Source organism: Oncorhynchus masou, chromosome 6 (genome assembly GCF_036934945.1).
Source record: "Oncorhynchus masou masou isolate Uvic2021 chromosome 6, UVic_Omas_1.1, whole genome shotgun sequence".
Lineage (NCBI taxonomy): Eukaryota > Metazoa > Chordata > Actinopteri > Salmoniformes > Salmonidae > Oncorhynchus > Oncorhynchus masou.
Window position 1 is genome coordinate 55,205,564 of NC_088217.1, and position 127,157 is coordinate 55,332,720.

Below are 127,157 nucleotides of genomic sequence, written 5' to 3' on the forward strand. Positions count from 1 at the left end.
GGCTTCTTCACATCCGGTTCCTTCACATCCAACTTCTTCACCTGTGAGAGGGTTTGATACCAGCCACCTGGACAGCTGATGAAACGGTGGGTTTGCACAACCGAAGAATTTCTGCACAAACTTGTCAGAAACCATTTCAGGGAAGCTCATCTGCATGCTTGTCGTCAGGGTCTTGATCGGACTGCAGTTCAGCGTCGTAACTGACTTCAGTTGGCAAATTATCACCTTCGATGGCCTCTGGAATGCTGGAGAAGTGTGCTCTTCACAGATGAATCCCAGTTTCAACTGTACCGGGCAGATGGCAGAGATGTGCGTGTATGGCGTTGTGTAGGCGAGCGGTTTGATGATGTCAGCGTTGTTAACAATGTGCCCCATGGTGGCGGTGGGGGGGATGGTATGGGTATAAGCTACGGACAGCGAACACAATTGCATTTTATCGATGGCAATTTAAATGCATAGAGATACTGTGACAAGATCATGATGCTCATTGTCCTGTCATTCATCCGCCACCATCACATCATGTTTCAGCACGATAATGCACCGCCCAATATCGTAAGGATTTGTACACAATTCCTGGAAGCTGAAAATGTCCAGCACACTCACCAGACATGTCACCCATTAAGCACGTTTGGGATGCTCTGGATCAATGTGAAGGACAGCATGTTCCAGTTCCCGCCAATATCCAGCAACTTTGCACAGCCATTGAAGATGAGTGGGACACCATTACACAGGCCACAATCAACAGCATGATCAACTCTATGTGAAGGAGATGTGTCGTGGCAAATGGTGGTTGTACCAGATACTGACGGGTTTTCTGATCCAAGCCCCTACCTTTTTTAAGGAATCTGTGACCAATAGATGCGTATCTGTATTCCCAGTCATTTGAAATCCATAGATTAGGGCATAATTAATTTATTTCAATTGACTGATTTCCTTATATGAACTGTAACTCAGTAAAATCTTTGAAATTGTTGCACGTTGCGTTTATATTTTTGTTCAGTATATTTTACAGAACAAGGGAAGGGTCATGTGAAAATGTTTAAAATGTTAGTGAGGGGGGTAAAAAACAATTATGACACCTTGAGTTGGACTTTGTCGCGTATACTCCCTCTCCGGCCTCTAGGTCATCAGGCTGCTGATTATCCCGCACCCCTGTCACCATCGTCTCGCACACCTGCGCCTCATTACACTCACCTGGACTCCATCCCCTCCTTGATTATCTTCCCTACATCTGTCACTCCCCTTTTGTTCTTTCCTCAGGTGTTATTGACTCTGTTTTCATGTCGATACGTTGTTTGTGTTTCGTGTTCGTTGTTTATTTTATTTATTAAAACACTCACTCCCTGAACTTGCTTCCTGACTCTCAGCGCACTCGTTACAGATTTGGAATAACACTGTGAAAATGATGATTATACCCCTTTAGTGTAAGAGCTGTTTGAAAATACCACCTGAAATGTCTGCCTGTTTGATGGGATGGCGTTTTGGCCTGCCTGGTGACATAACCAGACAGTAAATGAGTTAAGAGAGTTCCAAACCTCTCTGCAAATAACAGCTAGTTTTCAGTAACCCCCTCCCCTCCCCACTCAGACCAGTTCCAGACACTCCCAGCAAAAGTCTTGCTTTAGAAATTGCTATTTGCTAAGCAGCAAATTTTTTCCTCTTTCTTTTTGACCATTTTAATTGAAAACAATCACAGTAAGGTACTTAATTACTACACAGAAATGATTTAATATTGAGATAAAACGGCTGCATTGGACCTTTAACCATGGGGCGTTCCTCTGCCCAATGCATTGGACCTTTAACCATGGGGCGTTCCTCTGCCCAATGCATTGGACCTTTAACCATGGGGCGTTCCTCTGCCCAATGCATTGGACCTTTAACCATGGGGCGTTCCTCTGCCCAATGCATTGGACCTTTAACCATGGGGCGTTCCTCTGCCCATGCATTGGACCTTTAACCATGGGGCGTTCCTCTGCCCAATGCATTGAACCTTTAACCATGAGGTGTTCCTCTGCCCAATGCATTGGACCTTTAACCATGGGGCGTTCCTCTGCCCAATGCATTGGACCTTTAACCATGGGGCGTTCCTCTGCCCAATGCATTGGACCTTTAACCATGGGGTGTTCCTCTGCCCATGCATTGGACCTTTAACCATGGGGCGTTCCTCTGCCCATGCATTGGACCTTTAACCATGGGGCGTTCCTCTGCCTATGCATTGCTGACACATGCCAGCTCTTACAACGCCTAGATATCAGCAAACCAACCAACATAAGCTCCTCATAAGAATGAGGATCCTTCTCCTTGTTTTGTTTTTACATTTTAAAAGGGGAATTTCAGCATCTTACAAAGTGCTGTTATATAGCCCCGGATATCATACATTCTCTTCAATTATGTTCTATAATGACTCAAAAGTGTGGACACTAATTTGTCTTCTTGTGTGTTTTGGAAAAACCAATGGGGAATAAATGTGTAAAAAAAACAAAAAAGTTCAGCTCTCATAACATGTTGGATTGGAAATCTGCCCTGTTTCTGTGACATGCATCTAATTAATCTCAGACAATGGTGTCAGAACAAAATTATAATTTGTCAGATGGGATTTGATCCCTTCAACATGAGCCATGGAGGGTGAGGAAAGGATTTAGGACATGTTCGGTTTTTCTACAAAGATTAACCATAAATAGGTAGGAATCAAGACGTTTGTCGAAGCCAAAGTCAGAGAGAGGAAATCATACTTTTGAAACACATCCTCATTGAGAAAATCAACAGTACAAAAGATCAGAGATGGTCCTTGATTCTGACATTCCTTCCAAACATTCACTACAGCTACAATAGCCTGGAGGTGATCGGTAGAAGAGAACAGAGAGGGGTGAAAAAACGGAAGAGAGAACTTACATTTCCTCTTTTGAAGATTGTGACTGAAAGCAGGAAAGAAACACGGCACTGAGCCACTTCCTTCGCAGGTTGCTCCTCCCCACCAGAAACACATTCTACCATAACACCATTGAAATACCAGTTGATAAAACCTTACTCTCTTTTAACATCAAATCCATAGGTCTAATATAACTTGTTACATGCTTGTAATGAGTTATGTTGCTTCTGCTATTTTACTAGTAGTGGATAGACTCTTTTTACTCACAACCATGATCTATTTGCCATTAGTCACTATAGGACTCATCCCGCAAGGAGCCATTGTTTACAGATGGCTTGATAGTGGAAGCTTCCGTAGCCTGGCATCCTTGATCAACCAAACCTAAACTATGCTGTTTCACCAAAATAACTTTTCCCAACAACATCCAATGTCTCTAGGAACACTGTCCTTCGCTGTCAATAAATATGTCCTTCGCGGTCAAATAGCGTTTAAAAGAAGTTTTTACCCAGGGTCTCCCATTTTCTGCACGGGGGCTGCCATTGTAGTCCATTCTAGACCACGCAGATACGCGAGCGTAAACTAACACGTGATTTCCCACTTATACGGGCGAAAAATGGTAGACCCTGAGATAAAAACGTGTTTTAAATGCTTATTTTATAGCGAAGGACACATTCAACGTGAAGAATCACAAGTATTGTTAATAGAGATATTGGATATGCCTCTGTTGACGGGAAATGTTGGCTCGTTGCTGGATGAAGGCCTATCAGTGGTGGATCGACTCACTCTTCTTGAAAACCCTTACCTATCTGCCGCTAGTCACGACCGGCCTATCCCAGCTTGTTCTGCGCTTGTTATATGTTATCTGTAGTGGATAGACTCACTCACTCTTTTTTTACCTTACTATGCACTAGTCGTCATACAACCACAGCCCTAACTGATATGTTACCTTTGACCCCCATGATGTTAAATCTGGGACCCTTGAACCTCCCTCTCAAACATGGGAACATTGACTCTTTTTATGACTGGTTAACGGGCCTCAGATGTTCCCTGTGCTTCTGCCCACAACCTAACACACGCATACGCACGCACACGCACGCGCGCACACCATTGGGCGCCTCTGAGACTTTGAGGCTCTGAGCTCCCTAATTGGCCTATTAGGTAGGACGGGGGCGGGAGCATTTGATATGTGTGGCTAAGAGCTTGTCAATCAAATGCGATTCACACCCGCCCCCTATGGTTTTCTCTCTCTGCCTCCGCTGTGCACATTCAATGTGAGACAGACAATAAATAGGCAGAGAAGGCTGTTACTGTGTGGTTTTGGATGAGCGCCGAAACGGTTTGTAGACTTCGCACATACACAACAGGATGTAGCAGCGGCGAAATAAATAAGAAAGGAGAAGAAAAGCGCGTGCGAAGAACGGAGGTGTAGATTGTGAGCGTGGACAGAAGCAGAAGCCGACGGTAGCAGGATTACCCACGGCAGGTTATGATGACAGCACCGCGGCCCGAGCTTCTAACCTGAAGTACCGCTCCATGCGCTTTTGTTTGACGCAACACTGGATTTTTACGCACTAAACGGACTCTGACTGGCACAGTTCAGATACTTTTGTAAAAGAGGGGAGCACTGAAAGAAAGAGGACAGGATGGCGAGCCAGAACGACTGCTGTGTGAAGGTCTCTTTGAGGTATGCCCCTCCGCGGTCCCTGAAAGCCCACTGAAAGATTTCTGCCGACCTTTGCAGAGCGCATTGTGTGTCTGTCAGTCACTGTGTGTCTCTGTTACCGGGCAATTAATTAATTGATACGCTCACATGTGAGTCCTAGAAGCATTCTCTGGTTATGTTATTTAGCTGTCCATATGTAGAGCAATAATTACATTGGTACAGTTAGAATTTGGCTTGCTGTTGCAACATATGGGTGGTGTTCTTCTAGCTACTGTACACAGAGCAGATAAGGCAAAGCATGTGCGAGCATGCCTTCATATAGGTGCAGAAGATTAAGGAGATCAGTGCTATTATGCTGATAGGCTGAATGATCTGTTGGTTGAAATCATGAGTGTTGTGTGATTCTGAAAGTCCTCAGCCCAGGTGCTGGCGGGGTAGCATATCCATGGGGCGTTGCAGCCTGGTCTCATAGACTAGATGTAGCATTGTAAATGTAAAGCTGGACTGCAAGTAAGTATGATATGTTACGTTTGGTATGGTTACATAAGACAGACGGTTACTTAATGCAAAAACGAAAGTAGTTTGGTTGGACAGGTGGGTGTATAATGCAAATGAAGGTTGCAAATTTGAATATCATCAGTGACAGCATTTTAGCTAAATAGCAACTTTTCAACTACATACTACTTTTTTTCTACATTGCAACTACTTGGCGTGTTAACTAACCCTTCCCCTAACCTTAACCCTTTTAGCTCACCCTGCCCTTAACCCTTTAACCTAACTCCTAAACTTTACCCTGGCCTTAACCTCTAGCCTAACTAACGGTAGCCAGCGAGCTAATGTTAGATACCTAGCTAGAATTCATAACATATCATACGTTTTCAAAATTCATAACATTGCACATTTAGAAAATTCCTAAAACAATTTGAATTGTATCTCGTAACATATCATATGAGATCGGTGATGGACATTGAAAATGTAATTACATACCATACGAAACGTAACATATACTAAATGGAGTGCCTCAGATTTACGTCGATAATAATACGAAATGCTCTGAGATCAGGTTGGGCATTTCTGCCAGTCACAATAATATCAAATTCTCTTCATGTGAGCTCTCCATGCCATGTGTTGTTGCTGTTGCAATAGGGTGTCTTTTCATCGTTACAACATAATTGCTTTCCCTCAATGACTCAGTGTTAGAAATGTTTTGCTTTGGACCTTGCTGAAATGTGTTTTTACCTTTTGAGTCGAGCATCACAACGAGATGAAGATACTGTTCCCCAAAGCGATGACATGTCCATCACATTTATTCACTGCCTTTGTTGAGAACAAACCCTGAATGCATGGGACTGGGTTGTGAGGTTATCGATGAATATTGGACATCATCGCTGTTTAATTTGCGTGCCATAAGGGGATATTATATATCAGAGTAGGCTATCACCGCTAGGGCTGTGGCGGTCGTGAAATTTTGTCAGCCGGCGATTGTCAAACAAATAACTGTCGGTCTCACGGTAATTGACCGTTAATTAACATAAACCCATTTAGCATCTCCTGGCTTCCACACATAACAAAAAGTCTAACAAATCCATGTAATATCCCCTACACCTTCACAAAAAATCCATTATTTATTTTAGACAGGTCTAAAGAAGCATGATATGAAGAAAATGTAGTCTATTTCAGAAGAACAGAATAGCATACTCTGAGTTCTCCTTATGCTCGGTCCTGATGTGGTTATGCCAAATGGCTGTGGGCTAAACTAGTTCATTTAGCAGACAAGATTAGCTTATGATTCCATGGCATTATTTTATATTATTCCATAGTATGAAGAATACAGGTGAAAAAATATATAAATATTTTCTCCAAACGATTTGGCTCTCCTTCACGTGATCAGGTCTTTCTCACAGACTACATACAAGTGAAGACCGGCTCATCCGGGATGCAACTGCGCTCATCCTTATCCAATTCCAATGTGTACAGTACTAGTCAAACGTTTGGGCACACCTACTTATTCCAGAGTTTTTCTTTATTTGTACTATTTTCTACAGTGTAGAATAATAGTGAAGACAACAAAACTGTGAAATAACACATGGAGTCATGTAGTAATCAAAAAAGTGTTGTTGAAATCTAAATATATTTTATATTTGAGATTCTTCAAAGTAGCCACCCTGTGCCTTGATTACGTCTTTGCACACTCTTGACATTCTCTCAACCAGCTTCACCTGGAATGCTTTTCCAACAGTATTGAAGAAATTCCCACATATGCTGAGCACTTGTTGGCTCCTTTTCCTTCACTCAGTGGTCCAATTCATCCAAAACCATCTCAATTGGGTTGAGGTCGGGTGATTGTGGTGGCCAGGTCATCTGGTGCAGCACTCCATCACTCTCCTTATTGGTCAAATAGCCCTTACACAGCCTGGAGGTGTGTTGGGTCATTGTCCTGTTGAAAAACCCATGAAAGTCCCACTAAGCGTAATGCTGTGGGAGCCATGCCGACTGACTAATATATAATTGATAGGCAAATATTGTCACCCATCAGACTTCTTGATTTAATCTTCTCTTTACTTATACAAAATAAAATGTGTAACATTTGTTTCGATTTAGAATGGACCATTCTCATGCACCTGTATCGAAACAGGGGCAGCGGGAAAAAATATGTCATCTATGCACTTAAATAGCGAATGGAGGACGCTTTTCCCCGTGGTTTATTTTCATGCCAGCCAGGTAGACTATACTCCTTTTGTAAATTATATGCAATGTGCATAATATTAGGAAAGTTGAGAAATGAATATAGTAGACCTAGCCTATAGAAAACTCATGAGATCCTCCTCTTTTTATTAGCGGCCATCACTCTGTTTTCTCCCGCGATCACATAGCTTATAGAAATGCTGTGCCACATGAAGTGAAGCGTTAGATTTAATTTTTTTACATTTACATTGTCAGAGTGATTAGGGGGACAGTAGAGTGCCGAGTACCAGTTGGTAGCTAGTTTGGTAGGCTACTAATGATAATCGGCAGCATCAAAGCTTCGAGAAGCATAATTACCGTGACTAAACGGTCACGTGGAATTTGACTGCCTTCATGACTCCGGTCACCGCCACAGCCCTAATCACCACCCAGCTTGATTAGAACTCCGTAATGTTCTACATAGACGAGTAATGTGAGAAGGCATGACTTAATTGGGCTAGTATATCGGATAGTATATCTGCAGTCATGTGCGCGCGTGTTTCTCTTTCTCTGTGTGTGCGTGCGCGAGTGGTAACCTTGTCGCAGCCAGACAGTTTTGCCCCGTGGCAAGGTGGTCGGAATTAGGGCCTTTTTGAAGTCAACCGTAATATTGATGGCCCCATTTTCCCGTGCAGTTGCCCATGTGTGGTTGGGAGACTAAATGGTTATAAGGCTCGTAGCCTATAGTCTGTCCGCTGGATGCATCCAAAATGGTACCCTATTCCCTATATAGTGCACTTCTTTTGACTAGGGTCCATAAGTAAAGAATACGGTGCACATGGGCCACTGCACGTGAAAATTGGAAAATGGGGCCATCAATATTATTACGGTTGGCTTCTAGAGGTCCTGATTCCCCCCCATCCCCCCGGTGAGGCACGAGACCGTGAGACAATGGGCCGAAACCACGGGGCAGAACCTGGCATTAGAGTCAGCCTGTCAGTTAGTTCCTTTGCGCTTTGTCACAATGTCAAAAAGAGGAAGTGGTTTAGCCAATATTTTGCTGAGGCTTTTCAAAAAGAGTGAAAAGCAGCGATGCTGCTTGTTCATTGTTATTCATCTGTTGATTGTATTAGGGCGACAGGTAGCCTTAGTAGATCGAATCCCCGAGCCGACAAGGTAAAAATCTGTCGTTCTACCCCTGAACAAGGCAGTTAACCCACTGTTCCTATGCCATCATTTTAAATAAGAATTTGTTCTGAACTGACTTGCCTAGTTATATCAATAAAATAAAATAAAAATGAGGAAGTTGGATGTGCTTTAAGGTGGGGTTAAAGGCCTAGGCCTTACTATTGATTTATTTAACTGGCCGGGGATGGGATATACAGTTCAGACAGACAGACAGACAGACAGACAGACAGACAGACAGGAAGGAGCCTGACATGACCTGTGACATGACCTGTCAACACAGCAGCAGGAGACAAGGCCTACTGTCCATATATGGTTAGCTGTCTCTCTATTCAAATCTGTATTTTTCAAACAGATTATTTTGTAACTATGGAAGTACAACTTACGTAATTAGTATTAGTTACCCTGCGCTAGGTATAGGCCTACTGTAAGCACACAAAGTTGAAAAATACTAACCAATGTTAATTCAGTAACAAACAAGAAATAAGCACACAGAGGTATGTAATAACCATAGTGCCACTGTTGTAATAGGAATCTTAAAAGCATGCTCTGTTCTCTTCTTCGTGTGTGATCTAAAATGTGTGTGTGTGTGTGTGTGTGTGTATTTGCTCTGTTCCTAATGGGTGGCACCTAAAGCAGCGTTAGTAGTGACAGGAAGTAGGGACGCATATAAACAAACACACGGATCTTGAGGACTTCCCGTGGATCTAGGGATGCTTCCCAAATAGCACACCCAATACACTACTTTTGACCTGATCTCAATGGGCCCTGGTAAAAAATAGTGCACTATATTGGGGAATAGGGAGCCATTTGGGATGCACCTTGAGATGGACTGTCTTCGTAACGACAGGGAAGACTATTCCAGGGAACACCAGGCCACTGATAACAGACACTAGATGGATGGCTGTGTAATTGCTCCCTCATTTATAATCAGAATTCTGTTCTGCAGCAGAGGAACCTCAGTTCAAGGACTGCGACAGGGACTGCGTTTAGAGAAGTCTGGGTTTGACTAGTGCGTGTGCACGCTCGTGCGTGTGTGAGATCCGGCGAAGGGAGGTGTTGATGGCCAAACAAAGTCAGGTCATTCACCACCCTGACCTAGAGGCTGGACCCCATACCCCCGCCCCTCCACAGTCTGTGTCACGACAGAGAAGCCGTTCATTTCCTGTCTGTCTGGGAAGCCTTCACTAAACAACATTCAGAGAACATACAGCCAACATACAGATAGCCTGTTACACAATGACCCAGAATCCTGCATCCAAACAGTAGATCACACACTTCCAGTGCTGTCGATGCCATCTTGAGGGCTGGTGTTGGCTTGAGGTTGACAGATTTATGTTGCTGATGGCTTCGTCTAAGCCATGTGTGTGTGTGTGTGTGTGTGTGTGTGTGTGTGCTTATTTTTGTTTAATCTGTGTGTGTGGGAAAGCATACGTGCTTTTCATGTATTTCTCTGTGTGTGCAAGCTCATTTGTGAACATGTGCTTTTGGGTGTGTGGGCAGGTTTGTTGTAGAGTATTTCATCTGCAGGCCATGTTTGCCCCTCTCTCCGTCCCCCTCCATGCTCCATCCTCCTCTCCCTCCTCTTTTCACCCCCCCCCCCCATTGCAGTCCAGAGAGAGGTCTTACGTGAAGGTGTTGAGTCAACAGCCAATCTTGTTATAAATAGACACAAAGAAGACAGAGAGAGGCTGTTGACTGCATGTCTCCTGCGACGACTGGGCGAAACTGGAGGAGATGACACAGGGCCGGCATCCCGAATGGCACCCTATTCCCTATGCAGTGCACTACTTTTAAATCAGAGCACTGGTCAACAGATGTGCTCTAAATAGAGTTGATCAGACAAGCAGCCAGCCGCCTCCTCAGGGTGCTCCTCAGGAGTGGGGGGGCTGAGATTGTCTGATGTTCTGTTCTGCTCCTCTTGTGATGATGAGGCTGGAAATAGATGATTATGAATACTTTATTGTGATGAATAGGTTATTATTGAACAGGGAAGGAGATACAAGGATGTACTTTGTTCACTGTTCCCATGCAGGAGAGAACTTTGTCTTTTGTGATGATCGCAGATGCATTTTACCACACTGGTTGCCACCCTTGGCTTACAATTTTGACTTCAGTCCGTGTGACGCAACGTGCGTTGTGTGAAATGATTTTCTGCTACCAACTTTTCGTTGCTGCTTTGGTCTGCATTCAGACTGTTACAGGCCACGATATTGACAGTCTGCCCTTGACACAACATGGAGTAGCCTAGAATACAATGACAGAAGCCAGGGGGTGTAGAATAAATATACATTTTTAAAAAGGGTTTGTTTTGGTTGTTGAACTTATGTCCTGTGTAGGATGTGTGTGTGTTGCGTCTGTTTCCTGTTGACACTGTGACCTGTTCACTGGGTCGACAGCCTCCCTAGGGGGGCTGCATTACAGGCCTGGCTCTGGTGGGAACTAGCCTTTGGTCAGAACGTCTCTGTCTGTGTCTGTGTGTGTGTGTGTGTTATGCTGAGAGATTTAACCAAAATCATTGGTTCAATTATTTTGAATTCCATTTCCTTCTGTTTTTTTTCTCTGCTGTGAGCTCAATGAGCACACATTGCATAGTTTCTCTAGAGATGAATCAGATCAAGGCCAAACTGTAGTAGGGAGACATTCGACATAGTTTAGCGCAGAAAACTTGTAATTAACAACAACGACCGTAATCCATTGCATGCCGGTGTGTTTTACACCTGCTACGTTAGGTTAATTTTGGGAGAGTAGAGAGAGAGAGGAATGCGTGACAGAAGTATGCGTGACAGAATAATGCGTGACAAAAGAATGTGTGACAGAAGAATGTGCAATTGAAAGGGATAGAAAGCAGTTTCTTTGCGAGGTATCCAGTGCTTCATTTGTAAATCGGGAATTGCCGGAACAAGCAGTGAGCACAAGAGAAGAAAAAAAATAATTTTATTATAAAGCATTGCATTCATTTCATCGCATTTGTGTAGTGGCGTAGAGGCACGTGTAACAGTATAACTTTAGACCGTCCCCTCGCCCATACCCGGGTGCGAACTCTGCACACATCAACAACAGTCACCCACGAAGCATTGTTACCCATCGCTCCACAAAAGCCGCGGCCCTTGCAGAGCAAGGGGAACTACTACTTCAAGGTCTCAGAGCAAGTGACGTCACCGAATGAAACGCTATTTAGCGCACACCACCGCGAACTAAGCTCGCCGTTTCACATCCGTTACACACGTACAGAAGTTTTATACATGGGGTACATTTTTTGTGGGTAAATTTTTTTTTTGAAAATGTTGGCCTTTTAATAAAAGCATTTCTTGCAATTCTATGTACGTCATTTTACGTGACTGGAGACATTGGCTGAATCTTTGTTAATACCACACAAAAAATCGGAATGGCAGGCTACTTTGACACTTACACAACTGAGAATCTGATATCAATACAAAACCACCTGGTCTTGAATCCATCAATAGCCTAGGCCTAGGTGTGAGGAGACATGTTGTAGGCTACAATGTGAGGAGGAAATTGTCGTCATAAAAAATGCTTTCCAGTTTCACTGACCCACACACTGGTGATGGGCGGTGCACTCGTGCCAAAAGTCAGTCTCTCTCTCAAAACAATATTTGGAAATTGATCAAATATTTTGGTGGCCTACCGCACAGAGTCTAAATTAAATGATTCAGTGCAACGCTTGAGAGATGCTTGTGTCTTTCGGAGCAGAGCGGGAGAGAGATCATAGACAGTGAATGTCATGCTAGTTACGTGAGAGATACTGGCGCGTTTCTCTCAAAGCCACCGTCCCAAACATGTATAATATACCCACCCACATGCTCTGATATAGCTGTGGCGCTTACAAGTCTGACTTTCTTGTAGCCTAATTTTCTAGACATCAATGTACAGCAATATTTTTAGGCGTCACGGCAGAACACCTGTCATATGCACATGCACACATAGCTGTGGGGCTTTACAAGACGTGCATTTCGTATGCTTTTCAGGGCGTCAATGTAGCAGTCGAACAAACCTATCAAGTCAAATGATTGTGATATCAGAATGTACTTCCAATAAAATACATCGATGTAGGCTACAGCAGAACACCTATTATAATTTACAGGCCTCGTGCCTATGCGATGAGATGAAGCGCTTATTCCGATTTAAACTTCACGGTGCCCCTTAGATTTCCAAAACCTCCCATAACACAGCCCTTTTCTTATGCGTCTCCTCCCTATTTCTTGTCTTGCTACTGGTGTCTGTGACCACATCTGTGTCCTTTAGCAATCCCATGACCTCCCACAGGGGGACTGGGTTGAATTTGGTCATGGGGGTGGGCCAACAAGGTTCAGAAAGAGGTACCTTGATAATGGTGAAGGTATGCGGAGAGGCGCGGGTCGAGGTGCAAATCAGATTTGTTCCAGAGATTGGGACGGTGCTGACCGCCGATCACCAGCACTTTATGTCCAACTGGAATGTGTCCTTTAGCATTACAATTCGTGTCCTTGTACCGCCTGTAGGTCCGTATGACCGTACATGGACTGTCGATGCCGAACCGCGGGTCGAGAGATTCTACCTCTGTTTCTCCATACATTGCTCCTACGTCCTCCGGCCAGTATTGCGCGTAAAGCACCTTCAGCTCCTCTGTGTCCTGTATTGTCCACCGCCTGTCCTCCTTAAGAGATCATTCTGGCCTCCATGGTTCCTCGCCGAGCTCGAGAAAAACTCCCTCTGATTAAGGACTCTGCCGCTGGGTCTTCAACCATTCAGTTTGACGCCTTAGAAAGAGTTCTCCTGAATCCATGTGTGGCTGAGTTGTGTGTGTCAGCCTGGCTGCTCTGCCATTTGCACTGAACACCCTCGCTTCCCCGGTGACTGCCCCGCGTGCAGTAATAATTGTGCAGTCTCTCTTTCGGAGCTCGAGTGACAATTCGGATAGTTCCTGATGTGCGTCACACAAGGCCTAGATCTTTGACAAACGCATGCGAGGATATGCTCGTGGTAAGGCCACAAGCGCTGACGGGTCGTAGGAGGCCTCCTCAGCTGCTGTGGTGAAATGCTTGTGACGAGCCGGGTCATTTTTCCACACGGACTCGACAGTTCTAAAACTGGATGCCACCCATCTTAGTGTCCAAGATCCTGTTGATTGTAGCACAGCTAAATGTCTAAACTCTCTATGCACTCCCTCAGCTCCATTCATTTTTTTTGATTGGATACGGTATAAAGCACATATAGCTTGTCCGTAAGTATTTTCAAAGGATTGATGGCTCCCATCTCTTTTACCACATCGCCGAATGTGAGCTCAAGCCTGTGTGCCGAGCAGTTATATTAGAGAAGAGGGCCTGGAGCCTTGTTGCTACTCCGCTCTTGCGTCCCAGCATGACAGACGCACCACCACACGTAATGAGGGTTTTGGAGAGAAAGTCCTCAGTAAACTTTACACCCTCTAATGCAGATTGCGGACAATTCCCCCAGCTGACAAGTCCTCCAGTTCCACAAGATCAACAAAAATGTTTGCCGGTATGTCCATATCTGCCAGCCGAAGTCTGATGTTAACAATCAAGGCAATGTTTTTATTCACACTAGTAGCCTCATCGAGCACGAGGCTGATTTTTGGGAGAGCACTGTGCTGTTCTTTCAAATAGTTTTCACTTCATTTCGGATGAAATATGTTGCTGTATGTTGTACGCAAGCAACATTTGAGTGGAGAATTCTCCCCGAAATAATCTAACCCAACCGACCTCAAATGGGTGACTGGCCCCCTGCCCTTATTGTCCCCTCATAAGGCTTCATGACCTAATGGTTATCTCCTGTTAAGAGCTGTTCAAGGCCAGATACTGTAGCCTCTAAAATGCATCCCTCTCTCCACCCTCCCTTGAAGTAAAGCTGGATTGCATGAGCAATCGAACATAATAGGATAAGTGAAAGCAAGTGTTCAACTATATTGCTTTCTGGGATTGGATGCAGGGGAGGAAGCAATACAATGTCGTTACTAATTACAATGTTACAACACCGGTATAACAGCAACTGAAAGTGTTTACCAGGGCATTCAAACAGGACACCGGATCTGCCAACAACACCTTCATAGAGGTCCCTCTCCAGACACACACACACACACACACACACACACACACACACACACACACACACACACACACACACACACACACACACACACACACACACACACACACACACACACACACACACACACACACACTCCAGCCTCTTCACCTTGGTCACATGGTCTCTGACCTCTAGCCATTAGAGAAAGTAATTTGTCAGGGAGTGCTGAACAAAAGACTTTCCTGATTGGAACTGGGACAGTTGCAGAGACCGAAGCATGGAAGAGTCAACAAAACACGGTGCCGTTAAGATCAGTAATGTACAGAAAAGCCTTAGCTCAACGCAGACTTACTTAATACTGTATACTACTGGCCCAATTGGCACATTTATATTGGCTGATATGAATACAGGGTTTATTACCCATTAACCCTCCATTACTAGAAGTAACCACTGATCACTAAACACTTATCTGTCTCGATAGTGAAAGCTTTATTGTGGAATCCTTATTTTGATCTATCATGGCTCTATTGGATATAGTATGGATCCCTACTGTGTTAGATCAGTGATTAGGATGAGGGAAAAATGAAATGCCACGGTATACAGTCGAATCGATAAGTGCAAACTCATGGCAGTAGAGAAGCTGTAGCATTTATCAGGAATCAACAGTATTATTTTGTTATTATAAATCCTGGGGGATTACAGTAGGACTGTAGGGGCCCTGTTCACTGCCTGGCTGATTTATAAGAAGGTCGTTCCATTTGATTTCAATCACTTTTTGACCGCACCCCTTTTTTGTTTGAACGAAACCTTCCATACATATTTGCCCACGGTAGAAATGGTCAGAAGTGACATTTCTGGTATCAGAATGCCAAAACATTCAGGAAATAGAGGTGCTCAAAATTGAACCATTATGCATACTAGGGTTGGGCGGCATCCAGATTTTCATACCTTCATACCGTTTCTGTACCTTACCGGGGTATACGGTATTAGCGGCAGTGCACACAAGGGGGTGCTACACTACATGACCAAAAGTATGTGGACATCTCATTCCAAAATCACGGGCATTAATATAGAGTTGGTCCCCCCCTTGCTGCTGTAACAGCCTCCACTCTTCTGGGAAGGCTTTCCACTAGGTGTTGGAGCATTGTTGCGGGTACTTGCTTCCATTCAAGCCACAAGAGCATTAGGGAAGTTGGGCAATGATGTTGGGTGATTTGGCCTGGCTCGAGGTCGGTGTTCCAATTCATCCCAAAGGTGTTTCGATGGGGTTGAGGTTAGGGCTCTGTGCAGGCCAGTAAAGTTCTTCCACACCTATCTCGACAAACCATTTCTGTATGGACCTCGCTTTGTGCACAGGGGCATTGTCATGCTGAAACAGGAATGGGCCTTCCCCAAACTGTTGCCGCAAAGTTGGAAGCACAGAATCGTCTAGAACATCATTGTATGCTGTAGCATTAAGATATCCCAAACCATGAAAAACAGCCCCAGACCATTATTCCCCCTCCACCAAACTTTACAGTTGGCACTATGCATCGGGGCAGGCATTCTCCTGGCATCCGCCAAACCCAGATTTGTACGTCAGACTGCCAGATGGTAAAGTGTGATTCTTCATTCCAGACAATGCGTTTCCACTGCTCCAGAGTCCAATTGCGGCAAGCTTTACTCCACTCCAGCCGACGCTTGGCATTGCGCATGGCGATCTTAGGCTTGTGTGTGCGGCTGCTCGGCCAAGGAAGCCCATTTTATGACGCTACCGTCCAACAGTTCTTGTGCTTCCAGAGGAAGTTTGGAATTCGGTGGTGTTGCAACTTCAGATCTCGGCGGCCCCGTTCTGTGAGCTTGTGTGGCCTACCACTTCGTGGTTGAGCCGTTGTTGCTCCTAGATGTTTCCACCTCCACAATAATAGCACTTCCAGTTGACCAGGGCAGCTCTAGCAGAGCAGACATTTGGCGACCTGAGTTGTTGGAAAGGCAGCATCCTATGACGGTGCCACATTGAAAGTCACTGAGCTAGCTCTTCAGTAAGGCAATTTTACTGCCAATGTTTGTCTATGGAGATTGCATGGCAGTGTGCTTGATTTTGTACACCTGTCAGCAATGGGTGTGGCTGAAATAGCTGAATCCACTCATTTGAAGGGGTGTCCACATACTTCTGTATAAATAGTGTATTTCTTTTCAAATATATTATTATTATTATTAAATATGCATGCTAACAAAGTACTACTGAATTCCCATAGCAGACGCTAGCTAAATGGTAGCAAGTGCAAGCGAACATTAAACAAATTGCAACGACTAAAGACACCCCAGCTCAGGAAGTTGTATAACTATCTCAAAAGGTTTGCTGCACTCACAAAACAAATATCAGACAGCAGGGAACTTGATCCAGGAGTGGATTGGCTGTCTTTTGCTGTAACCAAGAAGCTTTATCTTTTAAGCTTGTGACTAGCTAGCAAGTTAGCAAACCAAATGCATTGCTGGAGACCTTTTTTGTTTGTTGGCACATCTTAGATAGTGAAACTTATATATTGAACAAAAATATAAACAGAAGATGCAGCATTTTCACATATTTTTGCATTTTCAACGATTAAACAAAATGACTGGGCAGGGGCGCCGCCTTGGGTGGGCCTGGGAGGGCCATGAGCCCCCCCCCCCCCAAAATCAATTCTGGGAGGGCTTTTTTTACAGACAGAAATACTCCTCAGTTTCATCAGCTGTCCTGGTGGCTTGTCTCAGACGATCCCGCAGGTGACGAAGCCGGATGTGGAGGTCCTGGGCTGGTGTGGTTACACATGGTCTGCGGGTGTGAGGCCGGATGGACAACCTACCAAATTCTCTAAAACAACGTTGGAGAAGGCTTATGGTAGAGAACTGAACATTACACTCTCTGGAAACAGCTCTGGTAGACATTCCTGCAGTCAGCATGCCAATTGCATGCATTCTCAAAACTTGAGACATTTTACTGGCCTTTTATTGTCCCCAGCATAAGGTGCGCCTGTGTAATGATCATGCTGTTTAATCAGCTTCTTGATATACCACACCTGTCAGGATGTATTGTCTTGTCAAAGGAGAAGTGCTCACTAACAGTGATGTATACAAATTTGTGCACAGAATTTGTGAGAAATTGGCTTTTTGTGCATTTGGAACGTTTCTGGGATCTTTTATTTCAGCTCATGAAACATGGGACCAACACTTTACATGTTGCAATTATGTTTTTGTTCAGTATAGTCATAAGATATTTAGCTGGCGAACGTTAGTAGTGAATTTCAAGTGTAACTTGATCCGCTCTATTGTGCTGCGCAACAGTGGGTCGTCGCGTCAGGAAAGCTTCCGTTTGCACCGTGTCCTCTTTGTAAACAAACCTACTATGTGACTGGCTCAATCAGCTGCTTTGGGGAACAGTTTAAAAAAATGACGCAACAGCTGAAATGAGGAACATGATCTGCTTTGTCTTTTCACCTCGGGCGCAAGTTGACTGCAGGTATTCATTTGAAAATATTCAATATATTCACATTCATGAAAAAATAAGCTAAACGTTGTTTGAGCTATTGAAAATCCTACTGTGGGTATTTAAAAATACCCTGGTATACGGTATATACATTATACCGCCAAAGTCTAATGCATACCCTACTATACCATGAGACTCCTGTCTTCATCACGGGAAAAGATTAACGGTTGCATTTGGTAGTTAAAAAACCTTTTAACCTTAACATCTATTATCAAAAAAAACGTGTAAACCACATAAAACATTTTTTTTTGCATTTGTTGTAGTTTTAAACGCTAATTTACATAATTTGAGGTGCGTGTGTTGTGCCCGCCAACGGTTGAGACACAGCATACTCTTGAATACAGGGTGGGTGTAATTTCAATATAGTTCATAGAATGGACCTATCCGCTCAGAGCACTGCAATTTCGCTGGTACGCTATTGACATGTTAAATTGAATTGACATTTTTACTTCCAACTACTACCACAATGATGGCCGCAGGTCCACCCACTGTCAAAGGTCAATGGGAATGTATATTCTATTATCTATATTTCTATGATTTCAAATCAGATGAAAATGGAGATTATGAATATGGAGATGTGTCAATGTTTGATTTAGATTGATTTTATGCTGTATGTTTTGATCTATGTATAGCCTGCCCAAGGACTGTGGACGACAGCTTACTAGCTAATTCCGAAACTATACTGTGTGAGATGTTGATTATCGTGCTTCTGTGGTAATGTGTCTAATTTTAATATCCTCCGTGAGCAGTTTGGATAACAAATTCCCCCTCCCTGTAGATTCCACATGACCCGTGTGTAGTGGAGGTGTTGTGTGTTTGTGTCTGTGAGTTTATTTTTCTGCGTTTGGTTCTCTGCGTGTGTGTTTCTTTGTCTGTGTGTGTGTGTGTGTGTGTGTGTGTTTATTTCTCTGTTAGTGTGTGTCCCTCAAGGTGTTCTGTTAGTGTAGTTGTTAATGAACTCCTCTGGGTTCATCAGACAATGTTTCTGTTGCAGAATAACTTCCTGTCAGGCCGCGTGGGCCTCCCTCACACTTCCTGTTCTCTTCCTGTTTCTGAAGCTGCTGAGCAACTCTCTCTCTCTCTGTTGTCATTACATGCAACAGTGCGCACACAGTCAGAGCATTATTTGAATGTTCACAGGTTTTGAAAGACCGTCTGTTGAGAGTCAGTTGGATAATTTGCATCTTATTGATATCAGATGTCATCCCAGTCAATCAGGTTACCTAAAAAGAGAGGACTTTTTCAAAGCCATTTAATTTCTTAAAAGATACAGCTTACAGACCATTTCACATTCAGATCTGACTTTTACATTGATTTACACAGACTCAGTTGTCAGTAGGTTATGTGGAATGTAGCCTTTCAGATCACGATATATGTAGCCCAGGCCTAGATATTTGAGCAATAAGGTCTGAGCTGGTGTGGTATATTTAAGCAATAAGGCCTGAGGGGGTGTGGAATATGGCCAATATATCACGCCTAAGGGCTGTTCTTACACACAACGCATCTGGAAGTGTCTGGATACAGGCCTTAGCCGTGGTATATTGGCCATATGCCACAAAACCCACAGGTGCCTTATTTCTATTATAAACTGGTTACCAACTTAATTGGAGCAGTAAAAATAGATGTTTTGTCATACCCGTGGTATACGTTCTGATATACCAATGTTGTCAGCCAGTCAGCATTCAGTGCTCAAACCACCCAGTTTATAATGGCCAATATACCACGCCTAACGGCTGTTCTTATGCATGACGCGAAGCAGACTCCCTGGATACAGCCTTCAGCAGTGGTATATTGGCCATTTAGCACAAACCCCTGAGGTGTCTTGCCTTATTGCAATTATAAACTGGTTACCAACATACAGTAGTATATCACAAAAGTGAGTACACCCCACACATTTTTATAAATATTTGAGTATATCTTTTCATGTGACAACGCTGAAGAAATGACACTTTGCTATAATGTAAAGTAGTGAGTGTACAGCTTGTATAACAGTGTAAATTTGCTGTCCCCTCAAAATAACTCAACACACAGCCATTAATGTCTAAACCGCTGGCAACAAAAGTGAGTACACCCCTAAGTGAAAATGTCCAAATTGGGCCCAAGGTCTCAGGTGTGACTGGGGAGCAGGTGTGTTAAATTTAGTGTCATCGCTCTCACGCTCCCTCATACTGACTGGTCACTGGAAGTTCGACATGGCACCTCATGGCAAAGAACTCTCTGAGGATCTGAAAAAAAAATTGTTGCTCTACATAAAGATGGCCTGGGCTATAAGAAGATTGCCAAGACCCTGAAACCTAGCTGCAGCATGGTGGCTAAGACCACACAGCGGTTTAACTGGACAGGTTCCACTCAGAACAGGGCTCGCCATGGTCGACCAAAGAAGTTGAGTGCACGTGCTCAGCGTCATATCCAGAGGTTGTCTTTGGGAAATAGACGTATGAGTGCTGCCAGCATTGCTGCAGAGGTTGAAGGGGTGGGGGGTCAGCCTGTCAGTGCTCAGACCATACGATGTACACTGCATCAAATTGGTCTGCATGGCTGTCGTCCCAGAAGGAAGCCTCTTCTAAAGATGATGCACAAGAAAGCCCGCAAACAGTTTGCTGAAGACAAGCAGACTAAGGACATTGATTACTGGAACCATATCCTGTGGTCTGATGAGACCAAGATAAACTTATTTGGTTCAGATGGTGTCAAGCGTGTGTGGCGGCAACCAGGTGAGGAGTACAAAGACAAGTGTGTCTTGCCTACAGTCAAGCATGGTGGTGGGAATGTCATGGTCTGGGGCTGCATGAGTGCTGCCGGCACTGGGGAGCCTACAGTTCATTGAGGGAACCATGAATGCCAACATGTACTGTGACATACTGAAGCAGAGCTTGATCCCCTCCGTTCGGAGACTCAGCCGCAGGGCAGTATTCCAACATGATAACAACCCCAAACACACCTCCAAGACGACCACTGCCTTGCTAAAGAAGCTGAGGGTAAAGGTTATGGACTGACCAAGCATGTCTCCAGACCTGAATCCTATTGAGCATCTGTGGGGCATCCTCAAACGGAAGGTGGAGGAGTGCAAGGTCTCTAACATCCACCAGCTCCGTGATGTCGTCATGGAGTGAAAGAGGACTCCAGTGGCAACCTGTGAAGCTCTGATGAACTCCATGCCCAAGAGGGATAAGGCAGGGCTGGAAAATGATGGTGGCCACACAAAATATTGACACTTTGGGCCAAATTTGGACATTTTCACTTAGGGGTGTACTCACTTTTGTATCCAGCAGTTTAGACATTAATGGCTGTGTGTTGAGTTATTTTGAGGGGACAGCAAATTTACACTGTTATACAAGCTCACTACTTTACATTGTAGCAAAGTGTCATTTCTTCAGTGTTGTCACATGAAAAGATATACTCAAATATTTACAAAAATGTGAGGGGTGTACTCACTTTTGTGATATACTGTACATATAACAGTAAACAAGTAGTTTGCGTCACACCCATGGTAAATTGTCTGAAACATTTGTGTTTTGTTTTCACCTTTCATTTATGCACTTTCTTGCACTATGCATTTTGGGGCACCATGATGTTTTAATAAATATCTTTATTTTGTATTCAAGCCTCATTTTTGGACAGCGTGCGGGTCTCCATCTCTTCATATATTGTCTAATATACTCACGACTGAAATGCTGTTTCAGCCAATCAGCATCGAAGACCCAAACTACCTAGTTTATATACAGCGCATTCAGAAAGTATTCAGACCCCTTGACTTTTTCCAGAGTTTATGTTACAGCCTTTTTGATGACAAAAACATGTGTTTAACATGTTTTAAAAAAAATAACATGTATTTAATCTACACACAATACACCATAATGACAAAGTGACAACAGGTTTTTTGAAATGTTTGTAAATGTATTATAAATAAAAAACATATTTACATAATTATTCAGAAACTTTGCTATGAGACTCAAAATTGAACTCAGGCGCATCCTGTTTACATTGATGATCCTTAACATGTTTCTACAACTTGATTGGAGTCCACCTGTAGTAAATTCAATTGATTGGACATGATTTGGAAAGGGAAACACCTGTTTATATAAGGTCCCACCGTTGACAGTGCATGTCAGAGCAAAAACCAAGCCATGAGGTTGGAGGAATTGTCCATAGAGCTCCCAGACACAATTGTGTCTAGGCACCAATCTGAGGAAGATTACCAAGAAATGTCTGCAGCATGGAAGGTCCCCAAGAACACAGTGGCCTCCATCTTTCTTAAATAGAAGAAGTTTGGAACCACCAAGACTCTTCCTAGAGCTGGCCGTATGGCCAAACTGAGCAATCGGGGGAGAAGGGCCTTGGTCAGGGAGGTGATCAAGAACCTGATGGTCACTGACAGAGCTCCAGAGTTCCTCTGTGGAGATGGGAGAACCTTCCAGAAGGACAACCATCTATGCAGTACTCCACCAATCAGGCCTTTATGGTAGTGTGGCCAGACGGAATCCACTCCTCAGTAAAAGGCACATGACAGCCCACTTGGAGTTTGCCAAAATGCACCTAAGGACTCAGAACACGAGAAACAAGATTCTTTGGTTTATTGAAACCAAGAGTGAACTGCTGAATGCCAAGCGTCATGTCTGGAGGAAAACTGGCACCATCCCTACGGTAAAGCATGGTGGTGGCAGCATCATGCTGTGGGGATGTTTTTCAGTGGCAGGGACTGGGAGACTAGTCAGGATCGAGGGGAAAGGTAAACGGAGCAAAGTACAGCGAGATCCTTGATGACAATCTGCTCCAGAGCGAGGGTTCACCTTCCAACAGGACAATGACCCTAAGCACACAGCCAAGACAATGCAGGAGTGGCTTCGAGACAAGTCTCTGAATGTCCTTGAGTGGCCCAGCCAGAGCCCGGACTTGAACCCGATCGAACATCTATGGAGAGACCTGAAACTAGCTGTTCGGCACTCCCCATTGAACCTGACAGAGCTTGAGAGGATATGCAGAGAATAATGGGAGAAACCCCCCAAATACAGGTGTGCCAAGCTTGAAGCGCCATTCCCAAGAAGACTTGAGGCTGTAATCGCTGCCAAAAGTGCTTCAACAAAATACTGAGTAAAGTGTCCGAATAGTTGTTTAATTTTTTGTGTGTCAAATTGAGAAAAAAAAAACTGTTTTTGCTTTGTCATTACGGGGTATTGTGTGTAGATGAGAGATAAACTATTCAATCCATTTTTAGAACAAGGCAGTAACGTAACTAAATGTTGAGAAAGTCAACGGGTCTGAATAGTTTCCAAATGCCCTGTAGACTCACTTATCAGAATGTAAGAGAATCACTTATATTGTAGAGAGGATGTATGCATTTGAATGACCTGTTGATGAGTGTGAGGTTACACCCAGCTGTGTAGCATGGGGTGGTGGTGGTGGAGGTGGGGCTTTAGTTCTTTAGGACAGAAGACCGTTATCTGTGGATTGGCTAGCTCAACACAAAGAACTGCAGCTAGTTAATGACATCAGGGCCATTCACTGTCTGCTGTGGTCCCTCTGGCCTTAAAGGAAGGGGAGAGGGGGTGATAAAGGGAAGGAAATAAAATAGGTGAGCGGGGGGAGTGAAAATGTGAGGAGGTGCTCTGTTCAACTCTCTCAAAGGGTGCAGTGTATAAAGTCAAAACATCTGCTGTCTCAGCCACTGCCTGTCACCATGGGAGTACCCCAAGGCTTGATCCTGACCCCACACTCTTCTCAATTTACATCAACAACATAGCTCAGGCAGTAGGAAGCTCTCTCATCCATTTATATGGAGATGATAGTCTTATACTCAGCTGGCCCCTCCCTGGATTTTGTGTTAAACGCTCTACAACAAAGCTTTCTTAGTTTCCAAAAAGCTTTCTCTGCCCTTAACCTTGTTCTGAACACCTCCAAAATAAAGGTAATGTGGTTTGGTAAGAAGAATGCCCCTCTTCCCACCAGTGTGATTACTACCTCTGCGGGTTTGGAGCTTAAGATAGTCACCTCATACATGTACTTGGGAGTATGGCTAGATGGTGCACTGTCCTTCTCTCAGCACATATCAAAGCTGCAGGCAAAGGTTAAATCTAGACATCGTTTCCTCTATCGTAATTGCTTCTCTTTCACCCCAGCTGCCAAACTAACCCTGATTCAGATGACCATCCAACCCATGCTAAATTACGGAGATGTAATTTATAGATCGGTAGGTAAGGTTGCTCTCGAGCGGCGAGATGTTCTTTATCAATCGGCCATCAGATGTGCCACCAATACTCCTTATCGGACACATCACCGCACTCTATGCTCCTCTGTAAACTGGTCATCTCAGTATACACGCTGCAAGTTGATGCTTATTTATAAAACCCTCTCAGGCCTCACTCCCCCCTATCTGAGATACCAACTGCAGCCCTCATCCTCCACATACAACACCCGTTCTGCCTGTCACATTCTGTTAAGGACCCCAAAGCACACACGTCCCTGGGTCGCTCCTCTTTTCAGTTTGCTGCAGCTAGCGACTGGAACGTGCTGTAAAAAACACTCACACTGGACAGTTTTTTACCTCCATCTCTTCATTCAAATACTCAATCATGGACACTCTTACTGACAGTTGTGGCTGCTTCATGTGATGAATTGTTGTCTTTACCTTCTTGCCCTTTGTGCTGTTGTCTGTGCCCAATAATGTTTGTACCATGCTTTGTGCTGCTGCCATGTTGTTTTGCTACTATGCTGTGTTGTCATGTGTTGCTGCCATGCTATGTTGTCTCTCTTTATGTAGTGTTGTGGTGTCTCTCTTGTCGTGATATGTGTTTTGTCCTATATTTTCTTTTAAATATATTTTTAATTTTCAATCCCAGCCCCCATTCTCGCTGGAGCCTTTTTGCCTTTCGGTAGGCCGTCATTGTAAATAAGCATTTGTTCTTAACTGACTTGCCTAGTTAAATTGAAGAGGAATTAAAAATAAAGAGGAGAGTAAGCACTGTGTGTTTAAAGAATAGACAGAGCGGGGCAGGGAGGTTAGAGGGAGAGAGAGTCAATTGTGGATGTCCTCTTTTGTGTAACTGTTGCTGCTCTCTTGGTTGCGAGTCCCTGTTAGGAAGAAAGGATTGGTTGTCACAGATTTTTTTTTTGAAATGGGAAAAATAGAAGAGTGCTAGAAAGAAGGAAGTGTCCTCCACAAAGGGGACAGTGTAGAAAGTAAACATCAGTCCTCAGTTTTCTTTTTTTTTGGTGTGTTTTGCGTGTCGCATTCTGTATCCAACGTGTGCTAACGTTGTGCGTGTGTCGGTCAATTGAATGAGCGTCAATGTGTTGCGTGTATAATTTTGAGGCTCGCAGCTGCACCCAATCGCTGGTTCTTCCAAACAGAGAACCTACTTAGAGAAAGATTAAAGACAGTTGCCTCTCTCGCCTCTAGGCCTCAGGTGTAGAGTCTAATCTAGAACCACAGAAGTGTCAGGAGACTTAAATGGGTTCATGATTTTCCAGAGAACTCTCCTCTGTTCTATTTTACTGTGTCTGACTGTCACTCTGTTATATGCTATAAAAGTGACAAAGCCATTTACCAAGAAGAAGCCTTGTAGTTTTTGAACTCTGTAGGCTTTTTGAATGTTTTTCAATGGACAAAAACGTTAATGGTTTTCAAGCCAAATACTTCAGGTTGGGCACTTGCAGAAGTAAATTAATCCACAAACGCAAATATATTTTTTTATACAACAAAAATTCCAGTGTGTCAGAAGTTTACATACACTACGTTGACTGTGCCTTTAAATGGCTTGGAAAATTCCAGAAAATTATGTCATGGCGTTAGAAGCTTCTGTTAGGCTAATTGACATAATTTGAGTCAATTGGAGGTGTACCTGTGGATGTATTTCAAGGCCTGCCTTCAAACTTAGTGCCTCTTGGCTTGACATCATGGGAAAATCAAAAGAAATCAGCCAAGACCTCAGAAAAATAATTGTAGACCTCCACAAGTCTGGTTCACCCTTGGCAGCAATTTCCGAACGCCTGAAGGCACCACGTTCATCTGTACAAACAATAGTACGCTAGTATAATAAACACCATGGGACCATGCTGCCGCCATACCGCTCAGGAAGGAGACGCTTTCTGTCTCCTAGAGATGAACGTACTTTGGTGCGAAAAGTGCAAATCCCAGAACAACAGCAAAGGACCTTGTGAAGATGCTGGAGGAAACGGGTACAAAAGTATCTATAGCCACAGTAATAGGAGTCATATATAGACACAACCTGAAAGGCCACTAAAGCAAGGAAGAAGCCACTGCTCCAAAACCGCCATAAAATAGCCAGACTACGGTTTGCAACTGCACGTGGGGACAAAGGTCATACTTTTTGGAGAAATTTACTCTGATTTGATGAAACAAAAATGGAACTGTTTGGCCACAATGACCTTCGTTATATTTGGAGGAGAAAGAGGGAAGCTTGCAAGCCGAAGAACACCACCCCAACCGTGAAGCACAGGTGTGGCAGCATCATGTTGTGGGGGTGCTTTGTTGCAGGAGGGACTGGTGCACTTAAAAAATAGATGGCATCATGAGGTAGGAAAATTATGTGGATTTATTGAAGCAATCTCAAGACATCAGTTAAAGCTTGGTCACAAATGGGTCTTCCAAATGGACAATCACCCAAAGCATACTTCCAAAGTTTTGTCAAAATGACAACAAAGTCAAGGTATTGGAGGGGCCATCACAAAGCCCTGACCTCAATCCTATAGCAAATGTGTGGGCAAAACTGAAAAAAGCGTGAGTGAGCAAGGAGGCCTACAAACCTGACTCAATTTCACCAGCTCTGTTAGGAGGAATGGGCCAAAATTCACCCAACTAATTGTGGGAAGCTTGTGGAAGGCTACCCAAAATGTTTGACCCAAGTTAAACAATTTAAAGGCAATGCTACCATATACTAATTGAGTGTATGTAAACTTCTGACCCACTGGGAATGTGATGAAAGAAATTAAACTGAAATAAATCATTCTCTCTACTATTTTTCGGACATTTCACATTCTTAAAATAAAGTGGTGATCCTAACTGACCTAAGACAGGGAATTTTTACACTTCAACTGTGTGTGTATGTGTGTGTGTATATATATATATATATATATATATATATATACTGTGTGTGTGTATATGTGTATATATATATATATATATATATATATATATATATATATATATATACACACACACAGTTGAAGTGTAAAAAAGTGTAAAAATATACACACACAGTTGAGGTGTATATATAAAACTGTGTGTGTATATATATATACACACACAGTTGAAGTCGGAAGTTTATCGTGTATATATACACTGAAGTTTATCAGTGCATATATATATATATATATATATATATATATATATACACACTGCTCAAAAAAGTTAAGGGAACACTGAAACAACACAATGTAACTCCAAGTCAATCACACTTCTGTGAAATCAAACTGTCCACTTCTGAAGCAACACTGATTGACAATAAATTTCACATGCTGTTGTGCAAATGGAATAGACAACAGGTGGAAATTATAGGCAATTAGCACACCCCAATAAAGGAGTGGTTCTGCAGGTGGTGACCACAGACCACTTCTCAGTTCCTATGCTTCCTGGCTGATGTTTTGGTCACTTTTGAATGCTGGCGGTGCTTTCACTCTAGTGGTAGCATGAGACGGAGTCTACAACCCACACAAGTGGCTCAGGTACATTTAGCTCATCCAGGATGGAACATCAGAGCGAGCTGTGGCAAATTTGCTGTGTCTGTCAGCGTAGTGTCCAGAGCATGGAACGCTACCAGGAGACAGGTCATCTAAATCAGGAGACATGGAGGAGGCCGTGAGAGGGATTACAATCCTATCCTAGGACTGCTTAAAGAGGTCCGGTTTCAGGTGTCAAGGAGGAGCAGGAGGAGCACTGCCTGAGCCCTGCAAAATGACCTCCAGCAGGCCACAAAGTTTTGTCTGGGCTCAAACGGTCAGAAACAGACTCCATGAGCATGGTATGTGGGCCCGAGCGTCCACAGGTGGGGGTTGTGCTTACAGCCCAACACCGTGCAGGATGTTTGGCATTTGCAGAGCCTGGATTGGTAAATTGGGCCACTGGCGCCCTGTGCTCTTCCAGGATGGAACATTCACACTGAGCACATGTGACAGAAGGTGACAGAGTCTGTCAGCGCCGTGTCCAGAATGGAGGCTGCTGCCTGGAACATCCTCCAGGATGACATGGAGGAGGCCGTGGGTCAGTCATGCTGTGGGACTGCATTTCTTTGTGCAAGGAGGAGCAGGAGGAGCCCTCCAGAGCCCTGCAAAATGACCTGACTGCCATTAGGTAATGTGATGAGATCTGCTCAGACCCCTTGAAAGACCATATGCTGGTGCGGGTCCCGGGTTCCTCCTACAGGTGGGGGACAATGCTAGACCTCATGTGGCTGGATGTGTCAGCAGTTTGCAAGAGAACACCAAGATTGATACTGGCCACTGACGCCTGCCCTTCCCAGACCTGAATCCACACTGAGCACATCTGACAGACATCATGTCTCGCTCCATCCACCAACGCCACGTTGCACCACATCCTGTCCAGGAGTTGGCGGATGCTTTAGTCCAGGTCTGGGAGGAGATCCCCCAGGAGACCATCCAGCCACCTCATCATGTAGCATGCCCAGGCGTGTAGCCTGACTGTCATTAGGTACGTGAGATCCTCAGACCCCTTGTGAGCCTCATTTTGACTTGTTTTAAGGACATTACATCAAATTGGATCAGCCTGTAGTGTGGTTTTCCACTATAATTTTGAGTGTGACCCCAAATCCAGACCTCCATGGGTTGATAAATTTGATTTCCATTGATAATTTTTGTGTGATTTTGTTGTCAGCACATTCAACTATGTAAAGAAAAAAGCATTTAATAAGAATATTTCATTCATTCAGATCTAGGATGTGTTATTTTAGTGTTCCCTTTATTTTTTGGAGCAGTGTATAAGGTGGTGATATAATCGTCAAGCCCATTCAAAAGATTAAGGGACATGACCCGGAAGTAAACATAAGGGGAGGTTACTTTCACAGGGTATAGGGCTGCTAGGACAGGACAGGATTGAATGGCCTACCCTCCTTAAATTAATTCTCTCTCTTTCTCCTATCTCCCCCTCTCACTTTGTATGTATATATATACATAGAAATGTAACTTGTAAACAAGTCAAACGAAACAAACTGCAGCTAGTTTGCTGTCTTTCCAGCTTCAGTTTGAAGTGATTGTGTTAGCTATGTTGTTGACTTGCTACTCTGAACAACAGTGCCCTTACAAGAGAGCACATTTTCTACGCCAGGCAAAATCGCACCTCATTTGCTCTTTTGTTATGGATGTATCCAAATAAATGTCACTAGAAAACAGCTTAAACAAATGCAAATGCAGCTACTGTTATTCTGACTGCACTATTTGACGTAACCGTAAATTAGCCGTAGTTGGCTAGCTAGCAAGCAAGGATACGAACGTTGCCTACCAGTTTGGCAATGGAACATTTTAGAACAAACTACTGGGTCGCGTCCATAGATACAGAACAAAAAGACTGAACGACTGGGTTGTGTCTCTGGCAACCCGAACCGATGGAACGAATGACCAGCTGAGTTGGGTAGCAATCCTAGATTTGTGTTGGGACTGTATCTTGCTGAAGGATCTAATAGTATGAATAAATGTATCAAAATAATGTTTTTAATGAAAATATGTTAATCATGATTTGAATATATTGTAGAACAGATCTACTGCTTCTTAGACTTGCTTACAATGAGAATGACAGCTCTATAATAAATCACATTTCTATATGAATTTTATTTGGTCACCCCAAAAGTTTCATATTGCAGCTTTAACAAGTAATATTTGTTTTTCTAAAAAAGATAGGGGTAAAAATGTAAGAGGGCAATCCATAAGCGCAGACAAAGGATATCCTCTGCATGGAGGAATGGTCTAAGATCAACCTCATGAAACATTTTAGAAAAAGGTTCAGTGCCATTACCCTCACATGGTGAGGTATTGAAAACAGGTATGGCAATCATTTGTATCCTTAACTTTTTTTAGAAGAAAGAAAAAGGTGGTGATATAATCATCAAGCCCATTCAAAAGATTAAGGGACATGACCCGGACGTAAATGTAAGGGGTTACTTTCACAGGGTATAGGGCTGCTAGGACAGGACAGGATTGAATGGCCTACCCTCCTTTATTTAAATGCAGTCTCTCTCTTTCTCCTATCACCCCCTTTCACTTTCTGTCTCTCTCTCTCTCTGTCTCTCTGTCTCTCTCTTACTCTCAAAGAGACACACACACCTCTCCTTCATGCTCGAGCGGGTGACTCTGGCACTGCGCCGGACTGACCAGGACTTTTTTGGCCCAGCAGGACCTGGTCTCACACACACACACACACACACACACACACACACACACACACACACACACACACACACACACACACACACACACACACACACACACACACACACACACACACACACACACACACACACGCACACCCTTGTTCTCTGGCCTAGCTTCACACACACATGCACAAACGCGCGCGCACACACACACACAAATTGCAATAACTGTATGTATGCCTGCATTTTCTTCCACTCCACTGAGCTCCTCCCCCAACTCAACCCTGACCCAGACAGGCAGACCCCGAGTTCTCCTTCCATCCCTTCCTCCTCCCCCATTCTCTCCGCTGCTCCCTCCCCTCTAATCTTCTACTGGTTTCTTATGTAGAGCTGTAGTCTGACAGCAGTGTGACAGTAGGCGGAATGAGCTGGCTCTCTGGCTGTAACAAACACTTTAACAAAATGTGTGCGAGGCAAGGTTGTGCTCAATTCAGAATTTAATTGAGAATGCCTCATTAATTCCATTTCCATTCTTGAATTTGAATTGAAGTAAGTCAACAGGACACAGAGTTGCAATTTGAATGAAATGAAATTGAATTGAATCCAATTAAATTCAAATGCCTCTTCAAATATATATTGAGTGTAGCCTATACAAATCTCCATCTTGTACATAAAGCATCAGACATGATGTTATATACTGTAAATGCAAATAAAATATTGATGGAACAATTAGATTTTCAGGACAAACTCTTAAAATGAGTGATCAAGGAAAATAAAAACTATATGTGAATATGCTAAGTTATGGGGAAGAATGCATTTTCCAGAATGCATCAGTTTAACCCTCGAGTTGACCCTAAAGCTTTCAAAAAGTAGCTGAACAAATGTTTGGTGGAAATATAATCAGCTATTCTAACCAACTAAGGTTAAAAGAGTATATGAACATTGTTTCCAGAGAAAAGTGAAATATTCTTTGGTATCTGGAAGTGTGACCTGTCAGATTCAATGAAACTAACATGTTCTATGACTGAGTGGAATTTATTTGAATTGCACTGAATTCAATTATTGTTCCTGTCATTTCAAAAATGCAGAATTGAGCACAACCATGGTGTTTGGATGAGGCCAGCTGGTCCATAAGCACCTCCAGCGCTAAGTAGCTTACTTGTTGCTAGAGCATGTGGATTTGTGTGTGTGTGTGTGTGTGTGCATTTTCTTTGTTATTGTGTGTTTGAGTATTTGCTAGTTTTTTTGTTTTTGTTATTGTGTATCTGTGTGTTTTTGTGTGTGCCTTGTTTTGTTTTCAGATTTTTGTGTATTAAGCTGCCAGAGATACTGTGTGTGATAGAGAGGGATAGAGAGAGATTTGTTTATCATATAGCAAAGCTTGAAAAAGACTGATTTCAGCAGAAAATCCTGCCTGTGCCATTGTTGTACACACGTGATTAAAACCCAGCATCTGATCTGAAATAGTACAGCAATACTGGTGCTTGTAGCCAATACCTACATGTAGGTTTTGAATTGCTTGTTTGCTTTGGATATGGCTCATATGTCCCCTTTCCATGCTGATGTGGCTCCGGAGGGGTTGGATTCCTTTTTACGGGTTCCTAACCAACTGTGTTATTTTTTTGCATTGTTTGAAACTTATTTTGTACATAATGTTGCTGCTACCGTCTCTTATGACCAAAAAGAGATTCTGGATATCAGAACAGCGATTACTCAACTCGACCTGGATAAAGATTTTTTTCTTTCATGAGAAGAAAATACAGAAATATAGGGGGCAGAGATCGAGGTGCCAAGTGAGAATTCCTCGCCTCTACCATCTGTTCTTTTGGCCAACGTGCAATCACTGGATAATAAACTGGACGATCTCCTTCGAGACTATCCTCCCAACGGGATATTACAAACTAATATTTTATGTTTCACCGAGTCGTGGCGACACAGATAATATATACAGTTGACTGGGTTTTCCGTGCATCGGCAGGACAGAACAGCTATGTCTGGTAAGGTGGGAGGGGGGGGGGGGGTCTATTTGTCAGTAACAACTGGTGCACGATGTCTAATATTAAGGAAGTCTCGAGGCAGGAAGTCTCGCCTGTTGTAGAGTACCTCATGATAAGCTGTAGACCACACTATCTACCAAGAGAGTTCTCATCTCTATTTTTAGTAGCCGTCTATTGCCACCACAAACAGAACGCACTCAACGAGCTGTATAAGACCATAAGAAAACAAGAACATGCTCATCCAGAAGCGGTTACTCCATACACAGAGATGCATAAAAGCTCTCCCTCACCCTCCATTTGGAAAATCTGACCATAATTCTATCCTCCTGATTCCTGCTTACAAGAAAAAACTAAAGCAGGAAGTACCAGTGACTCGCTTAATACGAAGGTTTTCAGATGATATGGATGGTACGCTAGAGGACTATTTTTCTAGCACAAACTGGAATATATTCCGGGATTCATCCAATGGCATTGAGGAGTTTACCACCTCAGTCACCGGTGTCATTAATAAGTGCATTGATGATGTCGTCCCCACAGTGACTGTACCTACATATCCCAACCAGAATTACAGGCAACATCTGCACACCAAGCTAAAGGCTAGAGTTGCTGCCTTCTAGGAGCGGGACATTAATCCGGATGCTTATATGAAATCCCGCTATGCACTCAGACAAACCATCAAATAAAGGACTAAGATTGAATCCTACTACACCAGCTTGGATGCTCGTCACATGTGGGAGGTCTTTCAAACTCTTATGGACTACAAAAGGAAACCCAGCCGCGAGCTGCCCAGTGATGCGAGCCTACCAGACGAGCTAAATGCCTTTAATGCTTGCTTCGAGGCAAGCGACACTGAAGCATGAATGAGAGTACCAGCTGTTCCGGACGACTGTGTGATCACGCTCTCCATAGCCGATGTGAGCAAGATCTTTTAAACAGGTCAACATTCACAAGTCTGCGGGATCCAGACGGATTACCAGGACGTGTACTCCGAGTATGCGCTGACCAACTGGAAAGTGTCTTCACTGACATTTTCAACCTCTCCCTGACCGAGTCTGTAATACCTACATGTTTCAAGCAGACCACCATAGTCCCTGTGCCTAAGAAAGCCAAGGTATCTTGCCTAAATGACTACCGCCCCGTAGCACTCATGTCGGTAGCCATGAAGTGCTTTGAAAAGCTCCACAGATGACACAATTTCAATCAAACTCCACACTGCCCTTTCCCACCTGGACAAAAGGGACACCTATGTGAGAATGACGGCCCACCCCCGGGTGGTAAGGGTAGGCAACAACACATCTTCCACACTGATCCTCAACACTGGGGCCCCTCAAGGGTGCGTGCTTAGTCCCCTCCTGTACTCCCTGTTCACCCACTGTGTGGCGAAGCATGACTCCCAACACCATCATTACGTTTTTTGACGACAACAGCTATAGACCTGATCACTGACAACGATGAGACAGCCTATAGGGAGGAGGTCAGAGACCTGGCAGTGTGGTGCCAGGACCACAACCTCTCCTTCAACGTGAGCAAGAAAAGGAGCTGATTGTGGACTATGGGAAAAGGAGGGTCCCTCAGGAGACTGAAAAGATTTGACATGGGTCCCCAGATCCTCAAAGTTCTACAGCTGCACCATCGAGAGCATCCTGACCGGTTGCATCACTGCCTGGTATGGCAACTGCCCAGCATCTGACCGTAAGGTACTACAGAGGGTAGTGCGTATGGCCCAGTACATCACTGGGGCCAAGGTTTCTGCCATCCAGAACCTATATATCAGGTGGTGTCAGAAAAAAGCCCTAAAAATTGTCAGAGACTCCAGCCACCCTATTCATAGACTGTTCTCTCTGCTACCGCACGACAAGCGGTACCGGAGCGCCAAGTCTACGCCCAAAAGGCTCCTTAACAGCTTCAAGCCATAAGACTGCTGAACAATTAATCAAATGGCCACTCAGATTATTATCTCAATTAACCTGTACCCCCACAGATTGACTCGGTACCGGTACCCCCTGTATATAGCCTCGTTATTTTATTGTTACTTTTTATTTAATTTTTTTTATTCAGTTTATTTAGTAAATATTTTCTTAACTCCATTTCTTGAACTGAAATGTTGGTTAAGGGCTTGTAAGTAAGCATTTCACTGCAAGGTGCAATACCTGTTGTATTCGGCACGTGACATCACATTTGCTATGACGGACTGTGACGTTTGTATTACACACAGTTGTGTGTATGTCTGTTCGGATGAGTGTGACAGTGAGTATTTTAAGCTGAGGGGCTGAATTTGGTGGTGTGTGTGTGCTGTTCGATGCAGCTTTAGGCACTGACCGGGAGGGAGGCTACGCTAAATCTCCAGACAAGCAGATATACAGGAAGGTTAGCACTTACTCTACCCCCTGGAGAGGGGGTAGAGTAAGTAGAGTTCAAACAAGCAGAGTTTCAAGCTACGAAGGTTCACTGCAGGCTAGACAGCTGCACAAACACTACTGCGTGTGTGACTATCGCACAGATGGGCTTTCAGGCAGATAATTGTGATTGCGTTTGTTAGAGATGAGAGATATTCTCTTGCTCAGCCAACCAGCCCTCCAGCCATGCCGGTGTGTCTGTCTATGTATTTGAGCGTTTGTGTCGGTGTGTATCTCTCTTTGTGTGTGTGTGTGTGTCTGTTATGGAAGCCAGTCAATGAGGGCAATGGATAGTTTTAATGAAGCCAATCATAGTTATACTGTGCATTCGGAAAGTATTCAGACCCCTTGACCTTTTCCACATTTTTGTTACATTACAGCCTTATTCTAAAATTGATTAAATTGTTTTTCCCCCTCATCATTCTACACCCAATACCCCATAATGACTAAGCAAAACCAGGTTTTTAGACATTTTTGCAAATGTGTTACAAATAAAAAATGGAATCACATTTACATAAGAATTCAGCACTTTTGCTATGAGACTCAGAATTGAGCATCCTGCTTCCATTGATCATCCTTGATGTTTCTACAACTTCTAGTCTACGTGTGGTAAATTGATTTGATTGGACATGATTTGGAACGGCACACACTTGTCTATGTAAGGTCCCACAGTAGATTGTGCATGTCAGAGCAAAAACCAAGCCACACGGTTGAAGCAATTGTCCTTAGAGCTCCGACACAGGATTGTGTTCGAGGCACAGATCTGGGGAAGGGTACCAAAACATTTCTTGCAGCATTGAAGGTCCCTAAGAACACAGTGGGATCCCATCATTTTTAAATGGAAGACGTTTGCAACCACCAAGACTCTTCCGAGAGCTCGCCACCCGGCCAAACTGAGCAATCGGTGAGACTTGATCAGGGAGGTGACCAAGAACCCGATGGTCACTCTGACAGAGCTCCAGTTCCTCTGTGGAGATGGGAGAACCTTCCAGAAGGACAACCATCTCTGCAGCACTTGTAGCGTCCAGACAGAAGCCACTCCTCAGTAAAAGGCACATGACAGACCACTTTAAAATTTGCCAAAAGGCACATAAAGGACTCAGACCATGTCAAACAAGATTCTCTGGTTTGATGAAACCAAGATTGAACTCTTTGGTCTGAATGCCAAGCATCACGTCTGGAGGAAACCTGGCACCATCCCTACGGTGAAGCATGGTGGTGCCAGCATCATGCTGTGGGATGTTTTTCAGCGGCAGGGACTGGGTGACTAGTTAGGATTGAGGGATAGATGAACGGAGCAAAGTACAGATCCTTGATGAAAACCTGCTCCAGAGCGTTCAGAACCTCAGACTGGAGTGAAGGTTCACCTTCCAACAGGACAACGACCCGAAGCACACAGCCAAAACAATGCAGGATTGGCTTCGGAACAAGTCTCTGAATGTTCTTTAGTGGCCTCGTCAGAGCCCGTACTTGAACCCGATCGAACTGCTCTGGAGACCTGACAATAACTTTGCTGCAATGCTCCCCATCCAACCTGACAGAGCTAGAGAGGATCTGCATAGAAGATTGGGAGAAACTCCCCAATTACAGGTGTGCCTAGCTTGTACCGTCATTCCCAAGAAGACTCGAGGCTGAAATCGCTGCCAATGGTGTTTCAAAAAAGTACTGAGTAAAGGGTCTGAATACTTATGTAAATGTGATATTTCATTTGCTAAAATAAATAAAAAATAATTTTTTGCTTAGTTATTATGGGGTATTGTGTGTAGATTGATGGGAAAAAAAACAATTTAATCCATTTTAGAACAAGGCTGTAATGTAACAAGATGTGGAGAAAGTCAAGGAGTCTGAATAGTTTCCGAATGTAACTGTTCACATTCACTGATCATTATAGGGCATACAGTTTATAGGGCAATGTATGATCTCTGTGTGTGTTCCATCTATCTTTGCGATATGCCTTCTGTTACACACACACACACACACACACACACACGCACACACGCACACACGCACACACGCACACACACACACACACACACACACACACAGAGAGAGATATATATCTCATTTAGATAGTGTAGTTCTTCAATACATCGCAGAGTCTAAAATAGCTACCTGTCCCTTTTTAATAGCCGGACAAAGGCACACATTTCAGCAAGTTAACGGCTGTTTAAAATAAACGCTGGTTATAAATGAATTGTTTACGAGGTAACCATGAATTGTTTAGGGGTTTCAAGTTTGATTTGTTACATTAAATAATTCCGTAATGACTCAAATGTTTTTGCAATCATCCGTTTTTATCGCCAGTAAGAAACTGCTAGCCATTGACTTCTTCTAACATCTGAGAACTGCTAGATAACTGGCAAGCACAAAAACAGTCATCAACTTTGGCTGGAATTAAACGATTAACTATGCAAATGAATGTGTGCATTAAGGATACTAATGCCTGTTGTGTTCAGTGATTTAAGCAAATATAAGCCCGGGCTATCAATGGAAGTTTTACGGTAAGTATTCACACCCCTGAGTCAATCAACATTTGGCTGCGCTTACAACTGTGAGTCTTTCTGGGTAAGACTCTTAAGAGCTTTGCGCACCTGAATTGTATTGCGCTACACAGGGAGTATGGTGTCTTTTGAGACCCAGCCATAGACTCAGACTTGGTCTTCCTGTCTGTCTACTGTGGAGAAGGATTGCTCATTTAATGTCCCTCCCTCCACTGCCCTTCCTCCCCCTCTCCCTTCCCCACTTCCCCCTATAGGAGTAATAGACTGAGGCTAGGGGGGTGGGCGGAGGAGTGTGAGTGTGAGTGTGTGTGTGTGTGAGTGTGTGTGTGTAAGGTTTGACCCAGAATCCTGGCTGAATCTGCTGATGTTGCTTTGTGGCTCTACAGACCAGTAGACCAGAGTTGGGCTACTCCTTCCGCTCCTCAGTCTTTCTTTCTTTCAAACCGGGGTTGAATTTATCACCAGGGAAACCAGGGCCCAAAATCAAAGTCAGTCTCACCGTAGGAGGGCTGATCTAGGATCAGGTCCCTCATGTCAGTGTAGTCTTAATCATTATGACGACAAACAACAACAAAAAATATCCTAAATTAGCACTCCTACGTGAGATGCTTCTTGAATATGGGCCCAGCTACACCATCAAGTCATTGACACCTAATGGATCAAAATCAGTGCTGGAGACTAAAGAGAAGCAGCTGTCGAGAATAGAATAGAACCAGCAGTTCTAGAATCCACTACAGTAGAACTATGGCTTGTTGCCATCAGCTTTTGGAACCCACATAGAGCTCTCTCAATGATGTGAATAAAATCCTCTTCCCTGGATGCTGGGATGCTACTTGGTTTAATAGGGTTAAGAGTGAAGAGGGCTACAGCTGTATACACAGCTTCACTGGTTTCTGTATGATAGTGATGACCTGGACATCTGTCCACCTAATCAGTGCTGTTAGACAGACAGTCGAGCTGGCTAATTTACAGATCAGTGGTTTGAGCATTTACTTAGAGGGGGGGAGCATAGATAATGCAAATGGGAGAGACCGAGGGAGTAAATCGATGACGTCCTCCTTTTGTGACTCCATCTCTTCTTCTTTCAGTCCCCTAGTGAGAGCGATTATAACCAGACACACCTTGCCCTCCCATCCTCACATGTTTTCTGTTCAGTCTACACTGTATGTGTGAACTCTCCCCAGCCCGCATTCCAACCTGCTCTCGCCCACCCATCCCGGTCTGTCTGTCTGTCTGTCACCATAGACCTGTGAGAGAGACCTCCACTATCCCAGAGGGTTTAGCCTGATTCTGAACTCTGGGATTCTCTCTTGTTTTTGGCACAATTCTCTTTGATTTTCTTGTCTTATTGTCTGTCCTTTAGAGTGACAAACCCTCACTGCCCCCATCTCTTTCCATGCTTGTCTATTCATGCATTCCTAAGGGAGGTCACATGATCTCTTCTATGTGATTCCAGTGTAGGTGGATGCAGGCTAATCGCTGTATTGTATGTAGAGTGACAATGGTGGCCTAACGGCGACAGTGAAATGCGTGAGCAGTGCTAATCGTTAAGATGTAGTGTGGCTGTGGTCTCTGAGAGACTAGTTAGCTAGCGGTTGTGTGAAGGGTCTGAAAATTGATCGGGAGATTATGGGGTGTCTGGAGTGTGTGTGTGTGTGAAACATTCCTTGTGTCATACATGACGCATGTAGAAAGTACATAGCTTTTACTGCAGTCCATAGAGCCAGATTAGTTTGGTGGGTAGGTGTGTGTGCTACCAGTCAAAGGCTCCAGGGTTCTCTCTTTAAATATACTATTTTCTACATTGTAGAATAATAGTGATGACATCAAAACTATGAAATAACACATATGGATTCATGTAGTAACCAGAAAAGTGTTAAGCAAATCAAAATATATGTTATATTTGAGATTGTTCAATGTAGCTAATCCTTTGCCTTGATGACAGCTTTGCACACTCTTGGCATTCTCTCAATCAGCTTTAAGCGGTAGTTACCTGGAATGCATTTCAATCAGGTGTGACTTATTAAAAGTAAAATTGTGGAATTTCTTTCCTTCTTAATGCATTTGGGCCAATCAGTTGTGTTGTGACAATGTAGGGGTGGTATACAGAAGATAGCCCTATTTGGTAAAAGACCAAGTCCATGTTATGGCAAGAACAGCGCAAATAAGCATTACTTTAAGACATGAAGGTCAGTCAATGCGGAAAATGTGCAGTCGCAAAAACCATCAAGTGCAATGATGAAACTGGCTGTCATGAGGAGCGCCACAGGAATGAGAGTTACCTCTGCTGCAGAGGTACTAAAGAACACCAATAACAAGAGGAGATTTCTTGTGCTAAGAAACACAAGCAATGGACATTAGATGAGTGGAAATCTGTCCTTTGGTCTGGTGAGTCCAAATTTGATATTTTTGATTCCAGATGTTGTGTCGTTGTGAGACGAAGATTAGGTGAACGGATGATCTCTACAGGTGTGGTTCCCCCCGTGAAGCATGGACGAGGAGGTGTGATGGTGTGGGGGTGCTTTGCTGGTGACAGTTGGATTTATTTAGAATTCAAGGCACACTTAACCAGCATGGCTACCACAACACTCTGCAGAGATACGCCATCCCATCTGGTTTGCGCTTAGTGGGGCTGTCATTTGTTTTTCAACAGGACAATGACCCACAGGACTGTGTGTGTGTGTGTGTGTGTGTGTGTGTGTGTGTGTGTGTGTGTGTGTGTGTGTGTGTGTGTGTCGGTTCATAAGTCAGTCTTTTGATAGATGCATGGCAGTCTAATCTACCAGAGTGACTGACGTGTGTGTGTGTGTGTAGTGTGGTGTAGTGCATCGGTTCTTGTGTGCGGTTCATAAGTCAGTCTTTTGTAGATTGCAGTGCCATGTATCTATCAGAGTGACTGGTGTGTGTGAATAAACTTCCATTTAATCAAAGTCATGGGTGGAGTACAGTAGAAAAACACAGACTGTATGGCTATAAAGCAGTTCTGATATTGTGGATATTGACAGAAAGTCCTAGACAACCCAACCCCTAAGAAGGGGACTCCATAGCGAAATGCTCTGATAGAAGTGCAAACCTATCCAGCCCAGCACAGCCTTGCACAGCCACAGCCCAGTGTCATCACACTGCATATTCTCTATCTATACCAAGAATGGGCTGGGGCTACTGACCCAATAATGTCGTTGGCAGGTCTGTGGTGCAGTGGGCAGACGGGGCAGCAGTGTGCCATGGTGGCAGACGAGACAGCAGGTCACCTCTCCAGGGTGCTCCCCCGTACCAGATGGTCATCCTAAATGTCCCCTCTGTGTCTTACTCTCTCCTCCCCTCTTCTTCTCTACTACCCTCTTTTTAAAAATTGACTTGCCTAGTGAAAGGTTAAATAAAAAAATGTAATGAATAAATAAACCCCCAATTGAGCCATTTTACCTCATTCTGCCCCCTCCCCCCCAACTGTCCAATTGCCCCTGACCTACTGCCCCATTTTCTATCTATCGCATGTACCCCCGTGTTGTATCTCCCCTGCTCTACTACTATGCCCCTATTTCCTCACATGACTCTTGCACCTGTCCCCATGTGTACCCCTGAGTCCCCAACACATTCTGTGCCCATACCTCCTCCCCTTGTAACTCCCAATTGCATCCCTGTCCCCCACATGCACCTGTCCCTCTCTGTTACCTACACTTGCGTCCCTCTCCACACCGACCTTCGTCACCTTCTCCGCCTCCCAGCTGTGGTCCCTCTTACATGCTCTAATAGAACCACTATAAACATTCTATCAATTACACTTCTATGAATAAGGGTCTGTCCTGTCCATGGCAAGCTGGGCTGCCAGTCTGTCTGTTGCAGTTCTAGCCGGTCTCCCTAGCCGGCCTCTCTGGTGCTATGTTGAATACAGGTAGCCAGCTTTCTCCACGGGATATTTGGGGGCTCCCTATGACCGTCTGTCTCTCTCTGTCCGTCCATCTGTTTACCATAGACAGTTTGAGTAATACGATGGATAATTTGAGGCTGATGGTATGTCGATTAGAAGGCAGGGCGAACAGGAACTTTTCTACACCTTAGGGTAAGAGCAAATCTTTTTTTGTTGTTGTTGCCGAACCTGAAACCGTCCTTCCTTCCTGTTCATGTGTGGTATGAATGTTACAATGACCTCTATAGTCAACCAGTCAGTGTTCTGTCCTGCTTCTATTGTGATCTATCTACTGAAGGCTTCTTCGGTTTCATCCCTTCGCACTGTTACTGATATGCCCTCAGCTCCCACCATGAGAATACACGAACCACCAACCGGGACAAGTCAACTCTCGGGCCTTTTCATCCAAACATCTGATGGAGGCTTAATGAATTCAGTTATTATTCTCCTTCTTAGAGAGAGACTTTTCAAAGGTGCATCACTACAGAGTTTCTAAGTAGACTATCAAGTACTCCATCATATCAGGTGAAGCTAGCGTGACAAAGCAGTTTTGACAGACAGAGGATCCCATGTTCACTTTTCTTATCAAGTCTTCTCGTTGTGTTCTGTGATAGCATGCTTTTAACACAGGCATTATTGCTGGGATATGAGGTAACACCAGGACCCGGTCTATTTTGTTAAGAGTTTAAAAAGTTCAAAGTGTTTGTTAGGTGTTAAGCCTGTGTTAACATATGCTTCAAATGATTAAAAGACATAAAAGTGATTTGCGATTGTGTTGAATTGTGTTTGGGGAAATAAAGGTATTTAAAAAAGTAGTGGTAATATTTTAATTCGGTACAGACGTTTGTAGGCGGCTCAACTGACCCCGTGTCCTTGTGCCAGAAGATAAGCTATGTTCTCGAAACTGTAATGTTTACATGAATTCTGATTTATTTCCAGGGATACACAACATCCTGAAATAGATGTAGATTACTTTGCTAGAAAAAATATATTTCCCTTGATGGAGTGATGCTGACTGTCATTTTGTTTTCTTTTAAATGGCGTACACCACTACTGCAGTTCTCTGTGCAGTTTGATAATAACGTTACAAACTAAACAGTTTAAAGGGCTAGTTGGGGAAATCACAATAACAACAACAACGGTGGAAATACTTTCCTTTGGTTGGTTGTCGAATTCAAAATCTTAAAAAAATAAAAAATACAACGATTGTGTAAATCACTCCGGATGAAATAAATAGATTTTGTTTGTTTTGACTCTATTCCCATCCATTCAAAGCTCATTATACTGAAATGCCTGGGGATTTTAAGTGCTGGAGTGGTGTCTCTCTCTCTCTGTGTGTGTGTGTGTGTGTTCTGTTTGTGTGTGTGTTCTGTTTGTGTCAGCCCAGGCTAATCCTAATGTGATTCCATCCCAATGATGATGACTAAACTAGAAGGGCTGGGTATTGCCAGGGAACTCACGATATGATATTATCATGATACTTCGGTGGCGATACGACATGTATTGCGATTCTCACAATTCTACGTGTATTGCAATTTGATACTGTGATTTTATTGCGATTCGATGTTCCAAACATATTGCTCAGCATATTTCTGCTGCAGAGGGACAAAGAGAGAGCCATGAGAACGAGTATTGATCAGTTGTGGAAATAAAAGTTCTGAAAACAAATTTACTTCCGATTTTTTTTTAAGATGGAGAACAAGCTATGAGCGAAAAATACTGGAGATCTTCAAAAATAATATCCTGATATGTAACTGTATGTATTTTTACCCCCATCACAACTAAACAGAGTTACTGACTCAGATTAGAAAGGGTGGAAGAGCGAGAGAGGGAGCAAGACAGAGCGACACAGAGTTATAGAGCAGATGGATTGAGAGGGTCAGGTGGGTTGCTATGCAATGTCACAGGTTAGGTAATCAAGCCACATCTCCTCAGTAGCACCAATGTACTGATGGCTTCCTGATCCTACCTGACTTGTTAATGATGTATTGATGCCATCAGACTGTCTGAATTAAGATTAGGGCTGGGAATTGCCAGGGGGCCTCACAATATGATACGATCACGATACGATATGTCTTACGTCTCTCACAATTTTCTATATGTACAGTCATGGTGCCATCTATTTTGTGAAGTGCACCAGTCCCTCCTGCAGCAAAGCACCCCCACAACATGATGCTACCACCCTCGTGCTTCACGGTTGGGATGGTGTTCTTCGGCTTGCAAGCCTTCCCCCTTTTCCTCCAAACATAATGATGGTCATTGTGGCCAAATAGTTATATTTTTGTTACGTCAGACCAGAGGACATTTTTCCATAAAGTACAATCTTTGTCCCCATGTGCAGTTGCAAACCGTAGTCTGGCTTTTTTATGACGGTTTTGGAGCAGTGGCAAAGGCCGCTCCTTGCTGAGTGGCCTTTCAAGTTAGGTCGATATTGGACTCGTTTTACGGGGGATATAGATACTTTTGTACCAGTTTCCTCCAGCATCTTCACAATGTCCTTTGCTGTTGTTCTGGGATTGATTTTCGCACCAAAGTACCTTCATCTCTAGGAAACAGAACGCGTCTCCTTCCTGAGCGGTATGATGCTTGCGTGGTCCCATGGTGTTTATAACTGCGTACTATTATTTGTTCAGATTAACGTGGTACCTTTAGTCTTTTAGAAATTGCTCCCAAGGAAGAACCAGACTTGTGGAGGCTGATTTATTTTGATTTACACATGATGTCAAGCAAAGCGGCACTGAGTTTGAAGGTAGACCTTGAAATACATCCACAGGTGCACCTTCAATTGACTCAAATTATGTCAATTAGCCTATCAGAAGCTTCTAAAGACATGACATCATTTTCTGGAATATTTCAAGCTATTTAAAGGCACAGTCAACTTAGTGTATGTAAACATCTGAACCACTGGAATTGTGATACAGTGAATTATAAGTGAAATAATCTGTCTGTAAACAGTTGTTGGAAAAATGACTTGTGTCATGCACAAAGAATATGTCCTAACCGACTTGCCAAAACTATAGTATGTTAACAAGAAATTTGTGGAGTGGTTGCAAAACGAGTTTTAATAATGACTCCAACCTAAGTGTATGTAAACCCCCGACTTCAACTGTAAATAATATTGTGATATGTAACTGTATACATTTTTTCCCTCTGTCACTAGTTAAGATGGAGCCAGAACTCACTACTGGCTCAGTGAGACACTTACTGTCCCAAATGGGCACCATGCCAAAACAGGATGACAGGCACCACAACTCTCCATCTACTGAGTAGTTATTAATGAGAGAAAGATGACACTGGGGGGATATTAACTATCCTGTAACATGACTCTTAACTCCCTCCCTCTGTGCCTCTACCAGCACGTGTGTGTGTGTGCACGTGTGTGTGTGTGTCTGTGTGTTAGTGAAAAGGAGAGTTGCGACTTCCTCTAAGAGAGAGGCTGTTGTCCACAGATAAAGTATACAAATTCTCTTTATCTGCATGCAAAGAAACTGCATGCCTCTCTCTCTCTCACTCACTCACTCACTCACTCACTCACTCACTCACTCACTCACTCACTCACTCACTCACTCACTCACTCACTCACTCACTCACTCACACACATACGCCTGCACACAGACAAAACATTTCATCGGTGACGTCACTCGCTCGGAGACCTTGGAAGTAGTTTCCCTTGCTCTGCAAGAGCTGCGGCTTTTGTGGGTGACTTGTCGACGTGTTCAGAAGGGCCCTGGTTCGAGCCCTGGTTGGGGCAAGGGACACAGAGAGGGACACAGAGACAGACCGAGACCGTGAAGGAGTGAGGGATAGTTGGAGAGGATGGCAAGCGAGCAAGTAAAGGCGACAGCATGCTTCAGTTCGGCTGGTGCCTAGACGAATTCGGCTAACCGAACCGAATGAGTATGCTGGCGTACTCCCTTAAATATCTTCATTTTGAGATGCCTTAGCCAGTATACACTTCCTCAAAATAGTCAGAAATAATTAAAAATAACAAAAAAAATCTGTCATTAATTTTGATATTTTTGCAGAGGAGATCTTAGTCGCGCAATGTTACATCGAACTAAGATGTTTGGTGCAGTATTTCTCAATGAAAACATGTGCATGAAAACAAGTCGTCTCTCGTTGAATGACAACAAAGACATTATTGAAAAATCCTTACTGTTGACCAATCACAGACGAAGGGGCGTAAAACTTCGGCATTGCCTCAATAATTGTTTTGTGTGTGCCCGGACAACACAAACTTTTCCAAACGGTTTTGGGCTGGGAAGCATGCGGACGCCTTGAGAGTGGATGAGGCTTATCTCTCTCGCTCTCCTTTCCTCCCTCTGGCTCTCCCTCTCTCTTTTGGTGGCCCTAGTGAAAGCCAATGTGGGCCACACCGACACCGTGCCAGGCTAGAGGTGGGGAATTGTCTGTTCCTTGCCGTTCACCTCTCCTCACCTCCATTGAAGTAATTTCCATTGGACAAGTGTACAAGAGAAAACCGATATGTGTGTTTGTCTGTCATGGTGTGGGCAGTAAGAGAAGGGGCCGTATAATATAGAGAAGATTAGTGCATTGCCTGGTGATAAGCCACCGAGGCTGACTGCATTGTACCAGTGGACACAGACCGATATTGAGTGACAGAGATCGTCCAGTCGGCTTCTGTTATTACACATACGGTAAGGGGAAATGGGCCTATTTCCTCTCCTCTTCCCTTCCACCCCTCCTCTTTTTCTCCACCCCTCTTATGACCTACTGATCTGTTTTACTGGCCCCGGGGGGAGAGAGCAAGAGTGGAGGAGAAGGAGGAGGAGAGAGGTTAAGGAGGGAGAGAGAGGAGAAGAGAGGGAGGGAGTAGAGAGGGACCGGGAGTAGTGGACAAGAGGAGGTGAAGGGAGAAAAGAGCACTGTTTTCCTGTCACTGTCTGTGATGGATTGACTGTAAAAGAAAACAAGGACTCCTCAGGAGAAGATGGAAAGGGAGAGTTTTCTATAGGGTGTTCACAGGTGAAGGGTATAGGATTAAGACAGGCATGTCTTCCCTCTCTCTCCATCTCTCTCTCTCTCTCTTCATTCTACTCTTTCCGCTGGTTCACAGAAGTGGGCGTATTTGAGTCTTAAATCAGACTTTATGGAGCAGTTTTACAGTATGGAAATAAGGTTTTCAATGAGGACTGATTCCAGCTCACTGTCTTTACTTATTGAGAGTGAATGAGCTTACTTTTATGATGGCTCGGGTTAACGTGAGCATTCACACACACACACACACACACACACACACACACACACACACACACACACACACACACACACACACACACACACACACACACACACACACACACACACACACACACACACACACAAGTGTTGGCAAAGATGGCACACACTCCTGTTGGCAAACAGACTCCCCACACACTGCTGTTGGCACAATGCTGACTTTACTACAACTTTGGGCTCGATTGAGATGGACTTGGCATCCTTGATCTAAACGCTGAATGCTGCCTTGTGATTTGCTAGCTGTCTGGGTTTGCGTGTCAGACCGGAGTCATGATAGACTGTGCTATGGCTGGGACATTTGCATATTTGGCCAGGGCTGTCCAGTCGTAGGGCCTCACGAGTGGGTTCTGTTGCTAGGGAAACAGAACCTTCCTGACCCTTTGACTGTTGACTCGAAACAGTTTGGAGTTCTGACAACGGAAGAGAGAACTGATGAAACCAGTGGCCCTCGTTTGACTTGCTCTCTCTCCCTCCCCTTTCTTTCAGTCAGTAGTTTGTCCTCTGAAGTCTTCACTGGTTGTGTCTTGTGCACTCTGGCTTGATCCAGTGGTCGACACTGTGTCGTTGTGTTAGGCTTGGCCCCGTTCCATCGTTGCCGACAGACAGTCTCTATACCAATGTAGTTAGGAGTCATTGGCTGTTTTTAAAGAGGACATGCAGGACATTGCATGCACGCACGCACACACACACACACTCTCTTATGGTAAATACCCTGATTTAATAAATGTTGTTGTTTGTGAATATAACAACTGCTTGCCACGGTGTGTGTGTGTGTGCTTGTTGACCTTGTCCTGCCCAGTCCTGTAGAGGATGTGGTTGACCATCCTCATATGTCTCTCTGATCAGGACAACTAGAGGTGATTATATGTGACCACCATTTTAAGTTATCAGTGACGTTACCTACTGACATTACTACACAATGACAAGGGACCCACATGGCTCACAGTTGCCTTCCACACAGTGGAAACAGAAGTGCTACTGGCAGAACCCTTTTATTTCTTATTCTCTTATTCTTATCCGTATTCTTTGGAAAATGCATTGTTGGTTAGGGGCTCGTAAGTAAGCATTTCACTGGAAGGTACACCTGTTGTAGTCCACAATTAGATTTGATTTGAACCACAATGGCAAATGGACGACACACATGGTTCACAGTTGCCCTCATATTCCCTTCTGCGCGGTGGAGCTGAGGAGTAACTGACTAAACGTTCTGACGCAGTTGCACTCAGACTCCTTATGCATGGGCTCAAACTGTTTTATATGAGTTTAGATTTAGTGTTTGTCTCATCTCAGCCCTAAACCCATTACTTGATGATGATTCATCTTCTCGATTGGGGGATTAGAGAGGATTTTAGGGGTTTTAGATAACGCTGTGTGTGTGTGCGCGTTTTGATAATTATACTGATAGGAGAATCCCCCCACAGCTAGTTTGTAATGCGTTCCAAAATCCCTCGACGTGTGTCAGCTGGGATTTTAGTTTAACAAATCACTGGGTAATGAATGCAGACTAGTGGGTGTTTGGGGTAGAAGTTGCCTTTAGGCAACACCTGCCAAATCCCAACCATAATTATTAAGGGAGGGAAATCAAAACTGACCTTGGATCAGTTTCTAAGTGTGTCCTCGTCCTACTGTGGTGTTGGAGAGAGATGAGGCTCTGTGGTTGTTTAAACATTCTTCTATATAAATCTAATCAAATTTTGTCACATGCTCCAAATACATCTGGTGTAAACTTTACGAGACCTCCCCAACAATGCAGAGTTGAAAAATAAAATAGTAACACAAGAAGAATAACATAAAATTCATAAGAATGGAGCTATATGCAGGGAGTACCAGTACCAGATCAATGTGAAGAGGTATTTGAGGTAGATATGTACTTCAAGACAGGGTAAAGTGACTAGGCATCAGGATATATAATAATAAGGTATATACAATGGGGAGAACAAGTATTTGACACTGCCGATTTTGCAGGTTTTCCTATTTACAAAGCACGTAGATGTCTGTAATTTTTAGCATTGGTACACTTCAACTGTGGGAGACGGAATCTATAACAAAAATCCAGAAAATCACATTGTATGATTTTTAAGTAATTAATTTGCATTTTATTGCATGACATAAGTATTTGATACATCAGAAAAGCAGAACTTAATATTTGCTACAGAAACCTTTGTTTGCAATTACAGAGATCATACGTTTCCTGTAGTTCTAGACCAGGTTTGCACACACTGCAGCAGGGATTTTGTCCCACTCCTCCATACAGACCTTCTCCAGATCCTTCAGGTTTCAGGGCTGTCGCTGGGCAATACGGACTTTCAGCTCCCTCCAAAGATTTTCTATTGGGTTCAGGTCTGGAGACTGGCTAGGCCACTCCAGGACCTTGAGATGCTTCTTACGGAGCCACTCCTTTGTTGCCCTGGCTGTGTGTTTCAGGTTGTTGTCATGCTGGAAGACCCAGCCAAGACCCATCTTCAATGCTCTTACTGAGGGAAGGGGGTTGTTGGCCAAGATCTCGCGATACATGGCCCCATCCATCCTCCCCTCAATACGGTGCAGTCGTCCTGTCCTCTTTGCAGAAAAGCATCCCCAAAGAATGATGTTTCCACCTCCATGCTTCACAGTTGGAATGGTGTTGTACTCATCCTTCTTCCTCCAAACACGGCAAGTGGAGTTTAGACCAAAAGGCTCTATTTTTGTCTCATCAGACCACATGACCTTCTTCCATTCCTCCTCTGGATCATCCAGATAGTCATTGGCAAACTTCAGACGGGCCTGGACATGCGTTGGCTTGAGCAGGGGGACCTTGCGTGCGCTGTAGGATTTTAATCCATGACGGCGTATTGTGTTACTAATGGTTTTCTTTGAGACTGTGGTCCCAGCACTCTTCAGGTCATTGACCAGGTCCTGCCGTGTAATTCTGGGCTGATCCCTCACCTTCCTCATGATCATTGATGCCCAATGAGGTGAGATCTTGCATGGACCCCCAGACCGAGGGTGATTGACCATCATCTTGAACTTCTTCCGTTTTCTAATAATTGTGCCAACAGTTGTTGCCTTCTCACCAAGCTGCTTGCCTATTGTCCCGTAGCCTATCCCAGCCTTGTGCAGGTGTGCAATTTTATCCCTTATGTCCTTACACAGCTCTCTGGTCTTGGCAATTGTGGAGAGGTTGGAGTCTGTTTGATTGAGTTGTGGACTGGTGTCTTTTATACAGATAACGAGTTCAAACAGGTGCAGTTAATACAGGTAATGAGTGGAGAACAGGAGGGCTTCTTAAAGAAAAACTAACAGGTCTGTGAGAGCTGGAATTCTTACTGGTTGGTAGGCGATCAAATACTTACGTCACAGAATAAAATGCAAAGTAATTACATAAAAATCATAAAATATAATTTTCTGGATTTTTGTTTTAGATTCCGTCTCTCACAGTTGAAGTGTACCTATGATTAAAAATTACAGACCTCTACATGCTTTGTAAGTAGGAAACACTGCCGATATTGCAGGTTATCAAATACTTGTTCTTCCCACTGTAGGTCTCGTTTTACTGTGGATATAGATATTTTTGGACCTGTTTCCTCCAGCATCTTCACAAGGTCCTTTGCTATTGTTGTGGGATTGATTTGCACTTTTCGCACCAAAGTACGTTCATCTCAAGGAGACAGAACGCGTCTCCTTCCTGAGCGGTATGATGGCTGCGTGGTCCCATGGTGTTTATACTTGCATACTATTGTTTGTACAGATGAATGTGGTACCTTCAGGCGTTTGGAAATTGCTCCCAAGGATGAGCCAGACTTGTGGTCTACAATTTCTTTCTGAGGTCTTGGCTGATTTCTTTTGATTTTGCCTTGATGTCAAGCAAAGAGGCACTGAGTTTGAAGGTTGGCCTTGAAATACATCCACAGGTACACCTCAAATTATGTCAATTAGCCTAACAGAAGCTTCTAAAGCAATTTTCCAAGCTGTTTAAAGGCACAGTCAACTTAGTGTATGTAAACTTCTGACCCACTGGAATTGTGATATAGTGAATTATAAGTGAAATAATCTGTCTGTAAATAATTGATGGAAAAGTACTTGTGTCATGCACAAAGTAGATGTCCTAATCGACCTGCCAAAACTATAGTTTGTTAACAAGAAATTTGTGGAGTGGTTGAAAAACTAGTTTTAATGACTCCAACCTAAGTGTATGTAAACTTCCGACTTTCCACCTTCTCCACTGCTGTCCCGTTGATGTGGATAGGGGGATTCTCCCTCTGCTGTTTCCTGAAGTCTACGACTATCTCCTTTGTTTTGTTGACATTGAGTGAGAGGTTGTTTTCCTGACACCACACAGTGCCCTCACCACCTCCCCGTCGTTGTTGGTAATCAAGCCCACTAAAGTTGTGTCGTTATTAAACTTGATGATTGCGTTGGAGGCGTGCATGGCCAAGCAGTCATGGGTACAGGAGGGGGCTGAGCACGAACCCTTGTGGGGCCCCAGTGTTGAGGATCAGCGAAGTGGAGATGTTGTTTCCTACCTTCACCACCTGGGGGGCGGCCCGTCAAAGTCCAGGACCTAATTGCACAGGGTGGGGTTGAGATCCAGGGCCTCCAGCTTGATGAGCTTCGAGGGTACTATAGTGTTGAATGCTGAGCTGTAGTCAATTAACAGCATTCTTGCATAGGTATTCCTCTTGTCCAGAAGGGATAGGGCAGTGTGATGGCAATTGCATCATCTGTGGACCTGTTTGGGCAGTATGCAAACTGAAGTGGGTCTATGGTGGCAGGTAAAGTGGAGGTGATATGATCCTTGACGAGTCTCTCAAAGCACTTCATGATGACAGAAGTGAGTGCTACGAGGCGATAGGCATTATGTTCAGTTATCTTTGCCTTCTTGGGTACAGAAACAATGGTGACCATATTGAAGCATGTGGGGTCAACAGACTGGGATAGGGAGAGATTGAATATGTCCTTAAACACACCAGCCGGCTGGTCTGCACATGCTCTGAGGACGCTGCTAGGGATGCCGTCTGGGCTGGCAGCCTTGCGAGGGTTAACACATTTAAATGTCTTACTCACGTAGTCCTTGTTAGCGGGCCGCATCGGTTGCACTGTAATGTCCTCAAAGCGGGCAAAGAAGGTGTTTAGTTTGTCTGGAAGCAATACGTCGGTGATGCAGTCAGTCGAGATGCTCTCGATGGTGCAGCTGTAGAACTTTTTGAGGGCCCGTAGTGTGCTTTCTTTTAATAGTCCGTGTCCCATTCCTAAGCGGTAGCTCTAGCCTTTATCCCAGAGTGGATGTTGCCTGTAATCCATGGTTTTTGGTTTGGATACGTTCTTATAGTCACTGTGGGGACTACATATTCTATACACTTATTGATGAAGCCTGTGACTGTCGTGGTAAATGCCTTCATACTATCAGATGTATCCCGGAACATATCCCAGTCTGTGCTAGCAAAACAGTCTTGTAGCTTTGCGTCTGCTTCATCTGACCGCTTCTGTATTGAGGGCATGACTGGTACTCATCTGTTTTGAGCTTTTGTTTTGTTTGTTAACAGGAAGCAGGAGTCGTGGTCAGATTTGCAGAAGGGGGGCCGAGGGAGGGCCTTGTATGTGTTTCTGTGAGTAGAATAAAAGTGGTGTAGAGTTTTATCTCCCTTAGTGGCACAGGAGACTTGTTGGTAGAAGTGAGGTAGGATGGTTTTAAGTCTCCCCGCGTAAAAAGTCTCCACCCACCAGAAACACTGCCTTTGGGTGAGCGGTTTCTTGTTTGTTTATGGCCCCATACAGTTTGTTGAGTGCCAGAGTGGTGTTGGCTTGGGGATATAAACTCACTAGATGAAGAGATAGATGGATTAGTTAGTCTATATCAGGCATCCACATCATGACTCAGATAGGATAGACAGAGATTGAATTATCTTTCTCACAGTTTCCCTCACAGTTAATCTTATTTTTATTTTATTTTCTTAAATCAAAGGTTATTATATTAGCTGAAGAGCATACCTTCGGGTGTGTGCTTGTTTGTCTGTGTGACATTTGCAGTAGTAATCAATGTTATGGGTCAGGCCTCTCGACTGGAGCAGCAGTGTGAGCTGACACTGTTACACGGGTCCAGCTGAGCCCTGTGTGTGTTTGTGTGTGTTGTATAAGGGGTGTCAGTTTTACTAGACCCCTGAGCATTCAGTCATGGTAAGATGTGCTTGAGTGTTGATTATTTAGGGGTGTGGCATTTCCTGTCCGGGGATCAGAGTTTGTGTGTGATCGTGGGTTGGTTCTTCTTCCCTCGTGGGGACATTTCCCACGTCCCCATGAAGACAAAGGCTATTTTAAGTTTAGGGGTTAGGTTTAAGGTTAGGGTTACAAATAGGGTAAAGGGTTAGGGTTAGGAGTTAGGGTTACAATTAGGGTAAAGGGTTAGGGTTAGGAGTTAGGGTTACAATTAGGGTAAAGGGTTAGGGTTAGGAGTTAGGGTTACAATTAGGGTACAGGTTTAGGATTAGGGTTAGGAGTTAGGGTTAGAATTAGGGTAAGATGTTTAGGTTCAGGGTTAGGAGTTAGGGTTAGAATTACGGTAAGAGGTTTAGGGTTTGGGTTAGAATTAGGCTAAGAGGTTTAGGTTTAGTGTTAGAGATTAAGGTTTAAGGAAAATATTGAATGGAAATTAATATTAGGTCCCCACGAGGATGGATGAACAAAACGTGTGTGTGTTTCACGCCCTGACCTTAGTTATCTTTGTTTTCTTTATTATTTTGGTTAGGTCAGGGTGTGACAAGGGTGGTTGGTTTAGTTTTTGTATTGTCTATGGTTGGTTGCATGTCAGCACTCATTATATATATATATATATATATAGCTTCACATTCGTTTTGTTGTTTTGTATAATTTGTTCAGTGTTCTCACTAACAGCTACCTTGGTCTCCTCGTTATGAAAGTGGAATTATCCACCAAACCAGGATCAAGCAAAAAGGCCAGAGGAGGCTGGTGGGAGGAGCTGTAGGAGGAATGGGCACATTGAAATGGAACGGAGTCAAACGTGGTTTCCATGTGCTTGATACCGTTCCATTTATTCCCTTCCAGTCATTACACTGAGCCTGTCCTCCTATAGATCCTCCCACCAGCCGCCACTGCTGCAAGCAACGGACATGCACAGATAGGGGGAATGCGCGTTGCCTACTTCTTCTTTGGGTTTAATGGCGAACTACACTCAAAAGGTGAGGTGTCGCCACCAACTGGACGGGGGTTAAACATTTACAAAAGAAAAATGCATTCCCTGCAGTGAAGGGAAAATTAACATGAATCCCCATACACTACAAAAAAATGATTAACAAACATATGTACATTCCCACTCCTTCAGTTCTTCAAGCACTCAAATTCCCTGCTCAGGCTCTGGGGCCTGAAAGGGTGGGACCGCAGGAGACAGTACTCCATGAAGCTCTTCAGAAAGACGCAGAAATTACATCGTTTTTCTCCTTGGCCAGTGTCTTGTACAACATATTGCGAAATCTCCTTTATAGTGGTCTTTCCCACACATCCCACATCTCAGCTTCTCCCATCTGCAGACACTTATATGTCCAAACATAGTACATGCTGGTTTGCAAAAGCTCTAACAGGAGTGCAGCTGGAATATATGTACTGTCAAACCAAATCAAATTGTATTTGTCACGTGCGCCGAATACAACTGGTGTAGACCTTACAGTGAAATGCTTATTTACAAGCCCTTAAACTGTGTTGTTGGTTAAGGGCTTGTAAGTAAGCATTTCACTGTAAGGTCTACCTACACCTGTTGTATTCGGCGCACGTGACAAATACAATTTGATTTGGATTTGATAGTACGCATATTCCAGCTGTACTCGAGTAGGGAGAGACTCCACATTAGAAAATAACTTTTCTCCTTCCGGCTATTAACCACATGAATCATCCTCCGTGCATCAACCACTCCTGGAATTTCCGTTAATAGAGCAGTGTCAACATCCTCCGAGACTCCCTTGGCAGGTGCCCTGCCCCGTAGCTCAAAGCATGATGGATATTATCCATCAACCAAAAAACAAGATATCAGAACTAGCCCATTTTTTCACGATCTTCACTGATTTGACTTTACCCAAAGCTTTCTCACACTCATTTTGCACAATTTTTCCATTCTTCTGGACCAAAGTCCATTCATCCTTATGTCCACTTCCCATGAGGTTAAAACTCCATATCCACCATCTCTCAAAATGAATTCATTAACGTGAATTAACCATGCACCCCTCTGGAGTGTTACAATAGGTTTCTCTGGACAACGCTGAGTAACTTTTGTGGACAGTTGTCATGAGAAAAGGGCAACCAGTGGAACACAAATAACATTGTAAATACCACCAATATTTATCTTCCCCCACTATTTGTACTACAACTATTTGCACAACACTTGAAATGTCTAACTTTAAAAAAAATATTTACTATTCATTTCTATTTTCTTTGGTTTACGTAAAATGTGTTCCTTCTCATGTTTCCCATGCCATAAATCCAGAGATGCAGTCATACAGGAGAGATGGAATGGAGAGAGAGAGATGCAGTCATACAGGAGAGATGGAATGGAGAGAGAGAGAGATGCAGTCATACAGGAGAGATGGAATGGAGAGAGAGAGAGATACAGTCATACAGGGGAGATGGAATGGAGAGAGAGATGCAGTCATACAGGAGAGATGGAATAGAGAGATTCACTTAAAAATAGAAAATAACTTTCTCCTTCCGAGAGAGATGCAGTCATACAGGAGAGATGGAATGGAGAGAGAGATGCAGTCATACAGGGGAGATGGAATGGAGAGAAAGAGATGCAGTCCATACAAAAGAGATGGAAGAGATTTTTTCAGAGAGAGATGCAGTCATACAGGAGCACATGGAATGGAGAGAGACAGAGATGCAGTCATACATGAGAGATGGAATGGAGAGAGAGAGATGCAGTCATACAGGAGAGATGGAATGGAGAGACAAGAGGTTGCAGTCATACAGGGGAGATGGAATTGAGAGAGATGCAGTCATACAGGAAGATGGAAATAGAGAATATTTATCTTCCCCCACTATGTAGTCATACATGACAACATGGAAATGGAGAGAAAAAAAATATTTACTATTCAGGAGCGATTTTCTGGAGAGAGAAATGATGCAGTCATACAGGAGAGATGTAATGGAGAGAGAGAGAGAGAGATGGAATGGAGAGAGAGAGATGCAGTCATACAGGAGCGATGAAATGGAGAGAGAGAGAGATGCAGTCATACAGGAGAGATGTAATGGAGAGAGAGAGAGAGAGAGATGCAGTCATACAGGGGAGATGGAATGGAGAGAGAGAGAGAGAGAGATGTAGTCATACATGAGAGATGGAATGGAGAGAGAGAGAGATGCAGTCATACAGGAGCGATGAAATGGAGAGAGAGAGAGATGCAGTCATACAGGAGAGATGTAATGGAGAGAGAGAGAGAGATGCAGTCATACAGGAGAGATGGAATGGAGAGAGAGAGATGCAGTCATACAGGAGAGATGGAATGGAGAGACAGAGATGCAGTCATACAGGAGACATGGAATGGAGAGAGAGAGATGCAGTCATACAGGAGAAATGGAATGGAGAGAGAGAGATGCAGTCATACAGGAGAAATGGAATGGAGAGAGAGAGATGCAGTCATACAGGAGAGATGGAATGGAGAGAGAGAGAGTTGCAGTCATACAGGAGAGATGGAATGGAGAGAGAGAGAGATGCAGTCCTACAGGAGAGATGGAATGGAGAGACAGAGATGCAGTCATACAGGAGAGATGGAATGGAGAGACAGAGATGCAGTCATACAGGGGAGATGGAATGGAGAGAGAGAGAGATGCATTCATACAGGAGAGATGGAATGGAGAGAGAGAGAGAGAGAGATGCAGTCATACAGGAGAGATGGAATGGAGAGAGAGAGAGATGCAGTCCTACAGGAGAGATGGAATGGAGAGACAGAGATGCAGTCATACAGGAGAGATGGAATGGAGAGAGAGATGCAGTCATACAGGAGAGATGGAATGGAGAGACAGAGATGCAGTCATACAGGAGAGATGGAATGGAGAGAGAGAGAGATGCAGTCATACAGGAGAGATGGAATGGAGAGACAGAGATGCAGTCATACAGGAGAGATGGAATGGAGAGACAGAGATGCAGTCATACAGGAGAGATGGAATGGAGAGAGAGAGATGCAGTCATACAGGAGAGATGGAATGGAGAGAGAGAGATGCAGTCATACAGGAGAGATGGAATGGAGAGAGAGAGATGCAGTCATACAGGAGAGATGGAATGGAGAGACAGAGATGCAGTCATACAGGAGAGATGGAATGGAGAGACAGAGATGCAGTCATACAGGAGAGATGGAATGGAGAGACAGAGATGCAGTCATACAGGAGAGATGGAATGGAGAGAGAGAGAGATGCAGTCATACAGGAGATGGAATGGATGGAAGTCATACAGGAGAGATGGAATGGAGAGATGCAGTCATACAGGAGAGATGGAATGGAGAGAGAGATGCAGTCATACAGGAGAGATGGAATGGAGAGAGAGATGCAGTCATACAGGAGAGATGGAATAGAGAGAGAGAGAGATGCAGTCATACAGGAGAGATGGAATGGAGAGAGAGAGATGCAGTCATACAGGAGAGATGGAATGGAGAGAGAGAGATGCAGTCATACAGGAGAGATGGAATGGAGAGACAGAGATGCAGTCATACAGGAGAGATGGAATGGAGAGAGAGAGATGCAGTCATACAGGAGAGATGGAATGGAGAGAGAGAGAGATGCAGTCATACAGGAGAGATGGAATGGAGAGAGAGATGCAGTCATACAGGAGAGATGGAATGGAGAGACAGAGATGCAGTCATACAGGAGAGATGGAATGGAGAGAGATGGAGATGCAGTCATACAGGAGAGATGGAATGGAGAGAGAGGTGGAGAGAGAGCGATGCAGTCATACAGGAGAGATGGAATGGAGAGAGAGATGCAGTCATACAGGAGAGATGGAATGGAGAGACAGAGATGCAGTCATACAGGAGAGATGGAATGGAGAGACAGAGATGCAGTCATACAGGAGAGATGGAATGGAGAGACAGAGAGATGCATTCATACAGGAGAGATGGAATGGAGAGAGAGAGAGAGAGAGAGATGCAGTCATACAGGAGAGATGGAATGGAGAGACAGAGATGCAGTCATACAGGAGAGATGGAATGGAGAGACAGAGATGCAGTCATACAGGAGAGATGGAATGGAGAGACAGAGATGCAGTCATACAGGAGAGATGGAATGGAGAGACAGAGATGCAGTCATACAGGAGAGATGGAATGGAGAGAGAGAGATGCAGTCATACAGGAGAGATGGAATGGAGAGAGAGAGAGATGCAGTCCTACAGGAGAGATGGAATGGAGAGACAGAGATGCAGTCATACAGGAGAGATGGAATGGAGAGACAGAGATGCAGTCATACAGGAGAGATGGAATGGAGAGAGAGATGCAGTCATACAGGAGAGATGGAATGGAGAGACAGAGATGCAGTCATACAGGAGAGATGGAATGGAGAGAGAGATGCAGTCATACAGGAGAGATGGAATGGAGAGACAGAGATGCAGTCATAATGGGAGAGATGGAATGGAGAGAGAGGAGAGATGCAGTCATACAGGAGAGATGGAATGGAGAGACAGAGATGCAGTCATACAGGAGAGATGGAATGGAGAGACAGAGATGCAGTCATACAGGAGAGATGGAATGGAGAGAGAGATGCAGTCATACAGGAGAGATGGAATGGAGAGAGAGATGCAGTCATACAGGAGAGATGGAATGGAGACAGAGATGCAGTCATACAGGAGAGATGGAATGGAGAGACAGAGATGCAGTCATACAGGAGAGATGGAATGGAGAGACAGAGATGCAGTCATACAGGAGAGATGGAATGGAGAGAGAGATGCAGTCATACAGGAGAGATGGAATGGAGAGAGATGCAGTCATACAGGAGAGATGGAATGGAGAGAGCGATGCAGTCATACAGGAGAGATGGAATGGAGAGAGAGATGCAGTCATACAGGAGAGATGGAATGGAGAGACATGAGTCATGCAGTCATACAGGAGAGATGGAATGGAGACAGAGATGCAGTCATACAGGAGAGATGGAATGGAGAGACAGAGATGCAGTCATACAGGAGAGATGGAATGGAGAGACAGATGCAGTCATACAGGAGAGATGGAATGGAGAGAGAGAGAGATGCAGTCCTACAGGAGAGATGGAATGGAGAGACAGAGATGCAGTCATACAGGAGAGATGGAATGGAGAGACAGAGATGCAGTCATACAGGAGAGATGGAATGGAGAGAGAGAGAGATGCAGTCCTACAGGAGAGATGGAATGGAGAGACAGAGATGCAGTCATACAGGAGAGATGGAATGGAGAGAGAGATAGATGCAGTCATACAGGAGAGATGGAATGGAGAGAGAGAGAGATGCAGTCCTACAGGAGAGATGGAATGGAGAGACAGAGATGCAGTCATACAGGAGAGATGGAATGGAGAGACAGAGATGCAGTCATAGAGGAGAGATGGAATGGAGAGAGAGATGCAGTCATACAGGAGAGATGGAATGGAGAGACAGAGATGCAGTCATACAGGAGAGATGGAATGGAGAGAGAGATGCAGTCATACAGGAGAGATGGAATGGAGAGACAGAGATGCAGTCATACAGGAGAGATGGAATGGAGAGAGAGAGATGCAGTCATACAGGAGAGATGGAATGGAGAGACAGAGATGCAGTCATACAGGAGAGATGGAATGGAGAGACAGAGATGCAGTCATACAGGAGAGATGGAATGGAGAGACAGAGATGCAGTCATACAGGAGAGATGGAATGGAGAGAGAGAGATGCAGTCATACAGGAGAGATGGAATGGAGAGACAGAGATGCAGTCATACAGGAGAGATGGAATGGAGAGACAGAGATGCAGTCATACAGGAGAGATGGAATGGAGAGACAGAGATGCAGTCATACAGGAGAGATGGAATGGAGAGACAGAGATGCAGTCATACAGGAGAGATGGAATGGAGAGAGAGAGATGCAGTCATACAGGAGAGATGGAATGGAGAGACAGAGATGCAGTCATACAGGAGAGATGGAATGGAGAGACAGAGATGCAGTCATACAGGAGAGATGGAATGGAGAGACAGAGATGCAGTCATACAGGAGAGATGGAATGGAGAGACAGAGATGCAGTCATACAGGAGAGATGGAATGGAGAGAGAGAGATGCAGTCATACAGGAGAGATGGAATGGAGAGACAGAGATGCAGTCATACAGGAGAGATGGAATGGAGAGACAGAGATGCAGTCATACAGGAGAGATGGAATGGAGAGACAGAGATGCAGTCATACAGGAGAGATGGAATGGAGAGAGAGAGATGCAGTCATACAGGAGAGATGGAATGGAGAGACAGAGATGCAGTCATACAGGAGAGATGGAATGGAGAGACAGAGATGCAGTCATACAGGAGAGATGGAATGGAGAGACAGAGATGCAGTCATACAGGAGAGATGGAATGGAGAGAGAGAGAGATGCAGTCATACAGGAGAGATGGAATGGAGAGAGAGATGCAGTCATACAGGAGAGATGGAATGGAGAGACAGAGATGCAGTCATACAGGAGAGATGGAATGGAGAGAGCGATGCAGTCATACAGGAGAGATGGAATGGAGAGACAGAGAGATGCAGTCCTACAGGAGAGATGGAATGGAGAGAGAGAGAGATGCAGTCATACAGGAGAGATGGAATGGAGAGAGATGAGTCATGCAGTCAGTCACAGGAGAGATGGAATGGAGAGACAGAGATGCAGTCATACAGGAGAGATGGAATGGAGAGACAGAGATGCAGTCATAGAGGAGAGATGGAATGGAGAGAGAGATGCAGTCATACAGGAGAGATGGAATGGAGAGACAGAGATGCAGTCATACAGGAGAGATGGAATGGAGAGACAGAGATGCAGTCATACAGGAGAGATGGAATGGAGAGACAGAGATGCAGTCATACAGGAGAGATGGAATGGAGAGAGAGAGAGATGCAGTCCTACAGGAGAGATGGAATGGAGAGACAGAGATGCAGTCATACAGGAGAGATGGAATGGAGAGACAGAGATGCAGTCATAGAGGAGAGATGGAATGGAGAGACAGAGATGCAGTCATACAGGAGAGATGGAATGGAGAGAGAGAGAGATGCAGTCCTACAGGAGAGATGGAATGGAGAGACAGAGATGCAGTCATACAGGAGAGATGGAATGGAGAGACAGAGATGCAGTCATAGAGGAGAGATGGAATGGAGAGACAGAGATGCAGTCATACAGGAGAGATGGAATGGAGAGAGAGAGAGAGATGCAGTCATACAGGAGAGATGGAATGGAGAGAGATGCAGTCATACAGGGGAGATGAAATGGAGAGAGAGATGCAGTCATACAGGAGAGATGGAATGGAGAGACAGAGATGCAGTCATACAGGAGAGATGGAATGGAGAGAGAGAGAGAGATGCAGTCATACAGGAGAGATGGAATGGAGAGAGAGACAGAGATGCAGTCATACAGGAGAGATGGAATGGAGAGAGAGACAGAGATGCAGTCATACAGGAGAGATGGAATTGAGAGACAGAGATGCAGTCATACAGGAGAGATGGAATGGAGAGAGAGAGAGAGATGCAGTCATCCAGGAGAGATGGAATGGAGAGAGAGAGAGAGATGCAGTCATTCATGAGAGATGGAATGGAGAGAGAATAGGGGTGTGTCTGGTCTAGTGACTAAACTCTCCAGTGTCATGTCTGTTGTGTTCTCTGACCTACTGCTGCTTTGACTTTCAGAAGTTAATTAAAAATATTATCCTTTTACAACCAAATCCAAATCCATTATGGTTGAGTGCTCAGTAAGTACCGCAGAATGTTCTGAGTATTATCAGATGGGTGTCTCCAAGGGCAGATAAAAGCAGGAGGAGAGGGACAGAGATGGAAGGAGAGAGATAACTGGAAAAATAACGTGAGCGAGAGAGAACGCAAGGAGAGGAGAATGAACGACCCTCAGTCCATTCACGTCCACAGCTGCATCACCAACGCTCCTGGGTTTCTATTACGTTGTGATGACGGTAACACATCTACATCCATGCAGTACTTTGTGTAGTCGGCTTCAAACTCAACCAGATACTGTTTCAGAACGAGATACTCTAGAAAGACACAGGATGGGTTCCAATGGCAGCATGGCCGTAAGAGCCGCGCTGTTCAGTCTCTGATTGTGCAGCTTCCTCTTTGTCTTCTCAAGAGTTCTTCCCAATAGGCCTGCTAATGTATGTACATATATTGGAGGTAGTGTTTTTGAATGTGGTGTGTATTTTAATGTTTGTTAATGCAACTAGAGTACCAGTCAAACGTTTGGACACACCTACTCATTCCAGGGTTTTTCTTAATTTTTACTGTTGTCTGCATTGTTATTCGCACACATATGGAATCATGTAACAACCAAAAAAGGGTTGAACAAATCAAAATGGATTTTATATTTGCGATTCTTCAAAGTAGCCACCCTTTGCCTTGATGACAGCTCTGCACACTCTTCACTATTATTCTAAATACCGAACGGTTCCCTATGATTCATTTTGACTGGTACTGTACTTTCTAATCCTCTCTCCCTAATGCAGGTCTGTAGGCCACTCTTCTGAGCCCTCAGTCTCAACAAACTGCTGCAGTCAGCACTGGGGGAAGGTGTGTGTGTGTGTGTGTGTGTGTGTGTGTGTGTGTGTGTGTGTGTGTGTGTGTGTGTGTGTGTGTGTGTGTGTATGTGGGCACATGTGTGAATTGAAATGTGTGCAGCTGCTCATATGGATAGAACATGGGAGAGAGACACTGGTGTGGTCTCAAGTGGGGGGGCTTATCTCTATAGGGGGGAGTTTCTGTGTGTGTGTGGGGGGAGGGGGGGCGGGGGGGGGATTACCTCCCGAAGGGGGGTTAGGAGGTTAGTGGGGGAGATACACTACTGATTTTGCCTGGCCATGGATTTGACCAGATTTAAAATGATTAGCTAATGATCTGCACTCCACATTATCTAGTTCAGTTCAAGTTCTTCATCTATTTTTTTTAGGCTCATCTTCAGTAATAGCTTGTTGGAATGCTCCCAAATGTGTTTTATATAACAAAGTACCAACATCTTACCATTTCATTGGGGGGGGGGGGGGGGGGCTTTGAATCACAAATGACTGTAAGCGAACGAGTGATGTGGGTTTGGAGCAATACTGGATTCAATCAATACTTTGGAGCAATACTTTGGAGCAATACTTTGGAGGAATACTTTGGAGCAATACTTTAGCTGGATGCCAATAGAGGTGAAAGGAACACCACACACTTTCCCCCCTTTCTCACTTTTCAATACAGTGGATAAAAAGGGGTGTGCCAGGTGTTACTCTCTGCCTGAAAGAGATCAATTATGCTAACAAAGGTATCATGCTCTGCTGGCACATTGTAGAACAGATGTCCACAGGCAGAAAGTGTACAATGTAATAATGTGCAGTGTAGCCCAAAGATATTGCTTTTATGTTGAACTTTCCTATACCACTTATGTGAGTGAGGGGGGATTATTACATGTTTTACTCTGAACACTATTTTTGCAAACATGTAGCCTTGTGCACTTGATCGATGTCTACTATAGTGGCCACTGTAGAGCAAAAACAGAATGCCTGTTTCTACTTTAGCATGTTTTTCTACTTTAAGTGCAATATTTAGTGTGTGGTCACAAGCGTTCTATTATAAAGGATGTAATGGCTAACTGCAATATCAGTGTATTGTTTTTTTTCTCCCAAAACTTGAGTGTCATTTGCAGTAAAGTCTAGGCAAGAAATAACATTGGATTGCTTTCTTCACATTTTGTAGCTGTGAGTTAGGTTCACGTTAACCATTTTTTATTTTACACACACAGACTGATCATGCAGATCATATTCTTTGTTGTTGAATTAGTTCAAACCTGCATTTACCCCTAGCAGGGATTTTCTTTTGCATGTTTCAGTGCAGAAAAAGAAGTGTCATCTTTTTGAGCCCTCAGCAGTTTGAATCCCTGATTGTTTTGGAACAACGTTTGAAACTTTTAACTGTAGCTTGACCATGATGACCACTGTTTTAACCCCCCGTTGACCCCATGTCTCTCTTCTCTCCTGTGTTTGAAGGATCCGTCCCCAGATGGCGAAGGAGAAGATTGAGGGCTGTCACGTGTGTACGTTGGTCACGCCCGGGGAGCCCCAGATGTTGCTGGGTAAAGACAAGGCCTTCACGTACGACTTTGTGTTCGACATCGACTCAGCCCAGCAGCAGATCTATGCTGCCTGCGTCCACAAACTCATCGAGGGCTGTTTCGACGGATACAACGCTACGGTGTTTGCCTATGGACAGGTACTGTGAGAGAGACACACATACAGGCCTCTTTACACTACATTACTTTGATGACACATACTAGTCCCAGGAAATATACGTTTGTCGTGTAAAGAGATGACTCTAGATTATTTTTTTCAGAGATGTTAACTTAATACCTTAATTGGAGGAGGGGTGGTGAGGTTGGACGGTAATAAAGGAAATATATTTTTTTAAGGTGTGTGTGTGTGTGTGTGTGTACGTATATTGTATATATACACTACCGTTCAAGAGTTTGGGGTCACTTAGAAATGTCCTTGTTTTTGAAAGAAAAGCACATTTTTGTCATTAAAATAACATCAAGTTGATCAGAAATACAGTGTAGACATTGTTAATGTTGTAAATGGCTATTGTAGCTGGAAATGGCAGATTCATTTTTTTATGGAATATTTACAGAGGCCCATTATCAGCAACCATCACTCCTGCGTTCCAATGGCATGTTGTGTTAGCTTATCCAAGTTTATTTAAAAGGCTACTTGATCATTAGAAAACCCTTTTGGAATTATGTTTGCACAGCTGAAAACTGTTGTTCTGATTAAAGAAGCAATAAAACTAGCCTTAATTAGACTAGTTGAGTATCTGGAGCATCAGCATTTGTGTGTTCAATTTCAGCCTCAAAATGGCCAGAAACAAAGACCTTTCTTCTGAAACTCGTCAGTCTATTCTTGTTCAGAGAAATGAAGGCTATTCCATGCCAGGGGTGGGAGGCCCCAGTGCACAACTGAGCAAGAGGACAAGTACATTAGAGTGTCTAGATTGAGAAACAGACTCCTCACATGTCCTCAACTAGCAGCTTTATAAAATAGTACCTGCAAAACACCAGTCTCAACGTCAACAGTGAAGAGGCGACTCCGGGATGCTGGGCTTCTAAGCAGAGTTCCTCTGTCCAGTGTCTGTGTTCTTTTGGCCATAAAAATCCAAATAACTTCACAGATCACTGGAAAGGGTTTAAACACAGTTTCCCATGCTTGTTCAACAATGAACATGCACCTGTGGAACGGTCGTTAAGACATGAACAGCTTACAGACGGTAGGAAATTAGGGTCACAATTATGAAAATTTAGGACACTAAAAGAGGCCTTCTACTGACTCTGAAAAACACCAAAAGAAAGATGCCCAGGGTCCCTGCTCATTTGCGTGAACGTGCCTTAGTCATACTGGAAGGAGGCATGAGGACTGCAGATGTGGCCAGGGCAATAAATTGCATGTCCGCACTGTGAGACGCCTAAGCCAGAGCTACAGGGTGACAGGGCGGAGAGCTGGTCGTGGCAGACCACGTGTAACAACACCTGCACAGAATCGGTACATCCGAACATCACACCTGTGGGACAGGTACAGGATGGCAACAATAACTGCCCGGGTTACACCAGGAATGCACAATCCCTCCATCAGTGCTCAGACTGTCCGCAATAGGCTGAAAGCGGCTGAGGGCTTGCAGGCCTGTTGTGAGGCAGGTCCTCACCAGACATCACCGGCAACAACGTTTATCGTTACACAAGGAATGAGCGTTACACCGAGGCCTGTACTCTGGAGTGGGATCGACTTGGAGGTGGAGGGTCACAGCATCATCGGACTGAGCTTCTTGTCATTGCAGGCAATCTCAACGCTGTGCGTTACAGGGAAGACATCATCCTCCCTCATGTGGTACCCTTCCTGCAGGTTCATCCTGACATGACCCTCCAGCATGACAATGCCACCAGCCATACTGCTCATTCTGTGCGTGATATCCAGCAAGACAGGAATGTCAGTGTTCTTCCCATGGCCAACGAAGAGCCCGGATCTCAATCCCATTGAGCACGTCTGGGACCTGTTGGATCGGAGGGTGTGGGCTAGGGCCATTCCCCCCAGAAATGTCTGGGAACTTGCAGGTGCCTTGGTGGAAGAGTGGGGTAACATCTCGCAGCAAGAACTGGCAAAAAAATATATGAAGGATTGGAAGTGACACAGACCGTTACATTGATGGAAGCAACAGTCTATCCGCAATATTAAATCTACCCCTAATAAAAAAATATATACTATGTTGTTTACTATATGCTAATATCTGTTCACCTACATGAAGCAGGAATATAGCTTTGGACCTACCACATCTCAGGCTAAAGTAAGGATAGTGTAAACAGAAAAGTTACAAATCTGATGTTGAAGAAAGAAAGATCTTACGACACATATTTGACGGATAAAAATACACACACGCACACACAGACACATACCACATGCACAAAGATGCGCGCACACACACACACACACACACACACACACACACACACACACACACACACACACACACACTGCTGAGAGCGGCCATTTCAAAGAAAGGTCTATACCTGTGATATGTGGTTATTTCATCCCCTACTAAACTTGGACCCGGCTACTCAACCCTGCACCTTAAAGGCAGCTGCACTATATACAAAGACATGGAATCACTGGCCTCTTTAATGATGTTTACATACTGCTTTACTCATCTCATATGTATATACTGCATTTTATTCTACTGTATTTAGTCAATTTCACTCCAACATTGATTGTCCTAAAATGTATGTACAGTTGAAGTCGGAAGTTTACATACACCTGAGGCAAATACATTTAAACTCAGTTTTTCACAATTCCATGATATTTAATCCTAGTAAGAATTCCCTGTCTTCGGCCAGTTAGGGTCACTACTTTATTTTAAGAACGTGAAATGTCAGAATAATAGTAGAGAGAATGATTTATTTCAGCTTTTATTTCTTTCATCATTTTCCCATTGGGTCAGAAGTTTACATACACTCAATTAGTATTTGGTAGCATTGCCTTTAAATTGTTTAACTTGGATCAAACATTTCGGGTAGCCTTCCACAAGCTTCCCACAATAAGTTGGGTGAATTTTGGCCCATTCCTCCTGACAGAGCTGGTGTAACTGAGTCAGGTTTCTAGACCTCCTTGCTCGCACACGTTTTTTCAGTTCTGCTCACACATTTTCTATAAGATTGAGGTCAGGGCTTTGTGATGGCCACTCTAACACCTTGTCTTTGTTGTCCTTAAGCATTTTGCCACAACTTTGGAAGTATGCTTGGGATCATTGTCCATTTGGAAGACCCATTTGCTACCAAGCTTTAACTTCCTGACTAATGTCTTGAGATGTTGCTTCAATATATCTACATAATTTTCCTACCTCATGATGCCATCTATTTTGTGGAGTGCACCAATCCCTCCTGTAGCAAAGCACTCCCACAACATGATGCTGACACCCCCGTGCTTCACGTTTGGGATGGTGTTCTTCGGCCTGCAAGCCTCCCCCTTTTACCTCCAAACATAACGATGTTCATTGTTGCCAAACAGTTCTATTTTTGCTTCATCAGACCAGAGGACATTCTCCCAAAAAGTACGATCTTTTCCCCCATGTGCAGTTGCAAACCTTAGTCTGGCTTTTTTTATGGCTGTTTTGGAGCTGTGGATTCTTCCTTGCTGAGCGGCCTTTCAGGTTATGTCGATATAGGACTTGTCTTACTGTGGATATATATACTTTTGTACCTCTTTCCTCCAGCATCTTCACAAGGTCCTTTGCTGTTGTTCTGGGATTAATTTGCACTTTTCCCACCAAAGTACATTTATCTCTTGGAGACAGAACGCATCTCCTTCCTGAGTGGTATGACGGCTGCGTGGTTCCATGGTGTTTATACTTGCATACGATTGTTTGTACAGATGAACGTGGTAACTTCAGGCATTTGGAAATTGCTCCCAATGATGAACCAGACTTGTGGATGTCTACAATTTTTTTCTGAGGTCTTGGCTGATTTCTTTTGATTTTCCCATGAAGTTAAGCAAAGAGGCACTAAGTTTGAAGGTAGGCCTTGAAATACATCCACAAGTACACCTCCAATTGACTCAAATGATGTTAATTAGCCGATCAGAACTTCTAAAGCCATGACATAATTTTCCAAGCTGTTTAAAGACACAGCCAACTTAGTGTAGGTAAACTTCTGACCCACTGGAATTGTGATACATTGTGTGATACATTGAATTATACAGTGAATAATCTGTCTATAAACAATTGTTGGAAAAATTACTTGTGTCATGCACAAAGTAGATGTCCTAACTGACTTGCCAAAACTATAGTTTGTTAACCAGAAATTTGTGGAGTGGTTGAAAAGCGAGTTTTAATGACTCCAACCTAAGTGTATGTAAACTTGCCACTTCAACTGTATTACTTAATTCCATTCTTTTACTTTTAGATGTGTGTGTTGTGAATTGTTAGATTCTACTGCACTGTTGGAGCTTGGAACACAAGCATTGGTTTGATTTGAATGTACTGACTTGAAGTGACCAAATTGTGATGTGTGTGTGTGTTATAAATAATGTGTGTGTGTGTGTGTGTGTGTGTGTGTGTGTGTGTGTGCGTGTGTCTCTCTCTCTCTCTCTGTTTCAGACAGGCTCAGGGAAGACCCATACCATGGGGACAGGGTTTGACATGAACGTGCAAGAGAAGGACCAGGGTATCATCCCGCGGGCTGTTCGTCAGCTGTTCCTGGGCATCCAGGAGAGGAAGACACAGGCCCAGCAGCAGGGCACACACCCTCCAGAGTTTAAAGTCAGTGCACAGTTCCTAGAGGTAAGAACCCACACACATACAGTAGGCAGGCACCATCAAACACACGCAGTAGCAGCAGTAGCCCCTAGAGTGGGATATTGTATCATGCACGCACACACAGACACAGACAGACGCGCACACACACACACATGAACGCACACACAGACACAAACGCACAGACACACACACTCGCACGCACACACACAGACGTGCTCACACACACTCAAGCATATACACACACAGACATGCACACACACAGACATACACACACAAACAAACAGACACGCACACACAGACACATACCACACACGCACAAAGATGCGCACACACACACACACACACATACACACAAATACCACCCAGTTATTTGGGCCACCCACCCAGTTCAGAGGAGATGAAAATCTCTCTAGAATAAAATATTGTCACCCAGGGACGCATTGTATGTTGTCATTTGTCATTCTTGCCTTTGATTGAGTGTGTGTATGTGTATGTATGTTTGTGTGTATGTGTGTATGTGTGTGTGTGTGTGTGTGTGTGTGTGTGAGGGTAATATGAACTTTAACCAGATGTGAAGGGAATGAAGGGATCAGCCCTGGTGAAGCTACAGGACGTGACATTGTGATGACAGCTGAAACAGGAAACAGGGTCCTGACGACTGATCTGATGTTGGTCATCAGCTGTGACGTTACCCAGAATGAGAATATGGACAGACAGACGTTTGGGAGACATGAGCTTATATGTGTCATTGATATTAACTGGCTGTAGCAGGAGGTGCCTGATACACACTCAGGTGTCTGGCTTGTAGTGAAGTAATATTTGATATACAGTATATGTATAATACCAGTCAAAAGTTTGGACACCTACTCATTCAAGGATTTTTCTTTATTTTGACTTTTTTCCTACATTGTAGAATCATAGTGAAGACATTGAAACTATGAAATAACACATATGGAATCATGTAGGAACCAATAAGGTGTTAAACAAATCAAAATATATTTTATACTTGATGACAGCTTTGCACACTCTTGGCATTCTCCCAACCAGCTTCATGAGGTAGTCACCTGGAATGCTTTTCCAACATTCTTGAAGGAGTTCCCACATATGCTTAGCATTTGTTGGCTGCTTTTCCTTCACTCTGTCCAACTCATTCCAAACCATCTCAATTGGGTTGAGGTCGGGTGATTGTGGAGGCCAGGTCATCTGATGCAGCACTCCATCACTCTCCTTCTTGGTCAAATAGCCCTTACACAGCTTGGAGGTGTGTTTTGGGTCATTGTCCTGTTGAAAAACAAATGATAGTCCCACTAAGCGCAAACCAGATGGGATGACGTATCACTGCAGAATGCTGTGGTAGCCATCCTTGTTAAGTGTGCCTAACGTTAGTTCAGGTGTAGGCTGTTTGTCCGGTCATTGGGTTATCAGTACTGATGATAAAAAGACGTTGGCCATTGTTAATGTGTGTGTGTGTGTCTGTGTGTGTGTTCTGTGCAGTGGGAACTTCTGAGTTGACTCTTGACCTCTCACAACCTTTAACCTTATTGCTTCCTAAAGGTCAGAGGTTATGTAGTACACCATTTGATCCTTGCCCTTTCATCGCTCACTGTCTACTGTGTGTGTTTGTGTGTGTGTGTATTTAATGTATGTGTGTGTGTATTCCAGCTGTACAATGAGGAGATCCTAGATCTGTTTGACGGAGCCAGAGACCCAGACTGTAAGAGCAGGAAGTCTAATATCAAGATCCATGAGGATGGCAGCGGCTCCATCTACACCACCGGAGTCACCTCACGACTTGTCAACTCAGAGGAAGAGGTGTGTGTGTGTGCGTGTGCTATGACTGGGTGATATGGACAAATTCACGATATGGGAGATTCACGATACACTGTATATCTTGATTTCAAAAAAAATATTCTCAAAATAATCTTTGTTGTACAGTTAAAGGTGAAATACACATCATTTCAAACAGTCAGCAATTTCCTAATGAATTCAGGGCTTGTGAAATTATACCTAGGATAAATATAAGCCTTCCAGAACCATAAGACCCACTGATTTTATCAAAATTGTTTTACCTGATTTCGTTGTTGTTGCAGTAATCACTGATCTGGCTTTCAAGTCTGTCTATGAGAATGCCCTTTTTGTTACAAATTTCACCAGAACCATGCATAATGCACATTCACTAATAATTAGAAAAATCTTGCAGCAGGCATTATATAAAATGAACACAGGTTTCAAACAATATCTCAAGCACAAGCCCACATGCTAGTGAGTAGCCAGCTAATCTTTATATTTCAAGTTTTGCTAACTTGGATCTATTTGCTATTTGCTAACTTATTTCTCAGAATGAGAATGAGTTGTCAATTCCTTATATAATTGTGTTTCATGCTTATTGCACATTTAGAAAACACAGACTAGACAGCTAGTATAACAGTCTTTGGCTTAAATGCTGCTAGCGGTACATAGTGCTGCTAGCGGTACATAGTGCTGCTAGCGGCACATAGTGGTGCTCACGGCACATAGTGCCGCGTGAAACAAACTGAGCACACATTTGCCAGATTCAATGTTCATTGATACCCCTTTTTGTAGTATTGTCTTCTCTGCTCACAATTTGAGGAGTTAAAAAGTGTCTCATTAGAAAGGTTAACTTCTCTAGCACAGTAAAATCATTTCTCAATGTGTTTCGGTGTCCATATGACCGATTGGACCAAACTTCAATTGCATATAGCGAGAGAGGAAAAAAGTGATCTCTCATCTTTGTTATTGCGAGTGGCAGGGGGAGCGGCTTGGTGTGTGTGAGAGGGGCTTTGTGTGTGTGTGTGTGTGTGTGTGTGTGTGTGTGTGTGTGTGTGTGTGTGTGTAAACGGGAAGGTACACAGTCACAGCAGAAGGAGCGAAGGAGATCAAAAAGATAACATGACAACAAGCGGACATAAATGCTCGTAAAAAAACGAAACATTTAATAAAAACTAGGTTATTGCGAAACAGGCATTTGGAATATTGCGCTAAAACATACATTCAAATTTGATGTATTGCCCAGCCCTAGTGTGTACAGTACTAACAGTTTGTGTATTACAGCTGTTACAGTGTCTGAAGCTGGGAGCGTTGTCTCGTACCACGGCCAGTACCCAGATGAACGCATCTAGTTCCAGATCTCACGCCATCTTCACCATCAACCTCTGTCAGATGAGAGTCTGTCAACAAACTGAGGTAGGGTTGGAGGGAGGGAGAGAGGAGGGCAAGGGAGGGAGTTATCGATCAGAGAGGGTAGATACAGTGCTTATAGAAAATCTACACCCCCTTGAACCTTTTTCACATTTTGTTGTGTCAGTGCTTCAGTTTCATGCATTTAAATGCGTTTTGTTTTTCTACTTATCTACACACCATATGATTTATGTATTTTTTTGGTGAAAATAATATTAACAGTGATAGCAATGCGAAATGTCATTCTGAGAAAACATCACTAACGTTACACACAGTTGATACACGTCGATTGCCGTTTCTTCCCCATCACTGTCATCAGAAGACTCTACAATGTCTTCAATGAAAATGTTTTTGCCTAAATCAGGCATTTCCTCATCGTCTGATTCATTTTTCAGAGTCCGAGAGAGCCAGCATGGCACAAACGTCCTCCAGAAAGTAGTCCATCACAACTTTTTCCCACTGAACTTTGTCGATAGCGCCTGATAAATTCAGCAACATATTTGCAGTTCTCCATGGCTAACTTTCTATCTTTTGAAAAAAAAATGCAGTAGAAAGGATTATGTATGCATAATGAGCAGCTCATTTAAAGACACAAGATGCTACACCGCAGACCAATCTGAAACTCATCTCTCTGCATGTCCAGCCCACTCATTATCTCAGCCAATCATGGCTAGCAGGTTTTGGCTTAACCAACTGTGCTCGTAATTTAACAACTTTATTCGTATTTACAGATGGCATACAAGTTTGTTATTAAGGCACATGAAAGTTCACGTTCTAGAAGGCATTTCTGCCCAAAAAAGCATATATTTTTTTAACGTTCAAACGGCTCTCCTGTGAAGTCGTGACTTGCGACATACACCTAGTTTCCTGAAACGGGTCACATGTACCTTTTTATTCCTTAGCCACTCCACTGTAGCTTTGGCCGTGTGCATTGGGTTGTTGTCATGCTGAAAGGTGAAATGCTGTCCCAGTTCCAGCTTTCTTGCAGAGCGCAGCAGGTTTTCCTCTAGGACTTTTCTGTACATTGCTCCATTCATTTCCACTTCTATCCTGATAATTCCCTGGCGACGAGAAACATCCCCATAACATGATGCTGCTACCTCCATGCTTCACAGTAGGGATGAGTGTTCTTTGGGTGATGTGTTGCGTTTGCTCCAAACGTATCGCTTTACATTCAGGTCAAACAGTTACATTTCTGTTTCGTCAGAACACTACCCTGTTTGCCACAAGGCTACAGAATCAAGTGTTTTTCTACATACTTCAAATGCGATTCCAAGTGGGCTTTCTTGAGTAATGGCTTCCTTCTTGACACGCTACCATACATGCAACATTTGTGGAGTGCTTGGAATATTTTTGTCACATGCATACGTTGACCAGTCTTAGCCTTAAAAGCCTGGAGCTCTTTGAAAGTTTCCATTTGACTCTTGGTAACCACTCTAATCAGTCTCCTGCTTGCTCGGTCATCCAGTTTGGAGGGATGGCCTGAGCTCGGCAGAGTATCGGTGGTGCCATACACTTTCCACTTCTTAACAATTGTCTTGACCGTGCTCTAAGAGATATTCAAGGCCTTTGAAATCTTTTTATACCCATCCACTGATCTGTGCCTTTCCAGAACTTGGTCCCGGATTTCCTTTGAAAGCTCCTTTGTGCTCAAGGTTGAGTTTTTGCTTTGCAATTCACTACCCAGCAGAGGGAACCTACAGGAACTGCTGAATTTATCCCAAAATCATGTGAATCACTACAATTTAACACAGGTGGAGGCCAATTAACTTGGTGTGTGATTTTGAAGGTAATTGGTTACACTTGAGCTAATTTAGGATTACTATTACAAGGGGGGTGGACACTTATCCAACCAAGATATTTCTGTTTTGATTTTCGAAAAGAAAACATGGACCTGAAGTTGTGGAGTAGGATGTGTAGATCAATGGGGAAAAACTATTTTTAATGAATTTTAATTCCAGGCTATAAGGCAACAAAAGGGGAACATTTTTAAAGGTAGTGTAGACTTTCTATAGGCACTGTTGATGTATTGACTGAGGGAGAGACGCAAAGAGAATAAATTAAGGTAGAAGAGGGGAAAAGAGGAGTGAAGAGGAGAAAGATGAACGTATCAGGCCGAGTGACAAGTAAAGTAATGACAGGAATACAAATAATTAAAAAGTTTGAATTAAGTGTTTGTTGATAATTGTTCACTAATTGTGGTCTCTCTATCCGTCTCTCTCCAGGAGAATGGTGAGGTGAACGGAGGTGTAAATGAAGGTGTGATTGGGGAGGTGAACGGAGGTGTAAATGGAGGTGTGATTGGGGAGGTGAACGGAGAGGTGAATGATGTTGGCGGAGATGGAGGGTCTATTACCAAGCCTGAGTATGAGACTCTGATGGCCAAGTTTCACTTTGTGGACCTAGCTGGATCAGAGAGACTCAAACGCACCGGAGCAACAGGAGAACGGGCACGGGAGGGCATATCCATCAACTGTGGACTGGTGAGGAGTGTGTTTGTGTGTGTGCGTGTGTGTGTGCTGCCACTTCCAAGGAGCAGGACACTAACCTGTACGCTTATTAGAAATCCCTCTAGGCCCTCCAACAAATCATCAAACAGGCAAAGCATTAATACAGGGCTAAGATCGAATCCTACAATACTGCCTCTGACTCTCGTCGGATGTGGTAGGGCGTGCAAACTATCACGGATTACAAAGGGAAGCCAAGCCGTGAGCTGCTTAGTGACTAGAGCCTACCAGACTAGCTAAATGCCTTCTATGCTCGCTTCAAGGCATGCAAAACTGAACCATGCATGAGAGCACCAGCTGTTCCGGATGACTGTGTGATCACGCTCTCCGTAGCTGATGTGAGTTAGACCTTTAAACATTCACAAGGCTGCATGGCCTGATGGACTACCAGGACGCATACTCAGAGCATGTGCTGACCAGCTGTAAAGTGTCTTCACTGACATTGTCAACCTATCCCTGACCCAGTCTATATTAGCTACACTTTTCAAGCAGACCACAATAGTTCCTGTGCCCAAGACTGCCAAAGTGACTTGTCTAAATGACTGTCGCCCCATAGCACTCACATCTGTAGCCATGATTTAAGATGACGACAGAGATGGTTGCCTTGTTTCGCGTTCTTTAATGCCACTTTAATAATGTTTACATATCTTACATTGCTCATATCACATGTATTTACTGTATTGAGACACAATCACAGGACACTTTAATAAACAGGTCGGCTCTTTTCCAGCCGACTTTCTTCTCTGTATACATCAATGATGTCGCTCTTGCTGCTGTTGATTCTCTGATCCACCTCTAACGCAGGCGACACCATTCTGTATACATCTGGCCCTTCTTTGGACACTGTGCTAACAAACCTCCAAATGAGCTTCAATGCCATTCAACCCTCCTTCTGTGGCCTCCAACTGCTTTTAAATGCTAGTACATGCTCTTCAACCGATCGCTGCCCGCACCCGCCTGCCCGACTAGCATCACTACCCTGGATGGTTCTGATATAGAATATGTGGACAACTACAAATACCTAGGTGCCTGGTTAGACTGTAAACTCCCCTTTCAGACTCACATTAACGATCTCCAATCCAAAATTAAATCTAGAATCGGCTTCCTATTTCGCAACAAAGCATCTTTCACTCATGCCGCCAACATACCCTCATAAAACTAACTATCCTACCGATCCTTGACTTTGGCGATATCATTTACAAAATAGCCCCCAACACTACTCAGCAAACTGGATGTAGTCTATCACAGTGCCATCCGTTTTATAACCAAAGCCCCATATACTACCCATCACTGCGACATGTATGCTCTCGTTGGCTGGCCCTCACTACATATCCTTCGCCAAACCCACTGGCTCCAGGTCATCCTTAAGTCTTTGCGAGGTAAAGCCCCGCCATTTAATCCAAGTAAAAATTCCATGTTTTAGGTCAATTAGGATTACCACTTTATTTTAAGAAGGTGAAATGTCAGGATAATAGTAGAGCGAATTATTTATTTCATCTTTTATTTATTTCATCACATTCCCAGTGGGTCAGAAGTTTACATACATTCAATTAGTATTTGGTAGCCTTGCCTTTAAATTGTTTAACTTGGGTCAAGCAATTCGGGTAGCCTTCCACAAGCTTCCCACAATAGGTTGGGTGAATTCTGGCCCATTCCTCCTGACAGAGCTGGTGTACCTGAGTCAGCTTTGTAGGCCTCCTTGCTCGCGCACACTTTTTTAGTTCTGCCCACACATTTTCTATATGATTGAAGTCAGGGCTTTGGGATGGCCACTCCAATACATTGACTTAGTTGTCCTAAAGCCATTTTGCTACAACTTTGGAAGTATGCTTGGGGTCATTGTCCATTTGGAAGACCCGTTTGCGACCAAGCTTTAACTTTCTGACTGATTTCTTGAGATGTTGCTTCAATATATCCACATAATTGTCCTACCTCATGATGCCATCTATTTTGTGAAGTGTACCAGTCCCTCCTGCAGCAAAGCACCCCCACAACATGAGGCTGACACCCCCGTGTTTCACGGTTGGGATGGTGTTCTTCAGCTTGCAAGCCTCCCCTTTTTTCCTCCAAACATAGCGATGGGCATTATGGCCAAACAGTTCTATTTTTTTTTCTTCAGACCAGAGGACATTTCTCCATAAAGTACGATCTTTGTCCCCATGTGCAGTTGCAAACCGTAGTCTGGCTTCTCTATGGCGGTTTTGGAGTAGTGGTTTCGTCCTTGCTGAGTGGCCTTTCAGGTTTGGTCGATATAGGACTCATTTTACTGTGGATATAGATACTTTTGTACCTCTTTCCTCCAACATCTTCACAAGGTCTTTTGCTGTTGAGATTGATTTGAACTTTTCGCACCAAAGTACGTTCATCTCTAGGAGACAGAACCTTCCTGAGTGGTATGACGGCTGCGTGGTCCCATGGTGTTTATACTTGCGTACTATTGTTTGTACAGATGAACGTGGTACCTTCAGGCTTTTGGAAATTGCTCCCAAGGATGAGGTCTTGGGCTGATTTCTTTAGATTTTCCTATGAAGTAAAGCAAAGAGGCACCGAGGTTGAAGGTAGACCTTGAGATACAGCCACAGGTTCACCTCCAATTGACTCAAATGATTTCAATTAGACTTTCAGAAGCTTCTAAAGCCATGACATCATTTCTGTCCCACTGGAATTGTGATACAGTGAATTATAAGTGAAATAATCTGCCTGTAATCAATTGTTGGAAAATGACTTGTGTCATGCACAAAGTAGATGTCCTAACCGACTTGCCAAAACTATAGTTTGTTAACAAGAAATTTGTGGAGTGGTTGAAAAACGAGTTTTAACGACTCCAACCTAAGTGTATGTAAACGTCCGACTTCAACTGTATATCACGCCAGTATTGATGCTAAATTGTAATTATATTTGCCTCTATGGCCTATTTTATCTCCCTGCTCTTCTACATTTGCACACACTGTACATAGCTCTTTCTATATTTTCTTTTGTGTTATTGACTGTACGTTTGTTTATGTGTAACTCTGTGTTTGTTGTTTTTGTCACACTGCTTTGCTTTATCTTGGCCATTTCGCAATTGTAAATGAGAACTTGTTCTCAACTGGCCTACCTTGTTAAATAAAGGTGAAATTAAATAAATGGATCACTAGACATTTTAAACAATGCCACTTTAAATAATGCCACTTTAGTAATGTTTACATATCTTACATTACTCATATCACATGTATATACTGTATTTTATACCATCTACTGCACCTTGCCTATGCTGCTCGGCCATCGCTCATCCATATACTTATATGTACATATTCTCATTCACCCCTTTAGATGTGTGTGTATTAGGTAGATGTTGGGAAATTGTTAGATTACGTCTTAGATATTACAGCACTGTCGGAACTAGAAGCACAAGCCCTTCGCTACCCTCACATTAACATCTGCTCACCATGTGTATGTGACCAATAAAATCTGATTTGATTTGATGAAATGCTTAGAAAAGCTGGTCATGGCTCACATGAACACCATCATCCCAGACACCCTGCACCCACTCCAATTCGTATACCGCCCCAACAGATCCACAGATGACGCAATCTCTATTGTACTCCACACTGCCCTTTCTCACTCAGACAATAGGAACACCTACGTCAGAATGCTGTTCCTTGACGACAGCTCAGCATTCAACACCACAGTGTCCTCCAAGCTCATCACTAAGCTAAGGACCCTGGGACTGAACACCTTCCCCTGCAACTGGATCCTGGACTTCTTGACGGGTGGTGTAGGTAGACAGGTGTTGGTGTAGGTAGACAGCAACACATCTGCCACGCTGAGCCTCAACACGGGGTCCCGTGCCGGGTTGCGTGCTTAGTCCCCTCCTGTACTCCCTGTTTACGCAGGACTGCTTGGCCGCGCATGACTCCAACACCCATCATTAAGTTTGCCAACGACACTAGAGTGGTAGGATTGATCACTGACGATCAAGTTTCTTGGTGTCCACATCACTAAGGATCTATCGTGGTCAGTCCCAACACAGCTGTGAAGAGGGGATGAAAACGACTCTTCCCCCTCAGGACACTGAGAATTTGTCATGGGCCCTCAGATCCTCAAAACGTTCTACAGCTACACCATTGAGAGCACCATTGTCAAAATCCTGAAGTATCCCTTTAATCCAGTAATTATTTTGAAACTATTGATCCTCTGGGCCTGAATCGTGCTCTCTGGTGTATTTTGAATGTTGAGAGTGGGCTCCTGTGACTGGATATGTTTTTTAATAATATGTGTTTTGCCTCTCTGTCCACATGTGGGCCCCTTCATTAATCTGTGTGTGTGGGTGTGGGATGATGTTGTGTATGTGTTTTAATTGGTGCTGAGAAACGTGATGATGATGGTTATGAGTATGTGTTCTAGCTGGCTTTGGGGAATGTGATCAGTGCTCTGGGGGACCAGGCTAAGAAAGGAGGACATGTTCCCTACAGAGACTCTAAACTAACGCGCCTACTACAGGACTCACTGGGAGGAAACAGGTAACACACACACACACACACGTACAGTACCAGTCAAAATTTTGGACATACCTACTCATTCAAGGGTTTTTCTTTATTTTATACAATGTAGAATAATAATGAAGACATCAAAACTATGAAATAACACATACAGAATCATGTAGTAACTAAAAAAGTGTTACATTTTAGATTCTTCAAAGTAGCCACCCATTGCCTTGATGACAGCTTTGCACACTCTTGGCATTCTCTCAACCAGCTTCACCTGGAATGCTTTTTCGCCAGTCTTGAAGGAGTTCCCACTTACGCTGAGCACTTGTTGGCTGATATTCCTTCACTCGGCAGTCCAACTCATCCCAAACCATCTCAGTTGGGTTGGGGTCAGGTGTTTGTGGAGGCAAGGTCATCTGATGCAGCACATAACTCTCCTTCTTGGTCAAATAGCCCTTACACATGCTTCATGGTGGGAACTACACATGTGGAGATCATCCGTTCACCTACTCTGCGTCTCACAAAGGCACGGTGGCTGGAACCAAAAATCTCAAATTTGGATTCATCAGGGCAAAGGACAGATTTCCACCGGTCTAATGTCCATTGCTCGTGTTTCTTATCCCAAGCAAGTCTCTTCTTATTATTGGTGTCCTTTCGTAGTGGTTTCTTTGCAGCTATTCGACCACAAAGGCCTGATTCATGTAGTCTCTTCAGAACAGTTGGTGTTGAGATATATCTGTTACTTCAACTCTGAACCATTAATGTGGGCTGCAATTTCTGAGGCTGGTAACTCTTATGAACTTATCCTCTGCAGCAGAGGCAACTTTGTGTATTTCTTTCCTGTGGTGGTCCTCATGAGAGTCAGTTTCATCACAGCACTTGATGGTTTTTGAGACTGCACTTGAAGAAACTTTCAAAGTTGTTCTGTATACCACCCCTACCTTGTCACAACACAACTGATTGGCTCAAATGCATCAAGAAGGAAAGAAATTCCAGAGGTGAACTTTTAACAAGGCACACCTGTTAAAATTCTTAATAATCGGTGTCCCGCTAGCGGGACAACTTCCAGTGAAACTGGAGGGCGTGCAATTCAAATAAATAATAATAAATATTCTGGATTTTAAACATTTAGGTATATATAAGTGTCTTATATTGGCTGAAAGCTGAAATTCACGTTAATATAACTGCACTGTCCGATTTACAGTAGCTAACATCTAAATATTTTTCCTCCGGCACAGGTTTCATATGGCAGGGTAGCCTAGTGGTTAGAGCGTTGGACTAGTAATCGAAAGGTTGCAAGTTCGAATCCCCAAGCTGACAAGGTACAAATCTGTCGTTCCGCCCCTGAACAGGCAGTTAACCCACTGTTCCTAGGCCGTCATTGAAAATAAGAATTTGTTCTTAACTGACTTGCCTAGTAAAATAAAAAATAAATACATTCACATATAACAATTAAATATTAACTTACTTTTTGAAAATCTTCCTCTGTCTGTTTAGTTGGCACCATTGATTTGAGTAATCCACTCGTTCAACTTGCAGATAAAGGAATCCAAAAATCTACCCCTAAACTTTGTTTCAACAAGTCAAAATACTTTTCTATTTACTCCTCAGATACCCTAAAATGTAATCAAACTATAATATTTCTTTCAGAAAGAGTATGTTCAATAGGAAACCAATTTAAGCAGGTGCGGAATGTCTTCATGGCGTGCGCAAATACGAATTTCCAAGACTGTGTCCTTCTACTAAAACTGTTATTTCTTATTAGTTTTTGAAGTTATTCGCCTGAAACTAAGACATTTTAATTGAAAGGCATTCCAGGTGACTACATCATGAAGCTGGTTGAGAGAATGCCAAGAGTGTGCAGAGCTGTCATCAAGGCAAAGTTTGGCTACTTTGAAGAATCTCAAATATAAAATATATTTTGATTTGTTTCACTTTTTTTGGTTACTACATGAATCCATGTGTGTTATTTCATAGTTTTGATGTCTTCACTATTATTCTACAATATAGAAAATAGTAAAAATAAAGAAAAACCCTTGACTGAGTAGATGTGGTGTCCAAACTTTTGACTGGTACTGTACATGCATGCGCGCGCACACACACACACACACACACACTAGCATGTCGTATTCCTTTCCTCTCTCCAGTCGTACATTGATGATCGCGTGTGTGAGTCCATCGGACCGGGACTTCATGGAGACCCTGAACACACTGAAGTACGCCAACAGAGCCAGGAACATCAAGAACAAGGTGGTGGTGAACCAAGACAAGACCAGCCAACAGATGTCTGCCCTGAGGGCTGAGATTGCCAGGCTACAAATGGAACTTATGGAGTATAAAGCGGTGAGGAGAGATGGAGGGATAGCAGGAGGGACAGAGGTTTGGGATTGAGGGAGGGAGGGAGGGATGGTGTAAGGGGGGGGGTGGAGAGAATGAGGGAGGGATGGAGTCAGGGAGCGATGGATAAAGGGAGAGAAGAAGGGAAATGGATAGAGATAGGAGGGTGGAGAGGTTGGAGAATGGAGAAGTGGAAGGAGGGACCAATGGAGAGAGGAAGGGATGTCGGGACTTGGGAGAGAAAAAAGAAAGGGAGGATGGAGGGATGGAAAGAAGGAATGGAAAAATATCCCTTCCCTCATGTTAAGCAACTTTAACCTTTGGCCTAGAAAATTACAGGAAGCATAGGGATGGTTTAGAGCAATAATGTGATTAAGAGAGAGTTAATGGTGCGTAACCAATGGATGGATGACCGTGTTGAGTTGAAGGAAAGATTCGTTTGGAGTTGGAGAGTAATGGAGCATGTGATTGGCTGAAATAATGTTGTCTCATTTATGATTGGCTGAGGTGTTAACCAGTATGTAAAGAAATAAAATGGAAAATAGGATTTTTACCAAAAAGTTATATAAAAATCAATATTCTCTTTGTTGATTGAATGAAATGTCATTGTTCTGTATGTTCATTGGAGGAGATAAAATAATTCTGTATGTGTATTGTCCGCCTCCCCAGGGTAAGCGTGTGGCAGGTGAGGACGGCTCGGAGGGCTTCAGTGATCTGTTCCAGGAGAACTCGATGTTACAGAGAGAGAACGACACGCTACGCATGCGAGTCAAAGCCATGCAGGAGACCATCGACCACCTCAACACACGGGTAACCACGCTCCTCGCCAACGAGGTCAGCACGCTGCTGGCCAAGTCGGGTAAGACCGAGAGAGGCGACGGAACACAGTCTCCAATGGGATTGGCTGATTGTTGAAGATTGTGGCTGTCTGAAAACATTGATAGCTATTAAATCCCTTTTCTCTCCTTCCTTGTTTAATCAATTCCTACACATCCCTCTCAAGGCGCATTGGAGGAGAGGATCCAAGGTCCATCCATCCCTTAGGCCTTCTCCTCCAATGAGCTTTGAGAGGAATTGAGGAGACTAGGATTTGAACGCTAAAAAGGCTTTCAGACACAGACCATATCATGTAGTTAAGAAGCGTTAATCTCTTATGTCTCAATGTGACCTCACGGTGACCTGACCATAAACTCTGACCTTTTGACCTCTAGGTGAGGGCAATGAGGAGATTGGTGCTCTGATACAGAACTATATCAGAGAGATCGAGGAGCTCAGGTAAGAGTCTGTAATGAGCTTTAGACTGACCGGGGGAGAAAGCAGTTCACGGAGTTGCAGCTCACTATGTTTTGCCGTTACGGCACTGTTCATGGAGTTTGTATCTTTTTGTAGTTTGAGGAACTTTCAGATTATGTTCTGTATATACCGTAAGAGTTAAGTTTGACTGATGACATCTGTTTGTCTTCTTGTTCTCTCTACAACCCCCCCCCCAGATCAAAGCTCCTGGAGAGCGAGTCGATGAACGAGTGTCTTCGTCGCAGTGTAACCCGTCTCTCCTCCCGCTCCCCGTTCACCACCTCCTCCTCTCATAGCTCCACCCCAGGGCCACACCCCTTAGGCTCCTCCCCTTCCCTTTCCATGGAGGCGGAGATGACGGACGTGATACGTCGAGCCAAGACGGACATCGAGAGGCTGAAGAAGAAGGAGAGGAGACAGAGGAGGATGAGGTAAGAGGAGAGGAAGAGAGGAGGAATGGGACAAGGATGGTAGTGGAGTAATGATTGTACAGTGATAAGTAGCTCTCACTGCCAGTGGAGGGAGAGAGGGAGGGAGGGAGAGCGAGGGAGGGAGAGAGGGAGAGCGAGGGAGGGAGAGAGGGAGAGCGAGGGAGAGAGAGAGGGGGGAGGGAGGCAGAGCGAGGGAGAGCGAGAGGGGGGAGGGAGGGAGAGTGAGGGAGAGCGAGAGGGGGGAGGGAGAGAGAGAGGGGGGAGGGAGGGAAAGCGAGGGAGAGCGAGAGGTCTCTGCTAATAACTGAACTCTCCATGTTCACTTGGCAACAGTCCCAAAACACAATGGCTGATTTTTTTTTTTGGAAGAGTCCCAAACTAAATCAGACAAATCAAATGAAAGGCACATGGTGTGTAAACAATATTAGTAATAGATTCACATGGTAAATAAATAATAAACTGCTTATTGGGTCACAGCTGTTATGAGCTGTGCCTTCTCTCTCTACTTTGTGTGTGTGTGTGTGTGTGTCCTACTCTGATGTCCTACTCTGAAAATATGTTCTACTTGCAGCCCAGAGAAAGAGAAAGGGTTGAAGAAACGAGCGAAGCTTCATTCTCATGAGAATGGACATAATGGAGAAAACGGCCAGATGGACTCGGATGAGAACTACACAGAGGACGTGATGTCACCTCTGCAGGAGGAGGAGAGTGGGTGTGACGAGGAAGAGGAGGAGGAGGAGGGGAGGGACGAAGAGGAGTTTGACAGTGATGAGAGTCTGGTGGACTCCGACTCGGACTCTGATGAGAAAGGTGAGTGGATGACAACAATGGCAGCGGCAGAAGTGTCTCCATTCCACTTCAACCTATTGACGTTGTGTACTGTCGCTTTGACAGGATTGATGCGCATCAGAAATATGGTGAAAGTACAATTTTGCCCTCTGTTTGGCTGTATGGTACTTTCACCATATTGCCTACCTGTCCAATCCTTTCAGATCTACAAGGAGTACTTAATTAGCATTAGGGCTAGGAGTTGATTTGAAATTTGCAACTGCCCCACTCTACTGTAACATGTCTGTCTTAGAGCCACAGTGTTCACCTCTTGACCCTTGACTTCTCTTTGCTCTCTGCCCTCTAACCCCCTGCAGCTAATTTCCAGGTGGATCTGGCAGACCTGACGAGTGAGATTGAGATCAAGCAGAAGTTGATCGATGAGCTGGAGAACAGTCAGAAGAGACTGCTGCAGCTCAAGCTACAGTATGAAGAGAAACTCATCCTGCTGCAGAACAAGATCAGAGACACACAGCTTGAGAGAGATAGAGTACTGCACAACCTCTGTGAGTAGAACTATGGGTAATGTAGGCCCACAGGATCCCCTCAGTGAGTGGAGCGACTCATAGATGCTGAATAGACACGCTGCTCTCTGTCTCGATTGTACCACTTTCAAACAAACTCTCTCTTTCGTCTCCTTCTCTCTTCTATCTATCTTCCTCCCCTCTCTCCTCCTTCAGTGTCTATGGAGAACTACACGGAGGAGAAGGCTAGCAGGATTAAATCCGAGTATGAGAAGAGGCTGAAGGAGATGAACAGAGACCTGCTGAAACTGCAGGCAGCACAGAAGGAACACACGAGGCTACTGAAGAACCAGGGACGCTATGAACAGGAACTGAAGAAACTGCAGCAGGAGGTCAACGAGATGAAGAAAGCCAAGGTAAGGAGGAGAAGGAGGAGCAGGGAAGGATGTTAGCTCTGTAGGCTACATTAAGTGCATTTCTATTATATGCAGTGTTGAGACCTTTGCCCGTCCCCTACCCAATAAGTGAGACAAAGGAGTCAAAGCTAGGAAACGCTGACGTGAAGTTCCGGGTAGACATGTATTCCTTGCCCCTCGATAACGCTCCGGACACTGATGGTACTCTCCAGCTAAGTGCAGTGTGTCCTCCCGGTCTCCAGGTGGCACTGATGAAGCAGATGAAGGAGGAGCAGCTGAGGAGGAGGATGATGGAGGCCAAGAGGAACAGAGAGATCGCTCAGCTCAAGAAGGAGCAGCGACGACAGGAAGTATGTGTGTGTGTGTTTTTGTGCTGAAAGAAAGTACCTGCTTCACATGATAACCTCCCTAGTAGACTGCAGTTTCTAAAGCCATCACCATTCTGGTTACCAGTTGATCTCCAACTTTCTTATCAACCCCCCTGGGACTTGACTGACCTCTCCCCTATCAGTACCAGATTCGTTCGTTGGAGAGTCAGAAGCGTCAGCAGGAGCTGGTACTGAGGAGAAAGAGCCAGGAGGTGACAGCCTTACGACGTTTGGCTAAACCCATGTCTGGACGTATGGCTAGACGACTACAGCCCCTAGACTCCGGAGCAGAACTGTCTGCCAGCACCACCTCCTCTGAACCAGAGTCCAACCGGTAAGTAGTGCCGCTATACAGAGGTTGTATCCCAAATGGCACCCCATTCTCTATAGTGTTAACATACACTGTAAAAATGACCTGTTATTTTTCAACTAACTTACGGGACAGTTACCTGTAAGTTACTGTAAAAAAATTAAAAAACAATAACAAAAAAACTGTTACTGTACCATATTTTACAGTATACTGTTAGTATTTTTATGGTATACTATTTTATGGTATACTAATACTGTTACCGTAATTGATTTACAGTACCAATAATGCTACTGTAGTCGTTTTACGGTAAAAATACTCTTACTGTAAAGCCTTATTTGCATTTTTTTTCAATTTTTCAATTCCTCAGCAATCCACAGGGAATTAACAGTACTTTTCTTAATATGTGCATGCTTATTAGTAACTGGAATAAGCAATGGTCTAAGACACTGCATCTCAGTGCAAGAGGCTTCACTGCAGTACCTGGTTGCATCACATCTGGCTGTGATTGGGAGTCCCATAGGGCGGCACACAATTGGCCCAGCGTCGTCTGGGTTTGGACCGGGGTAGACCGTCATTGAAAATAAGAATTTGTTCTTAACTGACTTGCCTAGTTAAATAAAGGTTCATTAAAATAAAATAAAATAAATCATCAATGTGTCAAGTGCAGCTTCTGTTTGATCCTCATTACACACCACCGACCAACAAATATTCTTTACATCAACAACATAGGAATCACTACAACTTGTAGGTAGCAGGCTCTGGTTACAGTTTGAAGCTTTTTCTTAAGTGGGCAGCTTGATGAAAGCCAGTCAATATTTAAATCACCCAGAAAAGAAAGTCTCTGTTGGTATCACATACATTATTAAGCATTTCACACATGTTATCCAGATACTGTCTGTTAACACTTGGTGGTCTATAGCAGCTTCCCACCAGAATGAGCTTTAGGTGAGGCAGATCAACCTGTAGCCATATTACTTCAACAGTATTTAACATGAGATCCTCTCTAATCTTTACAGGAATGTGGTTCTGAATATGAACAGCAACACCATTGGCATTTCTGTATTTTCTATAAATGTTATAACCTTGTATTTCTACCACTGTATCATCAAAGATATTATCAGAATATTCTTATTTTATTTATTTAACTAGGCAAGTCAGTTAAGAACAAATTCTTATGTTCAATGACAGCCTAGGGAACAGTGGGTTGGGGCAGAACAACAGATTTGTACTTTGTCAGCTCGGGGGTTTGAACTTGCAACCTTCCAGTTACTAGTCCAACACTCTAACCTACCGCCCCTTATGAATGTCAGCTGTTACTAGCAAATTATTGATTTCATGAACCTACATATGTTTACGTGGCCTATTTGGAGCACTTTTCTTTAATTTATCCATTATTTTACCAGGTAAGTTGACTGAGAACATGTTCTCATTTGCAGCAACGACCTGGGGAATAGTTACAGGAGAGAGGAGGGGGATGAATGAGCCAATTGTAAACTGGGGATTATTAGGTGACCGTGATGGTTTGAGGGCCAGATTGGGAATTTAGTTAGGACACCAGGGTTAACACCCCTACTCTTACGATAAGTGCCGTGGGATATTTAATCATCTCAGAGAGTCAGGACACCAGTTTAACGTCCCATCTGAAAGACAGCACCCTACACAGGGCAGTGTCCCCAATCACTGCCCTGGGGCATTTGGATATTTCTTTAGACCAGAGGAAAGAGTGCCTCCTACTGGCCCTCCAACACCACTTCCAGCAGCACCTGGTCTCCCATCCAGGAACTGACCAGGACCAACCCTGCTTAGCTTCAGAAGCAAGCCAGCAGTGGTATGCAGAGTGGTATGCTGCTGGGTTGCTTCCTTGTTTTCATTTTCATTCTTTACTGGGAAGCTTAGAAGTAGATATGCTCATGTTATTTATGTTAATGCAAGGTGAGTTGCAGACAGTGGACATCCTCCTAGGCCACACCGCCTCAGTGCCAATAGTAGAGATCTGGTTCGTAGGCATATGATTACTGCATACAATATCTGTAGGATCAGCAGAGGCATTCAGGGCAGTTAGATGGACATAAATTAAGTTACTTACATTGTGTCTACCAACGCCCCTGGTGTAATGTACATTTGCTAAAGCATTATGACAATTCTGCGTCACAATGGTAGGGATTAGCTGAGCTGGGCTTGGGTCATTGATAAGTCATTGTCTCAACGCAGCCGTATATTGGATCAGGAACCCAAATGATTTGGGTTGGATCCCGTCCTCCTTGTAAAACGTGTTTTGTTTCCAAAAGGTATCGAAATTGTCAACAAAAGTTACAGCCATTGAGCTGCAATAATCACGTAGCCAGTTGTGAAGAGAAAGAATCCTGCTAAAGGGTTCAATGCCACTATTCAGAGAGGGCACAGGGTCAGATATGATGGGTCTTCTATTAGTGTCTAGCAGAGAGTCAATCAGCTCTTTAAAATCCAGTTTAAACTGTTCAGAGCTGCCCTTCATCATGTCATTAAAACCCACAGGGACTATGATGGAAATCAATTCTATGTCCCGACGTAGTACATTCGGGAGCAGCTTAGTAATGTCATTTACTCGAGCTCTGAGATAGGACCTTGTTTTTGCAGCAGGGACCGTCACATTTCTTTCCACCCATGACTGTATTTGTTAGTGACAGAGACATGATTGTTGGCTTCCTTCATTTTTCAGTTCTGTGGCCTTCACTAAGTGAAAATTATTTATTTGTATGACTTGCCTTTCTGACTGTACATTTATAATATAAATGAAGTGCTACAAACAAATGAATGCAGATAAAATAACCAAACAGGTAGCAATTAACTGAGATATTACATTTATTATAATAATTAGCAAAAAAAAAAGTATCTTGCTTCGGAGTATGTGCTTTGTTTTGGTTGCCCATGTGCTTTAAGTGTCGCGTTCTGCTTTGAATATTCGCAAATACAGTAAGTGAACTGCTACTGGGTTTTATGTAGCATTTTTCTATTTTACGGTAATGTCCAAAATACATCAAATATTTCCCGTCCATTGAATTTCTTCCCACAATGAAATTTACGGTAATCTACTGTATTCAGTATGAATGAAGTCTGTTGATTATACAGCAATTTACCATGACAATTACAAGATTGTTTTTAACAGTGTAGGAAATAGGTTCCAGTGTGTTTTTGTTAAACAGTTGATATAAACACAACTTTTTAAAACTTTCTTCCGTTTCATAGTTTTGTGTTGGTTGTTTTATATTGTGTTTCAGTTGAATTATAACTTGGTCTTATAATGTACAATTACAAAATAAAGTAAAAAATATGTCCTCTCTCTCTCTCTCTCTCTCTCTCTCTCTCTCTCTCTCTCTCTCTCTCTCTCTCTCTCTCTCTCTCTCTCTCTCTCTCTCTCTCTCTCTCTCTCTCAGGACCACCTCAACCAAAGTGTCTAACATAGTGAGACAGTGGAACACTAAGATGAATGGCTACCTGGGAGAGAGCGAGGGGATTACCACCAACGGGACACAGGTTGTTGGGTAAGTCATGGCTGGTAGTGTGTGTGCCGTAGATTGTCAGGTCAGATGCAGAGCAGGGACTGGTGTGTGTGTGTATCTGGTGTGTGTACATGTTTTTGATGCATCGCCAGGTCAGAGAAAGGACGTGTGTGTGTGTGTGTGTGTGAAAGTGTCAATGTGAGACTTGTGAGCGTGTGTGTGTGTGTGTGTGTGTGTGTGTGTGTGTGTGTGTGTGTGTGTGTGTGTGTGTGTGTGTGTGTGTGTGTGTGTGTGCGAGCCTGCAAGGTCAGATTCAGATTAGGTATGACTCTGTTGACATTTACTTAGCCAAGGCTTTCATCAGCTTCAATAAAGTTTTATTCAATTTTACAAAGCCATTTATCGAATTATCTTCAAAATGAATTGACAGGAGTGACTTACTTAGTCTGATCATCTCTCTCTCTCCTTCCTCCTCTTCCTCCCTACCTTCTCCCTCTCCCCGCCCCCCTCTCCTCCTTCCTTCCTCACTCCCTGCTCCCCTCCTCTCTCTTCCCCTACTCCAGCAGCAGCACTAAGGATTGATATAGCTGTGAAATGATTGACAGTTGACCTGTATTGTAACGTCCCGAACTGTATCTTTCTCTCTCTGTGCAGCAGTAGGACGCGTGTCCAGCAGCGCAAGGGTGTTCTCGTGGGCAGCAGTAGTTTCTCCAAGGCGGCCCGTCAGAAGTGGCAGACTCTAGAGAGGAGGATCCTGGACATCGTCATGCAGAGGATGACCATCACCAACGTCGAGGCCGACATGGACCGACTCATCAAGGTACTGTGATGTCACTTCCTTTGCACTCTATGGAGACTTCCTCTTAACTTTTATTGCATTGCGATGCACTTGCGAACTCATTATTGCTGACTTCCTTCACAACATGCATCATTCCTCCCGTCTGTTAATGATCTGGCTCACATGTTTTTTTTCTTTCTCTCTCTTGTGTGTGAGACAGAAGCGAGAGGAGCTGTCTGTGCAGCAGGAGGCACTGTTGCGTAAAAGGCAGGTGCTTATGGCTGAGGGAGAGGGGCCTGACGGGGAGGACCGCCTAGTCCAGGAAATGAACGAGGACATTGAGGTTCTGAATGCAAACATCGACTACATCAACGACAGCCTATCAGACTGCCAGGCAACCATCGTTCAGATAGAGGAGACCAAGGTGAGAACACACGCACACACATTAGTGTAAAATGTCCTAGTTCTGGTGTACGGAGCTCTGTGCGGCCTACTGAAGCCTGGGTGTTTCCTGCAGGATGAGCTGGACTCGGTGGACACCTCAGTGGTCATCAGCTCCTGCTCTCTGGCTGAGGCCCGACACCTCCTGGACCACTTCCTCAAGGCCTCCATTGACAAGGTAACTACATGGGCCACGACCCAGGACCATCTGGTGGCTACAGTAGTTCATAGTTTATAGTCCAGATATACCATAACACACACTCCAAACTAATGTCTACTGAACGTTCTCAACTTGGAAATAGTCCCTATCAGCTCCTCAAGTTTACAATGATTTTGGCAAATGTTGTGCAAATGGACACCCGTTTCAGGGAGGGTTGGCCAGTAGTTTATCTCTCATGGAAAGATTCTGCGTGTAAGCTGAGATAATCAGTCGGGACTGAATGGGATGTGTAGTATAACAAGCAGCATTAGTTCATTGTTTGGTTTTTCAGTCACTGGTAATTTGGACAAATCGCTATTTTGCAGGTGTTTAGCATCTTTTGATTTTGAAGGGGAGGGGACATTCTTGCAAAACTTGGTAACTTGCAAAAGAGAGATGGGTGGAGCTCCTCATTCTGGTTCCGCTCCTCGTTCTAGTATTTCCTGATTTCTTCTCTTAACATGTATGAACCCAGAACTAAAGTCTCACGTGATTGGTCAGCTGCTCGATTAAGTTCTGGGTTAAACAAGGTTAGCCAGAAGTAGCTGTATAGTTGATATATAGTTGATATATGCCCCCCTCTGCTGGTCTTTCCAGGAACTGCAGGAAGCTCAGATCACTTGGAGTAATGGTGTTAGTAACTATTGTGTGTGCGTGTGCGCATGTGTGTGCGCGCGCGTGTGTGTGTGTGTGTGTGTAGGGTTTACAGGTGGCTCAAAAGGAGTCTCAGATCCGTCTGTTGGAGGGCCAGCTGAGACAGACAGATATGATTGGCTCTGCCCATAACCACATCATCCTGGACGCGCTGAGAGAAAAGGCTGAGTGTATCCCCGAGCTGCAGGCACTCATACACAACGTACAGCAGGGTGAGGACACGCACCGAGCATGCATGCACACTCACTCACTCACTCACTCACTCACTCACTCACTCACTCACTCACTCACTCACTCACTCACTCACCCACTGTTTCTGCATGTTTCTATCTGTGTTGACAGAGAATGGTTATGTCAGCACCGACGAGGAGCCTTCAGAGTTTAGCCAGCCCTCTGACGGCAGGTAAGACTACGCAATCCGCTTCTGGGGCCTCATTTATAACAGTTGCGTAAATGTAACACTAAATGTCTACGTGCGCCATTTCTGAAAAGACTGTGCACGCACAAAAATCTGGAGATTTATTAACTTGGCGCACACCATACATATGCATATTTCTTGTTCTAAATCAGACCTGACTTTAGTGCGCGTGTGAACAAGCATCATAACTCCGCCTGAAAACACCCATAATTCACCTTTTTATGGTGACAATTAACACCCTTATTTGCTCTGCACTTTGGAAGTATTGGAATTAGGCCTAGACAGTATCTAAAGCAAATGGCAACGGTGAACTTGATCAAATGTCTTCTCTTGCAGTGACATTTGCTTCATCTGACCCTTTCAAATTGTTGGTGACCTGTAAACCGGTCGTTTGAATGCAGTAATGTTTGCATTCACTTTGGTTGAGGTGGTCCTGAGAGAGAGAGAGAGAGTCAGAGAAAGAGATTTTTGATTTTGTAATTGTACATTATAAGACCAAGTTATAATTCCACTGAAACACTTTATAAAACAACCAACACAAAACTATGAAACGGAAGAAGGTTTTAAAAAGTTGTGTTTATATCAACTGTTTAACAAAAACACACTAGAACCTATTTCCTACACTGTTAAAAACAATCTTGTAATTGTCATGGTAAATTGCTGTATAATCAACAGACTTCATTCATACTGTATGAACTGAATACAGTAGATTACCGTAATCTTACATTGTGGGAAGAAATTCAATGGACGGAAGATGTATTTTGGACATTACCGTAAAAAAAAAATGCTACATATGCGACGCAGTCCTTCCAACGACTAGAAACCGGGCGTACGCGCGGTCTACAGTTTGTGGGAGGATAAGCACCTTCTCAAGTCAAGTTCAGTTCTTTAGAAATGGCCAACTTTTGCGTGACAACTGGCGCGTACGCATGTTCTGGAGCATATGTGGTTCATTCGCAACGTTTTATAAAGGAGGCCCCCTTGAACCCCCACACCACATACTCATCGTCACTCATTTTCCGTGTGCGGTTACATTTCTTCCTTTTCTCTCTCTCTCTCTCTCTCTCTCTCTCTCTCTCTCTCTCTCTCTCTCTCTCTTCAGTGTGTCCCGGATGAAGTCCTCAGCCAGTCAGGATGACTGCAAGCTGAAGGTTCAGGTAGGTGAACGTGTTGTTTCAGGTGTAGGCTGCAAAGCGTCTGTCTCCTCTGGTCAGCAGTTATTTGTTGTTGTTGTTGTTGTTTATTTCACGCTGACTCATATGACATGTTTGTGGATACAGTTACAGCACTGAAGGAGATTCCGTCGACTGAACAAAGTCGAGGTTGTTGTCAGTGAAATCATATCTGTAGTTGTACTCAGCTGCCAGGAGATGGCAGCCTCTGCACATGAGTCATTATGGCCATGATAGTTGCCTTCACAGAACCCCAAGATAACTAAACTACTCTATCCAAAGCATTGGAGGCTGCAGAGGGAGGATGGCTCATAATAATGGCTGGAACGGAGCGAATGGAATGGTATCAAACAATGGAAACCGTGTGATTAATGTGTTTGATACCGTTCCACTTATTCTACTCCAGCCATTACCACCAGCCCGTCCTCCCGAATGAAGGTTCCACCAACCACTTGTGATCCCAAGGTATAGTTTGTTCTATTGAATGCGTAATTGGACATTTTTCTTCCTCCCCTTTCCGCCTCTCCCCAGACTGAGCCCCGTCTGTCAGCCCAGATGAAAGCGGTATCGGCAGAGTACCTGGGTCCCGTGTTAGACCCGTCCACTAAGAACATCACCAAGTCCCTGGCCTCCCTAACAGACATCCAGGAGAACGGCGGCTCAGGTGGCCTGAGCCTCACTCTCCCCATCTTTCGAGACAGGGTGTCCAGGACCATCAGCCTGCCTGTCCGGGGACACACCTTGTGAGTCTTAGGCTATGGTGCACTGTTCCTTATGAGGAGTTCCAATATGGCAGATGGTGGCTTCAGAACAGTGCCACTTGTCAACCATCTAGGGAATCTGTTTCTATGGTCGCAATACTTGCCAATGCTAGCTTGCTATGGCTATACATGGCAGTGTCACATGCTAATTCTAACAATCTGCTACTGTATGCTAATGCTTATTTTCGCTCTATCTCGTGCTCTCTCTCGCTCTGTGTGTGTTTATCAGTCCTCGGCAGTCTCGGGGGGGTGACACCTCCCCTCTAACAAGGAGGAAGTCTTATGACCGAGGCCAGTCTTACAGGTAGCTAACTCTCCCCCTCAACTAATCAGTAACCAATACATTGTTTAGTTGAATCTCTTTCCACAGATCCTTTTACCAGTGTTCCTGCATTATTGTATTCCTTTTTAATTATGTGACGTGTGTTGTGACCCATGTGAAATGCACATTAAATAAATCTGACTTAATCAATCAATCAATCGGTTGAATATGAGACACAAAGTCAAAAACTGGAAAACAAGCTGTTCTCATCATCTCCCGCATCTCACCACACCACACCCCCCCTCCCCTCCCCTCTCCCCCACGTCCCTTCTCCCCCGCACCCTTCCCACCTATCTCTCTCTCACAGAAATGCTGATGGGCATACTCCCCCATCCTCCCCCTCTCAGAACCAGAAACGACCGCAATGTCTTTTCAAGGCTCACCAGCAACCAGAGCCAAGGCTCCGCACTGGACAAGTAAGTACACATACACACATAAACACACGAACGCACACTGTCAGTTCGAGATGCCTCAACATAGGGAATAGGGTGCCATTTGGAACCCACCCTATGTCTTTTGATTTCATAACAGTCTTCAGGCAGTCTCGAGTCAGCTGTGGAAGTCGGCTTACATCCTTGAATGCATTGACTGTAAGTTGTTTTGTATACACTGAGTGTCTGCTACATGACTCAAATATATGATGTTGAGAGTGCTGTTCCGAAAATAATTCAAATATATACTCTATTTGTTCAATCTAAGTGTTAGACTTTTTCCTCCTAGATCAAAATAAGCCTCAAGCAAATTCCCTTTTCCTCTACACTGTAACAGAAAAGTAAATTATACTGTAATTTGGGATATTATTAACAGTAAAATACTTAAAATGTACAGGGGACAGATTGAAGTGGCAGCAAGTCTTAAATGGTTGAGCATTTCACCGTGTCCATGAAGGTCTGGAGTCACTGTCAGTTTGGAAGCCTTTGCCTAGAAGTGCAAGCCAACCTGCTTGCACCAGTCCCTTGTAATTACAGTAAAATATTGTGAAATCCAAAACCCCTCCCCTTAATGTCATTCATCCATTCATTTATTCATTCATTCTGATTATGGTAGTATTTGCTTTTACTGTATAATACGTGAAATGTTATGGGTATTGTACACCGTACTTGCTTTGATACCATATTTACCTTATAGTACATGTGCTGTAATATGAAATGGAAAATGTTCACTTGCCACTGAGCTGCCTTTAAATTACTGTCAAATTCCCGGCAACCCCTTTACAGTGTCGTGTTCCATTCTTTTTCCAATCAATTCTAATTCTCAGCCCTGGAAATGGCATCCGTTAATTCTCAGCCTCTGAATTGTTTGTGTAATTTCACATCTTTATTAATCCTGCTATAGGTTGTTGAGTTTATTGATCCGGTGTAGTAAGTGATGGGTAACAAGAGTGCGTGCACATTTGTGCGTGTGTGTACTAGGGAGGTTGGTCTACGGCTGCCTGATAACGCCTGTGGATTCTCTCGATCTTCACCCAGGAGTAGTTCATTGAGCCCAGAGGAACTTGTTTCGATTCCTCTCTGGGATATTGTCAGCAGGCAGCCATTTTGTTCTGATTTGAGTTGAGTGCTTGTGGATAGGATACAGTTTTAGGCGTGTAGCTACACCATCAGGGCCATGTTTCACAAATGTGTTACGTTACATGGTTTATTGTTGGTTTGATGTTTGCCGAAACTGGGAGGTTGATCTAATTTGGCCCATAGTGTTTGACAGTAGAGGATGAGGTGTGGGCTGGAAAGTTGGGTTCATCATGAGTTTTAGTTACAGGGCATGTATGATGTTTAGCATGGTTTTCACATCAGCGTGTTTTGGGAACAGTTTTACATCCATCTGGTATGTTTTGACAAGAATCGATCCAAGTTATTACGTTTCTTTTCACACTGAGTGGGTTCACTTTGCTTTGGGTTTTCTTATGTTTATTCATTTATCCAAGTCTTCCTCTTCACATAAGGTTGAAGTCGGGAAGTTTACATACACCTTAGCCAAATACATTTCAACTCAGTTTTTCACAATTCCTGACATTTAATCGAATGTAAAAATGGTCTGTCTTAGGTCAGTTAGTATCACCACTTTATTTTAAGAATGTGAAATGTCAGAATAATTGTAGAAATAATTATTTATTTAAGCTTTTATTTCTTTCATCACATTCCCAGTGGGTCAGAAGTTTACATACACTCAATTAGTTTTTGGTAGCATTGCCTTTAAATAGTTTAACTTGGGTCAAACGTTTCGGGTAGCCTTCCACATGCTTCCCACAATAAGTTGGGTGAATTTTGGCCCATTCTTCCTGACAGAGCTGGTGTAACTGAGTCCGGTTTGTAGGCACACGCGTTTTCAGTTCTGCCCACAAATGCTCTATAGGATTGAGGTCAGGGCTTTGTGATGGCCACTCCAATACCTTGACTTTGTTGTCCTTAAGCCATTTTGCCACAACTTTGGAAGTATGCTTGGGGTCATTTTCCATTTGGAAGACCCATTTGCTGTTGTTCTGGGATTGATTCGAACTTTTCGCACCAAAGTACGTTCATCTCTAGGAGACAGAACGCGTCTCCTTCCTGAGCGGTATGATGACTGCGTGGTCCCATGGTGTTTATACTTGCATGCTATTGTTTGTACAGATGAACATGGTACCTTCAGGCGTTTGGAAATTGCTCCCAAGGATGAGCCAGACTTGTGGAGGTCCACAATTTTCTTTCTGAGGTCTTGGCTGATTTCTTTTGATTTTCCCATGATTTCAAGCAATAAGGCACGAAGTTTGAAGGTAGGCCTTGAAATACATCCACAGGTACACCTCCAATTTACTCAAATGATGTCAATTATCCTATCAGAAGCTTCTAACGCCATGACATCATTTTCTGGAATCTTCCAAGATGTTTAAAGGCACAGTCAACTTAGTGTGTGTAAACTTCTGACCCACTGGAATAGTGATACTGTGAATTATAAGTGAAATAATCTGTCTGTAAACAATTGTTGGAAAAATGACTTGTGTCATGCACAAAGTAGATGTCCTAACCGACTTGCCAAAACTATAGTTTGTTTAGAAGATATTGGTGGAGTGGTTGAAAATTGAGTTTTAATGACTACAGCCTATGTGAATGTAAACTTCCCGACTTCAACTGTATCTTATTGCACTACTGACATCTTCCTCGTTAGGAATATTCCTCAATATTCCTGATCTGCTCCTGTCCTCACAAAACAATGACATCTGTATGATAACAGGTTCTGAATCTGAATAGGTGTAGTCTGATTTCAAACCCATGGCACACAAACCTTCTTAAAATCGTTTCTCAGAGATGGAAGGATGCCGACGTTGCTGACAGCCTGATTTTTATATGGAGTACAGTTGCACATTTGCACTTACAAAAGCCATGCATCAATATGCTGGCCACTAATAACCATACCCCAATAAACCTTTTACGGTATTACAAATCAAATACTATGGCTGAATTTATGAAGGTTTTGTTATGTTGCCTTCCAACAGCTTTACTCCCTACAGACATTATTTAATGCCCAACTGGCATTACAAAGCCTGCTCTCTCATAGTAACAATCCTGCGAAATGAGCAGTAAAATATTTATAATGTACGTCCAAATGGCACCCTATTCCCTTTATAGTGCACTACTTTATTTAACCTTTATTTAACTAGGCAAGTCAGTTAATAACAAATTCTTATTTACAATGACGGCCTACAAATGGAATAGGGTGCCATTTGGGACAGGATGATAGTGTAAAACTGCCTTTTATTGCAACGTTTGCAGTGTTTTCCCTAGTTTACAACTCCGGGAATAGGTGGTACGCCAGAGCAGATCTTTCCCACAGAGACAGCCAAGAGTGGTGGGTTCTTCTGTGACGTCCAGTCTGAATGACAACCCTGTCCTCCAATCAACTGCCTTCTCCCTGCTGATAACGCAATCCCCTCTCTCTGGCCTGCCCCTTCCTCCTCCTTTACTTCCTGGTTATCCCAGTAACCCCTCCCTCTCTTATTGCACTTCTGTTTTATCCCTTCCTTCTTTAATCTAGACCCAAACTGCTAAACCCTCCTATTGTAGCAACTTTTTTTATCTCTCCCCCAACCTAATCCTAACCCCGCCGTGGGCTAGTGTGAGTGCCATGCCATCTCTACTACTTTGTCTTGTCACATTCTAAAACATGCTGTCACTCAGGCTAGCCATAGTCTAGGTGGCAAATCGCTGTATACCTTTACCCACCCCTATCCCCAAGCCTAACCCAAACCTGCATCTTAACCTTACCTGTATAACCCTTCCTCCCCTAGCCATAGAGCTAAACACCCCTCCTTTCCTCTCCTCTCCTCTCCTCTCCTCTCCTCTCCTCTCCTCTCCTCTCCTCTCCTCTCCTCTCCTCTCCTCTCCTCTCCTCTCCTCTCCTCTCCTCTCCTCTCCCTGCTCCTAACTCTGTTAACGTTGCTCCTAACCTCCTTTCCTGTCCTGCTCCTAACCGTGCTCCTGTTCTGTCTTCAGGTCGGATGACAGCGACTCCTCTCTCTCGGAGGTGCTCAGGTAGAGATATCTGTCTGTCTCTGTCATTCTGTCTCTTCTCTTGCCTGTTTGGCCAGTCACTCAGCTGGCCACTCCTCCTTTTCTGGGGTGGGCAGAGTCGATGTGGAGCATGCTTTAACCTCATCGGTCCCCTCTCACCTTCCTCCAATCCCCTTCCACCTGTGTGGTGTTCTATTCCTGTGGTGCCCCTCCCCACTACTCATGGGATCTGAATGAACCTTTTTCGTCTGGAGAGCTTGGGTTAAGTAATAACCCATTTGGGTGAGGGCAGTTACATTCAAGCTAAGGCTACAGAGGATAATGATTCTGAGAGGATAGCATCTATGAACCATTGACAGCACATAAATAGACCTTGTTAACATGATGTGTTAAAAACATCCCAATTTGTTTGTTTTTTTGGTAACCCAGGGCTGAGTAAACATTGGATAGCACACATACTGGGTTATTTTGACCCAGCCAGTTGGGTTCCGTGAATAACCCAACATGTTGGGTTGTTGGGATTACCCAAACATGGGTTAATTTAACCATCAGTTGGGTATTTCTTTTTATCTTCCTGCTGGGTTGACCTAGCAGTTGGGTCTTTTTGAAGTAGGTTAGCTTTTTTTGTCATTAATCTTGTTCTCGAGGCAGCTCTGCAGAGTGGTCACTACTAGCTGGCACAGTCACAAAGTCAATGAAATCAGATTTTAAGCCTAAACCTTAACCTTAACCACATTGCTAACCCTAATGCCTGAAGGCTTCCACATGCTTTGGTTAGGCTGGCGCTGACACCTAGCCGAATTGGAACAAGTGTGCCTACATACACCCTAACAATAGTACTGTTTGTCCATATTGAGACGACATTGCCAGTATACACTTCCTCAGAATAGTCTGAATTTGTACGTTTTTGACAAGGAGATCTTAGCCGCACAATTTACGTGTTCGGTGCGCTATTTCTCAAGTGAAGAATGTGCATTGAAATAAGTTGTCTATATTTGAATGACGGCAAACACTTAATTAAAGAATCTCAGAGAGTCCACACAACTATCTGACCAGTGAACATCACCGACGAAGTGGCGTAGACTTTGGATTCCGAACTTCGGCATGCCTCCGAAAAATGTTTTGGTGCAGAAAACAGCTGAAAAGAACCTTCCTGACAAATCGAACAAAATGCCACAAAATAACGTTGTAATATACGTACGAACTGTTTCGGATGGGAATCATGCGGACGCCTTAAACCTAATCTTAAATCATAACCAATGTTAACTTTGCAGCTGGCCCATCTAGCGGATATCGCTCAGTTCTGCCTCCAGGGCAAGATTCATGAGAATAAAGGTTCACCTGCCTTTTGCAACGGTTATCCTTAGGTTATTTTTGGGAGCCATAGCTTTTTAGGGGTGTGGCTTTCAGAGATCTTATTGTCCACCCGTGAGAGTAAATGCCATTCCTGTTCATCATGTTACATTCACATACTGTAAATAAAAACGTTTCTTTACATTTTTGTTGTTGTTCCATTTTACACCTTCTTGTAGATTCTTAACATTATTTATTACATATTATAATAAGGTGGTATCTATCCCAAAATATGTTTTGTGTGCTTTATGGAACTCATACTTCTGTGGGCCTCATTGAAGCTACGTAAATGTCAATGTTCAACCTAAAAATGTGATAACTATACAACAGAACAGATAAACAGGAATGACATTTGGCTAAAAACAACGATCTGCTCTGACTGCTGTGTAGTGCCACTGTTTAAACTCTCTTTCCCCAGACTGTAAAATCGGAATTGCATTTCCGCGCCGACATAATCAATCACTGTTTTTAATAACCCTTTCAGAAAGTTCAGAATGACATACGGAGACTTGGAATTGCCCTAAAACAGTGGGCTGCGCCAACAATGAATAATTTAACCCTTGTGGGGGTGCTCTAGTTGATATGTTTAGTGGTTATTGCAGTGCCCTTGATTTGTTATGGGACCACACAACTTGCCCTGAGCCTCACAGCTATTTCAACCTGTAATAACCTGCCCATTGCAAACCAGGATGAAAATCCGGCAACTTTAGAATGACGACGAATTTTTGCCGACTTTTCTATTGCCGGCAACAAAGCCTGTACTTTTAATCATAATAGCGGCAATGTGTTTTAAAAGTCCCGCCTAATCCCCTCAGTATAAAGATCACCTTTCGTTCCGGCTTTGGCACACATTAAATCCTACACATTGTACACGTTACATTACACACAAAAACGACGTCAGCAGCCTGGAGTTTGACTGTCGCCAACGTCTTATTCGTCATAACAAGGTCATTGTTTACAAGGAATGGCGAGCTAAAAAAAAATAGCTTACGGTTGTGAATGTGAGGGGGGAAAAAAACAAGACAGTCCATTCTGTCTGAGACCTTTTTGACGCATAAAGATCCTATTCAATTACAAGAGGGGCTATCTCCTAAACGTTCAACGTTCCAGAATGGGGTGGCAGGCGTAATTGGTCTGGGAGAAATCCGAACCAGTCTAATTGGAATGAAAGTCAGTAGAGGCATGATCCTGATTTTAATTATGCGAGGAAATGAAAGTAATGCAAGTGATGTATCAGAAATTGTGTAATAGAATTATTGTCAACCTAACATATTGTCATATAATTGTTATACAGTTTTATACACATGTTCTGTATAAATAGGATCTTTAAATATATGTGAACAGAACACAACAACAGGATCAAAATTGCCGGCTGTGCACAACATGTGTATAATACCCTTTACAGGCAGACTACGGTATATGCTGCCTATAACCGGCTGTGCACAACATGTGTATAATACCCTTTACAGGCAGACTACGGTATATGCTGCCTTTAACCGGCTGTGCACAACATGTGTATAACACCCTTTACAGGCAGACTACGGTATATGCTGCCTTTAACCGGCTGTGCACAACATGTGTATAACACCCTTTACAGGCAGACTACGGTATATGCTGCCTTTAACCGGCTGTGCACAACATGTGTATAACACCCTTTACAGGCAGACTACGGTATATGCTGCCTTTAACCGGCTGTGCACAACATGTGTATAATACCCTTTACAGGCAGACTACGGTATATGCTGCCTTTAACCGGCTGTGCACAACATGTGTATAATACCCTTTACAGGCAGACTACGGTATATGCTGCCTTTAACCGGCTGTGCACAACATGTGTATAACACCCTTTACAGGCAGACTACGGTATATGCTGCCTATAACCGGCTGTGCACAACATGTGTATAACACCCTTTACAGGCAGACTACGGTATATGCTGCCTATAACCGGCTGTGCACAACATGTGTATAACACCCTTTACAGGCAGACTACGGTATATGCTGCCTTTAACAAACAAATCGGTGGTAAAGAAGAATGTGGTAAAGATGGGACAGTTTGAATTGGGTTCTTATACACATTGCCCAATTTTTTTATTTTTTTTATTTTAAAGGCGACAATTCATAAAGTCTGTCTGTAAAGGGTGAAAGTCTCCAATAATACAAGTAGATGACGGGAGAGAGGAAAGAAGGAAAAGAGGTATGTGGATATTTCGAGCCTGAAAACCCTCTAGGCTATTCTTAGCCGGTTGTCGCCGTCAACTCTCTCGGTGTCTCTCTCTCTCTCTCTCTCTCTCTCTCTGATAATCTAACATACGTAGAGATTGTAGAGATAAAGAAATAGACATTATAGATCAATCTCACTTATCACCGCTCTAATCATCGTACTGACAGTCTTATTACACCTCTCTGGTTTTCATCACATTTATACATAGATAATGGCATTATCATAGACGGATCTCCATCTTATCTCATTATATGGGAAGCCAGGTTTGGAACGTTCAGAACCACACAACACACAGGCAATACCTTCCATTACATTCTATTATTTCAGGATAGCAGAAATGGAATAACAAATGTAATGACCCTGTTTTGAAAGGCTTTTGAGGCTTTTGAGGTCAGGTCCTCTGTTCTCTCCTTGGAATGAGCGATCAGAAAAAGACACTGGTTGATTGATTGGGCAGAGTGTCCACACAACTATCTAACCAATGGGAATAGTGAATAGAAGCACTCTTTCAGAGCCTATTGGCTCACTTGTGAAAGTTCCCCTGCTCTCCCTGGACATAAGGTTCATTCAGAAGACAGCCCTCTTATCCATAAACCCAGTGTCCAGTTCCAAACCAACAGATTTTGATTTTGATTTGGAATTGGGACGATATACTAGCCCTGTCACACCTAACCTCCATCCTACCTTTACCCCCTCCCTCCTCTGTGACAAGACAAAGGCCTGGTTCCAATCAACCACTCACAGTCCATTTGGAATGGATCTAGGCCACAGACAGAGAAGGAGAGGGGGTCTGATGTGACAGCCCCCCCCCTCCCCCATTCTCTCACTCACTCAACTGTCCCAGAAGCCTCTGCCTCTGCCTTCGCCTGAACACTGAACTGGGATGGGCTCAAAAGGGGCAAGGGCAAGGACCACGAGCTAGCTCACTCTTGATTGGTGGAGATGCTGCATGTACTGTCGATGCCACAAGTTGATGTTGTTGTTTTTTGAGTTGGCTGTTGCCGGGCTGTCGTTGAGTTCTGCTTCTTCTTTGGCGCCGTGAACCGCCGCCATTCTCTATCATCATTTGAATGAGCTGCACTGTGTTTCTGTAGAATTTGTCATTTTTGGGGGTTGTTTTGTGTTTCAATACATTTGCGTTTTTGAGACTATAGCTGTCATGCATGCAGCTTCTCTTTCTCGCATCACTGTGATTGGCCTAGGCTGGTCTAGCAGCCGTGACATGCTGTTCACCTGCTTTACCCGCACAAGAGGGGAAAAATATCCCTATGGGACAAAGGGAAGTGTGTGTGTGTGTGTGTGTGTGTGTGTGTTTGAGGGGTCCAGGGAGACAGAACTGTCCCAGTTTTGCCTTTAATCACTGGTCCCTTTATCCCCACTCACTAGAGAGAGAGAGCGACAGGGCTCTCTCTCTCTAGTCCCCCCTGTGTCTCACTTGGCCGGCTCCCCCCGAGTGCTCTGGCAGTGAGAAATTAAAGAGGGAGAGAAAGGGGGAGAAGGATAGAGAGAGAGGGGGAAGGGTGGCAAGAAAGAGCCAGGCTAAAGAGAGAGGGAGAGAGAGAGGGGGATGAAGAGACAAAGGGAAACTGGAGGAAGAGGCTCCTTATCTCTGAGAGTTTTTTTTTTCTTCACTGCCAGCCAGGAGATTGATGGTTTTAGACCAGGCTCTCTAATTGAGCTTCCACAAAAGAGAGGGATAGAGAGGAACGGGTGGGTACAGAGAGGGAGGGAATGGGAGGGAGTGGTTATACCTGTTTATCTCCAGCAGGGGGCATGATAGAGCTGTGCTTCTTTTGACCTGGCTGGAGTTTCTAAGTGTGTGTGTTGCACATTTGTGTGGGTTCTGTGTGTTCATTCATTGAGGTGTGGAGCCGATCTTTTCATATTTGATGAAGTGTGTATGAGCTGTTTTGTATCTGTGCGGGGTTAGTGGTCTGTGTGTTAGTGTTTGTGTGTGTGTGTGTGTGACGGTGTGTGTGTGCGTCTCCCTCAGGGGTGTGATCACTCCCACGGGGGGAGTGAAGGGGGGACGGACGGCACCCCTCCAGTGTTCAGCCATAGCAGAGGGACACTCTAAACCTGTCCTCTGTGTGGACGCTACAGATGAACTGCTCTTCACTGGATCCAAAGGTACAACAACAATGTCCTAACTCGGACCATGGGATGCCTTTTGTCTTTGGAAACAAACATAAATTGGTGAAAGCGATCATGTTTAACCTTATGGACTATCAGTCCTTGCATCCATAGCTCCAGTCCCATCCCTTTATAGAAAAAGTGGCGGTGCTGCCAGTTTTTAGATGTTTTTGACCCGTCTCTTCTCTCTCTCTCGTTTCTCGTCAGACCGGACGTGTAAGATGTGGAACCTGGTGACGGGACAGGAAATTGTCACGCTGAAAGGGCACCCCAATAACGTGGTCTCAGTCAAATACTGTTCCTCCTCCTGCCTCGTCTTCTCTGTCTCCACCTCCTACATCAAGGTCTGGGACATACGAGACTCTGCCAAGTGTGTCCGTACCCTCACGTGAGTGGCTCGCTGTGTGTCTTTCCACCAATCACAGCTCACCTTAACCACCCTCACTGATCAGTCAGTGCTACTCTGTAACAGTCCAGACATGTTTACCAAAGATCAAGATCTCTCTCTTTCTCTCACGCTATCCCTCTCTCTCTTTCTCTCACTCTCTACCCCCAACCCCCACATCACTCTCTCTCTCTCTCTCTCTCTCTCTCTCTCTCTCTCTCTCTCGCGCTCTCTCTCTCTCTCTCTCTCTCTCTCTCTCTGTCTTTGTCTCTGTGTGTGTGCCCCCTCTCCAGGTCTTCAGGCCAGGTGGTATCGGGGGATGCGTGTGTGGGCACCACCACCCGTACCATCACGGTGGCACAGGGTGAATACCAGATCAACCAGATAGCTCTCAACCCCTCTGGCTCTGTTCTCTATGCTGCTGCTGGTAACACCGTACGCACCTGGGACCTCAACAGGTAACAGAAGGACACTGGTTTTTAGCATTGTAACCACTGCTATGCAGCAATATGTATTTACTTTTGCCGTTGATTTAGCTTTGTATGTACGTACATTAGCTGTGCCTATAAAAGTTTTCTAGCAATACAAAAACTCTCTCTCTCTTCCTTCCCTCTTTCTCTCCCTCTCTGCCTCTCTCCCTCTGCCCTTCCTTTCTCTAGGATGATGGCATTAGGGAAGCTGACAGGTCATATAGGCTCAGTGATGTGTCTCACTGTAGGTCAGTCTCTACTGGGCAAAGACCAGGTCATCACTGGCTCCAAGGACCACTATGTCAAGGTACTGGACACACTGCTATGCGCAGTGGCACACACACACACACACACACACACACACACACACACACACACACACACACACACACACACACACACACACACACACACACACACACACACACACAAGCATTTCCATTGTACCCCGTTACGCAGGCTACATCCTGATTATCTACCCTTCTCCTGAGGTGTGAACTGGCATACTTCCTGTTGTGGAGTCCTGTTGGAGTGTGCAACAATGTTTGCCTGCTGTTTGGTCATGTTTTCTGACTACTGTCCTGTTTTTTTGTGCCAGGTGTTTGACGTGGCAGAGGGCATGCTGGGTAATTTAGGCCCCGCCCACAACTTTGAGCCTCCGCACTATGACGGCATCGAGTGTCTGGCCATCCAGGGAGACGTTCTGTTCAGCGCATCACGAGACAACGGCATCAAGAAGTGGGACCTGGAGAACCAAGAACTCACCCAGGTACGCTCTTGGGGGGGGGGGGGCCTTTTTGGTTCCATGTAGAACCCTTTCCACAGAATAGCCCTTTTTTCTATGAGTGTAGAGGGAGGGAGGGAGGGAGACTGTGCGTGTGTCGTGGCAGCGGTAATTGAATGTCATTGATAGCAATACTGACGGTATTGGAGAAAAAGGAACGTACTGCTACAGTGCATGCGTGTTGATGAATGCTTATCTGTCTACAATGTGGTCAGCCTATAGCGGCAGGAGTGAATCCTGTGAGGTAAAAAGCTACCTTTTAAAAAATATAGGCCTTGTCTTTACCGGCTCAGCTCAAAGGTCTACAACCCAATCGATATCCTACTAGGGGCCAGGGGCCATAGTAGTGCACTATATAAGGAATATGAGGCAGCCAAAGTGTTAGCTCTGAGGGACACGTTAGTACTGTGTCATCCCAATTTTTTTGATTTGCCATGAGAGAATAGTCAACATTGTAGAGCAGGGTGGACAAGTATATCGATAGCTACTGAGTAGGGCTAGGGAATACTTACTTTGATCATTTGTTTATTGAAATAACTTCAGTGTATTTCAGTATTTTCAAATCATGTTTCCCGAATCAACTACTTCTATTGGAAAAACATTATGACATGACCCAACAGACCTGGGTTCAAATGCATTGGATTATTTAAATATTTGTATTGGAATATACACCTGCCTGTGTATTTGAGTATTTTTAAATACATGGCAATACTTTCTGAGTGTATTTCCAAATGCATTCCCATATTCAACTACTTGTGTTAATCAAAATACTTACTTCCAACATTGTCTTTGAAAGTAATTGAAGTACCCTAAATAGTATTTAAACCCAGGTCTGGTGTGTGCCCGTGTGGGCGTGCATGCATTCATGTAAGTATCCGGTAATGCTTTTTAAATCCTCTTGAATGTTGGGTAATCTTAGTCAAACACCCACAGTAAGCCTCCGTGGAAAGGATATCTGTGCCTAGTTTAGCAATAGAGGATCACGTGCACTGATATCAACATTGGAACTTAAGACACTACTTCTGTGACTGTGTGCAGGTGAAATTGTATATTTAAACTAAACTGAACCTTCCCCCCCCCCTCCACAGCAAATCCCCAACGCCCATAAGGACTGGGTGTGTGCGCTGGCATACGTTCCAGGGCGACCCATGTTGCTGAGTGCCTGTCGGGGAGGCATGCTGAAGGTGTGGAACGTTGATAACTTCACCCCCATAGGAGAGGTCAAGGGTCATGAGAGCCCCATCAATGCCATTTGCACCAACTCCCGGCACATCTTCACCGCTTCCAGGTAAAACACGACTAACACATGATTAGAACCATATTATAACTTATTATAATTTTCTCCGAGATGTATTTTTCACTTCATATCCAGGTATGATGTTACGCCACTGGAAGGGTAGAGTAAATATGGCATTTTGGGGGGGCTTTCAGTGGATGTAACTGCACTGTCAGGGGCATATTTCACAAATATATTTCATTACATGGGTTATTGTTAGATGACTGTTAATATACTTGTTGTTTGGCCTCACTCTGCTAGAGAGTTTGTCACATTAATGATAGACCTTATTGCAGCAAATCTATTAGAAAAAGTTACTCTGGAACAGTACATTCTTTCTGAGAAGATGCTATGACTAACAAGAAAATGGTATGGACTGCAACACAGAACATTGACTGGTGCATGAGGCATTCATTTTCCTTGTCAAGGATACATATTTTGGATATCACTCAGCCGTACACAACTAGTCACTTGTTTGGTAGAGCTCAGCTTGATGCACGCAACCAGGCGTATCATTGGCATGTGCAGTCTGTCTTTCTTCTTCCCGGCAAGGCATGGAAAACTTTAGCAGACTGACAGGACCATATGGTAAGGCGGTGAAGTGCACGTACGACATCACTAGGATTGGAGATTGAGAGGGGTTGGCATGGATCTGCTTCGCACGGCCAATAATCTCTGTCCTCCCTATACCTGCCTCTTTTCACCAAAGCCTTTCACTTTTCATGCTTATTGCACTTCCTGATCCATCGGAATACACCTTTACTAAACTAGTACCTTGTCTTCATCTTGTACTTAACCCACTTTAACCTCTCCTTTTCCCCTCTCTTCCTTCTCCTACCTCTCTCTCTCTCTCTTTCACCTTCTGTACAATGTCCGCTTCTCCTCCCCTCTCCTCCTCATCCTGCCCTGCCACAGTGACTGCAGGGTGAAGTTATGGAGTTATGTCCCAGGTCTGACCCCCTGTCTACCTCGACGGGTTCTGGCCATCAAGGGTCGTGCCACAAGCCTCCCATGAGCCTTCACTCCGACTCACAACCCCGCTTCCGCTCTCCTCTGGTACTTTCACTCATTCTCGTTGCTTTCTCTTTCTGATTTTCTTCATTTCTCCGTCCCCTGTCTTCATCTCTCTAGAGCCCTCTTTCTCTTGCTCTTTTAAAAAAATGTTGTCCCTCTCTCTTCCTCTCCCTCTCTTTATCTCGCTAATGCCCTTGCCCCATTGGCAGTCGGTGCCATGTAAGATGAGGGAGGATTTTTTTTTTCATGAGCATGGCCTTATTTCTATTACAGGATATTGGATGACTATCATTTATATTCCATTCACCCAGTTCAATTTAACAGTGATAGGTTTAGGCTACTACATGATACTTGTATTTTCCCTGTATCCATCATGAGGTTGCTACAACCGAGCCTATGAATGAAAGTTTACAACGTAGAGAATTTTGAGTAATCAAGGTGACAGACAGTGACACATTCAATACCGCCTGGCACACTCTTGCCTGCATCTAGCTGATCTAGGGAGTAATCATTAGTCCAACAGTTGCAAATGTGAATTTCTGTTGGACATATTTAGGTGTTTTTTATCCCCGTTTCATTCCGGTTGGTTCCGTTTAAGAAACCACATGAAAACAGCGTGATCACTTTGCTCATTGTATATATAATTCCTTCTCGCATCTATCTACGCGCTCTACTCCTCTCACCGATTTCCTTCACTTGTGGACTTCAGTGCACAACAAATCAGCTGTCTCTGACCAGGCGAAAAAAGCTCTCCAAGGCGAAAAAAGCTCTCCAAGCCAAACCTTCATATCATGACCGCTAACCACTACACACAGCCTACATCGTTGTCACGTCATAGTCAACATAGCTGCTAGAACTAACACGTTAGTAAACCCGCTATCTACAATAATGCAGTACAGTGTACAGTCAGAAAGCAGTTTAGCAGTTACACAATAAGAGTAATTAGCACAATAGCATACGTAGTTCATAAGGGCTTATTTTGTGGTCCTAGTTTTAACCTAATACAGGGGCCTGAGACTTGTATACGTCACATTGAACCAAAACCACGCCCATCATTATCATATTTACCAGCATGCTCTATTGCAGGTACATTTAAAAAATGTTTGTTAGAATATTTATGTGTATATGTAGAGGGCATTCACAAACGATTCAGACCCCTTGACTTTTTCCACATTTTGTTATGTTACAGCCTTATTCTAAAATTGATTAAATAGCTTTTTTCCCTCATCAATCTACTCACAATACCCCAGAATGACAAAGCAAAGACCGATGTATTAAAAATACAAAACAGAAATACCTTATGAAAATAAGTATTCAGACCCTTTGCTATACGACTCGAAATTGAGCTCCGATGCATCTTGTTTCCATTGATCATCCTTGAGATGTATCTACAACTTGATTGGAGTCCACCGGTGGTAAATTCAATTGATTGGATATGATAACGTCCCACAGTTGACAGTGCATGTCAGAACAAAAACCAAGCCATGAGGTAGAAGGAATTGTCCGTAGAGCTCCGAAACAGCCTTGTGTCTAGGCACAGATCTGGGGAAGGTTACCAAAACATTTCTGCAGCATTGAAGGTTCCCAAGAACACAGTGGCCTCCATCAATCTTAAATGGAAGAGGTTTGGAACTCCCCCTAGAGCTGGCCGCCTGGCCAAACTGAGCAATCGTGGGAGAACGGCTATGGTCAAGGATGTGTCCAAGAACCCGATGGTCACTCTGACAGAGCTCTAGAGTTCCTCTGTGGAGATGGGAGAACCTTCCAGAAGGACAACTATTTCTGCAGCACTCCACCAATCAGGCATTTATGGTAGAGTGGCCAGACAGAAGCCACTCCTCAGTAAAAGGCACACGACAGCCTGCTTGGAGTTTTCCAAAAGGTACCTAAAGGACTCTGACCATGAGAAACCATGAGGTAGCAGCAACTGAGGTATGCAACTGACCATGAGGTAGCAGCATCATGCTGTGGGGATGTTTTTCAGCGGCAGGGACTGGGAGACTAGCCAGGATTGAGGGAATATGAATTGAGCAAAGTACAGAGAGATCTTTGATGAAAACCTGCTCCACAGCACTCAGCACCTCATACTAGGGCGAAGGTTCACCTTCCAACAGGACAACGACCCTAAGCACACAGCCAAGAAAACGGAGTGGCGGCTTTGGGACAAGTCTCTGAATGTCCTTGAACATCTCTGGAGAGACCTGAAAATAGCTGTGCAGCGACGCTCCCCATTCAACCTGACAGGACATGAGAGGTTATGCCTTCTGCGTACAGTTTGAAGACTTATGTAAATATGATATTTCAGTTTTTATATAAAAAACTGTTTTTGCTTGGCATTATGGGGTATTGTGTGTAGATTGACGAGAAAATACAATTGTACCCATTACTGAAATGTTTGTTCCAGTTTAAACACCTTAAGTAGTCTCTTTACAATGTTCCTAACCCTGGCACTGGGTTAGTGCCAGGGTTAGGAATGCAGGTAGCAGGTTGCAGGTGAATAAATATCCTAACTGTTGTATATCCTAACTCTGGCTGACTTCCAATAGGAATTACACATCACTTTGCAAGCCAGTATAATGTGACTTGCACACCTGATGTGGCCTGTAAACCACGAGTTTCAGGCCATTATATTGCATTTTCAGAAAAATAGGTTTTGATTTGTCCTAAAGGGGTACAAACACTTGTCACTATAATGGTCCCTTGTAAGGTCATCCTTTGTAACTTTTTATTTATAAGTGCATAATTGTAGCCCAGTTCATACCTCAGGCCATGTCAGGCCTGCTAGTGGGGTTGCAAAATTCTGTTGACTTTACCAAAATTCACAGACTTTCCAAAAATCCTAGTTACGTTTCTAGGAAACTTTCAACCAGGATTTCTGGAGAACCTGGGAATTTTTAGGAAAGTTACCAACATTTTGCAACCTTACCTGCAAGTCACATTATGAGGAAACTACCTAAGGAAGGGGTCGGCAACGACATTATGTGATCGTGTCTCAATGTCATCAAGGTATGAACGTATTATTATTTTCAAAAATCCAACAGTTGGTCCTCTGTAGCTCAGTTGGTAGTGGATGGTCCTGATAGTGGGATATATTCTCAGGACCTCCCAATTCGTAAAATGTATGCATGCACAACTAAATTGCTTTGGATAAAAGCATATGGTAAATGGCATATTTTAAATATAATCTCTTTTTGGGCTTAGTTGTGGTCATTTTTATGTGTTAATAATTACTCAAATGAATTTCCGGCCCCTAGACCATCCACTCTGGCAAAAACCGTCCCACGGCCGAATCTAGGTCCTTACCTGACTGGCATTTAAACTGGAACAAACATTTCAATAACAGGTGCAAAAAATCTAACCAACTGATTTGAATTAATTTTGAAAATTGTATGTTATTTATCTTTGTGTAGCAGTAGAGTAATCGCTCAATGTACATGGACAAACATAGATATTGAAACAATTCTAAAAATCTGCCTGCAATAGAGCATGCTGGGAAATTTGATATTGATGGGTGTGGTTTTGGGTCAAAGTGATGTATATGAGTTTCAGGCCCCTGTATTTGGGTTAAACTATGCCCTCAAAATAAGGCCTTATGAACTACGTATGGTATTGTGTATATATGAACTACGTATGGTATTGTGTATATATATATATATATATATATATATATAATCACATATCCGCTTAGGATCTCACTTGGTGCAGTCCATTGGGCTGAAAATTAACAAATGCAACAATCATGTCTCTGTCAATAGCAAACACAGTCATGTGTGGTACTGGTAAATACTCGAAATGTGCCCTGGGAAAAGGCTTATAGCCCTACACCAGGACTTAACAATTCCTGGTCTGGAAGGACGAAACATTCTGGTTTTGGATTTTTATATGGTTCTTCAAAGAACCATCCCAATTTATGGATCTTCATAGACCCTAAAATGGTTCCCCTATGGCATCGCTCTCAAGAATCTTATTTGGTTCCAACTTGCACCTGTATTTGTAAGAGTGCACATGACACTAACAATAATAATTATTTTAATTGGGTCCTACCTACAGTACACACACATACATGTGCACACACACACACACACACACACACACACACACACACACACACACACACACACACACACACACACACACACACACACACACACACACACACACACACACACACACACACACACACACAAGCAGACACAAACACACACGAGCGTGTGCATGCACACACACACCCTTCCTCGCCAACATCATCCATGTCAATCATCCTACTATTTTCCACTAATGCTACAGTAACACGGTGCCTCTGCAACACACTTCAGTGAGCCCTGCTAGCAGCCTGATGTTAGGAGGGATTGAGAAGGGAGAGGGAGTGTTATCCTGGGTATTAAGACCGCAGTTAGCTCGGCAGACACACGCGTATATTACAGCAGTTAGGAGGTAGTGCTCGGCAGGTCATGAATGGAGAGGAGATTAAGAGTAAATTGTCAACTGAGCTTTGAGTTTCTTAACAGGGAAAAGAGAACAGAACAGCAGAGAAGATATGTTGATTCTCTTCTTAACTTCCTAATGCAATTATGGTATTTTACAAACTTCAATTGGAGCTCTGTTGATCAGAGAGGGGGGGGGGGGGGTACAACAGGGGACATGTGGTGTTTGATAGAGGGTAGAGAAAAACAGAGAATTATAGAGCAAGACATAAAGAGGGACAGAGGGATGAGGGTTGTGGTGTTTGCTCTATCTTGAGGGGAGGTTGTGTGTCACAGAGGAGGACGATGTTTGATGTCTATTTTGGAGCTGATTCCTTTGTGCTCCGTAATTGGTGAAGGAGTAGGGGGTAGCATTTGTGTGTGTGTGTGTGTGTGTGTCATCTTTCTGTGAACTGTAGGTTTTGATGTCTTGTCTCTCTGGTGCTGTGTGGGAGTCACAATGGAACTGTTTGAAGATGCTGGCAATTGAGTCACTCTTTTCTTCTCCCTCTCTCCTCTCTCTCTGCCTCTTGCTCTTGTTCTTTTCCTCCCCCCTTGTATTCCTCGGTCTCTACTTATCTCTCTTGGTCTTCTCCTTCTGCTCTCCTTCCCTCTCAATGTTTCTCTCGCTCTCATTCTCTGTGTCCCCCTGGTCCTCTCTCTCTCTCTTTCTCCCCCTTCATCTCCCCACCCCCACTCTATTTCTCTGTCTCTCTCCATCTCTCCATCCCGCCATCCCTCTGTCACTCTCTCCCTCCCTCTCTTTCTAGTGATATGACAGTGAAGATCTGGTCAGCAAAGGTGGGGAAGAAGAGGTGACGTTCGGTCGGAGCGTTATTGTGACATCATTATCTGCGGCCATCTTTACTGAGGGCCTTCACCCCTGACCTCTGACCCTCTCACCTCAACCACCTCAGCCAATCAGGTGTGACGCGGCAGGACTTCACGGTTACCAACCATGACCGTGACGACCGGTGTGGATGACGTGTCGTCGCAAAGTTCAGTCTCCTCCAGAAAGATCCTGATGAGGAGTGTGTCTTCAACTGAAAGGCAAAACGGGAATCTTGAGAGTTTTTGCCTTTTCTTGTTTCTACTGCCAATCCAACTGGAAGTGCAATTGAGGTGTGATGGGATTTGGACAAGACAAAACCTTTATTGTGCCAGATAATGGCTGTGTGAGGACAAAAATCAGAATGCCCATGGGATGTTCATAGACACAGCTACTGACTGATTCATCTACTCCTATTTATTAGTCATTCAATGAAAACAAGGTCTCCCAGAGGTGAACTGACCCTTGGAGAACACCATTTCTGAGCCAACTAAAGACTATGTTTCTATCTTCAGGGCTGTCTGTGTTTGATTGTCTACTGGCTGAGATGAACCAACTGGAATTCATGTATAGCAAAGGGGGCTGAGAGAGCGAGTTGTTCAGTATACATGCAGTATGTATGTTGAAACCACTCGACAGTTTGTTGAGAGTTCACTTCAGCCCTTTGTGATTCCCTGTCTTCATCTCCATGGATGGGTTTTCTGTGGCCTCTACCTTGGCTGCAGGCTGCTGAGTCTGCATTGAGAGAGCCTAGCAATAATAACATCACTACTAACACCAGTCCTGGAGGAACACACACGCATACACACACGCATACACACTGCTGTCTTATCATGGTGGGAGTGCAGGAATAATAGTATTATTCACACTCGCACAGACACACCAACCCCACCGGACAGCGATATCTCCACAGGTGCCAAAGTTCAAGATCGTTATCTCTCCTGTCTCTATGCGGCCGGAGACTGGCCCGCGTCCCACATGGAACCTTACTTCCTATGAAGTGCACTACTTTTGACCAGGGATTAGGGTGCCAGTTGGGACACGCCCTCTCTCTCGCTCTCTCTCTTTCTCTCTCTCTCTCTCTCTCTCTCTCACTGAGGCTCTCAAGAGCTTCAATAAGCGCCCCCCCAGGAAGTCACCATTTCAACCGCTCCTCTCCTCTCACCCTGTGAGTCTGGTATGCTGTGCGACCCCATTCTGAGCTTATTAGCTGTTGTAACTTCTGCAAAACTGGGTTTGAATCACAGGAGGTTGGTGGCACTGTGATTGTGGGGGACGGGCTTGTGGTAATGGCTGGAGCGGAATAAGTGGAATGGTATCAAACACAACAAGCACATGGTTTGTTTGATGTCATTCCATTCGTACCGATCCAGCCGTCATGAGCCGTTCTCCCCTCAGCAGCCTCCACTGGTTTGAGTACTATTTGAAATCTTTCAAATATTTGTCAGCATTTCTTCTAGCCTGCCTGGATTTGCCAGACGTGGCCCATGATGCCAGGCATGCTCAATCAAGCACCGATAAAGTATTTGGAATTTCAAATAGTATTTGAGCCCAGGTCTGAACTGATGACAACTGTAGCTGCAGACACCGATATAGCTCTAGTTCTGCGCCACAGAGACAGTGGTGGGGGGGATGGTGATGCTAGCCAGGCTAATTGGCTGCTGTGTTAGCAGGTGGTGATGAGTTATGCTGCATGATGGGCAAAAGTCTGATTAAGTAGGTCAGGACAGGGGAAGAGCGTTTGAGTCCCTATTGGCACCCTATTCCCTGCATAGTGCACTACATTTGACCAGAGTCCTATGGGCCCTCGTCAAAAGTAGTGCACTATATAAGGAATGGGGTGCCGTTTGGGACGCACACTTTACCAGATCTTTGTTTATTCCGTTCAGTAGTTTTAAAGAAGGAACCCTTCCCTGCTGTGTGTGTGCCTTTGGGGTAGTGTGGGGGCGACGCCTGGCTTCACACACACACACATGCTTTTAGGTTATCCATCTTGCCTGGCAGGGCTTGGCTTCCTTCAGCTCTGAGATTTACTGTCTGCTAAGTTAAACATATTTGTCTTCTAGCCCTCCCGCGCACACACACGCACACACACACTCATGTGGCTAACCACTATCTCCAGGCACCTTTGATCAGAGAATCTTCCCTCCTAACCCTTTTAGAAGGGGACATTCTAATCCATTCCCACTGACAATGTCACAACGTAGAACATTCCGAAGAAATTGTGAAATTCTCACACTCCTCCCTGAGGATCGGAAATATCTTTAGATGCCTAGTGAGCGACTGAGCCACGTGTAACTCGCAGCATTTCTTCTCCTGTGAATATATCTAGTTGTTATTGAGTGCACTTTATCTGGTAAAGACTTAGAAACGTGTGCACTGCACTGTGATCAAATGGATGACGTTAGAGGAAGGGGTTGGTGGTCCAATATAGCAAAAGAAAAGTATCCCAAATGAAATCTACTGCAATGAGAATCTCAAATCATGTCTTTTGTAGAGCTGTCTTTGAAGTCTGAATCAATGGTGTCTCTCTTACGAGACATGTGGATGCTGCTAACATGATGTAAATAGTTTGATAAATAGAAACATAAGACATAAGATGACACAATCACGTTATCCTGAGCCTAGGTTTAGGTTTGAGTTGAAGGTAGAGGGAGTTTATACTATACACAGATCCAGTTTTATAGTCTCTGTATGTAGCCCATTACGCCTTGTTTTTAAAGCCATTTGAATGTGTTTAAGGTACAATCGATGTTCCTTTGTCATAGAGGAATATCTATGGAATATCTATGTAATCTCCATCGACTTTTAGGACTTCTTTAATAACGTCAAACTATCATGCATTTTTTGTTGTTGTTGTTGTCAACTCCCTTTTTTATATTGTATTTTCCAAATCCTCTATCATCTCCCATGGATGACCAGGCTTAACATGAAGGATGTTGAACACCCACAGCTGTGCCAATCACCTATAGCTAGCTAACTATGTGGTGCTCTACTCTGTTCACTGTTCCAGGATCAGCCTTTCTGCTCCTTCGCTCAGTGTGTTTCGCAGCAGCTGTTCGAGGAAGCTCTGTGGTACCTTAAAAGCGCTTTAAAGGTGCCCCTGCTTGTGCATTTGCTGTAGAACAGAGCTGCGTGAACATAGCGGTTGTGATGGTAGGAGAGGAGGAAGCCTCAGAACCATGAGCAGAATTAATATTCCAACCGAATGTTCAGTCACACTTTATTTGGATAGTGCGGATAGTCCGTCTGTGGTCATACCATCAACAAATAATCTGTTGACCGGCAACTGCTTGCTAAGTTTAGGTTTAGAATAAGGGTAAGGGTTCATTTTTGGATTAGGTTAAGGGTTAGGGCTACTAGATAGTTACTGATCATCTACAGATGGCCTATCCGAAATAAAGTGTTACCGAATGTTCTAATTGATGACGTCACACAGGTCCTGTTTTAATTCCGGAACAGGACGCCGATGAGAACAATCAAAATGCTCACCTCGTAGTCTCAAAGGGTTAACCACACAGCCAAATTAGAACCCCTCTCCTGTCCAGTTGGAAGAGCTGCTACTGACCGAGCATGTCTGACAGCCATGTCCACTCGCTATAGATTCCTAGGCTTCTTCTCTCGTCTCCATCGGTACCTCTCTTGTTGGCTGGATCACCTGTATACATGTGTATTATGCTGTCTATCGGAGGGGAGATTTGAGCACAGTTATTGACTTCCTGGTTATCCGGCGCCCCGACAAAAAGTCGACTGATTGTCCTACCCCGTGTGCAGATATGACCGTCTGTATATCTACCCGAGCTTAAACGTTCACCTAATTTAGAAAATGAACCACTCAGCCTATCAGCACCACGTCTCTGCCGCTTGCCTCTGCTATGGCTCTAAACACCAGTGATTCTATTTTTTTTTAGCAGAGATGGTCTGTGAATAAAGTGACCTGACGTGGAATGGCAACAACCAACAAAAGCGTCGAACGGTGCACTTTGGCTGCTCTACTAGTGGTCTGGATCACTCGTACTGTAGATGTGCTAAGATTGTTAAGAGCCACGTTGCTCACGAAGGCTCTGGGAAACACCTTGTCTACTAAAGATACATTGTAAGAAATGTATCTAATATGTTCTGATATCTAGGCCTAATTCAAACACTGACCAGAGCTGGTATATGTGTAATATTTTGAGTTGCTGCTCAGAAGTGCACACAATTAGAGGTCACACGGCGGGATGGCGTCCCGTTGTCGGCTCTGTTTCTCTCTATTTCTGTTTCACAGGCAAAGTGGACAGTAACGGGTATCTGGTGGTATCTGTGAACCAGGGTCAAATGTCATACCAGGTGCCTTTTTTTTCATAGGCTCCTCCCCCTACGGACTACTGTAAGTGTTTGTACAGATAACATTGTGTCTCTTTTTCTTACAATGTGCATGTGACCAAATACCATGTAAAATACCTTGACATTTAAAAACTGTAAGTAGATTTATTATTTATTGATGGATCAATAAAATGTTCCTTCAATTAAATAAAAAACTTCAAAGAATAAAATCGGTGGTCTCAAAAGTACTCAAACCTTCAGTCTTGAAAGTTGTCTTTTTGCATTAAACTTCAATTGGACTTCAGTTGAATGACTAATTGTTTTTTCATGCAGTCAGCTGTCAGTTTGTGGAAACAAAGCAGCTCTGCTGTGAAATACAACAGATGTGGGTGGATGAGAACACTATTACTGTGTGTGTGTATGTATATATATATATATAATCTCTCTCTCTCGCTCTCTCTCTCTCTCTCTCTATATATATATATAATCTCTCTCTCTCTCTCTCTCTCTCTCTCTCTCTCTCTCTATATATATATATATATATATATATATATATATATGAGAGAGAGAGAGACTCCTCTCCGATCCCTCTGCAGTCGCATCTTGGAGGCGGCGGCAGCATCTTCACTTCCTGTGCAGATTGTGACCGTTAACGGGTTTGGGTAGAGCTTGTCGAGGGTGCTCCACTGGAGGGTCTGTCGCAGTGATGTACGGCAGCCATTACAGCTGGAGTAGGAGGAAACCACTTTATACTGTGTCAGATGCCCCCACAAACAGACACACGCGTGCTCGTAAATAGACGTGCCACACACACTCCCTCTTTGTCTCTCTTCCCTTCCGTCAATAATACATTCAACAGGTGAACCAATGTTCATTGGCGACATGCGGAGCTTCCCATGAATGCGGTCTCCGCTAACGAGGAAACTTTTCCTTTACATTTCAATCACCCTGTAACGGTGAACGTCGGATTGAATGGAGCCCCAGGTCTATTGTTTGCACTCGCACGTTTCTCCTGTTAACCACTTACGAAGCCAGGCATAGAAATATAATGCATAGAGCAGATGAATTACAGATCAGCTACCTTGAACATCGCATTGGTCGTTGACTAGTAGGCTATACATCCCAATTCTCCCTGGAAGTGTTGCCCTTTTTGAGCAGGTAACAGCAGGAGATAGCTTGTTGGAGTAGTCAGAAAGCTCTGAGTGCCTTTCTCTCTCAGCTGACTTCCTGTCCTGTCCTCCTCCCCTGGGTCTGAGGGGATGGATGATAAAGACTGATAGTTTATGATGCAGAAAGGGGGATGGAAAAGGGATCATGGGATGGAATACGGAATAAAAAAAGGGGGATAAAGAAATACAAGGGTGGTATAACTAAATGATGAGTTGAAAGGGGTAGAGGAGGATAGAGAGGGTTACGGGGAGAGTAATAGAACAGGGGGGTGGTGGGGAAGGGTTGATGGAATGGAAGATGGAGAGGAAGAGGAGAACTGAGATAGTACTGGAGACACCTTAGCCTTGAGAGGAGGCAGGCGGTGCTTTGTGGTGGAGTGGAGGGAGTTCATTTGAAAGCAGAAGGAAACTATAAAGCGAGAGAGAACCACGGGAACTCTCTGTACAACCACCACTGCCACCACTGTACTGATTAGTCCTGTAAGCCACATGGACAACCACAGAGATGGAGGGCAGGAGTGGGAGAAAAAAATAATGACAGAGTGAAAGAGAGAGAGAGAGAGAGAGAGAGAGAGAGAGAGAGGGAGCGAAAGGCAGAAAGCGAGAGAGAGAGTCTAAAGAGACAGAGGGAGAGAAACCATGGCAGATAAAGATTGATTGAGAGCAGAAGTGAGAGTTCACAGAGGGACTTTAATACGTCATCAAACACAATCAGTCTTATAGGCACATACCGTACATCTGCATGGGTTTATGCAGAGAACAAAGGCCGAGCATATCTGCAGAATAACATGGGCGTGTCCTACAGCACTTCCTCTCTTCGAATTTTGGCTTAATTACTCTGTATGCGTGTGGTTCACACAATGAGCCAAATGGAAGGATACCGGTGAATTTACTGTTGATCAGAAAAGGTCCAAAGTAAACTCTTTTACGGCACTGTGAAAACTTAATTTCAAGTTTCAAGTACTGAGGATCAGACCTGGGTTCAAATACAAATACTTAAATAAGCATGTATTGTAATATACTTTAGTATACTTCCAGTGCATTCGGAAAGTATTCAGACCCCTTTGACTTTTTCAACGTTTTGCTATGTTACGGCCTTATTTTAAATGGATAAAATATTTTTGTTCACTCCTCAAACTGCACACAATACCCCCTAATGACAAAGCGAAAACAGGTTTTTAGAAATACCTTACTATAAGTTTTCAGACCGTTTGCTATGAGACTCTAAATTGAACTCCGGTGCATCCTGTTTCCAGATCCTCCTTGAGATTGGAGTCCACCTGTGGTACATTCAATTGATTGGACATGATTTGGAAAGGCGCTCACACCAAGCCATGAGGTCAAAATAATTGTCTATAGAGCTCCGAGACAGGATTGTGTCGAGGCACAGATCTAGTGAAGGGAACCACAAAATGTCTGCAGCATTGAAGGTCCCCAAGTACACAGTAAATGGAAAAAGTTTGGATCCACCAAGACTATTCCTAGAGCTGGCCACTTGGGCCAAACTAAGCAATCGGGGAGAAGGGTCTTAGTCAGGGAGATGCAGAATAGCCTGGACCTGCTAGAGCAGTACTGCCAGACCTGGGCCCTGGCAGTAAACCCCAAAAATACTGAAATAATGGTTTTCCAGAGAAGATCCAGATCTCAGGGAATTAGACCAAAGTTCTCAATTGGTACAAAATATATAGAGTACTGCACACACTACAATTACTTAGGTTTCAAATAAGCTCAACTGGACACCTTAATGAGTCAGTGAATGAACTGAGAGAGAAAGCACGCAGGGCATTCTACACCATTAAAAAGCTAATTCAAATTGAAATACCCATTAAAATTTGGCTAAAACTAATTGAAAATGTCATTGAACCAATTGTACTTTTTGCAGGGAGGTGTGGGGTCCTCTTACAAAACAAGATTTCATCAAATGGGACAAACACCTCACTGAAACTCTACATGCAGAGTTCTGTAAGATTATCCTACATGTCCAGAGGAAAACTACAAACAATGCATGCAGGGGAGAATTAGGCCAATATCCACTAATAATAAAAACTCAAAAAAGAGCAATTGAGTTTTGGAAACATCTAAAATAGAGTGACCCCCTCTCATATCATTACCAAGCCAAGAGCTGAGCAAAGAAAAGAGTCCCCTCATCCAGCTGGTCCTGGGGCTGAGTTCACAAACCTGTTCTACTTACACACTGAAGCCTCAGGACCAGAACATCGACTCAATCAGAATAAACCAAATTACAACACAGTCAAAACAAAACTACATTGCTTATTGAGAAACACAAGCAGAAACACAAAGCAAAATGCATTGCTATCTGGCCCTAAATTGACAGTGGCAGGGACTCAGAGACTAGTCAGGATCAAGGGAAAGATGAAATGAGTAAAGTACAAAGATCCTTGATGAAAACCTGCTCCAGAGCGCTCAGGACCTCAGACTGGGGCGAAGGTTCACCTTCCAACAGGACAGCAACCCTAAGCACACAACCAAGACAACACAGAAGTGGCTTCGGGACAAGTCTGATTGTCCTTGAGTGGCCCAGCCAGAGCCCGGACATGAACCCGATTGAACATCTCAGGAGAGACCAGAAAATAGCTGTACAGCGACGCTCCGCATCCAACCTGACAGCTTGAGAGGATCCGCAGAGAAGAATGGGAGAAACACCCCAAATACATGGGGGGCCAGGCTTGTAGCATCAGACCCAAGAAGACTCGAGAATATAATCGCTGCCAGGTGCTTCAACAAAGTACTGAGTAAAGGGTCGGAAGACTTATGTAAATGTAAATGTCATATTTGAGTTTTTATTTATAAATTTGCAAAGATTTAAAAAAAAACTGTTTTTCCTTTGTCATAATGAGGTATTGTGTGTAGATTAATGAGGCAAACATTTTTTAATACATTTTTAAAATAAGGCTGTAACGTAAAAAAAAATGGAAAAATGAAAGGGGTCTGAATACTTTCCGAATGCACTGTATGTGCATTTGAGTTTAAAAAAAAATATATATACAGTACCCATGCACCTTTTGGACACACCTACTCATTTAAGGGTTTTTCTTTATTTTGACTATTTTCTACATTGCAGAATAATAGTGAAGACATCAAAACTTTTAAATAACACACATGGATTCATATAGTAACCAAAAAAAGTGTTAAACAAATCTAAATGTATTTTATATTTGAGATTCTTCAAAGTAGCCACTCTTTGTCTTTGACAGCTTTGCACACTCATGGCATTCTCTCATCCAGCTTCGCCTGGAATGCTTCTCCAACAGTCCTGAAGTAGTTCCCATGTATGCAGAGCACTTGTTGGCTGCTTTTCCTTCACTCTGCAGTCCAACTTGTCAGGATTTGGCCAGGGTTGTTCCGGGTTTTGGTCACTAGATGCCCCCATTGTGCTTTTTGACCTTATGTTTTTTCCTTTGTCCCCCATTATTATTTGCACCTGTGCCTCGTTTCCCCTGATTGTATTTAAACCCTTAGTTTCCCTCAGTTCTGTGCTCTGTGTTTGTATGTTAGCACCCAGCCCTAGTGTTCTGTGTATTCTTGTCGATTCCGGTGGATGCTCTTGTGGAATTCTGTTTTTGTTTTTGAGTATCTCTTGAGGCTTTTTTGTGCTATTCCTACCACCTTTTGGATTTGCCATTTTTTGTATTGAAGGACTTCTCCTTTTTACTTTATTAAATACACCGTCTTAAGTACTGCTGTGTCTGCCTCATCTTCTGGGTTCTGCTGACTATTCGTGGCTCAGTTGGTTAAGTGACTGTTTCTCACTCCGGAGACCCAGGTTCGTAACCGGGTCCTGACAGAAACACAGAGCCAAAATTAACCCAGAGGCAGCCAGTTCCCAGGACCTTTTTGCCATGCTGTCCCACCACCAGGAGACTGTCCAACGCCACAAAGCCGCCCTGGTTCAGCAAGAGGCCTTAATGGCTAGACATTCTCATCTTCTGTCGGAGATGCTGACTTCCATTAAGCAAATATCTGATCGTCTTACCCCGGCAACAGTTCCCGTCCCAGTACCTCAGATTCACGTACCCATGGCAGTTAACCCCCTGGCTGAACCTCGTCTTCCACCTCCCCAACGGTTCTCAGGTGATCCAAGTGCTTGTAAAGGGTTTCTCACCCAATGTTCTCTCTCCTTTGAGCTACAACCCTCGTCGTTTCCCACCGACCGGTCTAAGATCGCTTATATCATCACCCTGCTGTCGGAGAAAGCCCTGGCCTGGGCTACTGCTGTGTGGGATGCCCATAGTTCCTGCTGTGCCAGCTACTCTGCCTTTGCTGAGGAATTCAAACGAGTGTTTCAAGGCCCAAGCAGTGGTTCTGACTCAGCCAAACAGCTCCTGACTCTCCACCAAGGTTGGCGCAGCGTGACGGACTATGCCATCCAGTTCCGCACGGTGGCAGCAGCAAGTGGCTGGAACAACGAGGCGCTCACGGTGTGCTTTCTGAAAGGCCTTTCCGACACTATCCAAGATGAACTGGCCACTCGGGAACCACCGGACAATCTCGAGTCCCTGATCAAGTTGGCCTCACGCATTGACCAGCGTCTGAGAGAGAGAGAACTCAACCGTAGACCTCTAGCCCCTATCAGTCCCAGCTCCGAGTCCCCACCTTTATCCTCACTGGCTCCATCGGAACCCATGCAGATTGGACGCATCTCCCAGGCTGAGAGAGACCGCCGGATGAGGGAGCGACGCTGTCTATATTGCGGCAAACCGGGCCATTTCCGTTCCACGTGTCCCGGGCTCCAGGGAAACGCTCTGTCCCGTACAGACCGGGGGAACTGTAACGGGAAACATAACCTCCTCCCATCCGTCCAACTCCCGTCTGCTCATTCCAGTCACCCTCTCCTGGGACAACCACAAGCTTCACCTTCAAGCCTTGGTAGACTCTGGAGCCGCAGGTAACTTCATGGATGGTGTCTGGGCGAAGGAGAATGGCGTTCCCTCTGAACCTCTAAGTGAACCCATGAGGGTCACTACATTGGATGGAAGCCCTTTGGGATCTGGACTTGTCACTCATGTCACTACCTCCTTGCGACTTTCAGTTTCACAACACCAGGAATTGATGAACTTTCATTTGATCTCCTGTTCTGAGTTCCCTCTCGTCCTTGGATACCCCTGGCTTCACAGCCATAACCCTCACATCGACTGGTCTGTGGGCACTATCAAGCAGTGGGGTCCTACGTGCCAAGCTACTTGTATTTTCCAGAATTCCCGAGTTCTACTCCCGAGTCTTTAGAATCCATCGACCTGACCCGAGTTCCCGAGTGTTACCATGACCTCAAACTGGTGTTTAGCAAACAGAGGGCCACCATGCTACCACCCCATAGACCTTACGATTGCCCCATCGACCTGTTTCCGGGCACTTGCCCCCCAGGGGTCGGATCTTTTCCCTATCTCCACCCGAACGAGCTGCTATGGATACCTACATCAAGGACGCTCTGGAAGCAGGCCTCATGCGTCCATCCACCTCCCCGGCGGGAGCAGGGTTTTTCTTTGTGGCCAAGAAAGACGGTGGATTACGTCCTTGCATCGACTACCGGGGACTCAATGCCATAACCGTTCGTAACCGTTACCCGCTACCCCTTATGGCCACAGCCTTCAAGCTGCTCCAGGAAGCAGTTGTTTTCACTAAGCTTGACCTGCGGAACGCATACCATCTTGTGCGGATCAGACCTGGTGACGAGTGGAAGACCGCTTTCAACACGCCTACTGGTCACTATGAATACTTGGTGATGCCCTTCGGCCTGACCAACGCCCCAGCGGTGTTCCAAGCGCTCATAAACGATGTGCTTAGGGATATGCTTAACATATTTGTGTTCGTTTACTTGGATGACATCCTCATCTTTTCGAGCTCCCTTCAAGAACACACTAAGCATGTCAGACAAGTACTCAAACGCCTCCTGGACAGCCATCTGTACGTTAAGCCGGAAAAATGTGAATTCCATTCATCCCGAGTACAATTCCTGGGATTTGTAGTGGAACCCGGTCGAGTCCAAATGGACCCCAGGAAGGTAGGGGCAGTAGCGGATTGGCCCACCCCCAAATCCGTTAAGGAAGTTCAGCGTTTCCTGGGCTTCACAAACTTTTACCGCAAGTTCATCAAGAACTTCAGCTTGGTGGCAGCCCCTCTCTCAGCTTTAACCAAGGGTGGCAATGCAAGGTTTTTGTGGGGAAGAGAAGCTGAGATGGCCTTCCAAGGACTCAAGCAGCGCGTTCTCTCTGCTCCCATCCTGATACTACCGACTACGGATGAACCATTTGTGGTGGAGGTAGACGCATCAGAGGTTGGTGTTGGAGCTGTCCTGTCTCAGAGGGGTGAAGACAAGAAGCTTCATCCGTGCGCTTTCTTCTCACACCGGCTTACCCTGACTGAGAGGAACTACGATGTGGGGGATCGTGAACTCCTAGCGGTTAAGATGGCATTGAAGGAATGGAGACACTGGCTCGAGGGGGCTTCTCACCCGTTTCAAGTGCTTACGGACCACAAAAATCTGGAGTATATCCAGCAGGCGAAGCAGTTGAACTCTAGACAAGCTAGATGGTCTCTTTTCTTCAATCGATTCCAGTTTATCCTCACCTATCGGCCCGGGTCGAAGAATCTCAAACCGGATGCCCTGTCCCGAGTCTACGCTCCTGCCATTCGAGATGACACGGACATGCCTGTCCTTCCTGCTGCTAAGATTGTTGCTCCGATCTCGTGGCAAGTTGAGGATACCGTGAGACGTGCTCAAGCTAGCGAACCGGACCCGAAAGGAGGTCCTGCCAATCGGTTGTTTGTCCCCAAGGCAGTGAGGACTCAGGTCCTTCTGTGGGGGCACTCCTCTCGCCTCACCTGTCATCCGGGCGTAGGTCGCACCTTGGAGTTCATCCAGCGTAAGTTCTGGTGGCCTACCATAAGAGAAGACGTTGCCACTTTCGTCAATGCCTGTCCCGTGTGCTGCCAGGGCAAATCTTCTCACCTCCGCCCTCAAGGACTCCTTCACCCTTTACCTGTTCCCCACAGACCCTGGTCCCATATCTCATTGGACTTTATTACTGGACTTCCTCCATCCCATGGCAATACTACTATCCTAGTCATAATCGACAGGTTTTCAAAGGCGGCCAGGTTCGTCCCTCTGACTAAGTTACCTTCTGCCAAGGAAACGGCTGAGTTGGTTATTAATCATGTGTTCCCAGTCTTCGGCATTCCTCAAGATATGGTTTCTGACAGAGGTCCCCAGTTCGCCTCAAGGTTTTGGAAGGCCTTCTGCCAACTCATGGGGGCTTCTGCCAGTCTATCTTCAGGGTACCATCCGGAGTCCAACGGCCAAACAGAGAGGATGAATCAAGAGCTGGAAACCACCCTCCGATGTATGACTCGTGACAACCCGTCCACATGGTCATCCTTTATTGTTTGGGCCGAATACGCGCACAACACCTTGCGCTCCTCCTCCACTGGTATGTCCCCGCACGAGTGTCAGTTTGGCTATGCTCCTCCATTGTTCCCGGACCAGGAGGCAGAAGTCAGAGTGCCTTCAGCCTTGAAGTTCGTCAGACGCTGTCGGCTTATGTGGAGGAAGACCCGTCTTAATCTTATGCGTTCCTCACAGAAGTACCAACAACAAGCCAACAGACGTCGCCGTTCCGGGCCTACCCTGCGCCCCGGCCAGAGAGTCTGGCTCTCCACAAGAGACTTACCTCTACGGGTGGAGTCTCGCAAGCTGTCCCAAAAATACATCGGTCCCTTCAAGGTTGCCAGGAGAGTTAACCCAGTTTCTTATCACCTACACTTACCCAGATCCCTTAAGATTAATCCCACATTTCACATTTCATTGTTAAAACCTGTTGTTTTTCTCCCCTTGTCCCGGCAGACAGACCTCCCCTCCGCCTCGTGTCATTGGAGGCCAGCCGGCTTATACCGTCCATCGGATACTGGATTCCCGCCGGGTGCAGCGGTCCTGGAGGTATCTGGTGGACTGGGAAGGCTACGGTCCCGAGGAGCGCTCCTGGGTTCCTGCCAAAGACATCCTGGACCCTGACCTCATTCGTCAGTTCAGGGCCCTCCACCCTGAGAGAGCTGGTAGGAACGTCAGGAGCCGTTCCTAGGGGGGATTCTGTCAGGATTTGGCCAGGGTTGTTCCGGGTTTTGGTCACTAGATGCCCCCATTGTGCTTTTTGACCTTATGTTTTTTCCCTTGTTCCCCATTATTTTTGCACCTGTGCCTCGTTTCCCCTGATTGTATTTAAACCCTTAGTTTCCCTCAGTTCTGTGCTCTGTGTTTATATGTTAGCACCCAGCCCTAGTGTTCTGTGTATTCTTGTCGATTCCGGTGGATGCTCTTGTGGAATTCTGTTTTTGTTTTTGAGTATCTCTTGAGGCTTTTTTGTGCTATTCCTACCACCTTTTGGATTTGCCATTTTTTGTATTGAAGGACTTCTCCTTTTTACTTTATTAAATACACCATCTTAAGTACTGCTGTGTCTGCCTCATCTTCTGGGTTCTGCTGACTATTCGTGGCTCAGTTGGTTAAGTGACTGTTTCTCACTCCGGAGACCCAGGTTCGTAACCCGGGTCCTGACAGAACTCATCCCAAACCATCTCAATTGGGTTGAGGTCAGGTGACTGTGGAGGACAGGTCATCTGATGCAGCATTCCATCACTCTCCTTCTTTGTCAAATAGCCTTTACACAACCTGAAGGTAATTGTCCTGTTGAAAAACGAATGATAAATCGAATAAAATCAAATCACATTTATTCATATAGCCCTTCGTACATCAGCTGATATCTCAAAGTGCTGTACAGAAACCCAGCCTAAAACCCCAAACAGCAAGCAATGCAGGTGTAGAAGCACGGTGGCTAGGAAAAATTCCCTAGAAAGGCCCAAACCTAGGAAGAAACCTAGAGAGGAACCAGGCTATGTGGGGTGGCCAGTCCTCTTCTGGCTGTGCCAGGTGGAGATTATAACAGAACATGGCCAAGATGTTCAAATGTTCATAAATGACCAGCATGGTCAAATAATAATAATCACAGGCAGAACAGTTGAAACTGGAGCAGCAGCACGGCCAGGTGGACTGGGGACAGCAAGGAGTCATCATGCCCGGTAGTCCTGAGGCATGGTCCTAGGGCTCAGGTCCCCCGAGAGAGAGAA

At 44.2% G+C, this 127,157-nt stretch overlaps 1 protein-coding gene across 1 annotated transcript; it reads left to right on the forward strand.

Annotated features, from left to right (window-relative positions):
* Nucleotides 1–4,143: 4,143 nt before the first annotated feature.
* LOC135542310 (kinesin-like protein KIF21B) lies at nucleotides 4,144–117,101 on the forward strand. Its single transcript, XM_064969188.1, is given in 34 exon segments — nucleotides 4,144–4,553; nucleotides 63,488–63,710; nucleotides 68,130–68,312; nucleotides 69,951–70,100; nucleotides 71,361–71,492; nucleotides 73,712–73,969; nucleotides 78,380–78,495; nucleotides 80,610–80,805; nucleotides 81,469–81,658; nucleotides 82,011–82,074; nucleotides 82,290–82,523; nucleotides 83,095–83,333; nucleotides 83,669–83,857; nucleotides 84,032–84,231; nucleotides 84,474–84,581; nucleotides 84,743–84,933; nucleotides 88,323–88,430; nucleotides 89,043–89,208; nucleotides 89,387–89,590; nucleotides 89,684–89,785; nucleotides 90,507–90,672; nucleotides 90,803–90,863; nucleotides 91,981–92,035; nucleotides 92,582–92,793; nucleotides 93,041–93,115; nucleotides 93,441–93,467; nucleotides 93,469–93,549; nucleotides 103,188–103,324; nucleotides 103,535–103,715; nucleotides 104,006–104,170; nucleotides 104,372–104,489; nucleotides 104,781–104,951; nucleotides 106,055–106,254; nucleotides 112,490–117,101. Coding segments are annotated over 34 exon segments (4,992 nt in total). The 5' UTR covers nucleotides 4,144–4,512; the 3' UTR covers nucleotides 112,539–117,101.
* Nucleotides 117,102–127,157: the final 10,056 nt, after the last annotated feature.